The 135683-nt window shown below is 42.9% G+C and overlaps 1 protein-coding gene across 4 annotated transcripts; it reads right to left on the bottom strand.

Annotated features, from left to right (window-relative positions):
• Nucleotides 1–24706: 24706 nt before the first annotated feature.
• Nucleotides 24707–98537, bottom strand: LOC121281819 (innate immunity activator protein-like). Of its 4 annotated transcripts, none has more exons than XM_041194842.1 (11): nucleotides 98393–98537; nucleotides 97934–98023; nucleotides 83879–84008; nucleotides 72408–72532; nucleotides 71249–71371; nucleotides 67460–67685; nucleotides 62090–62125; nucleotides 57658–57919; nucleotides 46160–46312; nucleotides 38828–39554; nucleotides 24707–27216 (listed from the first exon to the last, which is right to left on the bottom strand). In XM_041194842.1, the coding sequence occupies exons 3-11, from the start codon at nucleotides 83931–83933 to the stop codon at nucleotides 27133–27135; spliced, it is 1791 nt and encodes a 596-aa protein (XP_041050776.1). In that variant the 5' UTR covers nucleotides 83934–84008; nucleotides 97934–98023; nucleotides 98393–98537; the 3' UTR covers nucleotides 24707–27132. The 4 variants fall into 4 exon arrangements, with proteins under 4 accessions (XP_041050776.1, XP_041050774.1, XP_041050777.1 ...); XM_041194840.1 differs by having other exon boundaries at nucleotides 97934–98019; XM_041194843.1 differs by having other exon boundaries at nucleotides 24707–25610; nucleotides 97934–98019.
• Nucleotides 98538–135683: the final 37146 nt, after the last annotated feature.

Raw genomic sequence — 135683 nt, 5'->3', positions numbered from 1 at the left:
TACGCACAGCCAGAGTAAATCAACCATCTCATCACCCTCAGCTCACGCTGTCACAGACATTCTCACAACCTCTCAGACATTCACTGGATGACACTCCATAGGGATCCCAAATACTACCAACTTATGGGACATCACCACTCACTCTCCCACGCACACCACGACATGTCCGTCTAAGCTCACATTCTGTGCAGCTCGTGTCCTCATCTGCCTCTGCCCTCAATCACTCTCTCCCTCCACACCTCCCCCTCCCCTCACTCTCTCCCTTCCCCTCGCTCTCCCCCACCCCCTCACTCTCTTCCTCCCCCTCACTCTCTCTCTCCTCCCCCTCACTCACTCACTACACCCCCCCACTCTCTCCCTCCACCATTCTCCTCATTCTCTCACTCCACCCCTCCCTCACTCTCTTCCTATCCCCCTCACTCTCTCCCTCCCCCTCAACTCTATTCCTCCCCCTCACTCTCTCCCTTCACCTCATCCTCACTGCCTCCCTCCACCCCTCTCCTCACTCTCTCCCTGCCGCTCACTGCCTCTGCTTCTTCCCCTCACTGGCAGCCCCTCCACCCTCACTCTCTCTCCCTGCACCCCTCCCCTCACTTTCTTCCTCCCTCCATTCCTCCCCTCACTCTCTCCCTCCCTCCACCCCTTCCCTCACTCCCTCCCTCTGCCCCTCCCCTCATTCTCTCCCTCCTCTCCTCCCCTCATTCTCTTCCTCCACACCTTGTCTCACTCTCTCCCTGCCCCCTCACTCTCTCCCTCCACCCCCACTCTCTCCTTCCCCCTCATTCTCTCCCTCCACTCACTCACCCTCCTCCCCCCCCTCACTCTCCCTCCACCCCTCCCTCACTGTCTCTCTCTCACCCCTCCTCCACTCTCTCCCTCCCCCTCCCCTCACTCTTTCCCTCCCTCCATCCTCCCCTCACTCTATCCTTTCCCCCTCACTCTGCCTCTGCTGCTCCACCCCTCACTCTGCCTTTCCCCCTCACTCTGCCTCTGCCCCTACACTCTCACCCTCCCGCCCCATTCTCTCCCTCCCCCCACTCTCTCCCTCCCCCTTCCCATCACTCTCTCCATCCCCCTCACTCTCTCACTCCTCCCCATCACTCCCTCCCTCCACCATTCCCCTCATTCTCTCCGTCCACTCCTCCCCTCACTCTCTTCCTACCCCACTCACTCTCTCCTGCCACTCCAACTCTATTCCTCCCCCTCACTCTCTCCCTCCTCCTCATTGCCTCTGCCTCTTCCCTCACTGGCTGCCCCTCCACCCTCGCTCTCTCCCTGCACCCCTCCCCTCACTCTCTCCCTCCCTCCAATCCTCCCCTCACTCTCTCCCTCCCTCCACCCCTAACCTCACTCCCTCCCTCGTTCTTTCCCTCCACCCCTCCCCTCATTCTCTTCCTCCACCCCTTCCCTCACTCTCTCCCTCCACCTCTCCCCTCAATCTCTCTGTCCCTCCACTCTTCCTGTCACTCTCTCCCTCCCTCCACCCTTCTCCTCACTCTCTCCCTCCCTCCACTCCTCCCCTCACCCTCTCCCTCCTCCCCCTCCCCCTCTCCCTCCACCCCTCCGGTCACTCCCTCCCTCCTCCTCTCCCCCTCACTGTCCCTCTCTCACCACTCTCTCCCAGCCCCTTATTCTCTCCCGCCTCCTCTCGCCTTCAGCCTCTCCCACCCTCACTGTCTCCCTCCCTGTCTCTACCCTCACTCAAAGCCTCCTGCTCACTATCTTCCTCCCTCCTCACTGTCTGTCTCTCTCTCTGTCCCTTTCTCACAGTCTCACACATTCAAACTCAGGTGTGCGTTTTGACCTTACCCCTCCCCATCCTGCGGTCTACTCCATCATACGATTGGGACAATGGATTATTGCAGGGAGATCGATGATTGGAACTAATTGGAATTAATCTCGCATGAATGCGCTTCAAGATATAAGGCTCCAGATTGCGTCTATAGTTATTGAAGTGCTCATAACATGTCTCAGCTGTGCATTCCTAATCATTTGGAAATACAGATTTCAGATGGGTGCCCCTTTAATGGCACCCAATGCAGTGATCCATTCTGCCCAGAAGCTGTAAGGTCCTCCCCAGCAGTGTTTTTAACTGAGTTTCATTTTCTACTGCGTCATAGCTTCAGGTTTCAAGATGGTGGTCCTGAGATTTTACTACAAGACCAGCTTCAGCCCTCCCTGTATGACTGTGGAAATGCCTCTCATCATCTTGGAGGAGCATATCGTTCAGGTTTTCCTTCCTCCAATAACTCTCAGTCCTCCCCCTGTAATCCTTGATTCCATTGTAATTGTGGTGGATAGCCCTGTGTTACCCCCTGAGTCATTTGAGGGGGAGGTTCCTATGCCACATTTTGACCTTACCCCTCCCCATCCTGCGGTCTACTGCACTGTGACATATAGAGACCCCTCCCCCCACCCCTCCATGAGACCATCGAGTGCCCACACCTACACTACCTGTTCTTGATCTATAGACTGCAGATGCCTCCACTGACTGTGAGTGTGCCATCTGCGGCCCAGTATTATGCCAGAAACACCCCACCCCCCAGGACTGACATGCGTGAGGTAATGACCATGCCTGTGCACACCATGCTGGGCATGACGGGCACTGGAGTGTCATGCCCTCCCCCTCCTGGACTGGGACATGGACAGTCTTTGCAAGCTCACCAGTCTAAACCAAAGTGCTTCTTTACTCAGCTGCCTTGCCATTCTGGCCCAGACCCACTTTTGGTGCCCTAAACTCTCTTGCCATTATGGCCAGAAAACTTTTCTCTCTCATCACCCTCCTAGCCATGTGTTTCAGCACACTCTTCCCCCGTCTTCCCCACCCACCACACCCCCCCCATCCATCAGAAGTGGGGAAGTTAGCTGATGATTACACAATGTTCAGCACCATTCACGCAGATACTAAAGTAGTCCATGTCCAAATGCAACAAGACCTGGACAATATCCAAGCTTGGACTGACAAGCGGGACTAGACTGATGGGACAGTAATTGGCTGGGTTGGATTTCTCCTGCAGACACGATGGGCCTCCACCTGTACTGTAACAATTCTGTGATTCTGATTCCGTAAGTAATGGGGCCAAGCTATGATGAGAGAGTGGGTAAAGTTATGTTAAATTCCTTGCCAATGATGAAGTGAAAGGATTAACTGATTGAGGTGCTCTGGGTAATGGTATAAACTGTTATAAATGGCCCTTAATTAGTATGGAAATCTAGAACAAGGGAATCCTATCTTAAGAGTTAAATGTAAGATAGTTAAAAAGTGAATCCAGAAAAAAAGTGAAAATGTTGAACACATTAATCAAGATGAAAGATAAAAAGTAAATTGAAAGGAAATGAATACTTAATTGGGAACTAAGACTATTAAGAAATTGGGAGAAAAGATAGGCAATTTGGACTAAAAAGATAGAGTTGTTTTGACCAACAAAATGGCAACACAGACTCAATGATGAACAACTGAATCTTGCTCTTTTTATCCTAAGTCTGTAGGACTAGTCAAACTGCCATTTGCAGTTGTTGTGGCCCAGAGCTACTTGATTTACACACTGAATTGAGCTTGCGCTAAATCTATTCCTCAAATGATGAATTATCTTATTCATGCAAGTCAACTCCTTGCTTTAAGACACAACTTCTAATCTTTTTAGAAAGGATTTCAATATATACAAGGTTAGAATTATTATTGAACTGTGTAGTCACTCAACCATTGCATTTTCCATCAATGAGAAGTAATTTAATTAATCATTTCTTTATTCTCCATATATGTAAAATATTCAATAGCACCACCTAGTGCCAGGTTTAAGTAAATCGCTTCAACAATATTGTATAACTATCAGTGAAATGATGGAAAGGTTCATCAACAATGCTATCGAGTGGCAGTTGCTTAGCAATAACCTGCTCACTAATGCTTAGTTTGGGTTTCAGCAGGTTCACAGCTCCTGACTTCATTACAGCCTTGGTTCAAATATGAACAAAAGAGCTGAACTCAAGAGGTGAGATGAGAGTGACTGCCCTTGACATCAAGGCAGCAATGAACAAGTGTGGCACCAAGGAGCCCTAGCAAAGCTGGAGTCAATGTGAATCAGGGGGCAAACTCTCCACTGGTTGGAGTCATACTTAGCACAAATGAAGGTGATTGTGGTTGTTGGACATCAATCGTCTCAGTTCCAGGACATCACCGCAGGAGTTCCTCAGGGTAGTGTCCTAGACCCAAACATCTTCAGCTGCTTCATCAATGACCTTTCTTCCATCATAAGGTCAGAAGTGGGGATGTTCACTGATGATTGCACAATGTTCAGCACCATTCGCGACTCCCCAGATACTGAAGCAGTCCATGTCCAAATGCAACAAGACCTGGACAACATCCAGGCTTGGGCTGACAAATGGCAAATAACATTCGCACCACACAAGTGCCAGGCAATGGCCATCTCCAACAATAGAGAATCTAATCATAATCCCTTGACAATCAATAGCATTACCATCACTGAAACCCCCATTACCAACTTCTGGGGGTGTTACCATTGACCAGAAGCTGAACTGGACCAGCTGTATAAATACTGTAGCTACAAGAACAGGTCAAAGGCTAGGAATCCTACAGTGAATAAGTCATCTCCTGACTCCCCAAAGCCTGTCAACCATCCACAAGGCACAAGTCAGGAGTGCGATAGAATACCCTCCACTAGCCTGGATGGGTGCAGCTCCCACAACACTCAAGAAGCTCGACACCATCCAGGAAAAAGCAGCCCGCTTGATTGACACCCCGTTCACAAACATTCACTACCTTCACCACTGACACACATTGGCAGTGGTGTGTACCACCTACAAGATGCACTGCAGGCGCTTACCAAGCCTCCTTAGGCACCATCTTCCAAACTCGTCTAAAAGGACAAGGGCAGCAGACAAATGGGAACACCACCACCTGGAAGTTCCCCTCCAAGCCACACACCACCCTGACTTGGAATTACATCACCATTCCTTCACTGTCGCTGGGTCAAAATCCTGGAATTCCCTCATTGTGGGTGTGCCTACACCACATGGACTGCAGTGGTTCAATAAGGCAACTCACCAACACCTTCAAGGGCAATTAGGGATGGGCAATAAATGTGCAACCACTTCCCATGAATGAATAAAAGAAAATTCCCAGAGTGCCATTCTCCTGCCTTTTCCCCATAACCCTTCACCTTTTTCTTTTCCAGATAACAGTCTAATTTCCTTTTGAATGCTTCAATTGCACCTGTCTCCGCCACACTCTCAGGCAATGCATTGCAGTTCTTAACCACTTGCTGCATGAAGTTTTTTTTTCTCATATCGCTTTTGCTTCTTTTGCCAATTATTTTAAATTTGTGCCCTCTCGTTCTCGATCCTTTCACGAGTCAGAGCAGTTTCTCCCTAACTACTCTGTCCAGACCCTTCATGATTTTGAATGCTTCTATCAAGCTCCAATCAGCCTTCTTTTCTACAAGGGAAACAGTCCCAACTTCTCCAATCTATCTTCATAACTGAAGTTTCTTATCCCTGGAACCATTCTTGCATATCTTTTCTGCACTCTCTCCAATGCCCTCTCATCCTCCCTAAAGTGCAGCGCCCATAACCTGAATGCAATATTCCAGCTGAGGCTTCTACAAGTTCAAGATTACTCCCTTGATTTTGTTCTTACATGAAATGTTTTGCATCAAAGGGGCAATTATTGTGCAGCATTTAAAGTAACCAAGCATGTGCACCACAACTGTTGTCACCAAGATTCCTCCTTAATCTACTTTAATTGATCTCAAGAAATTCCCAGTGCAGTGAGCTACGTCAAATGCCATGGTTTAAATGGATTTGATCCCACCCTACAATTGTCCCAGTCTGTTTTTCATGCTGTTAATAACATAACAAGTTAACTTACTTCTAATAATTATATATACTTTTACCTTTTGTACTGCAGAGAAAAGAGACATGTTGTTGAAGCTCCTCATCCCATTATTCCGATGGATCATTTCGGCAGCATCAGTTATCACTATGAAATGTCATAGAATTATTCCAAATGCAATCAGACTATTGTTGTGTGCAATTGCTGCACCAGTTCCATGTTTTTATATTCATACCTATTGTGACGAAGCCTAGATCACTTTTTCCAGTTTCTGAGCCTTTAATGACTTAAGTGCCTCATCCGTAAACCCTATCGTTTGTTTATCACTCATGAAATATAGTTTAATATTTTCTACAGTAAACGACTGTTATGTTTCTAGAGTTTTGGGACCATGTTTCCACAGAAGAGATTTGAAAAAATGAGTTACTTTTAAACGTTGGGGTATTAAAGGGAACTGTATTCACACTTTGTAAAATAAATAATTGAAACAGTAAGTAATTAACATGCTCATGAGTTAAGCCTTGATGCTGTTTCCCCGCAGACTGCCAATAATAAGCATTTTGTCATCAATTAAGAAACATCTCACACCCACTGCTTCCCTCTGGCCATGAACAGAGCCAAATAAAAAAACAGAAAGATACAGACAATCAAGTTATTTTTTAAAGAGAGAAAACTGCAAGGATTGTCAGATCCAATAAAGCCTTTTAACTGGAACCTGTGAGGGTAAACTTTGTACATGTTCAGAAGAAGAGTGCAATGGGTAGTTAGAAGTTATTAAAATATCTAAAAACGCGCTAAAATCCTCAAGTAAATGAGTAAGAAATTACGCATTATTCTGGTTAGTATTTTAAAGCTCTATAAATACATGAATTCTCTATCCAAACTCTATGGAATGTGCCCAAAAATACAGAAGCTGATTTCCCCTAACTTTGATCCTTATTATCCAGACACCAAAGGATAGGGAAAAAGGGCAGAGACTGGTTTTGTGGACATCTTTAACTTATTATAGACCCTATTTAAATGTACGACCAGTTTAAGATCAATGAGCCATTTATGTGGTTGTCAGTATCCGCTGTGGGGTTAGAAGATTTGTGGATTTTCCTTTGTTGCTTCATTTGATCCTGGCATTTTGAAAGCCAGTATATTAATACAATTGAGCACCTTTGTTAATAATCTTTGCCACTGGCTTATGACATGGTCTGGATGAAAAGGGCTGATGCTGAAACTCACAAGGATCATACCCTGTCCCAAAACACTGTGCCTCCTTTGGGTGATGCTGAGCAATAGATGGCTAAGTGTCCAACTTGTTGACAAAGCCAGCTCAACTCCATCCCTCAACAACAGACTGCCGCAATGATCAGTACTGGCACCGACGCTTTTCAACATCTACGTGAGTGACAATCCGCCAACACCGTTGCGCAAATTTGCATTTGGGGATGACCTTGCCCTAGCAACACAAGCAGCCATCTTTGAAGACATCAAGTCCACTTTGAACAGGGGCCTCAACATCATGTCTTGAGTAGGCTCAAATCAAATGCCCACAAAATAACAGTCATCCCATTTCATCTTGATAACAAGGATGCTAAATGCACCCTGGATGTGACCTTCTGTGGCAGCCTTGCACGACATGACCCCAGCCCGATTTACCTTGGAATGAAGCTGAACCCAGGGCCAGCTCGAGGTTTGATATCGCCACAGGCAAATTGAATTTTAGCGTCCTGGAGACTTTTTGCCACTTTCATGATTGCTTCATAATTACAAAAAAGCTACAAATATAGCAATAAAGAATTTATTACCGATAAATGAAAAATAATAAACGTAACAGACATTCAAACTTTAAGGCCTTTGCAATTTTAAGAATTGTTTTCATTATAATAAAATAGAAGAAAGGAAGAAGGGAACTTAAGTTATACACTGTACAAATAAGTAAAAAAAGAGAAAAAGAAAAGCTAAAGCGAAATCAAATACAAAAAAAGACATACAAGTCCTTACATTATCCTAACTTTTTTTTCCCTTGACTTTAGACCTGCAATTTTTTTATAGCACTTTCCATATTTATATTCCTGACAGGGTCATTTTCTATTGACAAAATTTGCTAGAGAATTTGGTTTTTCTTGCGTCATGGAAAACCTTATATATGTCTTTATCAGTTTCAGCTTACTAAAGCCTCTTTCTCCCTCGGCCACAGTTATTGGAATTGTAAGCTTTATCCTTAATACAACCCACAGATTTGGCATAACATCTTGCAACTTGGTAGTGTTGATAAATCTAACTGCATTATCCTTAGCGCAGCCCACAGATTTGGCATAACACCCTGCAACTTTGGTAGTATTAATAGATCTAACTGCTTGGATTGGGGACTTTATACCTTCAGGAAATATTGCATTTACAAATTCTAATTCACTCAGTAAGTCGCAGCCATTAATATCACTGCTTTCTTGACACCTTGACTTGTCCTCCAACTTTTGACATGCACCAGTCAGTTCATTTTTACCTGGCAAATTTCTTAGGTTTTAGCAGAGCATTTTTAAAGCCAATTTGACCAGGCAACAAAGGATAGGCATTTACTATTTGCAAGAATGAAACCCTTATATGGTAAAGAGGAAACTGGTGGTTTATCAGAAAATACAGATCGCAAAAGTATCTTATTCACCACGTGGCCTGCATCAACACTAATACCACTAGTTTTAGCCAGCAACAATATTAGTTAAATATGAATACCTCTTACCTTATATAAATAATGTAGATAATAGTTGTTCAAGATGTGCACGAGGAACAGCCCACTCTTCCCCACACTCACTGACACCAAGTCACATGATGGGTTAAGGCGACCTTAAGCTTAGACCTTGGCTAATACGAAGCTAAATAACACTAATTAAGATTATAATACCATAAATAATTCAATTTTCCATTTATTCATTGATTTTCTTTTTATTCATTTTTTTTCTCTCTCTCCATTTTTTGGCGCCTCTCAGTACATTGCGCCCCTGGCAACCGTTTGGATAGCTGAGCCTCGAGCTGGCCCTGGCTGGACCGCTCACTAACTTTCCATGACTACCTGAAGAAGGTAGCCACCAAGACAAAGTCAAGAGTCAACTTGATCCAGAAACTGGCAAACACCAGTTGGGGAGCCTCAGCACCAGTACTATGGACTTCAGCGATGACCCTCGTGTACTCCGTAGTTGAGTATTCTGCATCAGTATGGACCAGAAGTAGTCACACTCCACTGGTTAATGTCAACTGCACTCTGCGATGAGAAGCATCACTGGAACCTCAAGTCAATCCCAACACCCTAGCTACCAGTGCTGGCACACATATCGCCCCCACCCACCCCCCCAACCAATCTGCCGTGATACAGTGAAACTCAGTGAATCGAGGAAAGTAAATGCCTCCCTATCCACCAGCACCTCACCAATGTCCCTCACCTTTGCTTAAAGTAATGAAAGCCCTTTTGGACCCATGCATACCACCTCAGGCAATGCGATTTCAACCCCGAAGAAGCTTGGAAAAATGAATAGTCCTCACAAGAAGTCATGAACAAAACAACTCATGAAAGACCCAACACAGAAGGTTTCCTGGTTTCAACCTCCCATGAAGCTCATGGACATCTCTAAACTGCATCCATACAAATCATGACAAATGTGGATATCTGATGCACAATAGAAAATTAAAAACTCTCCAGTGTGCGACTGTGCTCCCCAGAACTGACCATGGAACACATAGCAACTCAATGCCCAGCTCATGAGTGCAAAGGGGGTATTAATGCAATACACATCGCCGCTCCTATTGTAATATCCTGGCTTGACCACCTTGATGTAAAATTATAGTTGTTACTCTATACCCATCCATATGAAAGAAGAAGCCAAGAATTACTTAATTAATATCAGTTTGTTGGTTGAACTGTGGAGTACTCTTCCTCTACACTTGTCCTCTTTGTATCTCTCCTCTATTTCTACCTTACTGTATAGTCATTATTTGGTGGTTCCTAACAATTTGGTTTTGTAGACTGTGGGCTAGATTTTGTTGGGGTAGTGGTGGCCCCCAACGCCTGGCTGGAAAGCCAGGGGCACCCTGTTGGAGCCCCAACAGGATTCTGTAGCAATCTAGCAGCTAGTGAGCTGCCAGCACTTACACCCCATTAAGGGATGAAAGCCCACTTCCAGGTGCTGCCGACCAATTGGTAGGCCGGCGGTTCTTCAATCCCAGCAGTGCTACCAGAAGCAGTGGTCACTGTTGGGAATGCACCCAGCCAGATAAGCAGCATGGACACTGCCCCTGGAACAAGGCAAGTGGGGTTAGGGTTGCTGCTGTCAGTCAGGCAGGTTCCGATGAAGGGGAGATGGATGGTTGATGAGGGCAAAGGGAATTGCTGCAGGGGTGGCAATGCCACCGGAGTGCCTGAATAGGAGGGCCCCCATCCCAAGCCCACAGGGAGGCCACCAGGGTTCACCGTGCAATTTCCCCAAGCAGTGGAAGACCCCCTCTGCCGCTGGTAAAATGCCAATGGCAACGAGAAGAGGACCTTGATGGCTGCTTAAGTGGCATAAGTGGCCTTTGGACAGCAGGGCCCTCCTCCATCTTCCCTGCCACTGGCAGAATGCCATGGTAGCAGGAACACAATGGCATGCCATCTCCTGCTCTCCTTTCTGATTTTTCAGCTCTCCTGCCCTTCCAACCCAACACCCCTTCACCCTACTCCTGTAGGCCCCTTAAAATTCAGTTCAATTTCTGTAAGAGTCTAAAAGATACACTCACTGGTAGAGGCTGCTCATTTATGGTGGCGCTGCTGGGATTGAAGAACTGCTGGCCCAGCGATTGGTCGACAGCTCCTGGAGATGGGCTTTCATCCCTTAAAGGGGTGGAAGCACTGAAGGCAACCCTGCATTCTTACATATTCTGTTTCACTGTACTGCCATCAATCAACTACCCTTTGAATTCACTAAACCATATTCTCGTGGTTTGATACTGATGTGTGTTCAGTGAAAAGCTGCTGGTAAAAGATCTTTGGTACCGAATAGTTCAGTTTGACTGCAAATAAACACTAAGGCCAACAGGCATTTATACACACAGCTACTTTACCAGATTATTTGATATTCTTGCTGGAAGAATACAGACCCCAGATGCTTAAAACATTTAGTTTAATGCTTTCAAAACAAACCAACCATGACTCCCAAACCTATTAGGTTTTGCTGCTTTTTTTTAGTTTCAGGTCCCTGCGAATGATCACAGGTTACTGTCTCTTGATGTGAGTGGGCAAGATGAAAAAAAAGAAAGAAATAGCCAAAGAAAGTAGGGGAAATAATGACTATAGAAAAAGAGAGAAACATAGAAGAGATGCAGAGTGAATAATGTAGAGGGGAAAACATTTCATATTTCAACAGACAGGACTGAATACTGAATGAGAGAGAAAACCACACTCATAGAATTTTAGGACTTTATGGCACAGAAGGAGACCATTTGGTCCATTGTGTCCGAGCTATCTAGCCTAATCCCACTCTTCAATGCTTGGTCTGTACCCTTGTTGGTTACAGCGCTGGAAGTGCATATCCAAATGTTTTTTAAAGGCAATGAGGGTCTCTGCCTCTTCCAGCCTCTCTGTAGTGAATTCTCCTCATCTCCCTATTAATCAACCTACCAATTACTTTAAATCCATGCCCCCTGGTTATTAATATCACTGCTAAGGGAAATCGGTCCAGCTTATCCATTCTGCCTGGGCCCCTTATAATTTTATATACACTACCTCAATTAAATCTCCCCTCATCCTCTTGTGTTCCAAACCCAGTCATTCCATCAGTGCATTCCAGGTCACAACAACGCGCTGTGTAAAATAAATTCTCCTCATTTCTCCTTTTTTTGTTAAGTTAAATCTCTTTTTTCTGGTTACTGTCCAGCCTACCAGTGGAAACAGTTTCTCCTGATTTACTCTATCAAAGCCCTTGATAATTTTGAACACCTTTATTAAATCTCACTATGACCTTACCTGCTGCAAGGAGAACAACTGTTAGTTTCCATGTAACTTAAGCCCCTCATCCCTGGTACCATTCTAGTAAATCTCCAACGAACCCTCCCCAAGACCTTGACATTCTTAATAAAGTGTGATGCCCAGAATTGGGCATAATACTCCAGCTGAGATCATACTAGTGATTTATACATTTATAGCATAATTCCCTTCCTTTTGTATTCAATGAAGAGTTAACAATGGGAGGAAAAGCAGGTACAAGGGAAGCAAATCAGCAGAGGCATTAGTGGAGTACATAAAGTGTAGGGTGGAGCTTTAAAAAGCAATTAGGAGAGCAAAGAGGGGATATGAGAAAGCTCTGGCTGGTAAAAGTAGGGAAAATCCCAAGATATCCTATTAGTATATCAATGGGAAGAGGATAACCAGGGAAAGGAGCAGGGCCTATAAGGGACCAAGGGGGCAATCTACGGGTGGAGCCAGAGGACATCAATAGAGTGTTGAATGAATACTTCACGTCCATCTTCACCCAAGAGAATGAGGATGAAGGTATCAAACTCGGGGAAAGAGACTGCGAGGTTCTTAAGCAAATTAATATAGGGAGTGACAAGGTATTGGAGATGTTGGCAGGCTTAAAAGTGGACAAATCTCCAGGTCCACATGATTTGTGTCCCAGACAGCTAAAGGAGGCAAGGGAGGAGATCGCAGGGGCTCTGACCCAAGTTTTTAATTCCTCTCTGGCCACGGGGAGGTGCCAGAGAACTGGAGAAAAGCTAATGTGGTTCCACTATTAAGAAGGGTTGTAGAGGTAAGCCAGGGAACTCCAGGCCAGTGAGTCTCACGTCAGTGGTAGGGAACTTATTGGAGAAAGTTCTGAAGGAGAGTATCTGTCTCCACTTGGAGATGCAATGTTTGATCAGGGATAGTCAGCATGGCTTTGTCAAAGGGAGGTCATGCCTAACAAATTTGATTGAATTTTTTGAGGAGTTGACCAGGTGTGTAGATGATGGTAGTGAAGTTGATGTAGTTTATATCAATTTCAGCAAAGCCTTTGACAAGGTCCCACATGGGAAACTTATAAAGAAGGCAAATGCACATGGGATACGAGGTAATTTGATAAGGTGGATTCAAAATTGGCTTAGTTGTAGGAGGCAGAGGGTGATGACAGAAGGATGCTTTAGTGACTGGAAGCCAGTGTCCAGTGGCGTACCACAGGGATCTATGCTCAGTCCCCTATTATTTGTCATTTATATAAACAACATAGACTATGTGGGGGGGTAGGATTAGTAAGTTTGCGAATGACACAAAGATTGGCCGGGTGGTTAACAGTGAGGTTGAGTGTCTTAGGCTACAGGAAGATATGGACTGGATGGTCAAATGGGCAGATAAGTGGCAGATGGAATTTAACCCTGAAAAGTGTGAGGTGATACACTTCGGAAGGAGTAATTTGACAAGGAAGTATTCAATGAACGGCATGACACTAGGAAGTTCTGAAGAACAAAGGGACCTTGGTGTGTATGTCCATAGATCTCTGAAGGCAGAGGGGCATGTTAGTAGGATGGTGAAAAAGGCATATGGGACACTTGTCTTTATCAATCGAGGCATAGATTACAAAAGTAGGGAGGTCATGTTGGAGTTGTAGAGAACCTTAGTGAGGCCACAGCTTGAGTACTGTGTGCAGTTCTGGTCGCCACATTATAGGAAGGATGTGATTGCACTGAAGGGGGTGCAGAGGAGATTCACCAGGATGTTGCCTGGGATGAAACATTTAAGTTATGAAGAGAGGCTGGATAGACTTGGGTTGTTTTCGTTGGAGCAGAGAAGACTGAGGGGCGACCTGATTGAGGTGTACAAGATTATGAGGAGCATGGACAGGGTGGATAGGGAGCAGCTGTTCCCCTTAGTTGAAGGGTCAATCACAAGGGGACATAAGTTCAAGGTGAAGGGCAGGGGGTTTAGCGGGGATGTGAGGAAAATCTTTTTTACCCAGAGGGTGGTGACGGTCTGGAATGCACTGCCTGGGAGGGTGGTGGAGGCGGGTTGCCTCACATCCTTTAAAAAGTACCTGGATGAGCACTTGGCACGTCATAACATTCAAGGCTATGGGCCAAGTGCTGGTAAATGGGATTAGGTAGGTAGGTTAGGTGTTTCTCACGTGTCGGTGCAGTCTCGATGGGCCGAAGTGCCTTTTCTGCACTGTGATTCTGTGATTCTGATTCTGATTCTGTAATATTGTAAGAAAAAGCTCTGGACTCTTCAGTCTTCAAACAATGGTTTCCACTAGCTCCAAAAGAACTGAAGGTTATTGCCATCAGAAAGGGGCATCTATAGCTGCAAACATACAGTAAAGCAGTTTCCATTTAGATTTGTGGATTTTGATGAAAGCAGCAAAAGTTGTATATTTCTAAGTGCAAAATACATTCAGCATGAATCGAGTTTCTCTGATCATTTGTGTGAATTTTTTAAAAATCACACTTTGCCTACAAAACTGGCCACATTACCAGGACAAATTAATCAACATCACAAGTTTCCACTAGTTGTGTTTGTTTGCGGGTCTTCAAGGAGCTATAAAAAAATTAACTTTTTGAAGTGAAAGGTCACTAACTGACATATTTTAAAAGCTTTTGAATATATATTTTAGTCTTTTGGTAGTACTTGAGTATTGCTGAAAAAGAGACTTTTTTGTAAAGCTTTCCATCTTGCACTCATCAGAACAATTCGCAAGAATACCAAATATAAAGGGAACAACAATTTATACTATATGAGAAGAGAGTGCTGATTGGTTAGCAAGTAGACTCTGCTTGGTAGAGGCATTGCCATGGAGAATGCACCAGTTGATGTTGACTGACAGTTATCTGCATAGCATTTTTGCAATTTAAACCAGGCAGCTTAACTCTGATTGGTCAAGGCATTGTCCTGAGCAACGAACCAGTGAATGGCTATCACTTAAATGAGTGGTGAACTAGAAACTCTGATTTTAAGTGTTTTTTTTTGGTGATTAGCCCATTCAGCTGTATTAATTAAACCATTAACTTTTATAAATGTATCAATGAAATAGTTTTTAAAACAAAGCTTTTTTTTTCTAAAGTTACATTTTAAAATGTTGCCTGATTTTTCTGTTTCATGGCAGATTTTTACATTCAGTGATACATGAATGAGTTTGAACCAAACCTTGAAATCTTTTCAAATCTAGCACAATTTTGGGTGAAATTTGCATCCAAATTTTCCAAAACAGAAAATCTATCTCATTGTGTCCAGTAACTTCTTCTTCTAACGCAATCCCTCAGGATCAAGGATGACTTGTTTCCAGTCTGGTTCAATGGGCTCTGAGATAGCTGATAAGTCCAATGTGTGATCTGCAGCCTCTGCCACATGTGGGGCAGGTGGCACTTGAAGAGTTGGGTGGTGGTTTGTTGGGATGTTTGTGTGCTCTCTCCAATGCCTTGACTTTGCCTCTGCACATTCCTGACAAAGTCTCTCAATGAATTTGGTACCTTCCCACATGAGCCTTCTCCATTTTCATCAGTCACAAGCCAAGGTCTCCCATGGATTGGAGGGGATGTTTGGCCTCTTCAGGGATGTTTTGAAGACATCCCTAAAGCATTTCTGGTCCCCTCCTGGAAGTTTCCTGCCGCGACTGTGTTCAGAGTAAAACAATTGTTTTCGATGGTGTAAGGCATACAAATGACATGTCCTGCCCAACGGAGCTGGTTTTGAGTGATTAGCACCTTGATGCTGGGCAAGTTGGCTTGGGAGGGGACACTGCTGTTGGACCGCTTTTATTGACACCAGAGTTGGAGGATCTTGCGAAGGCAGTGCGGTTGGTACTTCTCCAGCACTTTGAGGTGTCTGCTGTAGGTTGTTCAAGTGTCGGAAGCATGGGGATCGCTGCTGCCCCAGTAAACCATGATCTTAGTCTGGGCTTGAGATTCTTGAGGTCCCAAATATTCTTTTCACTAACTCCTGCCAATGCAAGATGGCCGGCTACAGTGCTTCTGCACAGGCGCACAGCTCCCGCATGCACGGAAATCCAGTGCTGTCACTATGATGTGCCCAGTCTGACACCACCACTTTGCACATGTGCAGATGACATCACTGCACATGGGCGTGCTGATGGCAGAAGGATCGCGCATGCATGACTTTCAAAATTCAAAATAGTTTTTTAGCTTTGGAGAGAGGAGCTGCTCTCTCTCTCTCTCTCTCTCACTCGCTCTCTCTCTGTTTCGCCACTGGCAGGTTCTTTGCAAGTTCATGACAGAAGAGGCTACTGACCGGTGCAACAGAGTCGACAATGGGGCCACACACAGTCATCTTGAAATCTGACACACTCCTTGGGGAGCCGTCCTGTACCTCCCTATCTCTGAGACTTTCTCCAGCCCTTACAAACCTCACTAACCTGCCCCAGACCCCACACCTTTCCTTATCTCTGTAACCCCCTCCAATCTCCACAACCCTCTGTGATTTGCATGTAGCTACAATTCTGGCCTCTTAGCATTCTTCCTTGCCCCTAAATCGGGGCCTTTGTTTCCAGCTGCTAAATCTCTCATGCCTAGAATTAACCTCCTTTGGATGATTACAAATTCAAACATTTCACAATTCTGCTCCAAGTGCAAATTAAATGGATGCCACTGCCCAACTGTGATGATTTCAGCAGCGCCATCTTTGGTCCTGGCCACTGCCTACTCTGTCACTTCAAATGACATCATGGAGCAACATGCACAAACTGCACATGCATGGAGCACGCACGCCATTGGCAGAAAATGCAGCCTACATTTTTCCTCAGTCGGCTGACGGCTAAGAGCAGCCACAATGCAACTAGCACATCATTATGAAAAACTATGATCTGACATTGGAGCCCTGCCGAATTGTATATTTCACTTGTTGTGGACTTGCCTTCTTCCTTATGAACTATCCCTAAATTATGATGTCTTGCTTTGTGTGAGGGTATGCCCCATTCACTGTTGCCTCAATCAATTTTTGACTGTTTTACAAGATGTTTTCGGATAACAGTCTAAACTTAGAAGAGGTTTATTTTGAATCTTGCAGGAGAATGCTTAATAAAATGCACACATGGATTTGGGTAAGAATAGTTATAAGTATACAAGGTGAAATGATTCTCAGAAAAATTTAATGTGCTATTATCTTCATTTTGGTGAGGCGTACAAAGGCTGCTTCCCTGTCAAATTCCAGCCTCGTTGACGTCTGGTGTCATGGGGGGGGTGGTGGGGGTGGTGGCAGTACATACATGGACAAACCAGTTTGCAATCATCTGCTCCACCCATCAATGGCGTGCGGCATTTCCCGCCGCCACATTTCTGGAACCTAGCTTCAATGCTTTAGCATCTCATTATTAGCCTTGCTTGCTGGAATCATCCCGCTGCACTGGATCATCCGGGCATTCACACCAACGTGTTTCACAACTGTACATAAGCGACGTGCAGCTGGCGAGCTGTGTTTTGCTCGGGACTTCGAGGTTTGTTTGCCTACCTTATTTTGGGCAGCAATCGCAGTCAGCAGCAGGTTTCGCAGGCAGCACCGCATCACTTTTAGGGGGGCTTACAGGCAGGTCACTACCTTCCAGACCAGTCACAACAGCTGCAGTGCCAGGGCTTGCTTGGAGAAGGGTTGAAGAGGCCTCAGGCAAGGGATGAGGCTGCAGGGCGAGGGTTGTATTATGGGTATCACAGGGCTTGTGTGGGGGCACATGTTGACCTGTACAAGTGCCCTCAAGATAATGAGGGCTGAGGAAGCAGTCTCCAGAGGAGATGAGGCCAGATGGAGATGTGAGGGTGTGTGTGAGAGAGTGAGTGGTGATGTCCCTTGAGCTGGCAGTGAGTGAGATGCCGGTGAAAGTGTGATGGGCTTGTGAATGGCTGAGTTTAGAGTGAAAAGATGATTGCCTTGCCCTGGTGGCACAGATGAGATCATTCATCCATTTTATGCACTGGAAGGCCGATCGCTTATTTGCAGCATTGGCACTGACCACCTCTGCCACAACCACCCAAGCCAGAGTGGTGAGACTGATGGGCCTCCTGTGGCCAGAGCTGGGGTAAAGGACATTGCAGCGGGCCTCCATGGCATTCAGAAGGTGTTCCAGGGATGAAAAGGCATGCCCCTTGGCTTTGGAGCCATGTCTTCACTGTACCAGTCCTGGGCTGCAAGCGTTGAGAAATGTGTGTGCGGCTGCAGTTTAAATATGGCGCCTGCATTAGGAAGCGGCAAGGTAGATGGCGGGAAAATTGGAGGCTGCCTGCCAGCGAGAGTGCATGTTTCCTGTGGCTGCATAATTAATGAGGCAGGTATGGGCCGATATGGCACAAAAAGCAGGTAAAACATCCTTTTTCCTGCCCGCTACCTTGTGACGTCATTTGGAGTGACAGAGTAGGTAGCGGCCAGGAACAAATCTGATACAGTTCCGCCCGAGAACTAAAATAAAAACCATTTTTATCTTCCGATACGCCTAGCTGCAAACATCAAGAGAAAGGTTGGAGATTCATTTTGCCAGAACTCCAAGCCCTATTTGTCGCAGGAACTCTGGAGAGGAGGAGTTAGTGTGGGACTGGAATTCGACTAGTGGTAGGTTTGGGCCCAATGCAAGAAGGCAAATGAGATGAAAATATAGGAACTGAAGTAGGCCATTCAACCTTTCAAACCTGATCCTGCCACTTAATTACATCAAGGATCATGTACCACGACTCCATTCCCCTGTTTTTGCCCCATTTCTCTTGCTCCCTGACCTAACAAAATCCTATCAATCTTGGTCTTGAAAATTTTAAATTACCCCAGCCTGCACAGCCTTTTTGTAGGGGGAGGTTTCAGGTTTTAACTATCTTGCGTGGAAAGAGTGATTCCGATTCAACTCCTAAATAGCCCAGCTCTAATTTTAAGATAAAAGCAAAAAAAACTAAGGATGCTGGAAATCCAAAACAAAAAAAAAATACCTGGAAAAACTCAGCAGGTCTGACAGCATCTGCGGAGAGGAAAACAATTAACGTTTCGAGTCCGTATGACTGTTCAACCTGCTGAGTTTTTCCAGGTACTTTTTTTTTGTCTAATTTTAAGATTATGGCTGGAATTTTCCGGTCCCAGTGTTGCTGTGGCGGGGCAGCGGGGACAGGGGAACAATATGGCAAGAAGGCCAAAATTCAGTTTTAGGCCGCTTTGAAACCAGTTTGCGATTTTCCACTCCACCCATAAATGGTGGGCCACACTTCCCACTGCTGCACTACGGGAACCTAATTTCAATACTTTAACATCTCAGTATAAGCCCTGCTCACCAGAATCAGCCCCCCAAGTCAAATTTACTGCCCCTGTCGGCATGACATCAGAACGGCATGATTTATGACTGCCTTTAAAGGGCGTGCACCTGGCGATCTGAGTTTCGAGGGAGTTTGGAGGTAAGTGCACGTAACCTTGCGAGGCACCTGCAAGCATCACCTGTAGGATATCAAAGGAGGAAGAGGAGCCACGCATTTGCGGGGGCACAGGCAAGTGGCTTTTCCTAGCTGGCCTTCGGTGTGGTGCTGGGTAAGGGCTGCAGTGCAGGTCATACTAGGGAGGGAAGGATGGGTGGCAAGGCAGCACAGACTGAAGGAAGTACACAAACATGTGTCAGGGGTGGGCGAGGGGGGAGGGGAGGGTGAGAGAAGTGGCCACGCACTTGGAAAAGCCTGTCAAAAGTGATCATTCTCCTGCAGCTGAGACTGTTCAGCTGTATCTCCATTGGCATGCTTGGAGTCGGGCCTCTGAATCTTTCCTGCCCAGTCAAGCAACGCAAAAGGATGAATGTGCCACCAAATTTCCAGAATGTTTCACCCCCTCAAGCGCAGACTGCAAATTAATGTGCGTTTTAGGAGCAGGAGAGCAATTGGCCAACTGGGCAAGTTATACAATCTCCTTGCGAAAGGTGGCCATGGTGCAGTCACTGGCGGAGGTACTCAGAGCCCCTTGCAATGTCTTTATTATGGTATGGGCCAGTATCCCTCATGGTTCAAACTAACAATGCAGAATTGCAAAGTGGGTTAGGAGAATGCCTGTGCCTGAGCTGAAAGCCCAGAATGAGACCAATGGCTGAAGCTGTCACCAATCAGTCAAGTGGAATGGGGTGGAGGTGAGTGGGGTTTCGGATAGCTAATGAGCGCACTACACACTGGCATCCAAGTGATGGCCAGCACTCCCCTGCATGCGTGAAGGGGCCTTCAGACTTAACCAAGAGAGGTTCTTAGGACACATTTGCTAATTTACACATCTCTCTCTTTGATGCTGCAGGAGGACAACATCAGGATCATGAAGCCTGGTGATTTAGTTGAATGCCTCATGGCTTACAGAAACCAGAGAAGAAGAAGAGTGCAATGGAGGTGCCTGGCTTGGTAAGGGGAGGATCAACTTTCCTCAGGATGAAAGTGTGGCAGGACCTGCTGCACATGTAGCTGAAGATCCACAGCGAGCCGTCGCTCGTAGGCGCCTCGCAAGACCCAGGATCCATTGACGGTATATCATTCCTGTAGATGACTGAGAACCAGTGTCGCCGAAGACTGTGTATATGTAGGGAACTGGTCAGTCACATATACCACCTGATTCAGGATTTGGCACCACAGGGACATGTAGGGCATCCACTGATAGTGGCCGTGAAAGTGACTGTTGTGCTCCATTTTTACAGCAGTGGCTCCTTCCAGGGCTCCACAGCTGACGTGTGTGGGATCTCACAAGCCTCCATGCACATGAGGCCAACTATGGCATCAGCAATGGAGTTCAGCCCCTGCGGCAGTGCAAGACCAATGACCTGGACCAAAGTCTCCATGGCTGCCACCATCCCACCATTGGTGACCTCAGTGCATTGCAATACTGACACTATCACCTCAGCCTCGGCCTTCTTTCAGGACCCTTTTGCGGGCATTGTGGAATTTGCACAATCCAGCGATGGAGTTCAGCCCACGCAGCAGTGCAGGACCAACGTACTGGATCAAAGTCTCCATGGCGGCCACCACCCCACCAGTGTTGACCTTGGTGCTTGCAATGCCAGTGCTATCACCTCAGCCTGACGGCAGACAGGCTTCTGCATTGTGCCAGGCAATCTGAAGAGTGCAGTGGACATCCCTTCCTGATGTTCCCAAGCTTGTCTTTGTAGCTTCAGCAACTGAGGTATGACCGAGTCCAGAGGCTCTTCATCTGACTCGGACTTGGCAGATTTCTGGCTTCTAGCAGTACCCCGAGTGCTGGGAACGTGGGAAGCCCGTGCCACTGCCTACTATGGATCAGACAGTGCAATGTGCTCACCAGACTGGGACCCTGAGGCTACTCCAGAACTAGATCCCACTGAGGTGTGTATCTCTGTGCTGGTGGAGGGTATGGGTGAGCGCTGTGATGGGTCTTAATTAGGATGTCATCAGATTCTTCTTCTGAGGTGTCTTTGGGGCTTGAGTCGAGGACCTGGCTCATGGACCCCCTTGGCTACTCCCCAGATGTGCCTGTGAAAGCAAGGAGAGATAATTCGTGCATGGCAGGGGACTGCGGAACAGGGGAACTCACTCACAGCATGTTTGTCTGATGGATGTTGCACTGCTGGCTCCTCACTTGATTGAGCACCGCCAACCTCACCGTCAGCACAGGAACGGCCCAGATCCTTGCCATCCAGCTGAAGCACTCTGCTTTCAAAGTCCATGAGGCATTCCTCCAACAGTCTTTTGTTCTGTGCCAGTTTGTCCTGCACAAATACATAGAGAGAGAGAGTAAGCAGGATGCCTGCCAGGCCAGATGAGAAGGATGTCTGGCATGTGTGGGTGGTGAGTGGTGCCATGGACAGGATGAGGAAATAATCCACAGGGCAGATGAAGGTGCGTATGAGAGAGTGAATGGTGATGCCCCTTGAACCAGCAATGAGTGATATCTCTGTGGATGTATGATGGGTTTGTGAGTGTGTGAGTTGAAAGTGATGAGAAGAGTGACTTCCCCTGGCGGTACGGAGGAGATCATTCATCCTCTTGCGGCAATGGGTGGTCTGTCCTCTTTTGCAGAGTGTTGGCGCTGACCACCACTGCCACCGCCTCCCATGCTGGATTGGTGACCTTGCTTGTTGGTCTTCGCCTAGAGCGGGTGTTGAGGAGTTCACGGTGGGCCTCCACTGTACCTGAGGGAGGCGCAGCTAAATTTTGGGGCAGCATGTTTCCTCCCTTTGGCAGCCATGACTTTCCAGTACCTTTCGATCCCTCGAGAGTGCTAGCTCTCTGCAGGGGCGCCCTTTATGTGTGGCACCCGGATTACTGAAGGCCTGAGGTGGCAGCAGGGCGGGCAAATCAGAGGCCAGCAATCCGCCAAGTTTCCGTGAATGTATTATTAATGAGGCAGGATGCGCTGGGAATGGAACAATACGGCACAAAAAGCTGCCATTGTGGCTGGCGGGTCAAATGACTTTTTCATGCCCGCTACCGCACTTAGTGCAAATCTGGGACGATTCTGCCCTATGCCTCCATTCTCAGAATTCCCACCATAAGAAATAGTATCTGTATCTACCTAATCAAATCCAGGGTGACCAACCGTTTGGTACTTTATGGGATCATCCCATAATTTTCCTTGCTGCCCTTTGTCCTATACAATGCCTTCCCGGGATGCCATTTGTCCCAGGTTTCTCTGGACAGCGAGTGGAGAGACTGCTGGAGTCTCCTCTAGTTGCTGCCCGAGCATCTTTGGTGTCTGTACATGTGCAACCCAGAGTCCACACTCAGCCAAGAGGAGCAAAAGGGCTGGCTACCATTTCCACTGCCTCTGAAGGTTGTTCAGCAGATGGAAACCCCTTATCATTTTAAAAGCCTTGATTAGATCACCAATCATACATCTAAATCCCAATGGAATATAAACCAGATTTATGCAAAACTTCCTCATAATTTACCCTTTAAGCTCAGGTGCAGTTCAGGTAAATCTGTGCTTTATATAGCCCCTTAAAAGCCAATATGGTGAGGATCAGTCCATCAGGTTAGTCTGCTTGGGCCTTGGGCTTCAAGCGGAAGAGTGGGTGACAGCGCCTGCAGTTCTGGCTACCTTTCCAGTCGGGCAGCCACACCCCAAGGTTCCGGCTGCTCCCACTCCACCTGCCCTTTAAATCATGACCCCATCCCCCTCAACCCCCTGGGTCTCCCCTCCCATCCCCAACATCACCGCCCCGCCAGCACTTACCTGCATTCTGGCTTCAGCATGTTGACTCCTAGTGGTGCTTCTGTGACTCCAGAGCTGCCAACCAATCAGATTCCATTAAATGGCTGTGGGGCAGCTCTGATTGGCAGGAATGAGCCCCCCACTGACTTCTTCCTTAATGGGATGGGAAACCCCAGCATTGGAAAAATTCTGCCCTAATGTTCAGTGCCCAAATTGAATGTAGTGTTCCAGATGGGATCTGACCAAGACCCTGTACACTACATTCTCATGTTTGTATTACAACCCTTTTGAGGTAATGGTAATGGCCAACATTTCATTAGCCTTTTTTGGTTACCTTTTGTATGTGTGCACAAGCTTTTAATGATTTTTGTGCATGGACACCTAAATTCCTTTGCTCCTCTACAGCTTCTAATCTCTCATTATTAAGAAAGTATTTTGATTTGTCTTTCTCCCATCGAAAGTGCATGATCTCATTCTTCCTAACATTGAATTCCATCTATCATAGTTTTGCTCACATACTTCATCCACCTACGTCCTTTTGTAACTTCCTGCTCCCACCTACACAACCTACAGTGCTTTCTGATTTATTGTCATCTGTAAACCTAGATTTCCAACTGGGTATTCCTTCATCCAGGTCATTAATATATATGGTGAAAAACTGAGGTTTCAGGACAGATCCTTCAACACCAGTTATCACATTCTACTAATCAGAGATGGTTCCCTTTACTCCCACCCTCTGCCTTCTACATCCCAACCAATGTCATAAGGTTACTTCAAAATCACGCATTCCCAGTTTTGTTGTTCTGTGGAACTTCATGAAGAGATGCTTCCTGGTCTCTAGCCTCATTTTTCTGGGACTCTGCTCCTTAGACTTACAAGTAACAGTCTTCAGTGTGCAAGACAGAATTAATTATGTACAACTATCATTAAATCAAATCTAGTGATAAGCTTTGCTGAACTGTCATTTATTAAAAAGCACTATATAACAACACCAGATCTAGAAACCATACTGGAAAGTTGACTTGTACTTATTTGGATGTAAATGGCTTATATTCCCCTACTGAAAAGGATGAGGTATAATGATGTTAAAAGAATTCATCAGAGAGTGTTGCCATGACAAGTTTACTTGTATTTTAGCAAAAACATATTTATTGTAGCCAGCTGAACCACACTGCATTAAGAAATAATTTCCACATTTTAAAATATTTTTGTACAAAAACAATGCATCTCTTACTTTGTTAACCTTTAAGATAAATTTGAAATATTTAATGCTGCATGTACAGTACATTATTAAAAATTAATTCACAAAAGATAATTAAAAATGACATTTATACATTGATGTAAAACACTTCTTACTGGAGCCTGAGTCTCAGCAGCATTTGCATAGTATCGTGAGAAAGCATAACTTATTAATGCTTAAAATCTCAAATCTCGCCCAAAGAAGAATTTCAGTAGATTTATAAACATCTGTTTAATCCATTTGGGGCTCAAACTTAAATAAGTGTTTCCTGTCAGTTATTTTAGGAAAATTGTCTTGACCACAATTGAGACAGCTCGCAGTTTAAAGGATCTGGTAAACTTGCCTTGTGATTTTACTCAAAACGTGATCATAGAATCATAGAGTTATGCAGGACAGAAACATGCCCTTCGGCCCATCGTGCCCGTGCCGGCCATCAAGCACCCATCTATTCTAATCCCATGTTCCAGCACTTGGCCCATAGCCCTTTAATGCTATGATGTTTCAAGTGCTCATCTAAATACTTCTTAAATGTTGTGAGGGTTCCTAACACTACCTCCCCCTCAGGCAGTGTGTTCCAGGTTCCAACCACCCTCTGGTTTCTCAAATCCCCTCTAAACCTCCTGCCCCCTGATTATTGACATATCGGCTAAAGGGAAAAGTTTCGTCCTATCGACCCTATCTATGCCCCTCATAATTTTGTATATCTCAATCAGGTCCCCCGTCTGCCTTCTCTGCTCTAAGGAAGACAACCCTAGCCTATCCAGTCTCTCTAGTATCAATGGATAAAATTGGACACAGATTGGGGGAAGACAGTGGAACTATTGGTATCTCTTCTGATTTTCTTTCTTTAAGCAGTTGCCAATCATTAATTTTCCCTTTTTAAGAAAAGGATTCCACAATAGCTGACTATGTTATATGGAACAGAACAGGACTATACATATAAGAAAGTATCGGGTGCGATGCTGATTTAATTGGTCTCAGCTAGCACACCACAAATGATCTTGGTATTTTCAAACTGGGGGAAAATGGGCAGCGTTCCTGCTCCTGACCACTGGTGGGATCTGCTAGAGAGTAGACATTGTGTGAAGATGGGATAGGACCAGCAGCGATTGTAAATACCCCATTAACATATGAAGAGCAGTCATTTTGATGCTGTGCTGGAAGGGACTGCAGTGGCCTGTGATGTCATACTCCAGCAAGAGGTTTCACTTCAGGAGAGAAAGTGCGTGGTGAGAAAATCAAATGCACGATGAAAATCTTCTCGGCTGGAATTCTGTTTTAAGTGAAAACTCTAGTCATGTGTTCCAAGCAGGCAGTACAAAAAATATTTCAGCTGTTACTAGTAGGGCCCCATTTACCACTGAAATGAACTTTCCATTCGTCCTTCAGTAAGAGCAAAAGTAGCCAGAAATGTCACCCTGCAGATAATGACATAATCTAATTTGTTAGCTGCAAACAGTAATGGGAATCATAAAAATTCACAGGTTCGCAGAATAGTTACACCACCAAAGGTGGCCATTCGGCCCATGGTGTCTGCCCTGGCTCTCCAAAGTAGCAATTCATCTAATGCCACTTACTGCCACCACTAAAGCTAAATCCAGGCCAATGTTTTTTTTTGGCATCTAGTCCACTTCTTTGTAATTGTGGAAAACATTGTGAAATTATGGCAAAACATGTCATTTTCCCTGTCATCAATTATAAAATTCTCATCTTCTTGTTTAAATCCCTCAATGACATCATCCCTCCCTATCTCTGTGCCCTCCTCCATCCATATCAACAACCTTCCCCGAACTCTCCATTCCTCTGTATTTTTCCAATCCCAACCCCCACCCACCCACAACTCATTGACCTCACCATGAGTAGCTGTGCCTTCAACCATCTAGGCATAATACTCTGGAATTCCCTTCTAACCCTTCTATGTCTCCATTTCTCTCCTGCATCAAATTCTCCTTAAAACCCACTTATTTGATAAAGTTTTGGACACCCTCCTAATATTTCCATCTTTGACATGTTGCCCATTTTTTGATTATCTCACTATGAAGCACTGTGGTACTTGACTGTCCCATTTTGGTTTACTTTTACTTTTCATTAATATTCACATAATGGGACAATCAATCTGTCCCTTAGCTTCACAACAAGAACAGCGCTCATCAAGAATAGTGAACAGGTCTGGGTTGCAGGAAGACTGAATATCTATTGTGGGTTTTATGGCAGTTCTCAGTCAAAAATATGCACTCTTTGGCGATAGCTTAATCCAATGCAAAAGACTCAGGCTCTTGGATGGAATATTATTTCTGAATCAGTACATCCATTTATAATAATATATGCAGGTCCAGCATTGTAGGTCTGTTGATAATGTTTTATTGGTTGGTTTATTATTGTTAAACTGATGTGTATTGCTCTCTGTAAAACATATCACTTCTTAATATATTTGGCTCTTTATCCTTAATAAGAATAGTAACTTTATGAAAATACTGTGTCATTGAGTAGGTTTTATACTTTAGAAAATAAGATAAAAAAGGAAATATAAATAATTGTTAAGAAGCATCAGTAAGGACTGAGTCTGAATTGTAAAATGTGTGTAGATGGCCAATAGGTGCCACCCTTCACCTACTGAATATACCAGAGTCCTGTACAGTACAATTGACACCATGAGTACAGAAGGATTAACATAAACATTCCAGTGGATGGGGAAAAAGATCCCATTTTTAAAAAATGAATATTAATATTTAGAGTATATCTCAGCTGTCATCCTCAGTTTTATTCCAGAAACCCAAAGTAAAACTCATATCTCTGGTAATGGTAGTGTGTAGCATTGCAAGTTTGGATAAATCTTGCTGCATGCCTAAATTTCTTCGCCAAGGAGCACGATTGCTCCAGTAATTGTTATAGATAAGTCAGTTCATTTAGATGATCAGGAATTTTGACTTGCAGAAGTCTTTAAAACTGGCTTGCAACTTCCGATTCTTCCGACATGTACCATTGGTTTTGTGGACTTTCTTTGACCCAGTGCGGCATGTGCCTCTGTTGAATCAAGAACAAAATGATAAATACATGACATCTCTGGCGGAATCATGTGCCCTCCCGGTGGTGAGTTTGGCAGCGGGTCCATTTACCAGGAGGGAGGGCATCGGGTGGGAAATTATCAATATTTAGATGAGTCAGTTTAGCAATATTTCCACACAAATTCTGCATTGGAGGAGCTTGTTTTAATCAATCTTCCAAGGAAAAGTGAAGTGGCACCAAATGCTTGTGCAAATAAATAAGGTCAAATGTTTGAAAGCAGAGAGACCTTTCCACTTCAGCCACGTTAGCATTCGTGAAGCTGCATTATAATACAAAGTTTGGTGTGTATATATAGCTCAGGTGTCGGACATGACAAAAGAATAGTTAAAACAAGGTAAAAACTTTAGGTAGAAAAAGCTGAGGTAGTAAAGTAGGCATAGGTGAAAGAAAAGGTTTTTTTTAGGAGGCTTTTTAAAGTAGCTGCTGATGGATCTATGGAGGAAGTTCTGGAGAGATGGGGCATAGTGCCGAGAGAACATTCATCAAAGTTGGACTGGAGAATAAGGAGCAATCTACTGTCAAAGAAGCCAAGGATGCATGCAGAGGCATACCTGGAGTAGATCACCAAAGCAGGTCGTGGAGGAATTTTAAAGTGAAAAGAGAGTTTTGAAATGAAAACAAAACATCAAGATGGTGTTCAGTCTTATTAGCTGCATGCCTGAACAACATGGAGCTACAAATTGATGAACTTAGATGACCCTTGAATCGGAATGTGACCTTTGGACATGCACAGAGGTAGAAATTGGTAAGCATATTTAACCCTTTATCTTATATGGTTCCCTTTAACTGGAGCAAATTATGCACTAGTTTGAGTGTTAGTGGAATGTACTTTTAGTCATATCATTAAGGCTTCTAGTTCTTTCAACTCTGAGCCTTTTTCTTCCCTCCTCCTGAAGGTGCTAACTCTTGTGAGTATGGCTTTATATCAATCCAGCAGCCCCGCAGTACCTCACACATGTGACCACTTCTCGCGTATGTGTCTGGCCATTGTGTATTGCCAGGCCATTCAAACAACTGGTTTCTCATTCTTACCTCCATACACAGGCAAGGACCAATGAACAACAATTGTGAATTAAATCCCTAGCTGATTCCCACTCCCAATTTTAGCTGCCTACTTTCTGCCCCAGCATTATCCTTCTGTCATCTGCCCAAACGCTGGTCCGACCCACAACGCTGCAACCTCCACCACGGGTCGGGTAAGGCGGCAGGTCCCGAATCCACCCCAGCCGGGACATGGATCAAACCCTGTGCTATTGGCACCAATCTGATCCATACCGGCCATCCAGCCAAGTGGTTCCCTGAGGATAAAAACAAAAAACTGTGGATGCTGGAAATCCAATAACAAAAACAGAATTACCTGGAAAAACTCAGCAGGCGCGACATTAGTCGTCACAATTTCTCTGCTCCTCTCACCCATTCTAATCTGTCTCTCTCTGAACTTACTGCACCCCATTCTCTCAGGTCCAACCCCAACATAGTCATCAAACCGGCTGACAAGAGTGGTGCTGTTGTTGCCTGGCGCACTGATCTCTACCTCGTGGAGGCTGAGCGTCAACTCGCAGACACTTCCTCCTACCTCTCCCTGGACCATGACCCCACCACTGAACATCAAGCCATTGTTTCCAGGACTGTCACTGACCTCATCTCCTCTGGAGATCTTCCTCCCACAGCTTCCAACCTGATAGTCGCCCAACCTCGGACTGCCTGCTTCTACCTCCTACCCAAAATCCACAAACAGAATTGTCCCAGTAGACCGATCGTGGCAGCCTGCTCCTGCCCCACGGAACTCATTTCTCATTATCTTGATTCCCTTCTCTCTCCCCTTGTCCAGTCCCTTCGCACCTACATCCGTGATTCCTCTGACACCTTATGTCACATCAACAATTTCCAGTTCCCTGGCCCCAACCGCTTCCTCTTCAGCATGGACGTCCAATCCCTCTACACATCCATCCCCCACCAGGATGGTCTGAGGGCCCTTAGCTTCTTCCTCGAACAGAGGCCTGAACAATCCCCATCCACCACTACTCTCCTCTGTCTGGCTGAATTTGTTCTCACACTTAACAATTTCTCCTTCAACTCCTCTCACTTCCTCCAAATAAAAGGTTTGGCTATGGGTACCCGCATGGGCCCCAGCTATACCTGTCTCTTTATGGGGCATGTGGAACATTCCTTGTTCCAGTCCTACTCCGGCCCCCTTCCACAATTCTTTCTCCGGTACATCGATGATTACTTTGGTGCTGCTTCATGCAAGTCTCGTCGGGACTTGGAAAAATTTATTAATTTTGCTTCCAATCTCCACCCCTCCATCATTTTCACGTGGTCCATCTCTGACACTTCCCTTCCCTTCCTTGACCTCTCTGTCTCAATCTCTGGTGAGACTGTCCACCAATATCCATTACAAGCCTACCGACTCCCACAGCTACCTCGACTACAGCTCCTCACACCCCGCTTCCTGTAAGGACTCCATCCCATTCTCTCAGTTCCTTCACCTCTGTCGCATCTGTTCTGATGATGCTACCTTCAAAAACAGTTCCTCTGACATGTCCTCCTTCTTCCTTAACCGAGGTTTTCCATCTACGGTCATTGACCGGGCCTTCAACCGTGTCCGGCCCATCTCCCATGCATCCGCCCTCACGCCTTCTCCTCCCTCCCAGAAATATGAAAAAAAATTGTCCTCACTTATCACCCCACCAGCCTCCGCATTCAAAGGATCATCCTCCGCCATTTCCACCAACTCCAGCATGATGCCACCACCAAACACATCTTCCCTTCACCCCCCAGGCAGCATTCCGTAGGGATCATTCCCTCCAGGACACCCTGGTCCACTCCTCCATCACCTCCTACTCCTCAACCCCCACCTATGGCACCTTCCCATGCCCACGCAAAAGATGCAACACCTGCCCCGTCACTTCCTCTCTCCTCACCATCCAAGGGCCCAAACACTCCTTTCAAGTGAAGCAGTATTTCACTTGCATTTCCTCCAACTTAGTCTACTGCATTCATTGCTCCTAATGCGGTCTCCTCTAATTGGAGAGACCAAACGTAAACTGGGCGACCGCTTTGCAGAACACCTGCGGTCTGTCCGCAAGAATGACCCAAACCTCCCTGTCGCTTGCCATTTTAACACTCCACCCCGCTCTCTTGCCCACATGTCTGTCCTTGGCTTGCTGCATTGTTCTAGTGAAGCCCAATGCAAACTGGAGGAACAGCATCTCATCTTCCGACTAGGCAATTTACAGCAGTCCGGACTGAATACTGAATTCAACAACTTTAGATCTTGAACTCCCTCCTCCATCCCCACCCCCTTTCTGTTTCTTCCCCCTTCCTTTTGTTTTTTCCAATAATTTATATCGATTTTTCTTTTCCCACCTATTTCCATTATTTTTAAATCTTTTATGCCCCCCACCCCCACTAGAGCTATACCTTGAGTGCCCGACCATCCATTCTTAATTAGCACATTCGTTTAGATAATATCACCAACTTCAACACCTCTGTGTTCTTTTGTTCTTTTGTCTGTGACATCTTTTGATTATTTGCTCCTACCACTGCTTGCTTGTCCCTACAACCCCCCCCCCCGACCTTAAACCAGTTTATATTTCACCCCTCTCCTTGGATTTACCCAGTTTTGCTGAAGGGTCATGAGGACTCGAAACTTCAACTCTTTTCTTCTCTGCCGATGCTGCCAGACCTACTGAGTTTTTCCAGGTAATTCTGTTTTTGTTTTGGTTCCCTGAGGAGTCCAAGTTGCTGTTGCAACATGCACTTTTACATGCAAGTTGTAACCGGGAGCTACGGATAGTGGTAGAAGAGGAGTCCATTTTCTTTCCATCACAAGGTTGACCAGGGTTCTCTCCCACCCTTACTGCCTGCCATTGGAGTATGTTGGCTGGATTTACAAGTGGCCATCAAGTCCTGGTGTGGGTCTTGAACCCAGGGCTTATGGCTGAGATGCTGGGGCGCTACCCACAAGACCTCCTTTGCCCCAGCAATGTTTTGTGTAATTCTCGTCAAAACTTGCTTGTTACAATTCATTTTTTGACAACTGCAGATGAAGTTATACAACTAGTTTCTGATAGGCTATGCAGGTTGGAAACTTTTATAAAAACAAAAAACTGCTGATGCGAGGACTCGAAATGTCAACTTTTTTCTTCTCCGCCGATGCTGCCAAACCTGCTGAGTTTTTCCAGGTAATTCTGTTTTTGGAAACTTTTATGTTTGGATGCCTTTTTATGCGCCCAAGAAATGATCTGCTCACATCATGATGCTCAAAATGATGGGAAGTATAAGACAACCGCAGAAAATTTCAGCACCCATCAAGATCACTTTTAATTTCAATGCGACTGGTATCTGTTCTAACTTGCTTTGTATGCTACCAGTTTATGCTGGTAAGTAAAACTGCAATGTTTAAGCATGCAATAAAACCCACATCAATTGAGAAGGGATGACAGTCTTATCTGATATTAACTTGCCTAAACACAAAGAGATCTTCTACTTTGAATTAAATTTGAATTGCTCAGTTGAGCGATTTCAAGTTGTAGTAGCTGTAACTGTAGTACTGAACAAAATTCTGAAAATAAACTGTAAAGATGTACAGTAAATAGTTTTATAAACTTTGATACACAACATGGCCTTACTTGTGATTGTTTGATACCATTTACGTTCATCTCAAGTTTTTGTAATGGCACATCAAACTGAGCGGTTTATCTTTCTTCTCATTAAACAAAGTCATTTTCTCAGTTACTGACAAGATCAATGGTTATGGTTTACCCAAGTTGCAGTAATTTATGTTCACAGACCAAAGATACAGATAAAGAGTTAGGAATGAGCAAGGATTTTGTAAAAAAAAGCCAAACACTCAGCAATAAGAGAAAAGCAGATTGCAATAAAGATTAAATACTATATCCTTTTCTCAAAGAATGCAACTATTGCTTTTTACTTTAAACAGTTCAAGTTATTTCAGCTAGTGGGTGTGTTTTAATAAACATTCACTGCATGCTTATTATTAGTCTCCTTTTATTTATTCTTTTAGCATGCACATTATCATTTGCATAAAGTACAATTTTTGTTAATTGCTTTGGCATAGCTTGTTTATGAGGTTTGAGCACGTCGCTATCTCGTTAAAGGGTGTATGAAGTTCTTTGACCAAGCGTCCACTGAGACTCCACTGCTTTAACACAGCTGCAGTGAAGGTGTGAAGAGTCTGCTGCAATCTTGCTTTTCAGATTCTTACTCAAAAAGACAATGGGCCACCCTCTGGGATGTGATGGTAGTTTCGCTCAAGTGTGATATCACAGGTTTGCATGCTCAAGAGAAACTCTTAAAAATTTTGATTGGAAGGCACTGAGAGAATGGGATGGAGTCCTTACAGGAAGCGGGGTGTGAGGAGCTGTAGTCGAGATAGCTGTGGGAGTCGGTGGGTTTGTAATGGATATTGGTGGACAGTCTATCACCAGAGATTGAGACAGAGAGGTCAAGGAAGGGAAGGGAAGAGTCAGAGATGGACCACGTGAAAATGATGGAGGGGTGGAGATTGGAAGCAAAATTAATAAATTTTTCCAAGTCCTGACGAGAGCATGAAGCGGCACCGAAGTAATCATCGATGTACTGGAGAAAGAATTGTGGAAGGGGGCCGGAGTAGGACTGGAACAAGGAATGTTCCACATACCCCATAAAGAGACAGGCATAGCTGGGGCCCATGCGGGTACCCATAGCCACACCTTTTATTTGGAGGAAGTGAGAGGAGTTGAAGGAGAAATTGTTCAGCGTGAGAACAAGTTCAGCCAGACGGAGGAGAGTAGTGGTGGATGGGGATTGTTCGGGCCTCTGTTCAAGGAAGAAGCTAAGGGCCCTCAGATCATCCTGGTGGGGGATGGAGGTGTAGAGGGATTGGACGTCCATGGTGAAGAGGAAGCGGTTGGGGCCAGGGAACTGGAAATTGTTGATGTGACGTAAGGTGTCAGAGGAATTACGGATGTAGGTGGCAAGGGACTGGACAAGGGGAGAGAGAAGGGAGTCAAGATAACGAGAAATGAGTTCTATGGGGCAGGAGCAAGCTGATATGATCGGTCTACCGGGCAGTTCTGTTTGTGGATTTTGGGTAGGAGATAGAAGCGGGCCGTCCGAGGTTGGGCGACTATCAGGTTGGAAGCTGTGGGAGGGAGATCCCCAGAGGAGATGAGGTCAGTGACAGTCCTGGAAACAATGGCTTGATGTTCAGTGGTGGGGTCATGGTCCAGGGAGAGGTAGGAGGAAGTGTCTGCGAGTTGACGCTCAGCCTCCGCGAGGTAGAGGTCAGTGCGCCAGACAACAACAGCACCACCCTTGTCAGCGGGTTTGATGACAATGTCAGGGTTGGACCTGAGAGAATGGAGTGCAGTAAGTTCTGAGAGAGACAGGTTAGAATGGGTGAGAGGAGCAGAGAAATTGAGACGACTAATGTCGCGCCGACAGTTCTCAATGAAAAGATCGAGAGAAGGTAAGAATCCAAAGGGAGGGGTCCAGGTGGAGGGAGAATATTGGAGATGGGTAAAAGGATCCATTGAACTGGGAGAGGACTCCTGCCCAAAGAAGTGAGCCCGGAGACGAAGACGGCGGAAGAAGAGTTCAGCATCATCCTTTCAGTTACAGTGAAGTCCCAGTGCAGGTTAAACTTGGGGCATAAAATGACACATGCACAAACATTTCTTCTTTGTAGTGTGGAATACCACAAAGACTTCCTTCCGTTCATGTACAAGTTCCAGCGCAAACTTTAAGGTGAATTTGTGGCAAGAAGGGAATTCAGTAGCTGCTTGCATTGGTCGGCACTAATATGTCACTTCCCACCCTGCATTAGGGAGGTTTTGTCTCTTGAGCATGCAGACCTGTGATATCACACTTGAGTGAAACTACCATCACATCCCAGAGGGTGGCCCATTTTCTTTTAGTAAGATCTGAAAAGCAGGATTGCAGCAGACTCTTCACACCTTAAACTTATTGCTTACATAAAGTAAGTTGCTCATGATGAGCAAACCCAATACACAGCATTGGACATAAGCATTATGAAAACAAAACTATCTGCTACAGGGTTGATGTTTCGAGTCCTCATGACCCTTCGACAGAACTTGAGTTCTCTCAAGTTCTGTCGAAGGGTCATGAGGACTCGAAACGTCAACTCTTTTCTTCTCCGCCGATGCTGCCAGACCTGTTGAGTTTTTCCAGGTAATTCTGTTTTTGTTTTTGTTTTGGATTTCCAGCATCCGCAGTTTTTTTGTTTTTATATCTGCTACAGGTCCTTTCCCCATGATGAAGGCAGAATTAATCATATAAGTAATGCTGAAACTCTAAAGTTTGGGATGAAAGCTGCCAGAAAATACTTCCTGAAGGCTAAGAATGTGAACACATAGTTGGAAATACAGGTTTCCATGCCTAATTTGACAAAGCTTTGTTGAAAGTTAACTATGACGTCTGAAGAGGTATTCTCTAACCAGAATTGGAATCACTATGCTTCAAACACTGCAAACCACTGGCCTAACAAGTAGAGAGATCATCACCGAGCCATGCAACAGGAAAAATACCCATTCTTTTTGAAGGTAAGCTGCACAGTTTTAGTTGATTAAACTAATAACAGTACCCCTATTTACACTATAACATCTTTTATCAAACTGTGCTTCAGTCTCTTGCTTTAGTAAATTGCATGTGTCCTAAAGGGGAGGAATGTGGAGTGCAGCTCCAACAACACTCAAGAAGCTTGACACCATCCAGGACAAACAGCCCACTTGATTCGCACCCCATCCACCACCTGCAACATCCACTCCCTCCACCACTGACACACTGTGGCAACAGTATGTACCAAGTACAAGATGCACTGCAGGAACTCACCAAGGCTCCTTTGACAGCACAGTCCAAACCTGCCACCTTTACCACCTAGAAGGACAAGGGCAGCAGAAACATGGGAACACCACCACCTGTAAGTTCCCCTCCAAACCGCACACTATATTGACTTGGAACTATATCGCCGTTCCTTCACTGTCTCTGGGTCAAAATCCTGGAACTCCCTCCATAGCCACACTGTGGGTGTACCTACTCCATATGAACTGCAGCACTACAAGAAGGCAGCTCACCACCACATTCTCAATGGCAATTAGGGATGGGCAACAAAAATGCTGGCTTAGCCAGTGATGTCCACATCCCATGAAAGAATAAAAAAAATTAGGCAATAGACATAATTTATGCAGTTTAGACAAGGGACACTAACTATCAATGAAGGATAGTTTTACACTGGTGTTCACTCTCATCATGTGAATTGTTATATTTTCTTCATCCGCCCATCCACCAAAAATCTAACTTTCCATCATTTAGGATTCCTGTTCAAAATGAGCAGTTCTTGACCTTTTTAAATTATTTCTCAAACCTGTAAACACTGATCTGTAAAACACTCCTCCAAATGACTTCTTTAGCTGGGCATTAACAATATAAAACATAGAATAGTTATTTAAGATAAAATCTAAAATACAATGAATACATTTTTGTTCTCCATTGATGCTCTTACAGTGAATACTCTGGAACATTTAGTTATACAATGAAGAAGTGTGTTTTATTATCTCCTAAGGGTTTGTTGGGGATGGCAGGGGGTGGGGAGTGTGCACAGAGCAGAATTTGTTTTATAAATTGATGCGATCAATGGTACCTGGTGGAAGACTTTAAAATGGTCATGTGTGAACGTTGCCTAGAGGAAACTATGTGATTCAATGCAATGTGAATTTGTTGGTCTGAACTATATAATTCATGCTTTAGTAAACAGCGAGTCAGGATAATGTGAAGACAGTTGTTTAAAGAATACAGGTCTCTTGAATGTCTTTAGAACCTGCAAAAGGTAAATGCACAAGTAGGGTGCAAAGTAACTAAAGTTAGCAACTCACTCCTATGTTTTTGTGGCTGTTCATCACTTTACATAACCAATTCTTAATGGTTTTCCAGGGTATGACCACCTTTGGCCCAAGTGGAAATTTTTGCATCTTTGTTAATGCAGTATAAACAACAAAATAAATAAGTATTGATTTTTTTTTAAGAGCTTTAAGGTCTAGTGGAAATAAAGAACTAATCCCACTATTTTTGAGTTTGTGTCCTTCCTATTCAGAGTTGCTGTGGTCTCTTCATTTGTTGGCAGATAAGTCACCTGTCTTGTGTATGAAACAAGTTCTCCTGAGCAGATGTTGTTTCGGGTGCTTTTTCAGGGTTAGGTTCTTATAAAATTACACCTCAGCATGTTGGCACTTATAATTAATTAAGCAATCTGGCGCATACATTTGGCATGCATCAAGTATTTGGTTTTGTTTAATTTGTGACAGCTTTTGAGGATGTTCCAGTAATGACATTACTAGACAACAGGAAAAAAGTACAGAGGCAGGATTACAGGAACATTCAGTCCTATTGTATATTAGTTTGTCCTTTCAACAAATTAAAAATGCACAGAAACATAATGGTTTAAAGTTGTCAATAAATAAAGTTGTTTGTGGCTTTACCCCTCTACTACATGATGTTCCGGCTTACAGTGTCGATTGGGCATGAAGCCCCCAGTTGCACCTGTAATTAGCCTGCTTCCTGCCAGATGGCCATCAGATGTTTGGTTGAATGTGCAGAGAAGGTGGGGGCGGGAGTGAGCGAACCCTTCCATTTTCATTCCCGCCTCCCTCACCTTGCTGAGGGCTGGATTTCATGGTGGGGTGGGGTTCCACCACCCCAGCGTTAAGTGTCAGGGGCAACTCAGGCTCTATTTGGCCCAGTTTGCCCCATAGCCATTTGAGGTCTTTGGGGCATTGAGACAAGCCTTCTGCCCCCTTGTCAGGAGGAAGGCCAGCCTCTGAGAACTGCTGGTCTATCAAACGGCCAGGAGGTCTCAGGTCCCAGCAGCGTCACTGGTGGTCACTGCTGGGACCACAATCTGTCCCCAATGGCAGTCATTGACGGAGCTGGGTGGGAATGTAAGATGGGGGTTATCACTGGGACTAGGCAGTCAGATTCAGCGAGGGGATCAAGAAGGTGGAGTGCTGGGATGGACAGGGAGGAGGGGAGGGGAAATGTGGGGTGGTAATATCTGGTGGAAGCCTCCAATGAGCGCAAGGGTTTGTAATAGAGGTACAACTGCACCTCCCCCCCACCATCCGCCCCACCCCCAACCCCGTCTGGCCACCAGCCAAGCAGTGAAAGCTTTGCCCTTGTGTCAACACCACCAGTAAAATCCCAGTGGTCAATCTCAGTCTCCATGCTGGGTAGGATGTCCGATGCCTACCCGCCGTGAGCAATATTATGGCAGGGGCAGGTGGGTGGATGCTGGGAATGGCACCCCATGGCATGATGCCCAATTTTATGCCTAATCCCCCACCTGCCAACCTGTGCCTGGTGGGAGGGGGCAGGGAGATATAAAATTCTACTCATAATTTAGTGTAATATTGAGGCAATGATGAACAGTTTGAGGTGCCCCTTTTTTTCATGAGATGTTGAACCAAGACACTGTGTGCCCTCTCAGATGGATGTTGAAGATCTCACGGTGCTATGTAAAGAAGAACAGGTGAGTTCCTCCACTCTCCTGGCCAATATTTATCCTTCAGCCAACATCGCCAAAACAGATGATCTCATTTTTATTTCATTAGTGTTTGTAGGATCTTGCAGTGTACAAATTGGCTGCCACATTTCCCTACAATACTATAGTGCCCACACTTCAAAAGTGCTTTTTTGTCTATGAATTGCTTTGGGACATTTGGAGATCATGAAAGGCTCTATAGCAGTTTTTTCTTTTTGTCATATGAAGCTCTGCACAGGGGAGCACTAAATTATAAAATTTACCCATCTTTTAGAAAAAGAGGAAAAGATTAGGAGAAAATATATATACATAAACATTAACCAGCCACAAGAGATTCCTCTGACAGTATACAATCTGTGAGATGTCATAAGCTGTCATAATTTAAAATAGAAAATTCTAAACCTGTAACAATAAGCAGTCATTGGATTGTGAGGCATTATGGAGAGCCTTATCCCTCTTTTTATTTTCAGTTCCACAGTCTCATAATTATTTTTGCTCTGTGCCATCCTTAATGTTAATAGTGCTTCCATATTAGGAAAAGAATCATTCATAAGTAAACTGATTCAAAGGGCTGGATTTTTCATCTCATCCACCTGTTGGCTACAAACTGTCTCAAACGCTTCTTAGATTCACAGCCATTAAAATAAGTCCAGGCAAAGAGCATATTTTACAGAACATTATACCACAGCCAGGAGGTGCTAAAGCCTATGATAATCTCCAAACCAGATGGATCTTTAGTTCTGCCCAGTTGATTATAGGTATGAAATACTTGTTTAGCATGCACAAAATGATAAGCCATTTCCACATGCAGCATAAAATAGTATGAATAAATAATAGAATAATAAATAATAGAAATAACAGGAATAGCGTAAACTTGAAAGTCTGCTTTGTAGGAACTTACCATTTAGTTTTACTTAGATTATATTCTTCTATATCTATTTCTTCTAGTTCATTTATCTGATCCACTCTGTCCTCTAGAAATCTATCCTGTTACATTTTGTATAGTCTCACCTGAATAGGGAAAGCTGGCCGACGCATATACTGCTCTCGACTTCTGCTCTGTGTACGTGGACCACGAAAAGCACCCTGTCTGTCCAGTGAGTGAGGACGTCCATTTCTCTGCCTGGTTCGTTCATGCCATGACTGTAGCTCCTCTGATACAACCTCTCTTAGCAAGCCTCTGTTAGGGTATTCTTTTAGAGAAGGAGTCCGTACAATTCTGCAGTGGGATGGAGTAATTCGCTGCACGGTCAGTGAATTCTTCTCATCAGTATATTGGCACTCTCGGTACAGTGAAGGGTTTAAGTATTGCACAGTGGCATATTGTCGATTTGGATCCTTTTCCCACATATGTTTCGCTGCATTTCCTTCTATGCGCTCAACTGCTCTATAATGGGAGAAAGGTTGGCTTGGATTACAGTGATAAAATCCACTACCATGTAACATGGTTGTTTCCATGTTTATAGGTGAGTTGTACATTTGCCAATGCCTGGCTGCTGCTGCATTATGTTCATGAGGTGTTGGCATATATGTCGGAGTTGAGGTTCCAGAGCTATTAGATTCTGAGCTGGCGTATCCACTCAAAGAATATGGCATCATATGTAAGTGATCACTGTTTTTATTCCCTACAGCACGATAATCTGGCACAGTAAGAGTATAATTTGTTGGTCTTCTCTGGGGAAACAGGCTACGGCCTCTTTGATCAGGTGGTGCTGGGAAAGGGCTCACATCCAAATATCTGTTTGGCATCAAGAAAGGTAAAATAAGTTAGACATAATAACTTTACATTCATTCATCATTTATCTATAAACACAAAATACAAAACAATTGACTACAGATTAAGGACCTCATTGGGGTAAATTGTTAGCTCATACCTTATAGAAGTGGCTGTGTCTATGTTCTAATGCTGTAGCCCAGGGCTAAATCAGGTCTACAGTATATTCAAGATGACATTGATAACCCATGATGACTTTTTAGCCAAAATACAAGATCATTTTTATATTTAAATATAAGCAAGCTTAGAACTAGATGACTGTGAATGTATTCTAGAGACCATGCATTTACCCCAACTATCTAACTTTCTGAGTGAAAGTATTGCATAATTTCTCAGAGGCCTTTAAATTTAATGCTTTAGCACCTCCCGGCTGTGTTATAATGTTCTGTAAAACTCCAGAATATCTTTCTATCCCCATTATTCAACTACATTGGTGCTTTCATAAAGCTCATTCTTCTTGTTTTGTGCTTTTTTAATGTTGTGTTTCATTAAATATTTGATTGTTTCTCTCCATATTCATTTCTGAAATTGTTTTTTTAACATGATATCTCTAACCAATCGGGCTCAGTGGCTTAAGCCAAAAATTACCAAAAAAGGCAGTGCCCCAGTCTGAAATCCTGCGGGTGAAGTTATTTAATAATTGAGGCAGGCAGCATATGGATAAACAGGCTCAACAAGTCACCCAGCTTGAATTGGACTTGGACCGGCGCTCTGCTGACCCAACTGAAGGAGCCAGAGGACCTTAAATGATAAAGAGATGATTCATGTCTTCATCTTTGTAGAGTAAGAAATCAATGCTAGCATTTTCAGGTAATTGAATTGAGTATATTTTCTCAATGAAATTTCTGCGGCTACCACTGATCTGAATAAGCATGACTGACATTGAGTTTAACATTGGTGTGATTGGTAGAGTGTGTCTGGTAACCCAGCAAAGACACAACACATCCCCAAGATCAGCAACAGACTTGGGGAGCAGGTGGAAGACATGTCTGTCTGCCCAGAGTGCAATTTTGGGTCAGAGTACAAACAGGTCAGAACCCCAGTGTTCCCCTTCATTGGAGAGTGATCCTTCTGTGGTTCCATGCTCTCCAACTCCAGGAATTCCAACCCCTCTACCTTGTTAGCTGTATCCTTCAGCACAGTTGTAAATGAGAACAATGTATTTCTGTTGTAGAAAACAGAATTACCTGGAAAAACTCAGCAGGTCTGGCAGCATCGGCGGAGAAGAAAAGAGTTGACATTTCGAGTCCTCATGACCCTTCGACAGAACTTGAGTTCGAGTCCAAGAAAGAGTTGAAATATAAGCTGGTTTAAGGTGTGTGTGTGGGGGGCGGAGAGATAGAGAGAGAGAGAGGTGGGGGGGGGTGTGGTTGTAGGGACCAACAAGCAGTGATAGAAGCAGATCATCAAAAGATGTCAACGACAATAGTACAATAGAACACATAGGTGTTAAAGTTAAAGTTGGTGATATTATCTAAACGAATGTGCTAATTAAGAATGGATGGTAGGGCACTCAAGGTATAGCTCTAGTGGGTTTTTTTTTATAATGGAAATAGGTGGGAAAAGGAAAATCTTTATAATTTATTGGAAAAAAAAGGAAGGGGGAAACAGAAAGGGGGTGGGGATGGGGGAGGGAGCTCACGACCTAAAGTTGTTGAATTCAATATTCAGTCCGGAAGGCTGTAAAGTCCCTAGTCGGAAGATGAGGTGTTGTTCCTCCAGTTTGCGTTGGGCTTCACTGGAACAATGCAGCAAGCCAAGGACAGACATGTGGGCAAGAGAGCAGGGTGGAGTGTTAAAATGGCAAGCGACAGGGAGGTTTGGGTCATTCTTGCGGACAGACCGCAGGTGTTTCATGAGGACTCGAAACGTCAACTCTTTTCTTCTCCGCCGATGCTGCCAGACCTACTGAGTTTTTCCAGGTAATTCTGTTTTTGTTTTGGATTTCCAGCATCTGCAGTTTTTTTGTTTTTATTTCTGTTGTAGTATCGTTTTAGGATCTGTCTGCCACTTTTCAGCAATCACACCACAAGTTTCTATGCCTTACTTTAAAAATAAAATAATTTTTAAACAATCACTTGATGGCTTAGGAGCTGTAGGAACAGTGCACCGGACTCCTCTCAAATAGCCCAGGGGTGGAATTTTACGCCAGTGGGATTTTACGGTCCCGCCGAAGCCAATGGAGTTTAGAATGGCTCACCGCATTTTATGGCCCCATTCCCGCCACGATGGGGCTGTAAAATTCCAGCCCATGTGTTTTTTGCATGCTTAGTGAGGTAATGCATTCTGGAAGGTCTAATACAGGCAGGAATTATACAGTAAATGGCAGAACCCTTAAGTGCATCGACGAGCAGAGAGATCTGGGTGTACAGGTCCACAGGTCACTGAAAGTGGCAACGCAGGTGGATAAGGTAGTCAGGAAGGCAGATGGCATGCTTGTCTTCATTGGCAGGGGTATTGAGTATAAAAGCTGGGAAGTCATGGTGCAGCTCTGGAGAACCTTGGTTAGGCCACACTTGGAAATTGCGTGCAATTCTGGTCACCACATTACCAGAAGGATATGGAAGCGTTGGAGAGGGTGCAGAGGAGGTTTACCAAGATGCTGCCTGGTCTGGAGATTATTAGCTATGAGGAGAGGTTGGAGAAACTCAAATTGTTCTCCCTCCTACCAGGCGCATGTCACATAAAATGGCGGTGCGCAGCCAATTGCAGGCAGCGATTGGCTCGGCACCCACCCCTGGCCACTCTCAATCAGCCCGCCTGACAGGGAGAAAATTCTGCCCTAGGAGTTAAAAATGCTGAATAAATACTTGGCCAACAGTGCAATGTGGAGTGTTGCTTATATTTTGATTTTCTGCTGACATCCCATAAACAGCGCCAGCATCTCAAAAATCAGTTATGGTCTTGCATGGGATCGTTTTTTTTATTTATATAATCTTTTCTTGGAGATTTTTTTGTTCTAATCGAGGTGAGGGATGTCAGTGGTGGCAGAATATCATCAAATACTTCCAGGTCAGACATAGTACAGCGAGATGCAAAATCATGCACACTCTATTATACCCTAACCTTGATCTCATTAGTTCCACCTTAACTTATTCGTGGGATTTCCTTTTCCAATTTGCTTTGTCAGCCATTCTTACAGCCTATCTGAATGGGAATGCTAATTTTTGCAAGTTATAACCTGTTTAGAGCTACTGGTCTGCACTTAATAGGAATTGTGTGGGCTGTGTGCAAATTGATACCATAGCCTAGAAAGGAGTGTAAAAATGGACAAAACGGATGATAGATTTTTCTAAATAAATTTGGGGAAGCAGCTGACTTTAAATCAGTGGCATTTACAGGACAGATGGATAATTACTTGATGTCGCTCTTAAAGACCCTAGTGAAACTTCTAGTGAAACTCCTGTGGTGTTATTGGTGGCTAGACAGTTTTGCAAGGATAAGATTATTGTACTATGCAAAACCTAATGTATTAGTCTACTGGTAATGCTACAGCTTTGTGCCTTTTAAAGCTGACAGGTCTGATTTCCATGCCTTCCTAAAATCAAATAGAGTTGAATCCTTTTTAAGTTGCTTGTTGATCCTGGTTCTTCCCCAAGGTAATATGATGGGCACAGCACTTTAACACACACATAAAATTTACCTTTGCAGAAGGATATAAATGTTGCAATATTCCAGTTTTATTTAACTCCTGAAACATTTATTATAGCACAGTGAGAATACCAAAATCAAGTAAACTCAGCCGCATCTAGGGTAGCAGCTAAGAACAAGAACAAAGAAAAGTACAGCACAGGAACAGGCCCTTCGGCCCTCCAAGCCTGTGCCAATCACATTGCCCGTCAACTAAAACATTTTGCACTTCCGGGGTCTGTATCCCTCTATTCCCATCCTATTCATGAATTTGTCAAGCTGCCTCTTAAACACCACTATAGTACCTGCTTCCACCACCTCATCTGGCAGCGAATTCCAGACACTCACTACTCTCTGCGTAAAAAACTTGCCCCGCACATCTCCTTTATAGTTTTCTCCTCTCACCTTAAATCTATGTCCCCTAGTAATTGACTCTTCCACCCTGGGAAAAAGCTTCTGACTATCTACTCTGTCCATGCCACTCATAATTTTGTAAACTTCTTTCAAGTCACCCCTCGGGGCCTGCACACATGTGCAAAAGAGCGCAAAAATCTCTCTGAGGCACGGAGCTGCCTCAGGGAGATTAATTTCAGAAAGAAACATTGAAAAAAAGAAAAAATAAAATTATTCAGACATGTCCCTTCATGTGACAGTGTCACATGAGCTGGGACATGTTTATGAATTTTCATGAAAATTTTTCTTGAATTAATAAAATCTTCATGAAACCTCATCCCACCCGTGGATGAGGTTCCATGAAAAATGCGAAGGCTGCCTGGGCTCTTCGCCTGTCCACCTGCCAACCTTAAGGTTGAATGTGCAGCCCTGTTCAGTTAGATAATTAGATCATTAATGGCTTTGACAGTTGGGTGGCGCGCAGCCGACTCCGGTTTGCGCCCGCCAAACGAAAGATCAGGATGACGCACAGTGACGTCGGGACGCACGCCACGACATTGCCACGTGTCCTTTTACGCGCCAGCTTGCAGGGTCCGGCCCCACACATTGAACAGGAGATTCTGCCCCTAGGCCCAAGAAAACAGTTGAAGTTTATTGCTTTGGGAAATTTTGCGTCTGATAGACAAAGAAGAAGAAAGATTTGCATTTATATGACACCTATCATGGCCTCAGGATGTCCCAAAGTGCTTTACAGACATTGAAGTATTATTTCAGGTGTAGTCACTGTGTTAGGAAACGTGGCAGTCAATCTGCACACAGCAAGCTCCGGCAAACAGCAATATGATAATGACCAGATTTTTTCAGTGATGCTGATTGAGGACTAAATATTTGCAGGGACACTGGGGGTAACCGCCGTACTCTTCTTCAAAGTGTTTCCATGGGATTTTTTTTAGCAACGTGAGAGCAGGCAGCTCTTTGGTTTTATGTCTCGTCTGAAAGATGGTACTTCTGACATTACAGCACACCCTCAGCCATTGCACTGGATTGCCAGCCTAGATTTTTATGCTCAAGTCTCAGGAGTGGAACTTAAACCCACAACCTTCAGACGCAGAGGGAAGAACTTTTGGGCCGGTGGGCGGGGGCAGGGCCTGCTCGCCGACACGTAAAATGATGCGTGGTCACGTTGGGCGTGCGTCCCGACATCACTGCGCGTCATTTAGGTTGTCAGTTCAGCTCGGCTGCACGCCTGCCAAACTGTCAAAGGCCTATAAAGGCCATTAAGAAAGTAATTAAAGTTGTTAAGAATGCTGCCCATCCAACCTTAAGGTTGGTGGGCAGGCAAAGAGCCCAGGCGGCCTTTGCATTTTTCATGAAACCTCATCCACAGACAAGATAAGGTTTTATGAAGGGTTTATTTAAGAGTTGTCCCTGACCGAGTGTTGCAGACTGGCACATTCCAAAGTCCAGGACTACGTGCTGAGGGATGCACTAAAGCTTGGGGCAGCCGCCCCAAGGGAATGGGGAAAGGTCACTGTCTAAGACCTTTCTGCCACAGTGCACCGAAGGACTGGGAACTGTTTAGAGCCCCTTGGGCTGTACAGCTCAAAATGAATGTCTGCAAACGATTGTAATATTCACTTATGGTATTGATGCACCTCGTGATACATGTTGTAAAAGTTGAACCTGATTGTACCTTTGCGCTGGTGATTTTGAAATGGTTTGGTATGTTCTTCCAGATATTTTATGAATAAAGCGTATTTTCCAAAAAAAAAGTTTATCAATTAAATAAAATTTTTTGAAAAAATTAATGAACATGTCCCAGCTCATGTGACAGTTTCACGTGAGGGGACTCGTCCTTAAATTTTTTTTACCTTTCTTCGGTGTTTCATAACTTAAGCTAATCTCCCTGAGGCACCTCTGTGCCTCAGGGAGATTTCTAAGTGCGCAGGCCCCGACTCAGGGAATTCCCCCCCCCCACCCGCTCAGCGCTTCCAGGCCTTAATTGTCCCACCCACATGGCGGCGCAGGCCCGATCGAGGGTGCCGATCGGGTTCGGCCCGCCCCCATACAACTCCCCCAACGGGAGGTAATTTCTGCCCAGAGAAAAGTGTGCTACCAACTGAGCCACAGTTGACTCCATTTGAGTATTTGCCAATATTTGATGAAAATCTTTTAAATTAATCCCCTAATTTACAGGTGGTGGTGACTGATCCACTTTACAGTTTGTTTGAAGTTCTTCTGTACGTGAATCTTTTGTTGTGGTGTAGCCTGGATGCCTGAGTCTGGTTGGTTTAATATTGCATGTCTAAGCTAATGTGTAGGCATTCAGGGCGTGTTCAAACATTCGGCAAAACAGGACTTCAATATACAAGTAACTGGCAATGTATGGAAGGGTTTGCTGGCAAATTATTTAATATTTACCCCACAGATAAGTTACGTGGCTCTTCCTCAGAGTTTTAGAATATACTTGCATTTAGTGTTTAGTTGGTTAGAAATGATTTTTGCGACTAGATCAATTATATAACATTTATCTTATTCCTTCTTACCTCGCTGTTTGATGGTGGATGCGTCCTCGCAGTTCTGGAGTTGATGGTGCACTTACTGAGCTTTGATTCTGATACAGATTGTTCCTCATTTCAAAATGTTGAAAAGGTAAGAGATCACCCAGTACAGAATCTGATGGAGTCACTGCTGGACTGCTGAAAAGTTTAAAAGAACAAAATTGACAATGTAAATATACAGGTATCGTTTGAAAGTATTGTTCCTCAAGTTTTAGAGAATTTTCTGTCAATGGGCCATCATGGAAGCAAAAGGGAAATGTTAGACAATGCACAATGTCTGAATGGTCAAAACCTCCATGTAATACTCTCAGCTTTATTTAAGGTAATGCTAGACATCGGAGTACTGTGTTTTACCAAGAATATTTTGCCGCAAAAAAACCTGGGCCTGAATTTTACCCTTGGCAGGCGCGCGTGATCAGCTGGCCTGCAGCTGGTCAGGAAACGGGCTGCTGCTCGCAATCAGCCCCTGACAGCGATTTCACGCTGGTTGGCCAACTAAGGCCCGTCCAGCATGAAATGTGCCTTCTCAGTGGTGGGGAAGGGCTGGGCAGGGGCGAGGACCTGTCCATTTAAAAATGGTACAGGAAGCTCCTTGAAGGCTGCCAGGGAAGAACATATTTGCAGCGTTCTGAAGACCGAAGTTATGGCCTCGAGCAGCAGGAAATGCCAGGCAGGAGGGCAGGTTGGGTGGGCACTCGGGGCCCCCTGTTTTCGGACGAGTGCCTTGCGGTCCTCCTGGAGGGGGTGGCTGCCATGAGGGACACCATTGCCCCCAGAGATGGGAGGAGGAGGCCACCGCACTTAACAAAAAGAGCTTGGGAGGAGGTGGCATCCCAGGTCAGCAGCCTCGATGTTGTGTGACGCAAAAGGGTGCAGTGCCACAAAAGGTTTAACGACCTGCTGTGCTCCGGAAGGTTGAATACCGTTTTTGGCATGGATCAGTGTGTTGAAGTGTTACGGTCTGGCTGTCAACCCCCCCCCACCACCCCCCCCACTCCCAGAGCTCAGGTGTGTTAAGAGTCTGAGTGCCAACTGTCAATGATGCTGGAGCTGGCCAAGGGGGTGAGCCCTGGCTGCTTGGGCTGAGTGCCTTGTGGCTCAAGGGCCATGACTCAGATGTGCCCTGCAAGGTGTTCCTCATCTGGGGTTGGCCAGGCTGCAGGTAGAGAATGGACTAATCCATGCTCCTCTGTCCTTTCAGGAGACGACTACCCTGAACAATACTGAAAGGTTGCAGACAGGTGGGGGCCCCCCAAGGCTGGGGTGTCAGACAAAGGTAAGAGTGCAGTGCACTGGAATGAGAGTTTCGGATGGTGCAAACATTTGTGTGTAGTCTCATCAAAACTGGATTCCCCATTCATCATTGAAAGTCGATGGCACCATGATACAGATTTCCATTGTCTCACCAGGGCGTCTGGCATGCACAGTGACAGTGTGATGACTTAAGCTAATGACATGTTGCTGTTCTCCCTTAGATTCGCCAGCACGCACTCAATCGCAGGACACAGAAGAGCCACCCCTGATGCCAGAGTACCACCATGCACCTGTGTCACCCTCGCTTTCTGAACCAGGCACCAGCACAGATGTCAGTGCCTCAGTGGGCATTAGACCTTCAGCTAGAATGTCAGTGCACAGTGGTGAGGGCAATTCATACTCGCCTGAGTTGTAGATGAAGGCAGAGAGTGCCCAGGGTTCTGGTCAGAGGACTGCTGGGGTCCAGGATGATGCTGAGTCAAAGGCAGATGATGAGTCTCTGGAGTTGGATTCTGGATGTCCAGCGGGGTGTGTGGGAGGATCTGGCGGAGATCTGTGAGGGTATGTGTGCCATGGTCTATGTTGTGGAGGAGTCCATGCAGAGCATAAGCACTGCATTGATCCTCATGGCCAAGCACACTGCCTACTCCATTGAGAGAGGCAGCTCCAGGAACAGAGTCAGGGGTTCCTTGGGTTGTGCTCGGATCTGCAAGACCTCACATGGGCACTGACCTCAGGTAGTCAGTGCCAGTGTGGGAGATGGATGAGGCACCCAGTATCCATCCCAGCTAGGTGCCAGTCCATCAGTTGTAAGCAGGGAGGTCCAGAGTAACCGCACGATCTGCGAGTCGTCTCTGTGGCTTCTCTCAGGGAGCTCTGGATGATGGCAGCAGCTCCTCTGCCTGTGACCATGGCACCTGATGAGGCTGCAGCGACTGGGGAGATGCCAGCCATGGCACTGGCCGCTCCCTCCCAGGCGGGGCCAGCACAGGCTCCACTGGCCAGTGGACGACCGTCAAGGTCATCAAAGCCAACAAGACAGCAGAGTCAGCCGGCGGGTGGGGGGGGCACCATGACGTAGCACTCGCGAACATAAGGCATCAGGAGCACAAGAGGGACAGGTCACGAGTGATCTCCTGTTGTGTAATTGTTTATCTTTGTCTTTACTGTCCTGGAATGAAGACCGGAGAAGGTTGTGTTAATTTTTTTGGATTGTTAAAATGAGGTAAATTTTGTTTTTGTCATAATGGCCTGAGTATGCTTCACCTTTGTATTTTTTTGGTGCAGGGTACACCAGTATGTAATGCTGGACATGAGTGGCTCTAAACTTTATTGCTCAGGCACTGAGTGGACTTTGGGTTCAGATGAAAGGGTAATTTCAGACATCTGGGATGGAGACAGCATCCCCTGGCATGAGGTGGAGGCAGATCTTTGGCAGCCTAGCTGAAGGAGCTATGGATTAAGGCCTCCCCGGCGTCCCTGCCTCCCTGAAGGACACAGAGGTCTGCCTCCATATCCTCAGTGTTCTCACCGTGCTCCTCTCCTGACTCACAGTTGGAATCATACTCTGTGGCCTGTGCAGCTGCCTCAGGATCCTCTTCCTCCAGTGGGTCCCCCCTTGCCAGGGCCAGATTGTGGAGAGTGCAGCATGTAACCACTATCAGAGACACCCGCTCTGGGGGGTATTGTAGAGCACCCCCTGAATGGTCCAGGCATCGGAAGCGCATCTTGAGAAGACCTATGGTCCTCTCTAACACCGCCCTTGTGAAGGCATGACTCCTATTATAACAAAAATAAAAATACCTGGAAAAACTCAGCAGGTCTGATGGCATCTGCGAAGAGGAACACAGTTAACATTCATATGACTCTTCAACAGAACTAAGTAAAAATAGAAAAGAAGTGAAATATAAGCTAGTTTAAGGTGGGGGGGGGGAGTGCGGCAGGACAGGTAGAACTGGATAGAGGGCCAGATATAGGTGGAGATAGCCAAAAGATGTCACAGACAAAAGGACAAAGAGGTGTTGAACGTGGTGATATTATCTAAGGAATGTGCTAATTAAGGGTAGAAAGCAGGATGAGCAAGGGACAGATAGCCCTAGTGGGGGTGGGCTGGGGTGAAGCAAAGGGACCGAAATAGGTTAAAAGGTAGAGATAAAACAATGGATGGAAACACATTTAAAAATAATGGAAATAGATGTGAAAAGAAAAATTTATATAAATTATTGGGGAAAAAGGGGGGATTGGAAAGGGGGTGGGGATGGAGGAGAGAGATCATGAACTAAAATTGTTGAACTCAATATTCAGTCCGAAGGCTGTAAAATGCCTAGTTGGAAGATGAAATGCTGTTCCTTCAGTTTGCGTTGAGCTTCACTGGAACAATGCAGCAGGCCAAGGACAGACATGTGGGCATGAGAGCAGGGTGGAGTGTTGAAATGGCAAGCGACAGGGAGGTCTGGGTCATGCTTGCGGACAGACCAAAGGTGTTCTGCAAAGCGGTCACCCAGTCTGTGTTTCCTATTATAACGTTGCTCTGCCTCTGTTCTTGGGCGGCGGGAGGCATCATAAGCCACCTTTTCAATGGATAGCCCTTGTCACACAGCAGCCATCCATCCAGTTGGGCTGGAGCACTGAATGAGCTCGGCACTTGGGAGTGTCTGAGGATATAAGTGTCATGGGAACTGCCAGGGTACCTTGCACAGACTTGCAGAATCTGCATCCCATAATCACACACTATCTGCATGTTCATGGAGTGGAATCCCTTCCTGTTGACGAAGGCACCCGGCGGACCCGCTGGCACCTTGATGGCTACATGTGTGCAGTCGATTGCACCCTGGATGCGGGGGAACCCAGCAATTGCTGCAAAGCCTCTGACTCACTCAGCCTGGCTGGCCTCGTCCATACGGAAATTAATAAATGTCATTACCTGCCTGAACAGAGCTTCTGTCACCAGTGTGACACAACTGTGGGCAGCTGATTGGGACACTCCACAAAGATCCCCCACTGACCCCTGGAAAGAGCCGGAGGCATAGAGATTGAGGACCACTGTAGCCTACAGAGCTACTGGCACAGGGTGTCCACCCACACAGGAGGTGATCTCAGGCCCAATCATCTGACAGATGGATGTCAGTCTCCCCGGAGAGATGGGGCCTCCTTCGGCATTGCATCTCAGACATATTGAGGTAGCTGCATCACCGCCTGTAAACCCTGGCAGCAGGATCCTGACTTGGAAATATATTGCCGTTCCTTTACTATGCTGGGTTAAAATCCTGGAGCTCCCTTCCTAACATCACTGTGGGTGTACCTACACCACATGGACTGCAGCAGTTCCAGAGGCAGCTCACCACTACTTTCTCAAGGGCAACTAGGGATGGGCAATAAATGCTGGCCCAGCCAGCGAAGCCCACATCCCATGAATGAATTAAAAAAAAAAGGATAGTGGTGTCTTCTGCGGCCCCTTCCACCTTGGACTACCTAATGGCCCTGCACCCCTTGTGTCTATGTCTCTCCTCCCATAGGTCACTCCTTCTGGAAGCTGCATTGGGACATTTGGCCTCCTCTCCCTTCTGCCCTCTCTTCCTGCTCAGAGGAGGTGCCACCAGTGGAAAGCACAATCCCATTACCAGGGTTACAGAAGACTGTCTGATACCTGGAAGGGTCCACACAATCAAAATCTTCTGGGTGCCTTGGAGACACCAATGAGTCCTGAAATGAAGCCTAGAAATGCTAAGAATGAAGCTCAGAACAGAGATGAAGCTGTCATGTTCAAATAAGCAACCAGCAGCAAACTATCTTCTAACTCCTCACTACTCACACTGGCAATGCTGCTGACCCTTTTTATCCCACCCTTGGAGGAGGTTATGCAAAATGTGGGCTGCCCGCCTGCCCATTTTGCCCATGTGATGAGCATGAAATTGCACGGGCAATATAAAATTTGGTTCAATTGGGTTTTAATAGCCTGAAGTGGCCTCTTACCTGATGGCAGATGCGACTCCAACACCCGAGCGCGCCCTCTGACCTGAAAATTGCACCTATGCAGGATGAAGTGGGATGCTCGCCCCATGTCTTCTCGCGCTATTTTATGCCCGATCAGGTCGGGCACATGCCCACCCGCGAGGTGTAAAATACTGCCCCTGGAGTTTATTGTACTAATATCATTTTTGAGGTTATTACTAAGCCACATAAACACATCTAACTTTCATAGTTTCCAGACTTACAGCTAATTGGTTAACTCTCAGTTGCCCTCTGAAATATCCCACTAATTCACTAGATTATCTCAAAATTGTTCCAAAAACCTATAATAAGAATAACACGGACCATCCACCTGGCATTGGCCTAGGCACCAGATTCGTACACAACAAAGGCATATCCTGCCTAGCTGACCCTGCAAAGCCCTCCTCACTAACATCAGGGGATTTGTGCCAAAATTGGGAGAACTGTCCCACCGACTAGTCAAACAAACGTCTGGCATTGTCATACTCACACAGTCATACCTTTTAGCCAATGTCCAAGACTCCTCCATTACTATTGGTATGTGCTGTCTCACTGGCAGAACAGACCTATCAGAGGTGGTGGCACAATGACATACAGTCGGAAGGGAGTGATCTTTTATGTCCTCAACATTTACTTCTGGACCCCATGAAGTCTCATGCATTGGGTCCAACAAGGGAAAGAAAAACCACCTATTGCCCTCCCTCAGCTGATGAATTAGTACTTATCCAGACTGAACACTGCTTAGAAGAAGCAATGAGGCTAGTAAGGGCACAGAATGAACAATAGGTGGGGAGCTTCAATACCCATTAAAAAGGGTGGCTCAATAGCACTACTACTGACCAAGCTAGCTAAGCTGCCAAATTGGGCCTTGCGGTGAGAAAATACTTGATCTTGTCCTCACCAATCTACTGTCATAGATGCATCTGTCCATGGTAGCATTGGTAGAGTGACCGCTGCATAGTCCTTCTACAGATGAAGTTCTGTCTCCTTAGTGAAGACACTTTACATCGTGTTGTGAGGAACTCAGTGCTAAAACTGGGCATTTATGAGGTGCTGTGGGCCATTAGAAGCAACAAAATTGTATTGTCTTACATTCAGTAGCCCCATATTCCTCATTTTATCATTATCAAGCCAAGGGACCCACCTTGGTTCAGTGAGGACGAGTGTAGAAGATCATGTCAGGAGCAGCACCAGGCATACCTAAAAATGATGTGCCAGTTTGATAAAGCTATAACATGGGCTACATGAATCCACAACCACTGATTAGAGAAAAGCTCTTTAACTTACCACAACCAGTCATGAATTGTGGTTGACAATTAAACAACTAGCAGAAGGAAGAGGCTCCATGAACAACCCATCTTCAATTGGTGAAGGTCGGCTTGCGAGTGCAAAAGGCAAGGCTGAAGCGTTTCCAAACATTTTCAGCCAGAAATGCTGAGTGAATAATCCAGCTCTGCCTCCTCTTAAGATCCCCACTAACATGGAAGTCAGTGGTCAGAAAATGCAGTTCACCCCATGTGACATCAAAAAATGTCTGATTGCATTGGATAAAGTAAAGGCTGTGAGCCACCTCAACATCCCTGCTGTAGCGCTGAAGACATATGCTCCAGAAATGGCCATGCCAGTACAGCTATAACACAGGCATCTACCTGACAAAGCTGAAAATTGTCCAGATGTGTCCTGTCCATAAAAAGCAGGACAGATCCATTCCAGTCAATTACTGCTTCATTAATGTACACTCAATCACCAGCTAATTGATGGAAGGTGTCATTGACAGTGCTATTAAGTGACAGTTATTCATAATCGGCTCACTTGATGCTCAGCTTGGGTTCCACCAGGATCACTCAGCCCCAGACCTCATTTCAGTCTTGGTCCAAACATGGACAAAAGAGCTGAACTCAAGAGGTGAGGTGACAGTAGTGACTGCCCTTGACATCAAGACAGCATTTGACCAAGTGTGGCATCAAGGGGCCTGCAATAATGAAGTCATTGGGTACTGGGAGGCAAAACTCTCCAGTGGCTGGAGGCATACTTAGTGCAAAAGAAGATGGTTGTGGTTGTTGGAGACCAATCACCTCAACCCCAGGACATCACTACAGAAGTTCCTTAGGACAGCATCCTAGCCCCAATCATCTTTAGCTGTTTCATAGTGATCTTCTCTCCATGCTGGTTAGGTTAATTTCATTTCTACACAAGTTAAACTGACACTAGGGTTGAATGCCATACTCAATCACTTTTCAGTTCATTATCCACAAGAATGTCACATATATTACTGATTACTCACAGGTTCTATCAGAATACCTGGCTACATGATAATGCATTCAAGCATGCAAAAACTGGTTCACATCTACAGAACAACCAGACATTGGCAATACAGATGGTAACAATCTGTGCCTGCTTCTGTTTTGGTTTCACCTGGTGTCAGACACATTTGATGTGGTTACAGTACACACCAGGGCCTTGATTTCTGATTACCAAGGTGAGGTCTATCTGAAGTATTGGAGGTCATTAACACACATGGGATCTCAACATTGCGGTGAGTAGCTCACCTCCCGACCCCCTGAAAGCCTGTCCACTATCTACAAGGCACAAGTCAGGAGTGTGATGGAACCTCTCCACTTACCTGGATGAGTGCAGCTCCATCAACACTCAAGAAGCTTGACACCATCCAAGACAAAGCAGCCCGCTTGATTGGCACCCCTTCCACCACATCCAACATCCACTCCCTCCACCATTGATGCACAGTAGCAGCAGTGTGTACCATCTACAAGATGCCTTCCAGCAACTCACCAAAGCTCCTTCAACAACACCTGCCAAACTCGTGACCTCTACCCAGAAGGACAAAGGCAGCAGATGCATGGGAACACCAACACCGGCAAGTTCCGCTCCAAGCCACACACCACCCTGACTTGGAACCACATCACCATTCCTTCACTGTGGCTGGATCAAAATCCTGGTACACCCTCCCAAACAGCACTGTGGGTGTAATTACACCATATGGACTGCAGGGATTCAAGAAGGCAGCTCACCACCACTTTCTCAAGGGCAATTAGGGATGGGCAATAAAAATGCTGGCCTTGCCAGCAATGCCCACATCCCTTGAAAGAATTTTTAAAAATGAGCAGTCAGTCGCTATCCTGCAATAGGAAACCTCAGAGCATCAGTAAATGCAAGATGCCCATTTCTGCAAATGTTTGCTCAATCTGACATTATATCCAATAGCAGATGGAATAGATAGTTTATTAATTTAAAAATTTAGAAATAGTTTACAATTTCAAGAATTCATTTTTGAATCTGAAACAAACTTCTCCTAAAAGGTTAAGCTACGAATGTTAAATGGAATAATTAAAATTGGTAGATTTATGTGATGCTGCTCAGTCAGTCGGAGAATGCTCTGTGTTGTGCTATGTAACATTCAATGCCACTGACTCTCAATGATTTGCATTGCAATTTGGTACCAAAGTAGTGCAAAAGGAGTAGTGATACTCTTCGGGCTTGAATTGTAAGATTGTGCACATATTTGTTGAAACTAGCAGTCTTGATTACTAATGAAAAGTTTGTTAAACTATCTTATCTTTTCTTTTAAAAGAAACAAATAAAACAGAAGATGATAAAGAAAGCATTCCAAGTTGTAAATAGGTATGAGTTAGGTTTTAGGTATTGGAGGCAACAGTAACAGGAAGTTGATGGGTTTTTGTAGATTGGTAGTGATGGTGTTTGGGGAGCATAGGAATATTGTGGTGCTGTGGAAGGTGGGAGAATTTGGGGATTGGGAGGTGGGTGAGGTATGGATGCTCAGGATAGGTGGGGAAAGACGGAGTTGATGAATATTTCTGCTAATTTTAGATGATAGATTTGTGGCACAGAGAATTGTTTAATCTTTTCATAAAATCCACCACTCACTGCATTGGTCTTTCCCACTTAGCCTCAAGCCCCTCCTGGCTGGGTCCCTATCCAGCACAAACTAGTCAAAGATCCTTTCTGCAGTGCCATCAGCTGAATTCCGTCACTGTTTTCAGCCTGCAGGGTGGTTTTTAGATTAGGAAGAAGGTCACAGTGGAATGGGGTCAAGATGAATGCAGGAACACGGCAATGGTGGCAACTCATGGTTCTGTTGTGAGTTGTTACAGGTGGATCTCTTGTAATAGAGAGGAAGTAGAAACAAGAAGAAGGAAAGGGACAGGGATCCAGGCAGCAACAGCACCATCTGTCCATAAGAAACTGCTGAGTTTTCAGAGGCATTATTACCACATACCTAAGAGACTAAGCTTGGAGAACAAGTAAGTTTAATTGTGAAAGAAAGGTATAACAGAAAAATATAATTAGGCATCATGGAAATTGTGTGACAGGAGGAAGTAATGAAGTACTTAAAAAGCCACTGGAACATTTAGAGGAGAATTTTCTCCCCATCAAGGGGGTTGTGCGGGGCGGGTGTGGGCAGGCACCCAATCAGCTGGGCACCACCATTTTACGTGGGCGGGCCAATTAAGGCCCGCCCTGCTTGACACACGCATGGAAGCGCTGAGCAGACGAGGGGGTTTGCCCGAGTCTGGGCACAGAGGTGCCTCAGGGAGATTGGTTTCACATATAAAACACTGAATAAAGGGAGAAAAAAATTTAAAGGATATGTACCCTCATGTGAAACTGTCACATGAGCTGCGACATGTCCGTTAATGTTAATAAAAAAATTTCCAACACTTTAAAAACGTTTATGAAACCTCATCCCGCCCGCGAAGTGGTGTGAAGGCTGCCTGGGCTCTTCACCTGCCCGCCAACATTAAGGTTGGATGGGCAGCTCAGGTCAATGATCTAATTGATTATTAAATGGCCTTAATAGGCCTTTGACAGCTCGGCAGGCATGCAGCCGAGTCGGCCGCGTGCCTGCCAAACTGAAAACCTGAATGACACACGGTGACGTTGGGACGTTTGCCCAATGTCACCCTGCATCATTTTACGCCTCAGCGAGCGGGGCTCGCCCCCACTCACTAAGCCGAAGATTCTATCTCTAGACTTTGAGAGAAAGAAAGAGGAGCAAACCAAACCATGACAGCACGGGAACTCAAGTCTGCAATGGAACAAGGCTGAGAATAAGTGTTGGAGCATGTTGCAGACAGTTGATAAGGATGTTGTGACTACATTCACTATTGTCAAGAGTGGTGTGTAATTTTAAAACAGACCGCATACTGCCATTATATCAAAATGTGTGTGTTCTGCTTGTGCCTTACTACTTTAATTTCTGTAAATAAATTATTTAATTTGGCATTATAGCCCAGCTTGAGTGTACTGTGCTGACATTGCTGTCTGCTAGAGTGGTTTGCAGGGAAATAAAGTGCATTTGGCATGAGAAGTGTTTTGTCCTGAAGGGTGTGAGCTGTCTGCACGGAGGAAAACCTGCAGAGCTACAGCTTCTACATGTTAGGGGGCATGTGGCTTACTTACAGGATTGTTGTAAGCGGCAGCAATTCATTAAAAAAATTAAAATTACATCAAACTAATGACAGCCATCTCCAGATACCCATTAAAGATTAAAATAAAGAGCTTAGTGATATTTTAAAAAATGTTTTAATCATATTGCTAAACCTTTGATGTAGGTTTTCAGTTTCTGTTCCAATTTTTCTCTTGAATAATAAGAAAATTAACTGTGTCAAGTCAGGGGCACTCTGTCAACTACCTTAAATTAAAAGCAAAAAACTGTGGATGCTGGAAATCCAAAACAAAAACAAAAATACCTGGAAAAACTCAGCAGGTCTGGCAGCATCTGTGGAGAGGAGCACAGTTAACGCTTCAAGTCCGCATGATTCTTCAACAGAACCCTGTCAACTACCTTAATAGTATTTGCATTGAGGTGATATTTGTTTAATTCTAAAGTGGTCAGAGCAGGAGTGCTCCTCCTGTCCCCACATTATTATTGTGGCCACACCCTGGTCCACTCGTCAATTACCCCCAACACCGCTCTCCTTCTGACGGTACCTTAGGTGCGGGAGCTGCAACACCTCCCTTTTAACCACCTCCCTTCTCACCGTCCAAGATTCCAAACACTTCTTCCAGGTGAAACAGTGATTTGCTTGTACTTCTTTCAATTTAGCATACTGTATTCACTGCTAATGATGCGATCTCCTTTGCACTGGGGAGACCAAACATAGATTGGCTGACCACTTTGCAAAACGCCTCCATTTATTCTGCAAGCATGACCCTGAGCATCTGATGGCCTATCACTTTAAATGAAATCCAAACTGTACCTTGACTTGCTGCTCAAAGAGGAGCTTCTTTTCACTTTCTCGTAGGGTTCATCAAGATTAGACTCCACCCAAGCTGTGTCCATGACAGGTGATTTTTCATAATCACTGTGCTGATGACAGATGGGAGCAAGCCCTTCCAGTGTCTGGGGTGGGGTGGGCCTCCTGGGCTGCAGAGGAGGCAGTGGAGAGTTGTTCCTTTGCATCACATGCCCAGCTGTCAAGAACTCTGTGGATGAATTTTGGCTGTGATTGCGTTCAGTATCTGTGGAAAGCAAACAATAACATGGATCAAAATTATTCAAAAAGAATCAGTTAGATACTTAACATTTTGGCCAACATCATATATAAAAGAATTTTACATTTGTGAAATAAAAAATTATGGAGCCTATTGGTCCAGCGAGCTCACTGTTTTAAAAAAGCATCCATGAAGCTCACTTCAAAAAGTCCAATGAGAAACAAATATAACCATCAAGTTATTAGTTATGAATAAATATTACTAGTTTCAAGGTAAATTTGTTAACATTACAGAATATTTGAACAGAAAAAAATAGTTTTCTTGTGCTTTGTATGGTTGTTGATATTTAACATAAGGCAGGATTTTTAGTTCGATGGGTGCCCGCGATTGGTGGGCCCGGAAACAGCCGGGGAATGGACCACTGACTGCGATCGGCCCCTAGCCATGATTTCACACTGGCTGGCCATTAATTGGCGTGAAATGCGTGCTGAAAGGCTCAACGCTGCTGGGGTGGGGGCAGGAGGAGGGCGAGTGCTGAAGTCAGCTCGGGCATGCGGGTGCGCTGAATGAAAGCTCCCTGAAGGCAGAGAGCTGCCTCAGGGAGCTGAAGAATTTAAAAGCAATAAATAAAGATTTTAAAATCTGGAAAAAATGCCCACACATCAGAATCAGTCACCTGAACACATACATGATGAAAATTCTGTCCATACATTTTTTTAAACTTAATGACGGAAACCTCACCCCGCCCTTGGATGAGGTTTCCTGAAAAATGCAAAGGCCGCTTGGCCGATTCGCCTGCCTGCCAACTGTAACGATGGATGGACAATGGAAAATCTCCATCAGTTGCGCCGTTGGATTGGGCTTAATTTTCCTCTTAATTGGCAGGTGCACTTCCAGGTTTAGTGTGCGCCCTCCGACTGAAATATCGTGCGAATGCACGATGACGTCGGGATGCTCGCCAGACGTCATCATGTGTTATTTCACGCTCGAGCAGATCAGGTGCTTGCCTGCTCGCTGAGCTAAAAATTCTGCCCATAAAGTCTGATTTACAAGAATTGGGATTTGCAAACTATAACAAGTTTAGAACTTGGGACACCAATTAGATGATATATTGAAATGTTGTTTGCCTGGATTATTTTATGCTACATTACAGATTTTTGTGAAATACTTAACTTTTTCTATTATAGCTTGAGAAAAGGAAAAATGCTGTTGATGCTGGAGATCTGAAATGGAAACAGGAATTTCAGGAAATATCCAGCAGGTCAGGCAGGAGGCTTAATGTTTCAGAACTGTGGCCTCTCACCAATTTTGATTAACTCTGTTTCTCTTTCCACCGATGCTGCATGCCCTTGTGTGTACTTCCAGCATTTGCTGTTTGCATTAAAGTTTGATTTGACTCTAAGCCTAAACAATACTAAAACATCCCAAAAGGACATCGTGCCTTTAATGGATATATTTCTCATAAGATTATGATAATTATAGCAACACAGATTCAATATTGTTGCATCAACTTTACAGGTGTAAAACAGGCACATAAAGGACTAATTTAGCAGAATGACGGCATTCGGGCTGCTACTAAATTTGTCTAAGCCCTTTTTTTAGGAGGCCCTGGTGCCTGTCCGAAATGAGGCACCTGCGCACATTTCATGAATCATTTGCTAAATATATTTAAAGTGTTGAGAGCAAAAGTGCACCTCCTACTTCCACTTTAATATTATGGCCACACCTAAGTCTATTCCTCAATCACCCCAGCACCTTCCCCTTCCCATGACAACTTTCCATGTAACTGCAGGAGATACATTGCCTGCCCTTTTATCACATCCATTCTCACTGTCCAAGATCCACCACTCCTTTCAGATGAAACAGCAATTTACATGTACTTCTTTCAATTTAGTGTACCTGTATTTGCTACTCATGACACAGTCTCCTCTACATTAGGGAGACAAAGCGCAGATTGGGTGACTGCTTTGTGGAACACTACCTTTCATTCTGCAAGCATAACCCCGAACTTCTAGCCACCTGTATTTCAATTTTGTATCTTGCTCGCACTCTGACCTCTCTGTCCTTGGCCTCCTGCAGAGATCCAATGAAGCTCAATGCAAGCTCAAGGAACAACATCTCATCGTTCAGTTAAGCACTTCACTGCCTTCTGGGCTCAATATTAAACTCAACAATTTCAGATTGTAATCTCTGTCCCTATTTTGCTCCATTTTTCCTTGCTATTTTAGTTTTCTCTCTAGTATTTCTCTTTTTTTTGCTTTTGGACATCATCTGTCATGAATATGCCATTCACACCTCCTCTAGAAACACTTTTTGTTTTCTTACCACTCCCTTTGGTCTTGTAGCACCAACTCTTTTGTCATTTAATCTCTCCTGTCTTCCACCCTTTCACAGGCCTTCCCTTTTGTTCTTTATCCCACCCTACCCTCATCCCCACCACACCCCCCACCCCCCCCACCACCCCTTTCACTAGCTTAAAACTGGTTACATCTCTAACCATATCTGATGAAAGGTCACTGAAACATTGGGCAGAATTTTACAGCCCCGCCCAATGGCATGATTTTCCAGTCCTGCCAAAGTCCACGGATTTTTGAATGGCTCACTGCATTTTCAGTCCCCACGCCTGCCAGAAAGGGATGTAAAATTCTGCCCATTAACTCTGTTTTTCCCTTCAAAAGATACTGCCAGACATTGCGAACATTTCCAGCATTTTCTGTTTCTCTTTAATATTGTGGGTCGCTGCTGGCCCACTACATGCCATCCTCCTGTTTGCCTCATTTCTCCGTCCCTGGACTCTCCTGCAGACTGAGCTGAAATTTGAAAGACCTGGGCTGACAATTTGTTTTTGGGGTAGCCAACTGGTGTCAGCAGCTTGACAGGTTTGTTTCACTGAGATCCGAGGATGCACCTTGGGGCTCTCCATCGCTGCCACCATCAAAATCATGTTGCTATAGAGTTGATTTTCCAGGCAACTTTTCTGGGTGGGAACATTGAACTTTATTTACAAGGCAGCAGCAGCAGCTACATGCGTGCATCTCACTCCACAACTAAAGAAGGACTCCCCAGTAGAGGTTCCCCGCGCTACTAACTCATTGGTTTGCACAGATCATTTGATCTTACAACACAGGATTATTCTTAAAGCTACAGTCCAAGGTTTATCAAAATTGTGGGCAGAATTTTTATGTCGGTGTGCGTGTCCGCGCCTGACCCAATCAGACGCGAAAACGCGCGAGATGACATCGGGCGAGAGTCCCAGTATTATCCCACACTTGCGCAATATTTTGGTCAGCAGGCATGCCTGAGTGTCGGAAGCACGCCTACCAACAATTAAGAAGACAATTAAAGTTGTTAAAGTTCCAGTTGTCCCCGATTTTTTGTGATCCATCCAACATTACAGCTGGCAGACGGGCGAATCTGCCAGGCAGACTTTGCATTTTTGAGGAAACTTCATCCAAGGGCGGGATGAGGTTTCCGTTATTAAATTTTTAAAAACGTATGGACAGAATTTTCATCATGTATATGTTCAGGTGACTGATTCTGATGAATGGACTTTTTTTTCCATGTTTTAAAATCTTTATTTAATTGTTTTCAAGTCTTCAGCTCCCTGAGGCAGCTCTCTGCCTTCAGCGAGCTTTCATTTAGCATTCACTCAAGCCCCCGCTTATGTCCACACTCCTCCCACCCCCACATGGCAGCGCTGAGCATTTCAGCACGTGCTTCATGCTGGCTGGCCATTAATTGGCAAGCCAGCATGAAATCGCAGTCGGGAGCCAATCGCAGGCGGTGATCTATTCCCCGGCCGCTACTGGGCCCGCCTATCACACCGACCTAAAAATCCTGCCCCACAATTACTACACATGTCCAATTTTGGGTCCTAACAAAGTGAAGCGTCCCATAGAAATATAGGTGAAGACTATTTGATCCATGCAGCATGCAGTGAATGTCTATGTGAGCTAAAAGCACAGGCAAAAATCAATCTTCACAAATTTAATTCCATCCATAGTAAATCCGCCTTATTGACTTACAAGGTGAGAATGAAATTTTTGGGTGTAAAATTTAGATTGAACAATGTGCAAAATGGGTGATTGTTGATCAGCAGCGTGTTTGACACCCCATCTGTTTTCCAATTCACTATTGCCCCTTGTACAACCCCAAACCAATTGCAACCCCTTTGCACTCTACAATTTGAGGACTTACCATCTTCGAGAGAACTATCATCAGAAGCAGTCAATTCTAAAAACAAAAAGCATTTTGAGAAATTAGATTTTAATGCAACCAAATCAACTATTTACTCTTTACATTTCTATTAAAGAAAAATATAATCTTGGAAACCAGTAAGCCCTATATTTCATTTTCAACTGATATTTTTCTCCTATTTATTAGATCCACCATGATAAATCTGATTGAGGTAGAAATCAAGGCCTCGAAATTTGATTGTGCCCTAAATCAAGCCTATAGCAATGGTACACAATGCATACGCCTGTTCACTTGGTTGTGGGACCATGGTAAATCAGTACAGCTTGCTCATCAGAATGAGCCATTCATGTGGCAGTGGCACTCAACCCATCATTGGCTGCATGCTCATATGGGTAGAAGGGGATATCAGACTTCACTGACATCACTGAAAGGAGATCCTCATTTTGGATGTAGACAAGCAAGGAAACGTTGGCCAGTATTTTCCAGTCCCACCTATCGTCAGGATGTTCAGGTCCTGCTGAAAGCCAATGCACTTTTGTCTGGCCTGCCGCATCCCCCTCAGCAGGTCCTGCCACAGTGCCCCAGAAAATCCCAGCTGTTGTCAAGGTTTAAGATAGCTGGGAGCAGTTCAGAGAGGACACTCAGGTTCTCGGGTGCAACTTTGGAGGCAACTGGGCCTTTTCAGTCCTGTCCTGGAGGTCACTGCCCATGAGTCTCTCATGATCCTTTGAATGAGATAGTGCAGCCTCCCTCCCACCATGTTGAAATCACTGAGCACCTTTTAGATGAAGTAGAATATGTAGAAAAGCATTTCAATCACGGATGAGAAACTTGCACTGGGGTGGAGTGTACAGGTCTTTCCATATGGCATTAAGGCCACAATGCGACCTAAACATTAACAGGGTGTTACACCTTGAAATTCACTAAGACAATCATGCTGTGCCAGAGGTACAGTACAACCAATGATTCCCTAGTTTCCAGGGAATACCTAAGTCACAGTGAATCCCACTCTATTCTATTACTTCTACATGTCCATGGGGAAAGTGATCAATCTTTTTGGCTGAGGAAACAGGGATTCAGCCGAAGCATGGACCACCACGGTTATTATGGATAACCCCAAGGAAGTCTGGAAGGAGCTGGAAGCAAAGAAGTTCAAGGCTGCAGTGACCTTGATTTCAATGAGCAATGCTATGCCAGATGCAACAGTTGGCTGATATGACTCAATTCTGTGATTGCCCTTCTGGAGAAACAAAGCTTTCTTATGCATTATTCCTCAAAGACATACAGGTATGTTGTTCTAAATCTACAAACTATTGAGAAGATAAAGATTTCCTCAAGTTTGCATCCATCTATTTTCTCTCCTTTCAGCTATAGTTCTGTTTAGTCTCTCCAACCCCCTCCTCCCAGAGTGTAATTCCTAGAACTGCCCCCACAAAAACAATTACAATGCCAAAGCCTCTTTACAGTTCAGAACCTACATTAGCATCCATTATGAACTTTAAAGTCAACATACTCACAAGCTAGTGTGAGAAAAATATGCTATATAATTTAACTGAGAGCAGCTGAGAATTCCTTTAAACAGTATTTGAGATGTCCGCTTCAAAACCAGTACCACCCATAGTATGGAGAGGGAATAGGAAGTGGCATTGGTCAGGCAGTAAAGTCAGGACATCACATCGGTGCCATAAGGGCAATGCACGACCCTGATTTACCTGAATTCATGAGCTCCTTGTCTGTTTCAGACAGGTGCACTAGCCGCAGGAAATTATCTTCCCTTCCCCCAGAAAATCAGGATAGTTTTGCAACCAGAGTTGTAGGAACTGGAGTTCCATTTTCTGCCTGCTGCTATCCAGTTTTTAGGATGTTTGGGGTGGCAAGGAGACTAAAATTTCTCCCATTAACTCTAAGTCATAGATTCATAGAACCTTACAGCACAGAAGGAAACCATTCAGCCTGTGGTGTTTGTGCTGGCTCTTTGAAAGAACCGTCCTATTTAGTCCCACACTCCCATTGGGCCCCTTTCTTCCCAATGCCAGTTCCTTTGAGTGCCTTTGAACAAGGGAACTCCCTGGAAACCCATAAACAATCCCAATAGGGATTGATTTTTGGGCTTCCGGCATGGTGAGACCCCATCCGCCACTGGGTGAATACCTGCAGTGGCGGGAGGAGGCACTAATTGCCCACTTAAGGGTCTCAATTGGCTGCGGAGCAGGAAGGCCATCCATGCGCCTTCCTGCTACGGACTTAATCAGGCCAGAGGCAGGAAGGTGAAGGAGTCCCCACTTGACACCCTCCCACTCGATTAAATGACCCTCCCTGCCACGAGGGAGGGCATTAAGTTCCGCCCAATGTTTTTTTCTTCATAAATGACATGGGAAAGATAGATTATTTTTAGCAAGAAGGTAAGATCCACACTTAGGATTGGTGATTGGGGCTGACACTAATTGCCACTGTCTCTTTTGTCTTTGTCTATGTTTTCCTGGATCAATTAGGTGTCCATTCTAAACAATAAACTTGACACCAAAGTTACTTACCATATCATGCTTCTCAAAGTATCAGTTGCTTCATATTAATTAATGCCCCCCAAGGTACTTGACTGTAGTCTATCCAGATGGTTTCATTTTTAACATTAGTATAAAATATTTGTAAAAGTTTCACTTTTTACCGATATGCATCCTCCACACCGTAGAAGTATAGATTAGCTTCCTCTGAGGAAATCTTTTGCAAGGGAAGGCACGTGCCTCTGGATATGGATATCTCCTCAAAGTGAGGAGATGTCTAATGTACTGCACATAGGACAGGCTCACAAAATGGCTGTGGCCAAGCTGAGCTTTATTAATCGAGGAATAGAGTACAAAAGCAAGAATGTTATACCAAACCTTTATAAAACACTGGCCTCTGCTGGAAGATTGTGCTCTTGAATAGTCTTTGAATAAAGTTCTTTTCAACCTTATGAAATTTACCCAACGTGTTTGGTCTTAATGGGATGACACTGGGCCTTTAAGCAGATAGCCTTATTCTTTTCTAATACTTAAGAATTCTTGGGTAGTTACTCAGTTACTGGCAAAAGGTGGGGAGTGGTGTTCCACAAGGATTGGTGCTGGGCCATTATTGTTCACCATTTGCTTAAACAATTTGGACTCGGAAATCAGAGGTACGATTTCTAAATTTGCAGATGACACCAAATTTGGAGATATAGGTAATACAGAGGAGGGCTGTGACAAAATACAGGAAAACATTGATAAACTTGCAGAAAGACCATGCAATTTTGATATGAACTTCAATATAGATAAGTATGAGGTGGTTCTGTTGAAGGGTCATGAGGAGTCGAAACGTCAACTGTGCTCTCCTCCACCGATGCTGCCAGACCTGCTGAGTTTTTCCAGGTATTTCTGTTTATGTTTTTGTATGAGGTGGTACATTTGGGCAGGAAGAGGAAAGAGGCCATACACTCCTTGGAAAATAAATGTCTAAATGGAGTAAAGGGACAAAGGAATCTGGGGATACAGATGCACAAATCACACCAAGTAGCGACATGGATTAATAAGGCCATGAAAGGTACAAACAAAGAACTTGGATTTATTTCTATAGGGATAGAATTGAAAAGTAGAGAAATTATATGAAACTAAATTATATGACTAAACAACACTTGGAGTACAGTGAACAGTTCTCCATATTATAAAAAGGATATGGGGCACTGGAGAAGGTGCAAAAAGTTACTAGAATGATGCCAGAACTGGGATGTTACATCTACCAGGAAAGATTGGACAGGTTGGGTTCTTTCCTTCAGAGAAGACTGATAGAGGTCTTTAAGATTATGAAAGGGTTTGATAAGGTAGACATGGAGAAAATGTTTCCACTTATGAGGGAAACCAGAACTAGGGGCTATTAATATAAGATAGTCACTAATAAATCTAATAAAGAATTCAGGAGAAACTCCTCTATTCAGTGATAGTTAGAATATGGAATTCGCTGAAGAACAAGGACTTTTGTTGAGACGATTACTTTAGATGCATTTAAGAAGAAAGCAGACAAACTCATGAGGGAGAAAATCAGAGAAAAGGATATGTTGATGGAGTTAAACAAAGGGTGGGATGAAGCTTTAGTGGAGCATAAACACCAGCAGAGGCCTGTTGGGCCAAATGGCCTATTTCTATGTTGTAAATACTTCGTAATACTTTTCAGTATATTCCTGCACAACTACAAATTTTATTGTTACTGCAGCTGTTCATTACTTGAAGGATAGGCCTAATAACTCTCAGTGATCTCAACCATCAAAAGAATGCTTCAAGTGTGGTAACCTCCCTTTATATTCTCCTCTAGGATTAGGCAGTTTGTATGAATTGCTACTAGTGATGACCACATACTCTTATTTGATGTATGATCAGACACTGTGCCTACAATAATTATGTACCTAAATACGTAATAAGAGATTCGATAATTTCATTAATGCTATGCGTCGTGTAAGTATTACAAAATGATTATTATTTTGATACGGTAAATATAAAATAGCTAATGACACTTCTAAAACATCAAAACATACACTACAAAGTAATACAAATTACAAAGTAATGCTGTATTTTGAAAGCATATAGGATACTCGGTCTTAAAGCAATCACTTTGATCATTGATACTGGCTATGAGTTGTGACTTCTGGCTGTGAAATAAATCATGTAGTTGAAGAGCTTTCTCTAAATGTCCTTTTGAACAAAAAGAATGGATCATTCAAGGACATTCCAGCTACTATCAGGAACCTATTTATTGACATGGGCAATAAATTGCTGATATTATGTTAATTAGCTAATTGTAATGTTAATTATGATCAATTCTGAAATAATTATTTTTTTGTCAGCGCAAAGTTACACTGTCACTGAGTTTTGCAACCAGAGTTGCAAACTGGAACTCTATATCATTATTTGGATGAGGTACCAGAGGGATTCTGATGCTTTCTGAACCATATTGCAAAATAATTCAATACTTCAAAGGCAGAAATTGAAACCGAATTGAGTTCCAGGTGTGTAAAACTAATGTTCAATAGAAGATGCTGCTTCACTACACCTAAAGGAAAATATTAACTCAATTATGTACATATCCCAGACACTCTAATCTCTGACCTTTGAACTCAGGCTATCATATGTTAAATGGATAAAATGCTTTTGAGCGTTGTCTTTACTGGCAGAATTCCAGGATTGACTGGTTGTTGCATGTTTTTTTGGTCATGCCCTGCCTTTTACCACAAAACCAGCTCCTGTTACCAATGCCTGAGGAAAAAGCTGTTCTACTCCTTTAAAGGAAAACACGTCATAATATTCTTGTGGAGACAAGTAATATTACATATTATACTGGAGCCAAGTTAAAATTGTAACATACCTTCGATTACATTACTTGTCTGCAGTGTTCTTCCACCAACCATGTCTCTGTGCTCATTTATAGCTTTTTTGATATCGTTTAGTTTCTTTTGCTCTTTTACAAAGGCATGTTTTCTTTGTTTTCTTATATGCCTGCTTAGGTTTCCTTCTTGTGAAAGGCGCTTGGCTGCCTCCACAAACTGTAACTGCAAGGCGAAGTCCCTTTCCAGACAGGCAAGTTCAGAGTCCTGAAAAACAATAACAGATTTAAAACAAACTACACGCTAGTCTTTCTTCCTGCCATGTCCATGAGGTTAAATACTAAAAACCTGGGGAAACTGCATGGTATTTCCATCAAGCAAGCTAAATGTACTGGTCTTCTAATAGACTCAAAAACATCTACAGCACAGAAGGAGGCCATTTGGCTCATCGTGTCCACGTCGGTCGACAAAGATCTGACTACACTAATCTCATTTTCCAGCGCTTGGCACATAGCCCTGGAGGCAATGGCAACATAAGTGAATATCTAAATACTTCTTAAATCTTAGGAGAGTTTCTGACTCAACCATCCTTTCAGGCAGTGAGTTCTAGACTCCCACCACCCTCTGGGTGAAAACATTTCTCCTCAACTCCCCTATTAGCCTTCTACCTCTTATCTTAAATCTATACCCCCTGGTTATTGACCCCTCTCCTAATGGAAAAAGTGCCTTCCTATCCACCCCATCTATGCCCCACATAATCTTATACACCTCTATCAGGTCCACTCTCAACCTTCGTTGCTCCAAGGAAAACAGCCCCAGCCTATCCAATGTTTCCTCATAGCTCAAACCCTCCAGCCCGGCAGCATCCTGGTCATTCTCCTCTGTACCCTCTCCAGTGCAATCACATCCTTCCTATAATGTGGTGACCAGAACTGCACACAGTACTCCAGTTGTGGCCTAACCAGCATAGTGTTAGTAAGGGTAATGCATTTGATGTGGTCTACATGGACTTTAGCTAGGCTTTTGATAAGGTCCCTCATGGCAGACTGGTCAAAAAAGTAAGAGCCCATGGGATCTAAAACGAAGTGGTACATTGGATCCAAAAATTAAGCAGTTCGCGGATGACACGATAATTGGTACTTGTATTCTGCACTTGTATTCTACACCTTGGCTAATAAAGGCAAGTATCCCATATGCCTTCTTAACCACCTTATCTACCTGCCCTGCTACCTTCAGGGATCTATGGATATGCACACCAAGGTCCCATTAATCTTCAGTACTTTCCAGGGTCCTACCATTCATAGTGTAATCCCTTGTCTTGTTAGCCCTCCCCAAGTACATTACCTCACACTTTTCTAGGTTGAATTCCTTTTGCCATTGCTCTGCCCACCCAACCAGTCCATTGATTTCCTCCTGCAGTTTACGGTTATCCTCCTCACTATTCACCACCCTACCAATTATCACGTCATCTGTGAACTGCTTAATCATACACCCGACATTTAAGTCTAAATCATTCATGTATACCACAAATAGCAAGGGTCCCAGCACCGAGCCCTGCGGAACCCCACTGGAAACAGACTTCCAGTCACAGAAACATCCCTCTACCATCACTGTCTGTTTTCTGCTTCTCAGCCAATTTTGGATCCAATGTACAACTTCGTTTTAGATCCCATGGGCTCTTACTTTTTTGACCAGTCTGCCATGAGGGACCTTATCAAAAGCCTAGCTAAAGTCCATGTAGACCACATCAAATGCATTACCCTTACTAACACTCCTGGTTACCTCCTGAAAATATTTGATCAAATTTGTCAAATATGACCTTCCTTTTACAAATCCATGCTCCTGATTAATCCGTGACCCTCCAAGTGCAAATATATTCTGTCCCTCAGATTTCTTTCTAGTAACTTCCCCACCACCAAGATTAGACTGACTGGCCTGTAGTTTCCTGGTCTATCCTTTTCTCCCTTTTTAAATAATGGGACAATGTTAGTAGTCCTCCAGTTCCCTGGCACCTCACCTGGGGCCCGAGAGGATTTGCAAATTACTGCCAGGGCCCCTGATATCTCTTCCCTTGCCTCCCTCAACAGCCTGGGATACATCTCATCTGGGCCTGCGGATTTATCCACTTGTAAGGCCACTAAACCGGCTAGTACCAACTCTCTCTCTCTATGTTAATTTCCTCTAATATTTCACAGTCCTCCACCCTGATATCTATACATGTGTCGCCCTTTTCCATTGTAAAGACCAACACAAACTATTCATTGAGGACTGAACCCACAACTTCCAGGTCCACACACAGATTACCTCTATGGCCCCTAATTGGCTGTACACTTTCTCTAGTTATTCTCTTGCTCTTTATATATTTAAACAACTCCTTTGGGTTTTCCTTTATTCTACCCACCAACGCTTTCTCATGCACTCTCTTAGCTTTTCTAATTTCCTTTTTATGTTCCCCTCTGCACTTTTTATACTCCGTATTGAGCCCTCGGTATCTGCCATAAGCTTCTTTTTTTCTTAATCCTAACATTTATGTCGCTTGACATCCAGGGTTCTCCCGACTTGTTTCCCCACCCCCCCCTTTGTCTTTATGGGAACATACATATCTTGTACTCTCACTATTTCCTCCTTGAATGCCTCCCACTGCTCTGACACAGTTTTATTTACAAGTAACAGCTCCTAATCCAGTTGGGCCAAATTGTATCTCATCTTGGTAAAATTATCTTTTCCCTAATTTAGAACTTTTATTTCCAGCCCAACCTTATCCCTTTCCATAACTATTCTAAATCTAACTGAGTTATGGTCACTATCCCCAAAATGCTCCCCTACTGATATGCCTTCCATCTGCCTGGGATCATTTCCAAATATTAGATCCAAAACTGCCCCCTCCCTTGTTGGGCTTTCTACATGCTGGCTAAAAAAGTTCCCCTGGATGCAACTTAAGAATTTTGCTCCCTCCCTACGGTGCAGACTAAAACTATCCCAGTTAATATTTGGGTAGTTAAAATCCCCTATTATTACTGCCCTATTATTCTTACACTTCCCTGAAATTTGATTACATATTTGATCCTCTATCTCTCCCTGACTCCTTGGGGGCCTATAGTACACACCCAACATGTTTTCTTCTCTTCGTGCAAGTGCATCATCATGTTTTGTGAATGGTTCCAGAATTTTTGAATCCAAAGTTTTTTTTAAATGATCAACTATTGTCCTAATTTGGCATTTGAATTTGAACGGCATTCATCATGTTTATTGTCTTGTTCTATAACAAAATGACAACTGACCATGAAATGAAAACCACCGGTCAAACAAACCAGATATTTTCATTTATACCAGTAGTACTTCATAATTATCATTAGCATCAGTATTAAAGCACTGAAGAATATAACCAGTTGTTTGTACCTTTATCACACTACTTTGTCAAACAGATGAGTCTAGAACTAGGGGACACAGTCTCAGAATAAGAAGTAGGTGATTTAAGACTGAGATGAGGAGGAATTTCTTCACTCAGGTGGTTGTGACTCATTGGAATTCTCCACCCCAGAACGAAACTCAATCATTGAGCACATTCAGGATGTAAATCCATAGATTTCTGGATACTAATGACATCAAAGGATATAGGGATAGCGGAGAAAAATAACGTAGAGGTAGATGATCAGCCATGATCTGTTTGAATGGTGGAGCAGGCTCAACTGGCCAAATGGTCTACTCCTGTTCCTATATTTTCTATGTTCCTATGTTCTTCATGAGAAGATAATGGTTTGACGCAGTAGAACCTTGTTCGGAGTCAAATGTTATTCTAGAGTGTACTGTATTCATACATAGTGACCTACCTCTCCTTTAGCTGTAATTGTCTCCTCATCCAACTGAAAGGTTGTTCCCATACGGCGACGCACAGTGGGTGGCTTTTCCCCTTCTGCTAATGGGTACTCCTTTGGCAAATTCCCTGTCAACTCCTAAGGATGAAACACATTGAAATATAAAGAATTGAATTCACATATATAATAATCTGTTGTTTATATAATTAAGTAATAAACCTTGAACATAAAAATTCCTCAATCAAAACATTTAATGAAATGCGTTCTTGACTTGAGGTAATAACATAAACATGATATTTTCATTTAGGAGTATGTTTATGCCACTTATTTTTGTTTTAATACCCAATGCACAATGCAATTCATTATTACAAATTATTGCAATAAGCATCTCCAACAAGAGAGAATCTAACCATTTCCCTTTGACATTCAATAGCATTAACATTGCTAAATCCCCCACCATCTACATTCTGGAGGTCACCATTGGCCAGAAAGTTAACTGGACCAGCCACATAAATACTGTGGCTACAAGAGTAGTTCAAAGGCTGGAAATTCACCAGCAATTGCTCACTTTCTGACTCCCCAAAGCCTGTCCGCCATCTACAAGGGAAAGGCAGGAGGGTGATGGAATACTCCTCAACTTGTAAGGATGAGTGCAACTCTATGAAAACTCAAGAAGCTCAACACAATGCAGGACAAAGTAGTCAGCTTGATTGGCACCCCATCGACCACCTTAAACATTCACTTCCTCCACCACTGGTGTACAGCAGCAGCAGCATGTACCATCTACAATATGCACTGCAGCACTTTCCAAAATCACAATCTCTACAACCTAGAAAGGCAAGGCTAGCAGATGCATTGGAATATTGCCTTCTGCAAATTGCTCTCCAAATCACATGCCACCCTGACTTAGAAATGTTGCTGCATCACAATCCTAGAAATCCCTCCTGAATCCCACCGTGGATGTACCTCTGCCATGTAGATTGCAATGGTACAAGAAAGTAGCTCACCACCACCTCCTCAAGGCAATTAGGGTGGGCAATAAATTTTGGCTCTGGCAGTGATGCCCCAGGTTCCATGAAGGAATTTAAAAAAAGGTTTGTCAATGTAAATGTAACTATATTTGCCAAACACTAAAATCAGCAGAGCCCCTAGGCTTTCATATACTGGTACTCACAGATTCGCGTAAACACAATTTTTTCAGTTCTTCCAAATAAATCTCAAGTGTTTCTTCCAGCATTTGCTTACGTGAAATGACAGACCGATACCGATCTTTCGTCAGTGACTGTGGACTGTCTGACCCTGTGAACAAAACACCAGTTATGAACTAAGGATGATATTACATAAGTAAGCTTGATAGCTTCTTTATGCACCAAGTTACTTTTGTCAATTCTGAAACACAAGACTTTTTTCTCGTGGGCCAATTTCACCTCTCTCCCTACCTTCCTGACCTAAGTTAAACCGCTTTTTAGCTTTCCCACTTCAGGCACTTTAGCCTCTCAATCCCATCCTCAGCCTATTCACTACTCCTCTGCCTACCTACTCTCCAGTCACAGTGCCAAGCTTGAATCTCCTTTGAAGAAGTCTACAGCTTCCCTCTGTTCATCTTGACAAATTCAGAAGGGCACATCAAGGCGTTAATAGCTGCTTTTCTTCTGTGCTGCCCAACTCTTCTCTCTCTCAATGATATTCCCATCTAACACCTCCACTGGGGACTAACCTTATCAAACTCATTTCTGTCTTTCTCACCCCACCCACCAAGGACAATGCCAATACATCTATAATCAGTGTCAGCAGTCCCCTCAAGAATGTTCATGAAAAGGTGCTTGCCACCCATTATATTGTTGTGGATAATTTCCTTGATGGCTTTTAAAACTTGTTGAAACCTTGCATCTTACTCAAGGTTCAGCGCTTATCTATATTTTTTCACAATTGCCTCCCCAGCCGCTGAGGTGGTGTGGCCTTAATTATCAAACCACAATTTTATCTCTTCCCTGATTCTTTGGTGCCTCTTTCTCCTTCAAAAGCCTCACTTTATTCCACCCCTCTCATCTCCCCTTTAAAATCCTCATTCTCTTCTGCGCCCCTCTCCCACCCCAACCCCCCCCCCAACAAAATCCAACCTGAGTTTCTCTCCATGCTTTTAGTTACTTGTCCTAATATCACCATCCTTAGCTTGGCATTTATTGATTTTTTTGGTAACGCTTCTGTGAAGCTCATAAGCGATTTTTTCAACATTCAACATTGTTCATGCTAAATATGAATTGTAGGAAGAAATAGCCATCTGTACTTTATAAAAACAAGAGTGTCTGCCATTGAGGTAGACTAAATAATCCCTTTTGATCAACAAAGTCCACATTTCAAAACTGTTTTTAAAATATCTGCATATTTTCCTTAGATAGTCCACTTCTACTGAAATGTGTGTATTTTTTAAAGTTTGAAATGGATTCCCTAATGGCGCCCCAGTCATTGCAAAGTCAGATTCAAGTTTAGTTCCAATCTTGGGTCCATGCACTCAGCCAAGGACATAATGGCGGGTAATATAATTTGCTTTGGTACCCATAGGTAAAGGAGGTATACAATTAGTCAAGGTGCATTATTGTGCTGGCTCTTTTAGGAAACACCCATTGAATGGGGACAAGATCTGGCTTGTCTGTAATGTCTCCCATAATTAAGTATCCTGCTGACACCACCCTATATTGTCTACTTTCTCCTGAGTTCTTGCTTACAGAATTTACAACTCTGCAACCCACATCCTATTCTATCCGAAGTTCTCCTCATCCTGTTTCCCCAGTCCTCTGGTTTCCTGTCCATCACCCTATTGATTCCTTATCCCCACTTAAAAATTTATCCACTGCCTCATATCACCCTATTTCTCCAATCTCTTCCAATGCCTCAGCTCGAACTGGACTTCTCCCCACCCCCAGCCAGCCCTTTGCTTATAGACTGCACTTTGGAACTTTCCTCCCAAAAAGACTTGCTAGTGGCTTCAGAAGCACACACTAAGCCTACCTCTTTAATACCTTCCCTCAAAAACTCCCCTTGTGAAGCATGTTGTGAAGGCACCAAACAAATGTTTTGCTATCAATGTTTATAGGTGAGAAATAGCAATAAAAGCAAGACGTTGCAAGTGTTCAGTAATCCATATCTCAGCATAATGTTCTGTCTTCAGGAGAGGAGGAGAAAAAATTCAAAAGCAAGAAAATTTAAAACAATGTTCAGCAAGCTTATTGACAAAGACAATAGTAACATCCGTTGTGTTGTAATGAGTTCTTATGTGACTCATTGTCAAGTTGCCTATCCTATCTGTCTGTACATTTCGAGATATCATGTCTGAGCAACACTTTGACAGCTCCCTTTCATTGTTTATAGTTAATAATTAACATTGCAGCTGGAAAACTTTTAATGACATCATAACCGCCACAATATTCATCTGTTAGTTTATTGCTGTTACCAAGTGACTCAAGGACGGACTTAAGATCCAAAAGCTTGCTTAGGGAAACAATAAAGGTATCAGGAAATGGCCTTTGTTATCCATACTGATGCCAGCTCATTGTCTGCAGCAATTTGGTCATTGTCTATGACTAAATTAATTTAACATCTCCAGAATTAAAGTTTCTATAACTTGTGATATGAAATTCACTTACATTTAGTCAATCATTTCAAAAATGCAGTAGAATTTTAAAACGAGTGAATTCATTACTAAAAATGATCTTTGGGGTTGTTACATGAATAAAGGCAGGGATGATATTGCTTTTTAGCAATTGTTCCTCACAGAATATAACCTGTATAAAGAGGATAGTGAAGATTTTAGTAATTCTCTACTGAAAATAAGTGGCTAAGTTGTAAGGTGGAACAAGCTAGGTTATTAAAGTCATAAGAAGAAAAGCTAAATACTGTAGATGCTGGAGTAAAAACAGAAAATGCTGGAAAAACTCAGCAGGTCTGGCAGCATCTGTGGAGGGAAACAGAGTTAATGTTTTGAGTCCAATATGCCTTTTCCTCAGAACTCTGAAGAGGGGAGTTCCGAAGAATGGTCATATTGAACTCGAAACATTAACTCAGCTTCTCTCCCCACAAATGCTGCCAGACCTGCTGAGCTGTTCCAGCACTTACTGCTTTTATTAAAATCTGTGATCACTTTGTGAAGGACCCTATCAGAACAGGAAAATGTTTTTCATAGTACTTCTTTGCATTTAATATAGGTGATATTGCCAGCGATCGTTCGATTCATCAAGTACATCCCTGATTTTTTTTTTAACCATTTCATTGTAGCAGCTGTTGCCACGGCTCCGGCAGAATCTTTTTTGGTGGCCAATATGGAAGGGTACATTCACCAATCATTCTTGCAGTTTATCACACCCTTTGTTTAGATTATTCTGATTCACTGGAAATTATTCAACATACCCTGTTTATCATAAGTTACTTTCCACTACTGAAAGTTAACACACTTCATGCACAGTATCTTCAGAGGTATGAATTAGTAAAAAATCTTTAGCCTGGTGAAATCAAAATGACAAAGATAAATGTAAAATAGCCAAACAAATGCCATTGGCTCTGGTACATGTGCTGAAGCAGACAAGTTCTAATAGTGGGGATATTTTTCTGTAGAAGAGCTTTCACTAACAATGTCAAAAGAAAGTGGTTTCTTTTCCTACTAATTTTAATGTGTTCTTTTGCTCCTTAACAGTCACCACATCACCCACACCCTCCCATCCCAAAAAAGGTATTCCTTCCAGCGACAACAGGGTCATGTTTACGGCCTCTGCCCAGTGGGACCATGGCGGTGGTGGGCCAAAAATGGCAGTGCATCACTGTTTTCATTGCCAGTATGGTTGCTGCCATCTTCACTGGGGCCTTTACACGGGCGCCCAGTTAGGAGTCCACTTCAATATGCAAATTAAGGTCCTATGAAATAGGTAAGAACTCAATAGGGGATTGAGATGTCAAGAAGTGGGGTGTGCACCACACATGCACCACCCAATGATACCAGATGTAGAGTGACCTAACTATGTTCTTTGAAAGGATATCCATAGACTGCTCAATGTAGACTGTTCAGAATAAGGTAGGTTCAGAAGAAGTTGCTTTTTAAAAAAGAGATTTTCATGAGTCATAAATGCTCCTCATTACTCATTAAAAATCTTTCAGGTTGACTACATCTATCCCTCTGGAGTTCAGAAGAATGTGAGGTGACCTTATTGAGACATACAAGATTCTGAAAGAGCTTAACAGAGTAGACACAGAGGTTGTTTCCCCTGACTGGAGAATCTAGAACACAGGGTCACAGTCCGAAGATAAAGGGCCAATCATTTCAGACTGACATTAGGAAAAATTTCTTCACACAAAGGATTGTGAATCTTTGGAATCCTCTACCTGAGGGGGTCATCGTGATTCTTCATTGAATGTAGTTCAGGTTGAGATGTATTTTTCTTGGCTGCTTAGGAAATCAAAGGATATGGGAAGCAGGCAGCAAAGTGGAATTCAAGCAGTAGATCAGCCATGATCATAGTGAATGGCAGAGCAGGCTCAAGGGGTTGTATGGTCTACTCCTGCTCCTGTTTCTTATGTTCTCATTTAACTTAATACTTCTGTTCTACCTCTTGGGGAAGTTACTATTTCCCACTGTTCATTGAGCTGTGGGTGTTGGTTCAGAATCTGAAGATCAAATTTTAATGAGGCCTTGCCCTCCACAGGGTTCAGGGTCCATGCCAAGCACATCAGGCATTGGCACAATCCCAGCACTCGCTTCATGTCTACCAGGAGTTAAAAGCTCCACAAAGCCAAAGGCCATTAAATTATACTACACAAATGTTTGTTCACAAGTGATTAATATTTTCATATGAAATTCTTTTTGTCCCCATTTTAACTGATGTTGTTATTTGAATTGTTATTTAACACCTCTGTTAAGATAAGACATTTAGGCATTCTTACATCAATATGCTGCTGTTAAATAAGAGACAAACAAGTTAAATGTGATTTTGAATGAAGGCTGTGACTTACAATGAGAAAGTAATTATTATGCAGTCTGAAGTCCAGTTGGTGTAAATCATCACATATTTCCCTGGCTTCATCTACAAGTTACAGCATAGTACAGCATTGAAGTAATCAAACCCCTGTCAGCTGAGGAAGTGAGAGTTAATGCTGCTCTTCAAATTACATATGATTGTAACAGCAAAGGCAGGCTGTGACTTGTTTTGTCAACCATGTTAAAATGACTAGAGGTTTGCTAAGTGACAAATGACTTGATTAATGAAAGATTGTGTGACACTGGAAGTGTGGAAATTAATATGTGACTACAGTCCAAATTTCACTTGTGTGCCAGAATATATTGGCTATATAGAAGTTCAAGAAAATACAGAGCCTTAAATTACAAAATCAGATACACATGCACATGCAGTGTGTAGTACTTATTATTATTCTATCTGTCTTAGACAATGTTATTGCAACAAAATGCCTTAAATGAGGCAGTATCTACTGCAGCCCAAGGATATCCAAAATACATTAAAAATCTTAATCTGCCAGCTCTTCCATTATAGTTTCAGTTCTCTGCCTTGAGGCAGGTCTGACCCACAACCTCCACCACAGGTAAGGCAGGTCCCAAATCCTCCCCAGCAGATCAGGGATCGACCTCAATGCTGGGTGGTACCAAACTGACCCATATTGGCTGTCCAGCCAACCAAGCCAACCAGCTCTCCAAGAAATTCAGGTTGCTGTGGCAACATGTACTTTTACATGCATGATGTAATCCACAGCCATGAATAGTGATGGTACAGGCTCTAATTTTCTTTCCATCATGTGACTCACCAGGAATCTCTCCCGCTCTTACTGCCTGCTATTGACATATGTTGGAAGTATTTGCAGGTTGATACTCAACTCAACTTGTTGAGCCAAGTAATTAACGCACGTCCTTTGGGCATCAAGATCTGGTGTGGAACTTAAGCTCAGAGCTTTTGGCTCACAGACAATGATGCTACCCACTCTGATATTTTTCTATGTCCACATTTATCATAGAAATTTTAATGGAATGCATATGTAAACATGTCTCCTTGTACTTACAACCTACCACCAGTGGCAGTGCTCAATTAGCTCAATTTTGTGTTTTACAGAGGAACTTGATGCTCCAGCCTCAACGTCTCTGCTTCTGAATTTGCCATAAGTTTTTCTAATTAACTATAAATAGTAATGTAAAATCAAAGTATAACCAGAAACTTTTTCCAGTTGTCTGTCATATGTATTTAAAATTTCCTACTGAGCCAACAGCTGTCTCAGTGTCGCTTAAATAAACATGAGTGAGGCAGCTTAGAAATATTTTTGATATGGTGCAGATATCATAATATCATCAGCATATAAAACTCAAAGAGCGAGTTTTTCATAATTTCACCAGAAAACAAAGCCAGCAGCTTTGGGATTTACACAAACTCCATAAGCTTTGGCTAAAGATTAAGCTGGATAATGAAATTGATGCTTCCCTCCACTGTGTTTCCTGCCCTGAAAGTGTTGACCCTTCCAGGGCCCTGGCTTCTCTATCACCAGCAACCCTCCAGAAGTATTTTTTCTTGATGCATGAGACCACAGAGTGAGGACTGGCAGGCTAATTGTCAGTAGGGAGTATTCCAGGCATGCCTAATCTGTTCTCAGTTCCCTGCCCTACACACACACTATTTCAAATCAGGGTCAGGAAGGGAAACACCAGCTGATTTTCCCCCTCCCAGGACCCAACAGCCTAAGGTGATTTATAGCATCCAACTGTTGCTTTCCTGCAAACACCTTGTGAAGAACCTGATGCAGAACATCCTGGTTTTGAACTTCCATGCAGCTCCTGGGCAACCCTAAACCCCATCTGCACAAACCATGGCAGATGCAGATAATTGATGCACAAATAGAAAACTAAAAAACTCGACTATGGTCAACCAAAACAGACTATGAAGCATATACAACTCAATGCCCAATTCACAAGTGCAAAAGCAGCTTCACACCAATATACTCCACTCCTCCTGATGTAATTATTTAGCTTAAGCACATGACAGTAAACTTATGGTTGTTTATCAGCCATAAGAAAGGAAAAGGCTTTTGTTTTGCTGGTCTGCCTGAGCTCAGGACAAACCAGGAATCACAGTTGAAGAGTTCTGCTTTTTTATGGCTTAACTGTGCACTGTACAGTCTGAGGATAAGGGGCCAATCATAAAGTGCCCTGTCCCTTTTGGTAGAGCTGAGCTCAGCCAGGGATAGGCCTGCCCCCAGTTGATGGATGTTCCTGGGCTCTAGCCCAGCACCAAGGAAGAGACAGGTCAGGAAATGGTGCCCTATATTCTCTAAACCATGCCATAGATGGTAAAACATTGCAGATAGTGAGGTTGCAGGAGGGAAAATCAGAAAATAGAGAAAGTGAGGTTGGGCAAAAGCAAAGTTGAAAAGAGTTTTGAGGAGGATTTTGAAAGCAGGAGGAGAAACTGAGTAGTCCTTGGGATGCCATAATGGTATTAAATATGGATAATATTGAAAAAGCAGCAAATAGATTTGTGATCTTATTGCTGCAGCAAAACCTGTACTTTGCTCATATATATTTTCATAATATTTTAAAAGGTGTTGATTTCCTCAAGTTATAATTTCTATAACAAAGATAAGGAAAGGCCCATACCATTTTTTCTGATGGCTTATCAATGATATCTTACAGCTTTAGTTTTTCAAATGCTAGCTTTGCAACTTAGCAAAATTCACTATTTTAAGCCTTTCATCAACCATTTTTCTATACCCACTGAATTCTAAGAATTAACTTGTAAGTTAATGTAATTTATATGATAAACTATGGAATCTTACAGCACATCAGGAGGCTACCTGGCCAGTTGTACCTGTGCTAGCGCTTTGAAAGAACTGTCCAATTTCATCCCTCCTTCTAACGGTTTCCCCATTTTCTTTCAACAACCTTTCAGCTAATGCATTCCAGATCTTTGCAACCCTCTGAGTGAAAAGCTTTCTCTCAGTTCTCACAAAGAACTCAAGCAGGTCAGTAAGAAACAATCTGACATTTCTGTCCATGTTTCTGTCCCTTATTAACCAATGCTTTGCCAAGTGAGAATTAAATTTTGTCTTTGACAATAGCCTCTAGTAGTTTTTGTACTACTGACATTCAACTGCCTGGTCTGTAGTCACCAGGTTTATCTTTTATTTTGAATAGCAGTTTAATATTTACAATCCATCAGTCCTCTAGCATGACTTCTATGTCCAAAGAGGATTGAAAGTTTGTGGTCAGGCCTTCTGCTATCTTCACAGTTGGTTCGCTCATGAACCTAGAATGATCCCATCTGGATTGGGCAAATTGTTAACTTTGAGTGATGCCAACCTGTTTATCACCTCCTACCTATCCATTTTTATCTCACCCAATACTTCTACTCCTCCTTCTCTACTGCTACATTAAATTCATCCTCCCTTGAGAAGGTAAATTTTTCAGTATTTCAATCGCGCCCTCACCAGGAAATTTCCTTCTTTGTTCCTAATTGCTGCCAGCATTCCTTGAACTATCTTTTCACTCCTTATATCTGTATAAAAGATTTTGGGTTCCATCTTCTGTATTCCACTAATCTTTTCACGTATTCTCTCTTTGTCCATCTTGCATCTTTTTTTCAGCTTCCCCTTACGGTCTCTGTATTTTGCCTGGCTTTCTACTGTATTCTGCACCATTCTTGTCATGAACCTCCATTTTCTCTTTTATTTTAACTTCTATTTCCAGTGTCATCCAGTAAGCTCCAGCCCTGGATGCCTATCTTTCCTCTTTATGGGAACATGCTTGGTTTGTACCTGAACTGTCTTTGTATTGAATACCCGTCATTGCTTATTTCTTGGTCTATCCTTGCTTCATGTTTTACCTGTGGTAGATCCCTTCTCAAATCACTGAAAGTTGCTCTCTTCCAATTAGGTTTCTTCACCTTAGCTTTTTTTTTAAACACTCATTCCCTCTACCACCAATGCACAGTGGTAGCAGTGTGTAACATCTACAAGATACACAGTAGGAACTCACGAAGCCTCCTTAGACAGCACCTTCCAAACCCGTAACCACTACTAGACGGACAAGGGCAGTAGGCAAATGGGAACACCACCAACTGGAAGTTCTGGTCCAAGCCACTCAACACCCTGACTTGGAAATATATCGCCGTTCCTTCACTGTCGCTGGGTCAAAATCCTGGAACTCCCTCCCTAACAGCACTGTGGGTGCAACTACACCATATGGACTGCAGCCGTTCAAGAAGGCAGCTCATCATCACCTTCTCAAGGGCATTTAGGGATGGGCAATAAATGCTGGCCAAGCTAACGAAACTTACAATCCATGAACAAATAAAAAAAATTGCTGTTGGCAAAGTTATTAATTCAATGATGTTCTGTTAAAAGCTGTAAAACTGAAGAGTTTCAGTTGAAACAAAATGTCTTTTTTAACACAGCTGGAGGAGTGATTCTGAATATTGCCAAATATGTCAACTTCAATCCACACTAATCTAAAAGACTGCAGCTACATATTCCTGGTGCTCTCCAACCTACCCTATTATCATGACACATGCGATACTGCTACAATAAAATCATTGTTGCTACTGTCCTTGATAGAGATGAATTGAGGTTTCACTTATTCCAGTATATTTTAAAATATTCTTTGTTTCATTTTTTTTTACAAAAGAAACCTTTTGAAGAATTTACTTTAGTAATGGAAATTTCCTTTAACATATGCATTGCTAATCAAGAATAACATGTTCTACTGCAAATTATCATTGATAAGGGCATTGAAATTACACTGTGGGCTCGTAATGTACGAATGATCAGCCTTTTGTCTGAAATTCCTCTCTCTACTATTTTGGCAGAGGATTATCCTTCTTAAGGAGGTTGGGACCTCCACTAAAATAGTGGAGGGTGCAAATTGATGTGACCACATCAGACAATTGTACCCCAGCTTTAACAATAATGATGTTACATTGGATGAACAGCATGGCCACACATATAATGGCAAGACTATTAATGAACACTTTCTTAATGAGGAACATTTGCTTAATGAGGAACATTTGCTTAATGAGACTGTTTACTCAGACACTAATTTTTGTATTAAATTTTGTAATGTTAGTTTGAAAAGAATGATTGGTTGAAGACAAAGCTTGTCTTCTTCACTGTTAATACCTAAGGCCCTTCCACTATACTCAGACAAGAGAAACTTTTTTAAAGTGTCTGCAATATCATTGCACAAAGGCTAAAGAATCTACTTGCATAATAACATTTTAGCTTCAAAGAACCAGAGGTCATAAGTTATTAGTTTTGACTTTTCAACAATTCTCTGAGTGACATAGTATTTTTAAATAACATTTGCAACTTATCATAAAATCCAATGATTCCCACCTCTCATTTTTATATTTACGTAAAAATGTCAAAACATGCAACTAAAACTTTACTAAGCAGAGATACAAGAAGAATATCCAGTATCTATTCAGCTCTACACCCCCCCTCACCTTAAACCAGCTTATATTTCACCTCTTTTCTATTTTTACTTAGTTCTGTTGAAGAGTCATATGGACTCGAAACGTTAACAGTGTTCCTCTCCGCAGAAGCTGCCAGACCTGCTGAGTTTTTCCAGCTATTTTTATTTTTGTTTTGGACTTCCAGCATCTGCAGTTTTTTGCTTTTATACAAGAAGAATATTCAGCAACTATACAGATAAAGTAAAGGTTGTATAATAGAAACTACACGCTCACTATTGAAAACATTTATTGCAATGCTACATTGATTTGATAGGCATGTGGTAAACACAGAAAAATGCTGTCATTAGCATTCTATAATTCACGTAATCCCAGTCAATCTATTGTAAAGCATGTATGGGCAATAAAATACGCATCAGACCTGAAGTCATCCTAAACTTAGAACCTGTAACATTCCCTTTAATCTTGTGGCCTAATGTATCTGCACAAATGGTTCCTACCTTGCAAATGGTATGGGACCCTATGTATACTAAATTGTACTCACAGGTGAAAATATCTTTCCATTATCATTATCGGAAATGGAAGAATATCAAAGCTGATCTGATCTCAAACAATTTAGAATAACACCATTTTGTCCTTGTTTATTTGTTGATGGTAGCTACCAAACAATAGCTACAATGACAACATCTGACAATATAAGAGGTGAACCTCACACATCTTACAATGTCCAAAATCATCATTTTTACGGCTCATGATAGCTACTGTTAGAGGCATTACAAAACCCAGTCTTTCATCTCTGTTACTTTCCCATCAGGGATAGATGGCACATCGCAAGCAAAATCAGGACGGCTAATGCTTGTAGGTAGTGAATCTCAACTTGAGTGCTCGTTTCAAAATACATGAAGTTGATATAAAAATCCAAAACTGAAATTCAAGGAAGAGAATTAACTCAACCTGGTAGTTACACAGAGAAACAGAGATTGAGATGGACAAAAAAAGCCCCGAAAGCCTTAGGATTGATTAAGAATATTATTTTAGAACAACGTTCAATACAGAAAGACAGACTATTCTTCTAATGAGATGATGTCTAGAAACATAAATGTAGGGAAAATTAAATGGCAAAACAAGGTTATGGGCTCAAGTAAGCAATAGCAACAATAAGGAAATGGATTGATCCAAAGGAACAGAAATTAAAAGTTACCTGACTGGAGAATGACTCCACTGTCAGAATCACTGGCTTCATCTTTGCTTTCCATTTTGCAGAAGAGTATAGTGCCTACTCTTCCTTTGGTCCAGAAATAATTTGTTCCAAGAAGGCTGAAAGTATTCACCTGAGAATTACATAATAAAACAGGTTGAAGGCAAATTATTATGTTTAAATTTCTTTTGATATAAAATACACAAAGTTTGGAAAGTTTAAAAAATATTTTCAAAGATTATTTTTCCTGTTTTTAACTATTTGGATTCTGCCCATGTTGACCAAACTACTCACCTCAGTGACTCAAAGTTAACATTTGTTCAAATGCAAAATCAAAGGCCAATATCTTACTTATCCTGGATGTCTTTCATCTTGTGCCTAAATGAGGGATTATCTCAATGCCTAAAAATGGCTGTGAAAGTAAGCACACAAACGCAAAGTCCAAATTGTGTACATTGGTTCACACTGAGGAGATATGGAAGTGCTCCCAAATGTGCACCTGCCACCACAGAGAGCATGTGCACTGTTGCTATCTTTAGTTGTGCCTGGCAGTGCTTGGTAGAAAAGAAAACAACAAGCTTAGCAGCAGTGTTTTCTTTATGTAACAAGCAGGTGCCAAAGCCTGTTTGCAATAAAGCAGTTAGCTTGTTTATGGGTTGTGCTTTACATTCATATCTAGTGAATTAGCCAGCTATAAAACAATTCTTGATTTTAATAAATGCCAGTCTTTTTTTTAAATTAGCTTCTTATCATCTCATCCTGTTGTCATCTAATTGCGGATGCAATTTGCAGTCATGTCTAATCTGTTTCTACAAGGTCCTCTGCAAATGTATTTCTCACTGTTACTGTTCTCCTAATATGTTTTGTCACCAATTTCTGTTCATATCAAATTTCAGCAGTGTGGAAATGCAATTTCGGGAGATCATCCCAGATAGGGAGGTCAAACAGTCACAGGAATTACACAATAAATGAGAATATACTAAGAGGGGTAGATGAAGTGAGTGATCTTGGCATAAAAGTACACAGGTCCCTGAAGGCAGCAGTTCAAGTAGACAAGGTTGTAAAGAAGGCATATGGAATGCTCTCCTTCATTGGCAGAGGTATAGAATATATATGTAAGGATATAATGTTGGAATTGTATAAAACACTGGTGAGGTCACAACTGGACTATTGTGTGCAGTTCTGGTCACCACATTATAGGAAGGATGTAAAAGCTCTGGAGAGAGAGTGCAGAAGAGGTTTACAAGAATGTTGCCAGGGTTAGAAATGTGTAGCCACAAGGAGAGATTGGATAGGTTGGGGTTATTTTCCTTAGAACAAAGAAGGCTGAGAGGTGACTTGATTGAGGTGTACAAAATTATGAGGGGAATAGATGGAGTGGACAGGATAAAATTGTTTCTCTTGATGGAGAATTCGAGAACCAGGGGACATAGATTCAAGATAAGTGGCAGAAGGTGTAGGGAAGACATGAGGAAGAACTTTTTTACGCAGAGGGTAGTGGGTGTCTGGAATTCACTGCCTGAGTTGCTGGTGGAGGCAGAACCTCTAAACTCTTTTAAAAAGTGCCTGGATCTGCACCTTAAGTGCTGTAAGCTGCAGGGCTATGGGCCAGGTGCAAGAAGGTGGGATTAGAAAGGGCACCTGGGTGTCCTTGGGCTGGCATGGACAAGATGGGCTGAATGGCCCCCTTCTGAGCTGTAACTTTAAATGATTCTATGGTTCTATATTTAAATACAACCAGAATTTGGCCACCACGGTTTGTTATTGGTTGAAAATAACTTACTACAATCCAAAAATGGCTTGTGTTGAAAACCTGATCTATTCCTAAAGTCTTACATTTAAATATCACTGCTCATTATACTGATGGAGTGTGCCAAGTATGGAATGAAGAAAATGGGTTGCAAAGTGGGGGAGTAGGAGGGAAATGAGATAGGTGGAACAAAGAGACAAGTTCCTTAGAAGACCTCCAAGGCAAGGCAAAGCAACTTTTGAAGAGTTATCCAGGATTGCACTGGAAGGATAGATGAGCAGTACAGTAGCATTAATAATTGAAGGATACAAGTTTTTCCAAATAGGGTTTGATTTACCTTGGGTAGATAATTAAGAGATGCTCTTCATAATAACAGTAGCAGAAATATGATAAACATAACTAATTCCAAAACCATCAAGATTATTTTTTGATAGTTTTTTTGATAATAAGCTTGTTGTTTTCTTTTCTACCAAACACTGCCAAAAATCATCTCTGAGTTGTTTTATAATTCTCATTATTAAACTTACACTCAAAAAGCTGAAACTAAAACATGAACATTTTCTGAATGAATTCATTCTAAGCAATGCATCTGGGAATGGGGAGTTGAACACTACATGAGAGTACACATGTCATTCATTCCATGCTCTTTTATTGAAATTACATATAATGAAATAAAGAATATTGCTACTCGCTTTTCTGATTTATTTGTTCTACAAAGGCCACCTAAACATTCCTTGGGTCAAGGAGCCTGGACTAACCAAGGGAGGCATGTGTCCCAGAAATCACTTAAACCACCTTCCCATAAGAAATCTACTGTTGAGCATGAAAGCAAAGCTATTAGCAAACCACAAGTTGAAAGTTTTCAAATTAATGGTATAATGTTAAGTCAGTAGACATGTTTCATCACAGTTAAACCTGCTTGACTGAAATGCCTGGGGTAACAGCTTTTTTTTAGAAACAATGATTATATGTCAATGTGTGAATCTAGGCAACTGATAATCTTTCTGCAAAAAATAATTCTACAGTGTGTTAAATGTTGCAATACATGCATTAGGTTATTTTTTCTATATTTTATGGTGCGCCCATTCTGTTCCATCTTGTCTGTATGTGCTTGTGTTCTGCAATCTTTTTTGGAGATTTACCTGCAATTGTTTGCTCAAAACCAAAGTGCAAGAGTATGTTAAGATTAAGATTTTACACAAGAAAGAAAGGGCAGAGCCCTCCCAGATTTGCACTAAATGTGGTAGTGGGGGGGGGGGGGGAGAATGGAACTCGCTGGGCACATTGGCAGGCTTTTGTGCCATATCGTCCCGATCATGGCTCATTAATCATGCATTCCCAGGAAACACACCAGCCTCCAATTCACCAGCCATGCCCACACCTTGCCTTTTCCTCAAGCCAGGCACTATATTTAAAGTGTAGCTGCACTGCACACCTCTCAGTGCTTCCAGCCCAGGATCTGCTGCACAGAAAACATGGTCCTGAAGGCACGAAGACTGCAGCCCTCCAATTCAGTGAAGCATCCCTGGGACACCGTCTGGACACCAGTGGAGCCGCTGTGATGTCCTCTACCCTTGCTCTGGCCACAGGAGGCCCATCAGTATCGTCACTTCGGCTTGGGAGGCTGTGGTGGCCAGTGCCAACACTGTAGAGAAGAGATTTGCAACCAGTCCAGAAGTGGTGGGGGGTGGGGGGGGGGAAATGATCTCATTTGTGCCGCCAGGGTAAGGCAACCATCTTATCACTCTACTCACACACACACAAGCCCATCACACATTCATTGGCATCTCACTCACCCAGCTCAAAGGACATCACCACTCACTCTCTCACACACAACCTCACATCTTCATCTGGCCTCATCTCCTCTGGTGACTGCCTCCTCTGCCCTTACCCTCTTGAGGCCACTGGACAGATCAACGTATGTCCTCACACACATCTTGGGATAACCCCCTTCCCTAGTACAGCCCTAGCCCTGCAGCCTCTTCCCTTGCCTGAGGCCACTTCTCCCCCTTCCCCAAGCAAGCCCTAGCCCTGCAGTCTTTGAAAAGCCATCCCTGCCTTATGGCTGGTCTCATAAGTTGAGATCTGCCCATGAGCCCCCCTAAAAGTGATGCGGTGCTGCGGGTGATGCTGCCTGACGCTGATGACCACAAGTGCTGCCCAAAGCAAGGTAGGCAAACAGGCCCAAAGTCCTGAAAAAAGTGCAGCCCGCCAGGTGCATGTTCCTTATGCTCAGTTGTGAAACATGTTGGCGTGATGCCTGGATGATCCAGCATGGGGGAATGATTCTGGCAGGCTGAGCCTATAATGGTATGCAGATGTATTACAATGAAGTTCCCGATGAGCAACGTCAGGAAGCACAGCCCACCATTCACGGGCAGAACGGCCGATTGCAAACTACTTTCACAACGTCGTGAAATTGATTCTTGGCCTTCCTGTCATATTGTCCGCTCACACCTGCCATAATTCCTGATGCCAGCGGGCACAGAAAATTCCGTCCAAAGGCTGTTTTTTATTTTGTTTGTGGGATGTGGCTGGGCCAGCATTTATTGCCCATCCCTACTTGCTCTTGAGAAGGTGGTGGTGAGCTGCCTTCTGGAACCGCTGCAGTCCATGTGATATAGGTACACCCTCATAGCTGTTAGGAAGGGAGTTCCACGACTATGACCCAGCGACAGTGAAGGAATGACAATGTATTTCCAAGTCAGGATAGTGGGTGGCTTGGAGGGGAACTTCCAGGTGGTGGTGTTCCCATGTATCTGCTGCCCTTGTCTTTCTAGATGGTACTGATCATGGGTTTGGAAGGTATTGCCTAAGGAGGCTTGGTAGATTCTTGCAGTGTATCTTATAGATGGTACACATGCTGCTACTGTCCAGTGGGGGAAAAGTGAGTGAATATTTGTGGGCAGGGTGCCACTCAAGTGGGTTGCTTTGTCTTGGATGGTGTCAAGCTTCTCGAGTGTTGTTGGAGCTGCACTCATCCAGGCAAGTGGAGAGTATTCCATCACACTCTGGACTTGTGCCTTGTAGATAGTAGACAGGCTTTGGGGAGTCAGGAGGTGAGTTACTCACTGTAGGATTCTTAGGTAGTAAAATTCTAGCTCATGGAATAAAAGGGAAAGTAGGCACTTGGATAACAAATTGGCTGAATATCAAGAAACAGAGAGCAGTGATAAGGTACCAGGACAGGATGGGATGCATCCGAGGATACTGAGGAAGTTGAGAGTGGAAATTTCAGAGGCACTGGTGATAATCTCCCAGTCTTCGTTAGACGCAGTGGTGGTGCCAGAGGACTGGAGAATTCTGAATGTTACACCCTTGCTGAAAAAGTGGTTCAAGGGTAAAGCCAGCAATTACACACCAGTCAGTTTGCCTTCAGTGGTAGGGAAACTTCTGGAGACTATAGTTCGGGACAAAATTAATGTCATTTAGGCAGGTGCAGGATAATTAAGGAAAGCCAGCATTGATTCATGAAGGGAGAACTAAATTTAACTAACTTGCTGAAGTTTTTTGAGAAGGTATCAGAGAATGTTGAAAAGGACACTGCTGTTGATATGGTGTATATGGATTTTCAAAAGGCATTTGATACAGTGGCACGCAATAGACTTGTGAGTAAAATTTTAGCTCATGGTATGAAAAAGAAAGTAGGCACTTGGATAAGAAATTGGCTGAGTGACAGGAACAGAGAATAGTGATAAATGGTTATTTTTCAGATTGGAGGAGGCCTGTAGTGGAGTTCCCCAGGGGTCAGTGTTGGGACCCTTGATCTACTTGATATATATTAATGACCTAGACTATGGTGTGCAGGGCGTGATTTCAAAATTTGCAGATGATACAAAGATTAGAAGCATTGTCAACTGTGATGAGGATAGTCTTGAACTTCAAAAGGCATAGGCATACTGGTGGATTGGGCAGACAAATGGCAGATGAAGTCAATGCAGAGAAGTGTGAGGTGATTAATTTTGGCAGGAAGAATGTGGAGAGACAGTGTAAAATAAAGGGAGAAACTCTAAAGGAAGTGCAGGAACAAAGGGACCTCAGTATATTTGTATATAAGTCATTGAAGGTAGCAGGGCATGTTGAGAGCAGTTAATAAAACATATTGTATCCTAGGTTTTACTAATAGGGGCATTCAGTACAAGAGTAAGGAGGTCATGTTGAATTTATATAAGATATTGGTTAGGCCTCATCTGGGGTACTGCATCCTGTTCTAGGTGCCATACTTGAGGAAGGGTGTGAAGGAATTGGCGAGAGTACAGAGGAGATTCTCAAGAACAATTCCAGGGATAAACAACTTTAGCTATGAAGATAGATTGGAAAGGTTGGGTCTGTTTTCCTTGGAGAAAATTGAAAGGAGATTTGATAGAGGTATTCAAGATCCTTAGGAGTATGGACAGGGTAAATAGTGAAAAACTTCCCACTCAAGAGTACATCAAGAACTAATGGGCACATTCAAAATAACTGGCAAAAGGAGAAATGATGTGAGGAAAAACTTTTTCACCCAGCAGGTGGTTGGAGTCTGGAACGTACTTCCTGAAATGGAGGTGGGGGCAGCTTTGATCGAGGTATTCAAAAGGGAATTGGATTGCTATTTGAAAAAAAAAAACTTGCAAGGTTACGGAGACAAGGCAGGGGAGTGGGAGTAGGTAGATTGCCCTTTCAGCAAGCCAGTGCAGACTCACTGAGCTGAATGGCCTCCTTCTGCACTGTAAAGATTCTGTGACCTGCTTTTGTAGCCACAGTATTTATATGGCGAGCCCAGTTCAGTTTCTGGTCAATGGTAACCCCAGGGTGTTGATATTCTTCTTGTAGTTAGTTATTTATTTTCAGTAACAAATTTTACAAAGGGATAGAATATAATGATAAAGCTTAAATAGTCAGTGTGTGACTTGAACATCCAATGGCATCATGGAGTTGGGTAGGGTCACAAAGGGCAGGATTTTTCACTGAGCAGACAGGCGCCTGACCTATTCAAGCGTAAAATGATGTGCGATGGCATTGGGCGAGTGTCCCCACGTCATTGTGCACTCGTGCGATATTTCGGTCGGCGGGCACGCACAGGAGTTGGTAGCGCACCCACCAACAATTAAAAGGCCTTTTAAAGCCATTAAAGTCCCAATTAAATGTTATTTTTTGCTACCCATCCAACCTTATGGTTGGCGGGCAGACGAAAAGGCCAAGCAGCCTTTGCACTTTTTAGGAAACCTCATCTGTGGGCGGGACAAGGTTTCCAACAGCAATTAAAGATAAAAATCAATTTTAGCATTTCATTAAGAACATATCCCAGCTCATTTGACAAAGTCACATGTGGGGACATGTTTTTTAATAATTTAAAATTGTTTATTTTTAATTCTTAAACTCTTCATCTCCCTGAGGTAGCTCTGTGCCTCGGTGAGCTTTTCCATTGCGCACCCATGCACATGCGAAGTTGCACACTCGCCCTCCACCCAGCCCCCCACCTCCAACACAGGCAGGTCGGCTTCCCGAATGCTGCCACCTGCCCCCGCCAAGCCCGCCCGACAAGGGAAAAATCCTGGCTATGATGTTCTGTTAAGTGCTCTGGTTACAACAACAACTTGCAATTGTATAACACCTTCCATGACGTTTGGCCATCCCAAAGACATTTACAGCCAATGAAGTACTTTTGAAATATAGTCACTGTTTAATTAGCACACAGCAAGATCCTACAAACAGCAATGTAATAACAGTCAGATGATCTGTTTTATTGGTGTTGCTTGAGGGATAAATACCCTCCAGGACACTGGGAGAACTCCCCTGCTCTTCTTTAAAATTCTGCCATGGAATCTTTAACATCCACCTGAGAAAAGGCAGTTGGTGCTCTATTCCAGATAGCCAGACAGTGAAGGATAGATTGGAGCCTTACCTTTATAAATTTACAAGCTTGCATTTGCAGAAACTCACATTACAAGCATGGACCTCCTGACCCAATGACCACAGATTCAGTCTGCTCCTATTGATGGGAACCCAAGTGAATCCCCAGTTAATTCCCACCACCTGAATACAATTAAAGGCTCAATTATTATACAGTTAACAGTTGGGGCCTTGGTTTAACATTAGATGACACCCTAGAAAGTGTACAGCCCCCTCAGTACTGCACTGGAGAGTCAGCCTAGTTTTGTAGTCAGTCTCTGGAATTGGACTTGAACCCCACAACTTTCTGATTCACTGGTGAGCATGCTACCATTGAGCCAAACCCCCATTATTCACGTTATATAAATGTGAATTTAAAACCAAAGTCTGAAATAGATATTGTTCGTTGGGTAAGTAGAGACATCTTCTTAAACAACTTGAGAAAAGGTAACCTCGGACAAATAGAAATCACTGCACCACCAGTAAAATAGATGCCTCAATCATGACTCCCATTTGCAACTGTGTATGAATCCCCCTGTACAATGTGAATCACTTAAAACCACCAGACAAATGGATATGTTAGACAGTTACTCATGGAAACCAGAGCAATTCAATGTATCACACAATAAAATAAATGCTTGGAACGTAAGGTAAAATTGCAATTCACTTGAAGGCCTGGATGATGTCAGAAACCAGGAGTTTCAAGTTAAGAGTAGTTTGTGAGAACCTTTTGAACTCAAAGATGAAAATGCAGCCTTTACCTCATTCATTTTTTTTACATGAAATTCGTTCCGAGTGATTTCTTCCTAACTATATTCAGTTTGACATCCCTAATTAACACAACTATCAAAGTTGTGATGGGAGAATGTAACATCCTAGGGTTCTAATAGTAGTATCCAACCTGAAGGCAAATAGGATTGCTTGACAGGTATTACAACTGCCAATCAGTTGCTCCCTGCAGCCACCATAGACCTGTGCAATACTGAGCCACACAAAGCTCTGATCTGCCAGTGGCGGAATAACCCAGGGAGCAATTGATTCACCACTTTCCTGAAGCGCAAACCCTTCCAGGGCTCACTGATTTGACTGATCAAGTTCAGAATTCAGATTATTGCAGGCTCCTAATGCTATGGAGCTCATCTTTATTGCTCAAACCAGCAGTATTTTTCATGTTTTAATAAAAAAACAAACAAAAACCTGCAGGTGTTGGAGGTGTGATACAAAAGAAAATATTGAAAATATCAGCAGAACACTCTGCACCTGCATAGATGCCGACTGATCTTCATGTTTTAGTTGGGTTGGAAATTACATCAAGTGTTTAGTGCTGAGAGTTAGTAACATTGTGACTCTTGCTTTGCATGGCATAAGCCCTACTACAAAAAGAGATGAGCAATTGGCGGTGATGAAAGAGCACTGCAACAAAGACAAGGGTTTAGACTGTTCTGGTGGTTTCAGACACTTCAAAACAACCCAGGTGGCAGACTTCACAACACATGAAACTTCAAGCAATCACATTTCAAGAAGGTTTGTAGGAGATCAAGTTGAGGTATTCTTTAAAAATAAGTGACATACAATTACTAGCTAGCGATCCACCAAAATACATTTGGATTCTTTTGCTGTTATACTGCAAAAGAAGTGCTTAGATAAGTAATTAGCTATAGTCCACTAAGAATCATAAGCATCTCTCCCCATTAAAGAGAGACAATTGGTTATGCTACTACAGTTGAATAAATAACACCTACTTGCATTGTTTGTTATTTTGGGCACCTTGATTATTATTTCACACTATGACCAGCCTAAGAATGTGCAATGGCACTTGGAGTTTGAAAAAAAACATAACACTTGGCTTGTAGGACATTTCAGCTGTGTATCTATTAACTTTACTATGGCTGTCAAAATGTTGGTCTGAGAGAATAATAGATTCTCATCCATAATAAGTCCGACCAGATTCCATTCAGGCTGTGTTAGCTCCAGTTATTTTATTGGATTTGGTAATGCATAGCCAAACATGAACGAGGAATATTGATACCAGTGGAATCAGTGCAGCCGTTCGCAATTTGATGCTCCTTTCCTCTCAAAACCAAACTAAATTAATTTACAAGTTATGAGTCTAATTGCAGCATATTGAGTCAGGTGTTGTGTTATTCCAAAGTACAAGTGAGCAACACAAATATGGTAAAGACGTGAAATGGCCTACTGTGTTATGGTAGCCATAGAAGCAGCAAACAATAAATAAATAAGATTGTGCACATCTATTGGGCCTTTTACGATAATTGTATGATTTCTAAGGGTTTGAAAAGCATAATTTTAAAACTTTTTTTAAAAAGAAAGCTGTAGGATTGGATCTCCTCCTCCATTAACTGGTATTGGGCCTTTTCTTGCTTATATATTTCAAGCTTCCTGAAAATGAGACCACTCCATATAGACACCCAAGTTTGAATTCCTATGAAATGATATTGAAAGTAAAGAAAGGTCTGGAATGCATCAGCTGAGCGTTTTCATTGCATGACAATCAAGGAGTGGCATTTACAGCAACTGCAGAGCTAAGCTGAGTCATTCAACCTTCCAATCCAGAAATACGAGCGCAAGGAAAACCCAGAAGGAAGACAATTACAACAGAGTAACGATTCTAAAAAGGTCTCAGAAAATATAATTAAGAATTCCCAAAAAATGAAGGCCCTTATCAACAAGTCAGGCCTTGGTCTCTTTCCCTCCTCCTCTGGAACCTTATCCTCTTTTGATACCTGTCCTTGTTCCACCACACTCACTTCTCTTCTAAAGTCCTTGTTTCCTCTGAACCTAGCCCCACCTTAAGTTCCTACCTGAGATATTCTCCATCCTTTCTTTCTTTAGCTTCTGCACTCGTCAATTCCTTATCCTCAACATCACCACCCATATAATCGTAGCTCCTTACACCCCTTATTTCTACGTCCATTGGTGGGAAAAAAAAACTCTCCTAAGTTGCTTACAACTATACTATCAAAGTTATATCCTTGATTTTTGGCCCTCCATTCATCAAGATCATCCTGTAGCCATCAAGTTGGTCAACAATTCCCACATCTTCACCTATATAGCCCCCAATAAAACCATAATTCTCTCCAACTCTGGTAATTCCGTCTGGTATTGTTCCAATCTTCACTCCTTCCGGTTCATGAGGTACAAACATGGTTTCAAATTCCATCAGGAGATCTTGCTGAGCCATTTCAAAGATTACAGGAACTCAATTTCCTTGTCAAAACCATTCACAAATCCACAATCATTCTGGAGAGCAAAGATAATCCTTAGCATCCTTTCTCTGATAGTATCATTTTCAATAAACTCTTCTCTTCTGTCCCTTTTAACCTCAACTCCAATAACATGTGCAGGGAGCTCGTGAATTTCCTTTTCATTCACCTGGCTCTTCTTCTCTCCCCAACCCTGCCCTAACTCTGAACCCTTATCTTTCTCAAACTTCTCTTTCATCTCCATCCATACCCTCTCCTCTCCTCATCCAGTTTAATCACTTTAATCTCATTCCCATTAAACTGTTGACCACCTAACTTTCCTGATCCCCATGCTAGCAAATATAATAAATGGCTTCCTCTCCTTAAGTCCATTCCCCTCCCCTTAAAAGCCTCCATTATGACCTTTTCCTCAATAAAAGAAACTCAACTCCTCTATCCTTGCTACATTCACACTTAATCTATTCTTTTGGACCCTGACCACAATACATTATCTCCCCTTGCCTTTCTTAACCTCTCTGCAGCTTTTGAAATGGCGACTGCACCATCCACCTTCAATGCCTCTCCTCCACTCTGCAGCTCACTGGGACTGTCCTGACTTGATTCCATTCTTATCTATCCAGAGGCAGCCACAGAAACTCCAGCAATGGCTTCTCTTCCTGCCCCACGCCAACAAGTTCTCCAAAGGATTTATTCTCAGTCCCCTCCTCTTTCTCATTTACATGCTACCCCATGGCAACAGCATCCACAGATATGGGTCAGCGTCCTTCTATGTTGATGACACCCATAGACCACCCGACCTCTCCATTACTCCTCTTGACCTTCCACTGCCTCTGTCCTGGCAGGCTTCTTGGCTGGCATCTATCCTTGGATGAGTTTCAATTTTTTTCCAGAAAAACAATGGAAAAAGCAAAACCATCATTTTTTGACCTCGGCCACAATTTCTGTGCCCTTGATCCCATGCTATCCTGGCCATTGTCTCAAGCTGAATCAGAACGTTTGCAACCTCAATGTCCTATAATTGATCCCAATCTCATACTGTCTCCATCCCAAAGACTGGGTGTCATCGTGTCTACTGCAAAATGTACAATATCGCACCTTTAATATATTAACGTATTAAAATGCCCAAGGCTACCAGAGCTCATCCAAAACAGCAATCACCATCAATGTCATTATCATCTCCAGGCTCAGCTATTCCAAAGCTCTCCCACACAGAATTTTATTCTCCACCTGCCATAAACTTCAGTTCATCCAAAATTCTTATGCCCATACTCTAACCTACATCACGCCCCATTCACTCATCACCTCTATCCTCATTGACTTAAGGCACCCTGCCACCTCAAATTTAAATCCTTTCATAGCCTTAGCCCTCCCCATCCAACCTTCTCCAGCCTTAACATTTCTCACCCCCAAGCTTTGTGTTCCTATAATTCTGAACTCTTGAACTACCTTGCTCCCTTTGCTTTATCACTGTCTTCAGCCACCATGGCCCCACTGTCTGGAATTCCTTCTTTAAAGCACTCCACCTCTCTTTAACAGATTCCCTAAAACCTTGACCAAGATTTTGGTGACTCACTCTAATTATTCCTTCTTTGGCTTGAGTGTTCCATTCTTTGACTATTTGGAGTGTTTCGGAACATTTATAAAAAATAAAGTTGTTGTGACGTTTTAACACAAATTGTACATTGGACATCATTTCAAAAATGTCACAGTGTCAATGCACAAAGAATACTGATCCATAGGTGCTCTGTTAGGACTCAAATATCATGGGTGGGGCTCATACATTTAGAACCCCTCCTATCAATTCCGAAAGCTATCCTAAGATATCATATAGCAAACTGCTGCCGTGGAATCCCCCTCCCCCACCAGTGGCCACCAAAAAGAGCAAAGAGATGTGATGATTTAACACTTCTAACTCACATTGAGGCCTCTGTTTGACATATGCCCAACACGAGATTTCTCCCTGCAAGTTTTCTGCTTTCAAGTGCTATTGCAGAAACAGCAAGAAGTCATCACAAGGAGCAGTAGTGATAGGAAGCAATCATTTTGTAGTCGTACTTTGGTGCTGCAGGAAGCAGGCAATCTCAACAGCAAGAAAACCCTCCCCCACAAAAAAAAAGTTTGCGCCCTGCCATCTCATGAATCTGGGAGGCTGACCCTTGCTGTGTCTGTAACAAATTCCTGCTGACACTTCGGCTTTTGGATAACAATATACATTATGTGATAGACACATACCCAAGCCATAATGCCAGCACTTACAAACAATCAGTCATATAATATATCAAAATCACCTATTGATTTGTGTTGTTTATTTTGTTAAGCAGTCTTCGTTAAAAGGAGTAATCAACAGACATTAGCTACATTAATTAACTTTGTAATTTAGATGGTTATGAATCCTGCCCTTGTGGCTTTAAATTTTCACTGTTTAGATATATCCCTTGTCAGACTTTTTAAAAAATCAATTAACATTAGTAACAGGATACAATAATGGACCATTACCTTTCAAATAGTTTAGTATCAACTCTTTCTTAGTTACGTGTTTATCAGTGATTGCAACATGACCGATCCAATCTAAAGTTCGATTGTATCCGTATTTACTCATTCACTTGAATCACTGTTTAGTCAGTTGTCTAGGCTTGATTTCATAATTTAGAACAGCTTTTTAACTTGTTCATCTCCACATCAAGCCATCATAATATTCATGTAAAAGTTTCCATTGTCACAGAAAATAGTACAAAATGCAACTTAAAATGAGTTGTAGTAATTTTTCTGGAGAAAGAAAACCTATAATTTATCTTTTTTTTAAATGGAGATATGTTACAGTCTCCAACTCACTGATATATAGCCCAAATGTTGGATAATTTAAGAATTTTTCTTTTCTGGCTTTTATCCTCTCCTTTCCTGAAGGCAGTGTCTCTTGTCGGGCTGCAGTTCAATGGGCAATGGGGACCATCAAGCACCTCAGCCAAGAGACCATTACCTTGTGAGAGCCTGGACATTGTGTGCTGTCAGGTGAATCTGTCTTGGAGCTTTATCATTCAAGTGTGTTAATAGTTAAACCAGCATTTATGCAAATATGAATAATAAAGAAATTAAAATACAGAAACAAACCTAACAACATGATTATATCAAAGTACCAACAAATGAATCTCAGTGTTTAAGATTCATTTACTGCTTTTCAGTTGACTTAAATTATAGTCATGAAAACAAACCTACCTAAAGTTCAATTGTTGTTCTGACACTTCTTATTATTTTTCAATAGTGATTCTCCTCCAATTCTTAGTTTCTCCTTCAATTTATGCCTACCTCCAGAACACAAAAGCAATTCAAACATTCAAATGTTCCTCAATTCACACAAAATCATATACTTATCCTTAAATGTTGCTGCTGTAAACCGTTCCTTGTCATAAATCAGAATTACTATAATTTCAGAACTATTTTGCTAATGTTTTAACACAGTGATGGTATATACCGAGACCATCACCAACTGCTGACCTTGCAAACTGCCTGCACATTAAAATGTCTAAAGCTATTTTATCAGCTTCACTTTGAAGCAGTGATGTGAACTGGCAGATACATAGTAAAACTACACCCTAAAGGTGTGCCCAATCTATGAAGGCAAACAGTTTTTAAGAAGCCAGAGTGAATATGCGTTTGGAATCTAAATATCCTTACCTGCTTAAGTCAAACGTGCCTTTACCGCAAATCTAAATCATCAGAAATAAAACTTTTCACAAGGAGAAATCTGGACGATATCTTGGCAAATAAACAGCTGAGTCGCCCTAATTCACTGTCTCCAGTGTGTACACTCCTGAAAATCACTAACCTGTTGCAACTTGAGTGTGAGGGAGGAGCAAAATGTAAAACCTTATCAGCACTAAATCATCCAACTGAAACTGCAGGATTAAACAAACACCAATAGTGGAGGCTTAGCAAAGAACCTCCTACCATGACTCCTTTCATTAGCTGTTTTGATGAGTGAAACGCAGACCAACAAGTCTTTTGTTACACTTTATATCATTTCACAAATGTAACTTTAAGGTGTAAAGTAATGCGCTGAATTGGTTCTGTACGATGTAGTGTGTCATACATTCCAAGCACTACATTAATTCACTCCCACTCAAACCAGCACAAAGCAGTCTTAACACAATTTCACAAAGTGACTGCTGTCAACAAAGCTGGAGACTCAAACTGTATTTTCTCATTCTTTCACAAGCTACAGACTAATAGGCTGGAGCACTGCAGGGAATGTGACAGCCCAGCCAAAAGTCCATTGACTTTTGGTGGGACCGGACGATCCCAGTGACAGGCAGGGCCAGAAAGTCCCGCCCATAGAGTATATTTAATGGGGATTGTTTTCAGCTTTGTATCTGCACAAATGGAAACCTGGTTTGCCATCAGAAACTGCACTGTGGGTTGCACCTTTTCCCAAACAAGCATCAACTGCCACTGGAGGACAATCAACTCAGCGGAAGACTCTCTTTGACCTTCCTGAAACTTGTTGGCCTTCTAGTGCAAAGAGCTATCCGTGGGAGAGTGTTTCAGATTGGCACATTTCGAGGCCCAGGACTACATGCTGAGGGATGCACTAAAGCTTGGGCAGCTGTCATAAAGGCTCAATGGGGAAAGGCTAAAAAAACCTTTTTGCCATTGTACACCAAGGGGCTGGAACCTAAATAAAACCCTTGGGGCTGTATGCTTGACAGGAAATGTATATTATAAATATAACCTGTATAAATTGTAAATCTAGTGAGGCACATGCCACATATTGTAATGAGTGAAATTGAACTGTATTACACTTTATGTAATGTCAAATTTGAACTGTTATGTCATGCATGTTTCAAAATTTTACGAGTAAAGCATATTTTTAGAAAAAAATACTTTCCCAAACCCAAAACCAGCTGAGAGGAAAAGAAAAGGGCAAAGATTGGGATTAATGTTTGAACTCTGACACTGAAAGAAGTATCTGGTGTATGAGTCATTGAAGGCCCCTGACCAGTACTGTGAGGTTATTGCAAAAGCAGATAGAATGTAATGTCAGGACAATTAAATATTAAACAAGAAATAAGACCTTGGTCAGGTCACATCCAGAATACTATGCCCAGTTTGATATCCTCACATGATAGCGGATATTGAAGCACTGGAAAACATTCAGAGGAGGGCTATCAGATTGTGTAACAGTTCCCAGGTTTAAAAAGAGGATTATACTCAATCTGGAAAAACTCAGCAGGTCTGACAGCATCTGCGGAGAGGAACACAGTTAACGTTTCGAGTCCGTGTGACTCTGCAACAGAATTAAGGAAAAACAGAAGAGAGGTGAAATATAAGCTGGTTTAAGGGGAGGTGGGACAGGTAGATTTGGATAGAGGGCCAGTGATAGGTGGAGATGGCCAAAAGATGTGATAGACAAAAGGACAAAGAGGTGTTGAACGTGGTGATATTATCTAAGGAATGTGCTAACTCAACAATTTTAGATCATGAACTCTCTCCTCCATCCCCAACCCCTTTCCAATCCCCATTTTTTCCAATAATTTATATAGATTTTTCTTTTCCCACCTATTTCCATTATTTTAAATGTATTTCCATCCATTGTTTTATCTCTACCTTTTAGCCTATTTCAATACCTTCCCCCCACCCCACCTCCACTAGGGCTATCTGTACCTTGCTCGTCCCGCTTTCTACCCTTAATGTCACCTACTAGCACATTCCTTAGATAATATCACCACCTTCAACATCTCTTTGTCCTTTTGTCTATCATAACTGTGTTCATCTCCGCAGATGCTGTCAGACCTGCTGAGTTTTTTCAGGTATTTTAATTTTTGCTTTGGGTTTCCAGCATCCGCAGTTTTTTGCTTTTATACTCAATCTGTATGGATTCAAATTTGATAGATTAGGGAGGGGCAAGGGATAGAAGTATTAGTTATGTAAGCATTGAGAAAAGCTACATGCTTGGAGTTGATTTATTTTGGGAGTCATTGATCTCATGAATCATTGCTGGCCCTCTTGATTGCAGTTAGGTGTCAGGAAAGAAATTTCCAGAGTCCTTTCCTAAATTGGCCCTATGTTTTCTCTTTTTTGTCTCGTGACTGTGTAGGTGAGTGGTGCAATGAAAGTGGTGGTGTGCAGAATGCACTCCATGGCCAGGTCAGGACATGCTCAAGCTTGGCTACCCTTTACTTTTCTTTTATCATATGTTCATATTTGTTTTGCGGCTGACAAAAATTATTTGTAAATCCAAATATAGATCAGTGATGCCTTGAAACATACAACACAGAAGCAAAATGTCAAAGTGGACATCTATTTTGTAAAATAACTTATGACATTATGATTGGCACTGCTTTCATATGATCACTTCATGTTCTCCTATCAATCTCCTCACTACTTTCTGCATCTTTCCAATGAGATATTAAACTGAAACATGCCTGCCATCTCAGGATATAACATGGCACTTTTTCAAAGAAGCAAAAGGTCTCCCAGTTTCCTGGCCAATATTTATCCCTCAGTTAACATCACCGAAACAAATAATCAGGAATACATTTCACTGCTGAGTGTTGGACTCTGCTAAGCACAATCTGGCTGCCATATTTGCATACATAACAGTGACTGCATTTCAAAAATAATTTATTGATTATCAAATGTTTTGGGGCATCCTGAAAATGTGAACGGCATAATAACAATACACATTTCCAATGCAATGCTGGCTGCTCTCCCACAATCTACCCTCTATAAACATGAGGTCATCCAATAGTCTGCTGCTCATTGTCTTACTTCACAGCAAATTCTATTCTCCTATCACCCCTGTGTTCGCTAACCTACACTGGCTCTTGGTCAAGCAACATCTTGAATTTAACATTCCCATCCTTGTTTTCAAATCTTCCATGGCCTAGCTCCTTCCTCTTTCAGTCACCTCCTCCAGCCCCACAACCCTCCTGCGCTCCTCTACTTCTGGCATCTTGTGTACCCCCAGTTTTAATTGCTCCACCATTGGTGGTCGTGCCTTCAGTTACCTAGGCCCTGACTTCTGGAATACCCTCCATACACCTCTCTGCCTCACTTTCCTCCTCTTGGACACTCCTTAAAACCTACTCTTAGACCAAGCTTTTAGTCATCTGACCTAATATCGCCTTATGTGGCTTGGTGTCACACTTCATGAAGCGCAATGGGACATTTATTACATTAAAGACACTATATAAACATATGTTGCTGCAGTTACACCTTCTTTATTTCTATTTTAATGCAACGTAATTTAGTTTCAGCACACTAAACATTCATACGAGAACAGTGCTGATTATTAGTTTTAGTCTTTTATCCTGTCACAGACAGAATGTTGGTGTTCCTTTACTGCCCGTGATCTGTAAGCTTTTTAATGAAAGAGGTGTGTCTTTTCTTACCCTCAAAGGGTGTATCCCAATTAAATAATTCCATTAGCAAGCTTTTGTGTGTTTTAAAATAAAAAAAGATTATTAATTTTCACATATTTACCCCAAATTTAACAAGATGTCTCACAGACATCTCGCACACAAAATGGTTGGGTACAGATGAAGGTAATGTACAGCTACAGTTTACAATTATCTCAGTCTCTGGTTTACAGTCTCCAGTTCCAATCTGGCAGGCCTATAATTTCTTGATGGTTTTGATGCTTTAAAGTTGATGTGAGGGTCTTATAAAATGAAAAATCCTCAGCAGGCTGTGAGGTTTCCTGTAGTCGGATTTCCAGAAGGTTATTTCTCAGGTGAACTCAAAGTTGGAACTGGTCAAGGGAGTCCTTCTCTTGTTGGGATCTCCCACTTACAAAGTATTGCTGTTAATTATCTCGTGTACTTGAATTACTTGAAGCTAGTTTAATGGCTTTGGTGGAACTGCCTGCAAACAGCTTTTAGCTGATTTTAAATGAGTTAAAACATAGTTCTCTCATCATGTGATTTTATTCACAAGTACCAATTATTTTCCAGATAGGGGGATGGTGTTCATGTTGATTCTAACATCCTAGAACATAAGAACATAAGAACTAAGAGCAGGAGTAGGCAATTCAGCTCCTTGAGTTTGCCCCACCCTTTAATACGATCATGGCTGATCTCATTTCGGCCTCAACTCCAATTTCCCGCCCTCTCCCCTCGTAACTAATTAAAAATCTTTCTATCTCGTCATTAAATTTATTCAGCGTCCCGGCATCCACTGCACTCTGAGGTAGTGAGAGAAGGACTCCCTTGACCAGTTCCAACTTTATTTTCCTTTGTCCAAATCTTCAGCTGTTAGCGCATGCTCCCCCATGCCTACGCAGACTTCCACGCTCGCCCTCCACTCCGGCAGCGCTGACCCTTTCAGCGCACCTTTCACACTGGCTGGCCGTTAATTGGCCAGTCAGTGTGAAATCGCGGTCAAGGCCTGATTGCGGGTGGCGATCTCAGCCACTCCTGGGCCTGTCCGCCTGATGAAGGGATAATCCTACCCCATGTCTCTGGAGTCATAAATCAGATCTTGTGATTACTAGTCTAATAACATAACCAGTATGCTAGCAAACCTACTGACTGCAAGAGCAAACCTTGTACTGCTTTCATGCGTGTGTGGTAAATGCTGGCACAGATTGGACTGACTGAATGGCCTGTGTCAGTGCTATATCCTACACGTATTTTTATGTGACTACTAAAATGTATCTTTTTTGGTAGGACTATGCGATTTTAAGTAGAGGAATTCCCTGTTTGGTTCTGCTACTCTTGACTGAATGGTATGGTAAGAAATTGTAATTGATGCATTTGTGCAGAATATGAGAATGGAAGCCATTTATTCACATGCCAAACTTTGAGTTGAAATTAACAAGTTGTTTGCAGAAGATATAATAAAAGTGATGAACATTAAAGCGAGTTCTAAGTGATAACTGTTCCACATTGAGGTAAAATTTGGGTGTTTGGATGACCAACTGGAATGGTATGTGCATTTCTCTTTGTACTTATGGAACTGATTTTGTGGGCTGTGCCTCTTCTATCCTGTCCAATTGCTGGTACTGCAGTGGGTTAATGTTCCTGTATACAAACATATGACTTAGGAGCAGGAGTAGTCCATTCAGTCCCTCAAACCTGCTCTGCCATTCTATAGATCCTGGCCTCGATGCTATGTTCCCACCTATGCCTGACACCCCTTTGATTCTCTTGTTAAGGGCAAGCAGCTATTTATTCATCTAGAGAAAGTGTTATACCTTAAATGTTAATCCAACCTTTTTGTTACAGATATTGATGGATCTGCTGTATATTTCCAGCATTTTCTAGTTTTATTTATTTGCAGTCTATGTGAAGTTCTTGGGAAGAATCAGTAAGATTCAATGAAAAGCATTCAGAATCAGAACTACTGCACGTGCTGATAAAACATGGATTCCTTTATTCTCCTTCTAGACTCCGTCTACTGGTGTATGGGTGTGGTTGTCTTAAGTGGACATTGTCACAATGCAATTTTGAATACACTACATCCCTCCACTTCTTAGCAAATGAGAGACATAGTGTATTTCAGTGTTTTTTTACAAAATATAAACAATAAACTTAAACATAATGTGAACATTCAACTTCACCAGTAACACAATTACATATTCTAAATTTTGTAATAATTTTGCAATGCACTCAGTTATAGACAATGAGATGAAAGACTTGTTCACCAACTGAAAATAGTTTATTTCGTAGTATAATACCTAAGTGTAGTGGATGTTTTCTCTCACAAGTAAGATATTGTTTGACATTAGGTCTGGAATAATTTAACTCGTTCTTCAGCTGAGATGTCGATGCTAGAATTGGATTCAATGCTTATGAATGGGGCTCATTGTCACTTTCCATCATTTGAAGGACTCCTAACAAAGCAAAAATCTGGTCAAAATTTAGGAATGACTGCTTTCATTGCAGTAGGTGTAACTATTTCCACGACTGGGAACTTGCTGTAGTCAGTGTAGAGTAATAGGTAAATGGATATGTTAATGAGACCATGATGATATTAATTATGTAACAATGACATTACTAGTCAGATGACCAGGAGGCTCCAAGAGAGCTAGGCACAGAATAGTCTGTTTTCTGAATACCATGTGCTTACCCTGAGGTCTTTGTAAATAAATTGTTTGAAGTCCTTGGAACTGAGGAATCTAAGGGGTGATCTGATTGAGGTGTACAAGATTATGAGGGGTCTCGAAAGAGTACACAGGGATGCCTTATTTCCCCTAGAAAAAAGGTCAATAACCAGGGGGCACAGATTTAAGGTGATTGTTAGAAGGATTAGAGGAGACATGAGGAAAATATTCTTCATCCAGAGGGTGGTGGGTGTTTGGAATTTGCTGCATGGTTTGATGGTGGAGGCAGAAACTCTTAACTCATTTAAAAGGCACCTGGATTTGCAGCTAAAGTGCTGTAACCTGCAAGGCTACGGACCAGATGCTGGAACTGGAATTAAAATGGGCAGCTAGTTTTTTTGTTCTTTTCTTTTTCAGCCGCACAGACATGCTGGGCTGAATGGCCTCTTTCTGTGCCGTAACTTCTACGTTCAAACTATACTGACTATCTCAAGACTGTCATAGGGAAGCAGAGCCTCATCAAGGCAGAGTAAGAGAAGAAAGCACAGTAATAGTAAAACCTCACTAAAGATTGGCAACAACATCAAAACAGTCAGTGACAACAAGCAGGTGTTCACCAATGTGCAAGTCTACAAAAACAACACTAGCCTCAATCCATGGTGTGGAGGGAGGTCAGACATCTTGAGAGGATCAGAAAGATTTGACATTGTGGTTGCTTGACATGGCAAACACGGATTGATTTTGTACTCTACTATGTGGTCAATTCCTGGGAACCATACCTTTTCCTGATGGAGTTGTTTAGCTTTGACAATTCCCTGGTGACCGTGCTATATCTACAGCTCATTTGTGGAATGTCAATACAATAGCCTCATAACACAAGATCATATGTGATTTTAACAGTAAGCTCATCTCAAACAGTGAAAACTTTGTAACTTGTGAGTAATTTCATTTGTGGACACTCTCTCTCTCAATCACATCATTTCAGTTTTGTGATTCCATAGTCATCATACATAGCTGCAACATCTCATTTGTTCTGTTTCCCGCTTTGAAGTCACCTGGTTTTAGCAACTTTGGCACCACATTTAGGCGTACATGGTCAAGATGTTGTTTGGCAACCTTTTCTTTACGGCTAGTAGGTCTGATTTCCGGCAAAGGATGTTATGAAAGATAATCCGATGGGTTGAGCTTGTCTGTCTAGTACTCAACATGGAACTCATACTATTGTAGTTTGAGTATCCAATCTCTATTCGAGTAGATGGTTTGTTATGTGGATCGTTGAACAAGCTTACTAGTGGTCTATGATCAATTATTACTTCAAATTTGCTTCCATTCAAGTAGAGATGAAATTGTAATTGATTGGGAGCACGTTGAATAACGTTGTAAAGGCATTAGCGAACTGCTTGCTATTGCAATGATTGATGGTTACATGTCTTGTCTTTCTGCACAAGAACTGCAACTAAGCCAACCAGGCTTGCATCCATGACTAGCTGGATGGTTCTGTCAGAGTCAAAATAGGCAATAGTGCAACTTGCTGACAACTGTCATTTCATCTGGTGTACAGCCTGTTGGTATGATGTAGCCCACTCCTTCTCAGTGGTCTCTTTTGTCAGATTGCATGCGGGCAGATAAGTCAAAAATGAAGTGACTACAGTACATGATGAGTCCTAGCACACACCGGACTTCCTGCACATTTGTAGGATGCGCAGCATTTGCAATGGCTTCAACTTTCCCTGGATCAGGTGACACTCCTTCGCCCCTGAACATATGACTGAAAAATTTGATTCTGTTTTCATTGAACAATGTTACGACCCACCCCGAGGTGAGGTTCCCCGAAGTTGTTGATCCAGGTGAGACTCCTCAATTTGTCTGACTGGGACACCCCCAAATTGCTATGCCCTGGGTGACGAGGGATCAACTGGCTTCCTGTCTTTATTCAGCAGCTCCCCGTACCCCCTCCCCCCTCCGTAGATGAGAATGTCATCATTGATGTTCAGCATGCATTCAAGTCCTTGAGGTGCAGGCTGAATCATGTGCTGAAATACTTCAGCTGCTTAACTGACTCCAAAGTTGAGCCACTTGAATTGGAAAAATCTGATAAGTGGAGAATACTGTAAGATACTTTGATTCTTCTGCAAGCTTTATTTGATACTAGCCTATGGTCTGAATTTTCTGCTCCCGTTGGCAATGGGCATCATGGCAGTGGTGAGTGGACAATATGACGAGAAGGTCAAAAATTGGTTTTACATGAAACCAATTTGCGATCATCTGCTTCACACGTCATTGGCAGGCCGCGTTTCCCACTGCCACACATCAGGAGCCTAATTTCAATACTTTAGCATCTCATTATAAGCCCTGCTCGCTGGAATCATCCCCCACACTGGATCATCCAGGCACTTCAGTACATAATAAGCGATGTACACCTGGCGAACTACACTTTGCTCAGGACTTTGAGGTTTGTTTACCTACCTTGCTTCAGGCAGCACTCGCAGTCATCAGTGCCAGGCTTTGCAGACAGCACCACATCACTTTTAGGGGGGCTCACAGGCAGGTCTCTATCTACCAGACCAGCCATAAGACCAAAGTGGCTTTTCAATGACTGCAGGCGGAATGGGGAGAAATGGCCTCAGGCAAGGAAAGAGGCTGCAGGGCGTGGGTTGTACTGCAGAAGGGGGGTATTCCAGGGTGTGCATGGGGCACATGTTGATCTGTGCAAGTGGCCTCAAGATGGGTTGAGAAGGCAATCTCCAGAGGAAATGAGGCCAGATGGAGATGTGATGGTGTGTGTGAGAGATTGTGAGTTGTGATGTCCCCCTTGAGCTGGAGGTGAGTTAGATGCCAGTAAAGGTGTGATGGGCTTGAGTGTGTGAGTTTAGATTGATGAGATGTTTGCCTTACCCTGGTGGCATGGATGAGATCATTCATCCTCTTTCTGCACTGGATGGCCAAACTCTTCTGTGCAGCTTTGGCACTGACAACCACTGCAGCTGCCTCCCAGGCTGGAGTGGTAAGATTACTGGACCTCCTGCAGCCAGAGCAGAGGTGGAGGACATCATGGCGGGCCTCCAAAGGGCATTACAGTGATGGGTTACTGAACTCCTCTTAGGTTTCAGGGCCAAATCTTCACTGGAGCAGTCCTGGGTTGCAAGCCTTGAGAACTGTGTGCGTGGCTGCAGTTCAGATATGGCACCTGGAGTGAGGAAACAGTGAGGTAACAGTGTGGCAGGAGATTCAGAGGTCACCTGCCAGTGAGATGGTGTGTTTCCTGTGGCTGCATAATTAATGAGGCAGGAAGTGGATGAAACAGCATGAATACCTGCCATTATGGCAGTGGGTAAAATGTCTTTTTGCACGCCTGTTACCACACAATGCAATTCTAGGACGATTCCGCCCTATACTGAGTTCAAGTTTAGCAAAGTGTTTAACACTATTCATTTTCTCTATGCTATCATAGATTGTCGGTGTCAAGTGTCTTTCTTGTTGTATGGTTTGGTTTGGTGAACACATTGTGATGCAAATTCACAGAATCACAGAATTTTAACGGCACAGGAGGCCATTCGGCACATCATGTCTGCAACGGCTCTCCAAATGAGCATTATGACCTAGTGCCATTGCCCTGCCATTTCCCTGTATCCCTGCACATTATTTGAATGGAAACAATCTGGATTCTGATCTTGGGTTTCTTGCTGACTTGTATGGGTGAGACCAAGGTGTAGGCTTATCCCCAAGTTTCTCAATGATGTCAAGGTCGAGTAGATGCTGGAGTTCCTTCTCTGTTTGCGCTCTGACATGAAATGGTGTTTGTCATGGTTGATGAGCAACTGGGGGCAAATTATGGTCTACATGCAGCTTGCCAATACCGGTGAAGTGGTCAACATACAATTTGAGAATGTTGTTGGCATGCCTAGAAATTGCGTATGTGCAACCATGTGCAGATCCATGGCTATGTGGAAACTGATATGTGTGTCACATTCTCCAGATATGACATAGAATATATCATTCCTTCTCATGTCGTTGAATGAGACTGATGTTTCAAAAGTCCTGAGAACTTTGAATGGTTTGTCATTGTTGTAAGGGGAAATTTTTGTATTCCTTTCTTTTCAGAGAATGGGGCAAACCTGATGTTTTTTGAATGTTTTGTCTCCCATGACATTGACAGATGCTCCTGTGTCAATGACAGCATTTATGTCCGAGCAGACAATGGTCACTGTCACACATGGTTAATTGTGGTGTCCAAAAGAGAACATTAAAGTCATCCACCTCTACTTTCTCTGACCCTTTTACTGTGGTATTAGTCTCAGTAGCTGATTTTGCTGATGAGCGACAGACATGAGCAAAGTGATTGAATTTTCCACGGGTTTTACACTGTCTGCAGTAGCAGAACACTCTGCCTGGTATGGATAAGCACCACCATGATGGGGACATTGGCTTAAATCTACCAATCAGCATTGGAACCACCCCACCCAAAGCTGATCAGACAGAAAACTAACCATTTACCTGAATATGTTCAAAAGGGCCAGACTTCCAATCAGGTTGAGGGGGCAACAAGGGTCAGTGTGTGAGTGATTAGGGACTAAGTTGAACACTTACCCAGGAGTTAGACCGAATTTTTTCTGTCTAACATTTCCTGGGTAACTTTCCAAGTAAGTAAATCATAACTACCTGAAGTCTCCAACTCTAACTCAGTCAGAGACTTTTTCGGAGGGTCCCGGGGAGCAGGGGACTTGCCCGTTGGAAGTTCAAGCTTCCTGGACAATTCCCATGGGGGTCAGGTGATCCAGAGACTTGAAGATCTGGGCCATCGTTTGGAATTTTCTGTTTGTAAGACTGCTGTTTTTTTTGCAGGTAGTTTCCTGGCACTTGAGCGATTAACAGCATTCACGGGAGTTGAATTTGAAATGTAATATTTACTGTTGGCAGCCTCAACTTCAGCAGCTCTGGACTCTAAAAGTGATAGTGATCTTACTAACTCCAGCAGCTCTGACAGCTTTCTGGCTTTCTTGAGTACTTCTTGGCGTGGATGACTAGAGAAGCTTTGATTATTTGCATTTTGACTTTCTATTTGCATTTCAACATGATCAAAGTCACATTTGGTTGCTAATTGCCTCAATTGCATGCAATATTGGTCAATTGTTTCATTTGCTTCTTGTTTAGTAAGTCAGAAGATAATTGTTTCATATATTGTATTTTTTTTGGGTGTGAACTAAGGTGTTAGTGCATTTTTTCTTGAGTCACAGTCATTTTGCTCAGGTGTAAATGACTCAAAAATACCTTCCAATTTTTCACTCCCATATTGGAGAAGTAAGGCCTTTTTCCTTTTATCATCTGTGATTACAAAACCTGCCATTGCACCTTTAAAATGTCACAGTCATTTTGGCCAATGTGGGAATACAGATGGTTCCGAATGCACATCAAAATGTGGTAGATAGGGCATCCGTAATATCATCTTAATGAGCAGTGCAGTAATAGTTCATGATCAATGATCTGAGATCACATTCCTTCCAAAGAAAAACTTCTAGATTTTACTTTGATTGATTGGTTATTTTGGCAAGATCAATGTGTGTTTGTATGCTGTGCAGGCCTTCCACTTGCTAATTCCAAACTAGAGTGCCTCAATATGTGTCTAACAACAGGCTGCAGCCTCAATATGTTCTCTAAATCTCCAATTTAAAATGTTGCCTGCAGAAAGTAGACAAACATCTTTCAAAAGTTTATACCTGAAAGCAATGTTTCCTATTTTTCTAGGTGGGGTAGCTATTTTTCACCCTCTTTGCTGCCATTGTGAAGTTCTTAGGAAGAAACAGTAAGATTCAGTAAGGAGTATTCTGAATCAGAATTGCTGCATATGACATTAAAACATGCGTTCCTTTATTCTCCTTCTAGACTCCCTTTACTGATGAATAGATATGGCCACCTTAAATGGACAAAGCGCACAATGCAATATTCAATACATTCCAGTCTGCTGGGGAATGTGTTTGTGTTCCGTCACCATAACAAGCTCTGAACCTTTTATTGTGTATGGAAAGAGGTCAAAGTCTGACCAAATTCAGCTACATTACCTGATAAGAATACAGGTGCTGCAATCAACCGATACTGTAATTACAAGGTAATCCATCGACTAATACTCGAGACTCTGTTACAAGCTTCAGTAACTCAAAGAATTACTGTGTTACCCGTATTAATGATAGCAATTCTAGAATAGTTTTAAGAACTTCATCTCGATCCTGAAATGTGCATTGGTTTGAAACGTATGATGATTTGTTTAACATATATACACATTCTATGAATTAGGTACAATACTTCTGCACTCAACAATATTACTTTCTAAAAAAATACAAGGAACAACAAAAACAATTTAGCCCACAGTCCTCTTCCTGTAAGATTTTCCCTCTTATGGGCTTCATCAAACCATTCAATCTCCTGAAGGGGGTAAAAAGATAAACACTGTAGAAAGTTAAAGCTGAATCAAATTTCTTCCTGACTCTTCATAGGTAATTGACTGAAACATCAATCTAACCCGAACCAACACCATTCAACATCAATTAGATACTTTCACATGCTATGCTGGCATCATTGAGCAATAACACAACTTACTGTACTTGGTAGAGTATAATTAATCATTGAGATCACACTCATCCTTACAGTTTTCGATTCATCAGAATAGCATAACATTTAGCTGAAAGAAAACCAATCGAAAAGATCAAGAGCAACAAATGTGGAGCGGTAGTGTGATTGAGATTCACTATTTGGTGCATTACTTGGATTGCAATGGTACACTTCTATCTTTAGGTTAAACTATTCAAGGAACTGCTGTCTAATAATTTGCCTCAGCATCAATGATTTGATTCTATCTTTATTTGTTAACTCAAACTTGTGGAGAAGATGAATAACAATTTAGCGATTTATACACAAAAAAGTCATTGGAATATCATGTGACATACTAATATGTAAGCACTTTAATGACATGTATGTATTTTAAATAATTAACTAAAGTGAATTGTTAACCTTTAGTTTCTCACATGTTAAATGAACTATAAGCAGAAAGTGATTTGGGCTGTCTATCAGTTGCTCACTTGACAGAAAAAAGTGTTTATTTAAATGGAATCAAATATAGTTGGAATAATTGTCCTTTAGCAAGTTATATCTCTATTGATTTATTAGACATTAGTGGTCGGAATTTTCCTTTCAGCAGTGAAAGGACAACTTTCACATTCACCTCGTGTACATTTGCCCATAAGTACGTGAAAGATCTGTTAGTGGAGCTTTCCACTGACCAGGTACTGTTTCAGTGAGGTGCCCTCTACATTTTTAACATTTTCATGCAGTACACGTGGGCAATTAACCCAAGTTCACACCATTACATTGATTTATGTGCAAATTTCATCACTGAAGCTGCAACAGCACAGCCTGCGGGGAGCAGGGTATCACAACTTACGGATCTCTGCATTTAACTATACACATGGAGATGCCAGAAGTTGCTCTCTGATTTACCACGTAATAACGACAAGTGCTGATAGCCTCACCTTTAATATAACAGCAAAATCCAGACGAATATATTTTGTCTTTTGGCTCCTATTAACAGCTCTGACTGGAATTCCTACATAACATGGCACAAGGGCAATATTGTACCAAATTCACATTTATCTCAGTTGAAGGTCAAATGGACTATGTATCATCCAAGATAAGCAGCACAGTCTGTATGTTCCGTGAGCACAAGATCCCTTTGTTCAGTAATTGAGATAGTCAGTTATATTTTATTTTTCTAAGACAAAGGCCAACATTTACATAATTCAATATGCAATAGACGCTTCCTATATTTCACAAGTATAGACATAGTGATCACCCCCATCAGTTAATATCGAAGTTCCAAAACACCAAAGAAAATTAGTGCTCCCATTAAAAAAAACAAATTAATTCGATTCCAATTTATTCTCAACGACAGTCTAACCCTACCTCCCACAGTTAAGAGATGGCGATGTCTTAACAACTCAATGCTTCCTGATAGCCCGATAGTAAGGGGCATACTTAAGCATGTCCCTTGAGGGACTATGTCATGTAACTTAATATGGTATTTAAAATAGCTTAGAATTCAGTCTTGGGGCCTGATTTTCCTGTCCCGAATGGGGAAGAAGCGGAGGTGAGATGGCAAAAAAAAAACTGCACCGGGGACCTGCCGCCTCCGTTTCCGACTCTACCGAGAGCGGAAGATGAATGCGTGGCAGGTAGGAAGTGAAGATGCCCCCCCCCCACCACCCACCCCACCACACCCACACCACCTCACCACACCAATTGGGCAAGCTGGCGTCCTTCGGGAGCTCACCTTGTGATTCCCTGAGGTTTATATGGGGGCGGGCCACCGTTAGAAGCTTTGTGAAGCCAACCAGCTTCAGCTTGGTGGAAATAGGCAGCAGCGTCGAAACAATTTTATTCAACGGAACATAGTGAAAGTTTGAGCAAAAAAAAAACGCTGAGCAACAACAGAACTTTAGTAGCCAACCTTTCTCTACCCCGTCCTGGGTCCTAGCTCTCCATTTGCCCCACCACTTTGAAGATGAAAATTGCCTCATTTTTAAGGCCACGCCCTGAGGACAGCCACTGCAGGCTGCCAATTTGGGCCAGAATGTGGCTCACTTCACCGGTGTCCTGCCACCATTCCGACTTCCCATAGCCCCTAATTGGGAGGCAGGCCCGTCTCTAGGGTCGTTAGGACTCCCAACCCCACGAAAACCCGACAGGCTGGAGACGGGGCCAGGAATGCGACGCAGCATCAGTCCCGCCTCCGATTGCTGCTCCCAGCCCTTGGGTCTCTACCCTCGTGCTGTCCAGGGTGAGTGCAGCCAATCTAATTATTGAAGTATAAGACGTTGATTTAAATGTCTTGCCGATTAAGTTGGTCCCTCTGTTCCTGATTAACGGTTTAATAAATTACAATTGCAAACAAACTTCTGAAACCTGCATACACCTGATACTCTAAACTTGTCAGTGTTGAACGTTTGCACGGAGGTTCATTGATGAGGAAGCCTGCACAGTAATGTTGTATGCACTTTTGAAATACATTACTTAGTTGAAAGTTAACTGTTATAAATTTGTACGTGCACATATAACCAGGAGCACAATAATGTCATGGTGTACAGGACTGTTACATCAGAAAAACTGAAAGTTCATATCAAATCTTCCATGAATATTTCTAATTAGTATTAAATAATAAGTAATTAATTAATTAATGTTTAAATAGCACCTTTCACATCTCAGGAACCCCCCAAATACGTGAGAGCCATTGAAACACTTTTGTCTTTATCACTGCTTTAGTGTAGGGAAGCTTTTCAGCAAATATACACAGAGCAAGGTGCTACAAACAGCAATGAGATAAAAAAAAAACAGATCACGGAGTGGAAATCGGTTATGGTCCCTTTGTGTGTGCTTCACCAATGGTGTGTACGTCCGAGGTTCACCTGAAATTAAGCCTTGTGCCCCATTTGCTTAACTGGACTAGCTGCAGCACGAGTCACATCTACACATGCAGCTCATCCATTTTGCCTGCATAAATGTTGGGCTGTTTACCTCACCAGCAGCAAGCTGAAGGTAAATCCTGGATTTGGGAGGGGGGTGGGTTAACAGCAGCAAATACTGTCAAGTGAGCAGTGGTGAGAGAAACAGAGTGGATGTTTCAGGTTGGTAACCCTTCATCAGAACTGGAAGAGGCAAACAGAAATCCCATTGTAAGTATTGACATCCTGGATTCCCCAAAGAAATGGATGTCATGGGTATTTTCTGGTAAAGGTGTCATGCCATGCAGAAGTCTTAGGTTATAGTTGCACATCCTTTGGAGGACCATGGAGTGGTAGCTGGCATTTTCCCATGAAACCATGGGAAGTTGTACCTGAGTAGTCATATAGCAGGAGACTATGATGTTCTGGGAGTGCAACATCTTTCAAAGGATCCCTGTGTAGTTGCTCCTGTTGTATCAAAATGCTGAAGTGAATGTTGAAAACGGGTATCTGGGGCTTCAGTTGCCAGTAGTGGATTAGACTTGCCAAATTACTTGGGCCCCTCAGCTGGTTTTTGCACCTCCTCCAACATGTCAAAAAAGTGAAACTATCTGAGACATCTGTGCTACTGGCTGGACTAAACCAGTTCAACCAGTCTGCATAATGTCTCCAGCTCTGCTTTGCTCTGGGCCCCTGCCGGCACTACTTGGAATGCCATTATTAGGTGGGAGTCATGAATGCAACATGAGCTTGAAGGCAAGCAGGAGTAAAGGTACACTTATGCTTTTCATCGATGCTTAACAAGCTGTTAATGAGCTAAAAAGCATTAACAATCAGTCCGTGTGTTAGGATGCATTGAACTAAATTCTCCAGATGACAGTGAGGAGCTTGGGCAAAAATGTCACTTCTATTACAAAGGAATTTTGATCAAGGGCAACTAGGGATGGGCAATAAATGCTGGCCCAGCCAGCAAAATCCACATCCTGTGAATGAATAAAATAAGTTAGAAAAATAACAGTTGGGTCTTCTCAAATATATGAAGCTTGGAGGTCAATTAAAAACTGAGCCAAGAGATTCTGTTTTGGATGCAATTGACAATCCAGCTGCAAATTTCACTTAAAATTGTGCTAATTTTAAGAAATGTTTATTTTGAAATCATTTTCCACTTGTATGTATTTGCATATCACCAAACATAAAATCTTCCATGAACCAATGCAATTGGATAGTATTTTAGAAAGTAGTTTTTAAAAATATTCCTTAATATCTTAATATAGTAATCTGGTGCAGCTTTATTAAGACAGCTGAAAATGGATTTATCACAAAAAAAAATTTTTAATTAATGCTATGTGTCATCTGATTTTAAATAACTGACTTTCAAAAACTATGCAGAACCATTTACTAGTTACATTGGTGTACAGTAGTCAGTTTCTTTAGTTTTTTAAAATTTAAAATTTTTAAAAGGGGCCTATTAGTGTCCCCATTGTTAGTGCGTTCTGAAATTAGTTGTTGACGTAGGAAATCAAATGCCAATCTTATACTTAATATTAGATTTATTTACAGAATGCAACTCTGCCTCTTTCCTAATCCACACCCAATGTTCCAGAAGGCTCTCCTTATGCTCCTTTGGAAACAAATGAAGAAATTAAATATACTAATGATCAACCCCTTGGAAAAGATTAAAGTCTGTCTTCATACTTTTTCTGAGTGCAACAATTGAACAAGTAAACTAATTAACTAATGAAGCACACCTTAAAGGGGCACAGTAACAAAAAAAATCTTTAAAGGAAACTTATCAAATTAAATTAAAATAACATTTTGGGTGAGATTATGCTGCTGGTATTCAATCAATGGCAGCCGGGGGCCTTGCTATGCGGGGAGACCGAAAAGCAAACTGGACAAGCACTCAGTGCCTGATCAAGGCACCCAGTATTGGGAAGGGGAGTGTCCTGCAGAAAGCCACAACCTTGCCCTTTTCCCCAATATCCTTGCAATCCTTCACCAGTAACCCCCTTCCTGCCCTCGCTTACCTGTTTCCAAGGATTCAAAAACAGCGAGGAGAGAGCCAAGAGTTTCAGCGTAAAACAGCAAGGTGAGAGCCAGGAGTTTGTGTTTAAAACAGCGAGCACAGAGCTGAGAGTTTCAGTGTAAATCAGCGAGGAGAGAGCTTGGAGTTTCAGTTTAAAACAGCGAGGAGAGAGCCAGGAGTTTGTGTTTAAAACAGCAAGCACAGAGCTGAGAGTTTCAGTTTAAAACAGCGAGAAGAGAGCCGGGAGTTTCAGTTTAAAACAGCAAGGAGAGAGCCAGGAGTTTCAGTTTAAAACAGTGAGGAGAGAACCGGGAGTTTGTGTTTAAAACAGCGAGGAGAGAGCCGGGAGTTTCAGTGTTTAAAACAGTGAGGAGAGAACTGGGGATTTCAGTGTTTAAAGAAGTGTGGAGAGAGCCAGGGGTTTCAGTATTTAAAACAGCGAGGAGAGAGCCGCTGGTTTCAGTATTTAAAACAGCGAGGAGAGAGCCGGGAGTTTGTGTTTAAAACAGCGAGGAGAGAGCCGGGGGTTTCAGTATTTAAAACAGCAAGAAGAGACCCAGGAGTTTGTGTAAAGCAGTGAGGAGAGCGCCGAGGGTTTCTGTGTTTAAAACAGCGAGGAGAGAGCCGGGATGTTGGATCCTTGTCACTAGTTTAGTTCGATTAATGGATCCGGGTTGCACACTTGTCTTCCAATGACCGAGTTGGTATCGTAGACAGAGCAGATCAGCAGAGAGCTCTTATCTATTCTATTTATTTACAAAGGAACTCAGCAGCTGCTCTTGTATGCTTACAACTAAAACCCTATCTCTACATTACAGACTCTTACTCTAGACTACTGACTACAGAGGTAGCCCATGCTACTCTGCTATTGAGTAATAAGATCATGTGATCTTGACATTTCACATTCTTCTTAAAGGTATATTACACATCAGATTACCACATTCCTCCCCTTTACTTGAAATATATTTTATGTTTACAGTTACGATTATTCTTATTATTTACACGGGTAAGTAATTTACAAATTCAGTCTTTCTGGGGATTTCCTTATGCGTGTAGAACGTCTTAGCTCTCCAGCTTCAAATGTTTTGTCAGGAACCTGCTTTTCTGATGTTTTCCGAACGTCAGGCTCTTCGTTGGGCACCTGCAAATGTGTTTCCTCAACTCTTGCAGATACAGTTGACCTTTCAAACACATTTGTACTCAGTTGAGTTCTTTCAACAGGAGATGTTGACGCCGTCGCGAACACTGGAGTAGTCGTTTCCTGATACTTTGTCTCTCTCCTCCTTTTGTGATCCACATGTCTTCATATGGCTTGGTCTTCTACTTTCATGTGGCAAGAAAGCGGTCCAGTAACCATTTATTTCACCTGATAACTACTTGGGTTCTTCACCAAAATTTTTCACATAAATGACTCTCCTACAGTAAACTTTCTGTCACGGCTATGCCAGTCATGTACAACTTTCTGACTTCCTTAACTCCTTCCCACCTTCTCCCCCCTACAGTTGACATTACTGAACTCAATCTCATTCTGAGGTGGTGATTCATCAACAATTCTGCAGGTGTGCAATCTGTTGTTGTGTGAGAGGTGGTTCTATAATGAAAAAGATGTGCTAACTTAGTCGCTATGGAGTCTCCAGTTAATTTCATTATACCAGCTTTGTATATTTGAACTGCTCGCTTGGCCAGTCCATTCAAAGAAGGATGGTATGATGAAGTTTTTACATGAGTAATACCGTTGAGGCTGATAAACCGTTGAAACTCATCATTCATAAATGCCATGCCATTATCTGATATGACCACTTCTGGTAGTCCATTGATGGTGAAAATTGACATAGCTTGTCAAATGTAGTAGGAGATGTTGGTGACTTTACCTCATATATGTCCATCCATTTTGAGTGTGCATCAACAATAAGGAGAAACATTGTTTCCATAAAAGGTCCCACATAGTCAATATACATTCGCACCCATGGCCTTCCTGGCCACTCATAAGGGTGCAACAGAGCTGTTGGAGGTAACTTTTGCACTTGCTGACACTGCATACAACTTCTCACTAATCACTATATCTCTTCATCGATTCCAGGCCACCATAGATAGCTGTGTGCTATGATCTTCATTCGGGAAATACCTGGATGTGCACTATGTAATTTCAGTTAACAATGGCTTTTGTCCTTTTGAAGGAACAATCACTTTAGCACCCCACAATAAGATGCTATCCTGGCTGGTTATCTCGATCTTCTGTGAAAATATGTTTTCATTTCGTCAGATTCCAGTTCTCGTGACCAACCATGAAGAACTTGTTCTCGTACTTTGGATAAGACTGGGTCTCAACTTGTCCAATCTCTGATCTGTCTAGGACATACCGGTGATGAATCCAAGAAGTTCAATATTAAAACAAGTTCTTGAGGAACTGGAACATCCTCATCATTTTCTTTCAAAGGCAAACGACTAAGTGCAATAGTGATTACAATCTGAGTTCCAGGCCTGGGAATGAAAGTATACTCGTCAGCTGCCAGAATCAACGCCTGTCTCTCTATTCTTGCTGAGACTATGGGTGGTATAGCCGTGCCCTCGCTGAACGTTTCTAGCAAAGGCTTGTGGTCTGCAGCTATAGTAAAATGATGACCATGTACATACTGGTGAAATTTCTTGACACCAAAGATGATTGACAGACCTTTTTCTATCTGTGAGTATCCCTTTTCCACTGTGTTGAGTGTTCTTGATACATATCCAATAGGTTGTTCTGAACCATTGTCCGTTTGATGAGAGAGCTCTGCTCCCACTCCTTAAGGAGATGTGTCACATGTCAGAACTAACTCTTTCCTTTGGTCAAAATGTACCAGTAGGGTGGCTGAGTGCAACAGTTGTTTCACTTTTGGGAAAGCTTCTTCCTCTGGTGTTTGCCAAGACCAACATTGGTTTCTCTTCAGAAGGTAATAAAGGGGTGCCAGTTCTGTCGACAAATTAGGCAAAAAGCATCCATAGTAATTGATCATCCCCAATAATGATTTTAGTTCGGAGGTGTTCCTTAGTGCTGGTGCCTCTCTATTGGTTCTCACTTTTTCTTCAACTGGGTGGAGGCCCTTCGAATCTACTCTGTGACCTAAATATATTACCTCTTTCGCTGGGAAGATACACTTTTCTTTCCTTAAATGCACTCCCACTTGTGAGAAATGCTTCAAAACTTCTCCCAAGTTTGCCAAATGCTCCTTTTCAGTGAGCTCTGTCACTAGAATGTCATCTAAATAAACTATAATGTGAGGAAATCCCTGCAGTAAACTTTCCATTGTTCTCTGGAATATGGCACATGCAGAGGATACACCAAAAGACAAACAGATATATTGGTACAACTCTTTGTGTGTATTAATTGTGACAAACTTCTGGGAGGCCTCCTCTAATTCCAATTGTTGATAAGCATGGCTCATAGCAAGCTTCGTGTAGGCAGTTCCACCTGCCAACTTAGCATACAGGTCTTCAATTTTTGGTATAGGGCATCTGTCCAACTTAACCACATTATTAACAGTCAATTTGTAGTCTCCACAAATTCTAAAACTTTGGTCAGGCTTAAGTATGGGGACTATTGGTGCTGCCCACTCTAAGAACTGCACAGGTTGTATCACTACCAGTTTCTCTAATCCATTCAATTTGGCGTCTATCTTTTCCTGCATTGCTTTAGATACTGGTCTTGCCTTCATAAGTCAGGGGGATAAGAGTCTGGACTCCCATGAATTTTTGCTTGTAGCCCTTGGATCTTCCTGAGTTCATCTTTGAAAACAGAGGTGTATTTTTGTTGTAGCTCAGGTAACCTAGTGCCTCTCAGTTGGAAGATCTCCATATAATCCAATTTAATTTCTTTCAGCTAGTTTTGTCCAAGGAGGCTTGGCCCCTCTCCTGCTACCACCATCAAGGGTAATTTCACTGATTGACTTTCGTACTGTACAGTAACCCTGCTTATCCATTTGATTTTGATGTCTTCTCCCTTGTAAGTTTTCAATTTGGCACCTATTTCTTCCAAATTAAATTTATATTCTCCATAATTAAGGTATGTAAAGGTATGCTCACCTTCCACCGTAGTGGAAGCCCTTGTATCCACCTCCATTCTGACAGGCTTATTAGTCACTCTCACTGTTACACAGATTGGTTCTGTTCTCCTTACCTTTAAATTATACAGCGAATAAATTACTGAATCTGTCACTTCAGGCTCTTCTTTGTTATGAATCGCACTGTTTTTTTTTTCTTTTGATAGAATTTGCAATGTCTCATGAGATATCTGTTTCAATGACAGTAAAAACATTTGATTTTTTTAAACTTCGATTCATTACAAGGTTGTCTGTTTCCACATCTGTTGCAATTATTCTATGTTTTTGCTGCTAAGTCACTTCTTTTTGTTTGCCTGAAAGCTTTGGCTGCTTCCCATTTCTCATCAGAGCTGTGCATTTTTGCAGCTCCCTGCCCAATGTGGAGGGCAGTGCCATTTCGAGTCCCTCACCTCACCTTCCAAGGCCAGTGCTATTCCCAGCACCATCTGAAAATCCAAACTTGTTTCAGACAACAATCCCTTCTGAATTGTATCTTCATTTATACCACACACCAAACGATCTCTAAGCCTTTTATTTACAGATGTACCAAACTCACAATATTCTGTTAACTGTTTCAGACTTGTCACATAACAGGCAACCGTCTCCCCTGGGGCTCTACTCCTTGAGTTAAATTTGAACCGTTGCATTGTCACTGAGGGCTTGGGCTGGTGATTTCTTCACAAGGTTCACCAAATCATAAAAACTTTTCAAATTCGGGGAACTGGGTGCCATTAAACTTTGGATCAATCCATAAGTCTTAGTCCCACAAGTGGATGAGAGGACCACGCTCTTTTTCTCTTCACCCGCAATGTCATTAGCTTGGGAAAAAGAATGTGAGGCGCTCAACATAAGGAGGCCATTATGGGTTGAAAGGATCGACTCTACCAAACTGCGGCATGCTTTGAGGGAACTGCTTCAACGATTAGGATGGAAATCCTTCTTACAATTACCGTGTGAGGTATGGCCCAATTTCGGTTCACTCGATTTCCTCCCTCGCTTTTTCTTGCTATTTTTCTCATCCTTCCTCGCTTTTTCTCTTTTTTTTTCACCTCATCACCAGTTTGTTGGATCCTTGTCACTAGTTTAGTTGGGCTAATGGATCCAGGTTGCACACTTGTTTCGGGTTGACCGTGTTGGTACCATATGTCAGAGCCAATCAGTAGACAATTTTTATGCAGAACACATTCTATTTATTTATGAAGGAACTCAACAGCTACACTTGTGTGCTTAGAACGAAAACCCTGACTCTACACTACAGACTCTTATTCTAGACTTCTGAGTACAGACTACAGAGGTAACCTGCACTACTCTGCTATTTGGGTAATAAGATCATGTGATCTTCTAATATAACATTCTTCTTAAAGGTATATTACGCATCAGATTACCACATGGGAGTTTCAGTTTAAAACAGTGAGGAGAAAGCCAGGAGTGTCATTATTTAAAATATTGCGGAGCAAGCCAGGAGTTTATGTTTAAAACAGTGAGGAGAGAACCAGGAGTTTCAATTTTAAACAACAAGGAGAGAGCTGGAATTTTTGAACTGTATGCATGTAGTTGTTGGGCACAAAATAGTATATTTTGAGCGAGAGGTGAGTGGGAGACGACAAAAGGTGTGGATCGAGAGGCCGACCTGCAATGAGAGCAGCAGCGGAGTGACATCACGAACCACAACGTGATGTGAGTGGGCAGGGAAAGCAGCTGATTGTTGAGTAGGATTAATGAGTATTTCTTGTCTTTACAGTAAAAGTAAGGTTTTTAGTTTGTGTTTAGGTCTCTAGTCTTTTTTTTACTTTTTCTTAAAAATAACCTCGAGTATAAAATCAATACTGGTGTAAAACAATTAATTGAAAAGTATAAAGAGAGGGGGATTCTTCAAGTGTAAAGAGCAGGGATACTAGAGTAATTAATTAATAAAATAAAATATGATAGTGATGACAAGATAGTGATGTGTTGCAGCTGCAGCATGTGGGTTGGTGGACACCAAGGTGATCCAGAGTGAACACATCTGTATTGAGTGTTTGCAGCTCAAGGAATTTCAGACATGAGTTGAGGAGCTGGAGTCCGAGCTGCAGACATTGCGCCACATCAGGGAGGGGGAAAGTTACCTGGACACTTTGCTCCAGGAGGCGGTCACACCCCTCAGATTAGGCAATTCACATTTGGTCTGTGATCAGGAACAGGAGGCTGTGACTGCAGCTGAGGCCAGTGTGGGGACTCGGGGTAGCGTCCAAGGAGCCTCGGTGCCTGCAATTGTCCAACAGTTACAATGTTCTTACAAGCTCTGTGGATGAAAGCAGGGACTGCAGGGACCGTGAGTGAACTGACCACGGCACCGTGGTACAGGGAGCCATTCAAGTGGGTGGAGGAAATAGGAACATAATAGTGGTAGGGGACAGCATAATTAAGGGGATAGATACTGTTCTCTGCAACCATGAGCGTGAGTTCCAAAGGCTATTTTGCCTGCCTGGTGCTAGGGTTAAGAACATCTCAGGGTTGGAGAGGAACTTGGAGTGGGAGGGGAGGGATCTGGTTGTCGTTGTCCACGTTGGTACGAACAATATTGATAGGACTAGAAAGGAGGTTCTGCTGAAAGAATTTGAACACTTGGGAGCTAAATTAAAAAAACAGAACCTTTAAGTTAATAGCCTTGGGATTACTACCTGAGCCATGGGCAAACTGGCATAGGTTAAATAAAGTCAAGGAGTTAAATGTGTGGCTCAAAGATTGGTGTAGGAGGAATGGGTTTTAGTTCATGGGGCACTGTCACCAGTACTGGGGTAGAAGGGAGCTGTTCCAGTGGGATGGGCTTCACTTGAACCATGCTGGGACTAGTGTCCTGAAGAATCAAATAACTAGGGCTGTAGGGAGGGCTTTAAATTAAATAGAGGGAGGGTTCTGGAGAGGGGATAAGTAGCCTTACAAAGCAAAATAATATGGTAGCATTGCAGGGCAGCTATTTAGGTAATGATACCCAGAGTGTGACAGGAAGGGACAAAGTGTACAAACATTTAAAAAAAAAGCAACAAATAGGGTCAAAGGGGGAAAAATGGTAAAAAGGTAATATTAATGACTCTTTACTTAAAGGCACGTAGTATTCAGAGCAAAATAAATGAATTAACAGCACAAATAGGGGTTAATGGCTATGATCTTGTAATCTTGTCTCCATAATGGCTATAAGGAGATCAAAGCTGGGAACTAAATACTCAGGAGTATGTGACTTTTCAAAAGGACGGGCAGGAAGGAAAGGATGGTGGGGTAGCTTTGTTAGTACGAGACACAATGAATTCCATAGCAAGAAATGATCTTGGATTGGTAGATGTAGAATCCATATGGGCGGAGGTAAAAAATAACAAGGGGAAGGAGTGGCCTAGAGACCCCCTAATAGCAGCTATACTGTAGGTCAGAAAATAAACCAGGAGATAATGAGGGCATATAAAAAAGGCAGTTCATTAATCATGGGTGACTTTAATTTTCACGACAAGCAAGAATTCATAGTGTATTTGGGACAGTTTCCTAGAACAATACGTTGTGGATCCAACCACGGTTCAGGCTATTTTGGACCTGGTAATGTGTAATGAGGCAGGTTTAATAAGTGATCTCAGAGTAAAAGATCCCCCAGGAAACAGTGACCATAATATGGTAGAATTTAGCATTCAGTTTGAGAGTGAGAAACTTGGGTTGGAAACAAATCTGCTAAACATAAATGAGGTTAATTGTAAAAGACTGGCTGGAGTGGACTGGGAAAGGAGTTTAGCAGAAAATATAGTTGATGAACAATGGCAGACATTTAAGAAAATAGTTCATGATTCACAACAAAGATATATCCCGGTGAGGAAGAAGGATTCTAGGAAGGCGTTAGACCAACCATGGTTAACCAAGGAAGTCAAGAATAGTATCAGATTGAAAGAAAAAATATACAATGTAGCAAAGATTAGTGGTAAGCCAGAGGATTAGGAAAGTTTTAAAAACCAACAAAAGATGACCAAAAAAAAAGAGAGAGAAAATAAACTTTAAGTAAACTAGCAAGTAATAGAAAAATGGACAGTAAGAGCTTCTTTAAATATATAAAAAGAGAGAGGCCAAAGTGAACATAAGCCCCTTAGAGAATGAGGCTGGAGAAATAACAATGGGGAACCAGGAAATGGCAGAGGAGTTGAATTAATGCTTTGCATCAGTCTTCATGGTAGAAGACACTAATAGCATTCCAAAAATACTAAATAATCAAGGGGCAAAAGTTGGGGGAGAAAATAAATATAATAACTATCACTAGAAGAAAAGTACTAGGGAAACTAATGGGCCAAAGGCTGATAAGTCCCCTGGACTAGATGGGTTTCATCCTAGGATATTAAAGGAAGTAGCTACAGAGATAATGGATGCACTGGTAGTAATCTTCCAAGAATCCTGGAAAAGTCCCAGGGGATTGGGATACTGCCAATATGACACCCTTATTGAAAAAGGATGGAGACACAAAACAGGTAACTATCAGCCAGTTAGCTTAACATCTGTCATTGGGAAAATGCTAGAGTCTTGAGACAAGAGCCCATGGCGTTGGGGGTAGAATATTAGCATGGACAGAGGATTGACTAACTAATAGAAGACAAAGATTGGGATAAGGGGGTCATTTTCAGGATGGCAACCTGTAACTAGTGGAGTGCCACAGGGATCAGTGCTGGGGCCACAATTATTTACAATATATATTAATGACTTGGATGAGGGAAGTGAAAGTACTGTCGCCAAGTTTGCAGATGTCAGAAAAATGGGTGGGAAGGCAAGTGGTGAGAAGGACACAGAGAAACTATGGAGGGATATAGACAGGTTAGGTGAATGAGCAGAAACTTGGCAGATGGAATATGATGTGGGAAAATGTAAGGTTATGCACTTTGGCAGGAAGAATAGAGGAGCTGAATATCATTTAAATGGAGAAAGACTGCGGAATGCTGCAGCACAGAGGGTTTTGGCCCTCGTGCATGAATCACAAAAAGCTAGCATACAAGTTCTGCAGGTAATAGGGAGGGCAAATGGAATGTCGGCCTTTATTTCAAAGGGAATAGAGTATAAAAATAGGGAAGTTTTGCTAAAACTACTCAAGACAATTGATAGACCACACCTAGAATACTGTGAACAGTTTTGGTCCCCTTATCCAAGGAAAGATACACTGGCATTGGAGGCAGTCCATAGAAGGTTCACTAGGTTAATCCTGGGCATGGAAGGATTTTCTTATGAGGAGAGGTTCAGTAGGTTCGGCCTGTACTCACTGGAGTTCAGAAGAATGAGAGGCAACCTCATTGAAACGTATAAGATTCTTAGGGGGCTTGACAGGGTAGATGCTGAGAGGTTGTTTCCCCTTGTGGGAAAGTCTAGGACCAGAGGGTATAATCTCAGAGTAAGGGGGCACCCATTTAAGACAGAGATGAGGAGGAATTTCTTCTCTCAGAGGGTAGTGAATCTATGAGATTCTTTACCGCAGAGGGCTGTAGAAGCTGGGTCATTAAGTATATTCAAGGCTGAGATAGACAGATTTTTAATCAGTAAGGGAATCAAGGGTTATGGGGAAAAGGCAGGAAAGCAGAATTGAGGATTATCAGGTTGGCCATGATCTCATTGAATAGCGGAGCAGACTCGATGGGCCGAATGGCCTTCTTATGGTCTCATGGGATCTAAAGATGATCCCTGGTGAAGGCCCCAGCAGCCACAGCTCCAGATGGTGCTGTCAGTAATGGAGAGATGCCAGCTTCTGATTGGCCAGCAGGTCTCAGAGGCAGGATTTCTGTGTCACGATGGGACGGGGGTGGGGGGTGAGTGCAGCAATTAAATGTCTGCTGTGGAGTCGGGAGTCCTGGTGGCAGGGTTCCCACTGCCAATTAGGGACTTAATTCCCTCAGGGCTCCCAGAGATTGGGTCGGCCAATGTGTTGCGAGTTTTGGTGGCTGGCATTGGCCCTTGCCTCCACCGCTCTTGTTAAATGATGATCGGAATTTTCCCAAATTTGCATTAAGTGCAGTAGCAGGTGGGTAAAACAACATTTTACCCGCTGGCCGGATAGCGGGTTTTCATGCTGTATCGTCCCAAACCCGCCTCATTATTTATGCACTCCTGGGAAACACGCCGTCGGACTCTCGTTCGCCTGCCCACCATCACCCTACCGCTGCATCACACTGGACACCATGTTTAAAGTCCAACCACAAGCACACATCTCAGTGCTTCCAGCTCACCACTGCTGCATGGAAGACATGGAAACTGAAGAAGACTGCAACCCCCCAGTTTGAGCGACTTATCTTTCAAGCGATGTCCGCTATGGAGGCCCACTGGGATGTCCTGTACACCGCTCTGGCCGCAGGATGGGCAGGCCAGGCTTGAGAGGCCGTGACAGTGGTAGTCAGTGCCAACACCCTGCAAAATAGGACAGCCACCCAGCACTGCAAGAGGATGAATGATCTCCTCCATTCTGCCAGGGGAAGTCATTCATCTGATCACTCAACTATCACACTCACAAACCTATCACATCCACAGGGTCTGCACTCACTGCTTGTTCAAGGGACATCACCATTCACTCTCTCACACTCACCGTCATTGCCCTCATCCCCTTCATGGGATCATTCAACACCCACTCAGGCCAGGCATATTTGTCATCTGGCCTGGCAAGTGTCCTGCTTACACTTTCTCCATCTCTATTGATGCAATTCAAGCTGGCACACAACAAGAGTAAGAGATCGCAGACCAGTGAAGGAATGCCTGAAATCAAACCCTTCATGGACTTTGAAAACAGAGCCATCCAGCTGGCTGGCCATAATCTGGACCAGTCCTGTGCTGATGTTGAGGTCAGTGCTGCTCTACCAAGTGAGGATCCAGCAGTGCAGCATTCATCAGGCGATAATGCTATGGGTGATGTGTCCTTTTTCACAGGCCACTGCCATGCACTAATTATCTCTCCTTGCTTTTGCAGGCACATCTGGAAAACATCTGACAAGAGTCCATGGCTCAGGGCCTCATCTCAAGTCCCAAAGAGATTCTGGAGAAGAATCTGGAGGAACCCTCCCCGAAGTCCCGTCACAGCGCTCAACTGGAGGTACCCTCCCTCACAAGTTGCCTCAACGGCAAGGCTGCACATTCCACGTGATCCCCTCTCTGCCACCAGTTGGGCAGGGTGGCACTTAATGCCCGCCCCCCACAGTACCCCTGAAGCCTGTGAAGCAACAAGCGACCCTGGCCAGCTCTGCTGAGCGTTGCTGTGCATTCACCTCCAGTTCATCAAAAGTGCAGGCTGCCAAGTGCATGTCGCCTCTGTGCTGTTGTGAAACACGTCGGTGTGCTTTCTCACTGATGTGGATGGACGATCCAGTGGGGATGGAAGAACCTGGCAGGATGGCCTTAAAATGATATGCTGATGTATTACAATGAGGTTCCCGATGACCAATGGTGGGAAACGCCACCCATCGTTAGTGGTCTGAGAGGACATTTGAGATCTGCCTTCCCACTGTCATGAAACTGATCATGCTATATTGTCCGCTCGTCACCTATCACGCCCGCCACCAGAGGGCAAGGAAAATTTCGCCCTATGTGTGTGTAAGATAGGCAGCTGGTGAGTGAGTACAATAAAAAAGTCTTTTTTACGTTTTACAAATTTCTGAAACATATAAATTTTTCTTCATGCTAATAACTCAATTGTCTGAAACAGCACCAGTATAATCTTGATGCCCATGAGATCATTAGCTCATCTATGGCCACACTCACGTATGTTGACGCACGGTGTCGCCAGAGTGTGCATCCTGATGTCACCACTTGTCATTCCAATCTTTCGTTCGGCAGGCACGCACTGGAGTTGGCTGCGTGCCCGCCAAACTGTCAAAGGCCTGTTAAGGCCATTAATAAACTGATTAACCAAATGGACAGGGCTGCCTGTCCAAGCTTAAGGTTAGCGGGCAGGCGAAGAGCCCAGGCAGCCTTCACATTTTTTCATGAAACCTCATCCACGTGCAGGGTGAGGTTTCATGAAGGGTTATTAAATTAATAAATATTTTTTAAACATTTGATAAATATGTCCCAGCTCATGTGACGCTGTCACATGAGGGGACATGTGTAAATGATTTTTAACTTTTTTATTTTGGTATTTCAAATTGAACTTAATCTCCCTGAGGCAGCTCAGGCCCTGACTCACCCTCCTCCCCCATCAACACAGGTAGTGCTGAGTGCTATCGGGTGCGTGTCATGCAGGGCAGGCCTTAATTGGCGGTGTGCAGCTGATTGCAGGTGACAATTGACTCCACACCCACCCGCTCCCTACTGGCCTGTCCAATGGGAAGAAAATTCTCCCCTATGTTTCGCTGACAGTTAGAAAAGTAAATGTTCTAATGGTTTGCACATGTGAGGTGAATATTCTAATTTCTAACATCTGTGGTAGATAAAGACAGAGGGGCATATTTTTGTGTTGTCGTCCCAGTGTAAAACCAATGTTATGGATTGACCACCTCATACAGATATCACAAGAAAATTGACTCTAGATTGTCTTTCCTCATCCTAATTTGATGTTATTTTAAAAAAATAAGTAATTTGAATTTTGAAAGCTGACAGAACCTCTAGTGAATTAGATGGGAAGGTAGGGCAAAAGAGAGAGAAGAGAGGAGGAAAATACTTTTAAAGTAAGGGAGCCACGGGTATTCTGATATCTTGCCACCAACCTTGGCTGGGGATTGGGGGGTGGTGGGTAGCAAAGGACTGGAAGGAGATTTAAAAGGTAAAGTGAGTGACAGAAAAACAAAGAGAAGACAATACAGGAGTTGAGTGAGTTGTTCAAAGAAGATGAGGTATGGATAATTTTGAGTGTGAAGGATAGGAGAAATCATGAGTGAAAGAAGAAAGGGATGGGGTGAGAGCTGTTTAAGCCATGATTTCCATGCAACTCACAGCCCAAAAGCAACCTGAAACTATTGGTGCCTACTTTCTCTTGCACATCACCTCATACCAGATAGGAAAGGATAAAACAAAAAGAGATGAAGACAACAGAGAGAAAAGTACAAGATTTGGCCAAACATAAGCAGAAAAATAGAGATATAAACATTAGAGAGATGGAGAGGCAGGCAAAACATAGAAAGCCAGTTTCTCTGACTTACCATTTGAAATACCACAAGAGAACAACTCGAATATAAAGAAAATGTAGAAATTCACTCCCCTAAATGGCTTAGCTGGGAAGCACAATGTTCTGGTGGAACTGAACCATACATATCAGCAACCTGTGATTAGATTCACTTGTCTGCACTAAGTTACCTTACCTTAGCTGAGTTGGCAGCAGAGAGGATACAATGTACTTCAGAATTTCCAAGCTAGCAGGAAAACCATTGGCTCAATGTTCTCACACTTAGTCACTGTCCAGTGGCTCCTACTGGGAACGGCATGTACTTGGGCATCACGTCAGGATTCATTTGAACAGTCTGCTGATACTGACTCTCTAGGCTCACGTGAAGAATGGTCACTTGGGTGAGGCACTGCCAGGTACCAGATGAACTCTGGTAAAAGTCAGTTCCTATAGAAGCAGGAAAGGAGAAATGAATAAGAGGAAGGAAAACTGGAAGAAATTCAGAAAAGGAAACCACCCACAAATATACATGTTAGAAAGAAGTATTGGGCCCCTGCGGATTAACAGTGAGAAAACAGAGCCTAATCCAGCAGCAAAGAAAATGACAAACTAGCAGTCACATAGTCAATGTCCTGAACTCATCATTACTAGTTGCAGATTCAACAACCAATCCCCCACAATATCAGTATTAAAGATTTTCTTTATCAGTTGATGGAATAATGATGGGAAGCACTGTATTGCACCTCATAGATACTGAGAATTTCACCTGAGGCTAAGGAAAAACTGACACTGTTCACCTTTCCTCACTGTGCATGGCTCCTATCAAGTGATCGGAGACCATCACCCGGAGCAGTGCCTCGCTGCTACTTGAGTAACTGTTTTATGATGATCACCATCAACTGATAGCATTGTTGATACATAAATCATGCATGATGTGACATACCTTCAGGGATTTTCTAAGGTCAGGTTTGCTGACATTTTTCTAGTTCCATTAAAGCTCTACGAAGCCAAATTTCACCCAGCCCATCATCCATAATAAGCAGTCACTGAAAAAGACAAAAGGCTATTGTACTTGAAGCGAAACTTCGAACAGCTAGTCAATAGCTGATCATTATCAACAACCTTACATCTATTTTAAGGAACTGCAACAGTATTGCTACAATGTTTCTCACAGAAATGTATACTAGAGCATTACTGCTTTCAAATATATATTCAATGTTTCTATATAACTCTAAATACCTAAAAAAAAAAACAGGTCTTCACTCTTGTACTGTCATCATTAGGCATTCAATTTGTTTTCCAATTCTCAGCAAAAGACACCTTTCTAAGAAAGCATATCTTACCGTGAAAAGACTTCTGAAGACACACATTTGGCAGCGCTTACCTGATGCACTTCTGAAGCCAGTTGAAGTTTGCTGTCAACATTATGTAAGAATTTTTAACAGGAGCAAAACAGCCACATCATTGAATGAAGACATTGTAACACACAGTTGTTCATGTATTGCATCTCAACTTGTCTGCTACTAAGGACATCTGTCTCTGGAATGTACTGTGCCTCAGAAGAGGGAGAAGGGGTTCTCATTACGTGTCCCTATGTGTTCAAAATACTGCAAACATACTTTAGAAGAAAGGCAAATCTATGTAAAACATACTGAGTAATTTAATTAAAACTCTACAACACTAGCCAGAATTGTATTCTTGCATGAAACATTACCTTCAAAATTGTTCCTCTCCCCGACAGAAAAATCTGCTGTTCCACAAGGATCAAGAGTTTTGTGATTGAATGAGATCTTTCAAGCAGTACTTGAATCCCCTGGGGAGCATTTTCTTCTCCTTTAAAGTACGTTGTAAAATAAAAAAAAGGAATGACATCCAGTACCATTATTGAAAGTTTTCCAGGCGTAAGTAGATTCTGAGAGTATTGTGGGGCAGGGGAGGTGGATACATGAGTAATTATACTGATCAGTGAATCCTTGTCAAAATCTGCAAAATATCTGTCCTCGGTATAATACTTTATAGATTCTTTACAAACTGCCGTATGTACTCGATCCTACTGCAGAAAAAACGGAGGTGCCAATTTGCATGGGCCAATGCAGCAGTCCTTCAGAAACCTGGTACTGGCACTTTGAAAAGAGTCTGGCGTACTGTATTTTCACTGATAAAATAAAACACTGATCCAGTTGGTTGTTGAGAGAGTGGAGTGGGGCTGGGAGGTGGTGAGGGGTGGGTGCGGGTGGGTGTTGGAGGGGAAAGCATTCCAGGAGCTGAGCCAGCTAAATACCACAGCTCTTCATGCGCCGTGACACAAATAATTGTCCTAACAACAAGCATTCAGATGAGGTTGTGCAGTAATTAAAAGTTTTTTTAAAAATCCTGAACACTGTGAAACTAATAATTTTGTCACAATTGTTAATTTATTTTTGTGGAGAATATCTGGGTACTAATAGTTTTATTGTGAGAAACTATTTGTCTAATTGTCAAAATTAACTTTCCAGTATGTTTTTTTCTTAACATGGAGCAAGGGAACTGAAGCTGATTAAGGAACTTGGCTGCACTTTGTCCCTTAATCATTTCTTGATTCCCTGGTCCAACAGAAAACGTTGTGAAGCTTTCATTGTGCCCAAAACAATTGTCTGTTATGAAATTGCATTCTAAGGACTCAAAAAGCATTCAAAGCATTGAGGCAATAAAATGGGAAGAGAATGGCGAATTTATTTGAAATAAATACAGAATATTCATAAAATATATTGGTATGTCCAGTAAATCAGTGTATTTTAAGCAGCGGCCAGTAAGAAAGATCACTTTTTTAAAGTTGTAATGAAGTTTAAAAATGTCTAAAGGCCTTTAAAAATACAATTTAACTTTGTTATTAATAACAGGGTAACTAAACAGAACAAGCACATTGTCTTCAAACTAAAAATTGCAGTTTTAGTGGGGAAGATTTTGACTTTTGGGAGACCCATTCTCTGTGCAAAGTTGGGCCTAAAAAACTCGGCTGGTTGTAGGATGTCCAGAAACATATTAAATAAAAACTTGCTGTTGTGGGGGCTTTGGATTTGAACTTCTGAAACTAGCTCTGAATACCGGTACATCAGAAGGGGTTTGGGCATGTTGCCAGAACCTATATATTTATGGTTCAAAGGTTTTGGCACCTGCCACACCCTAGCCGGCCTTTTCCATGGTTGCAAAGGTACCAATGGTGGCTTCTTTGCTGCTTGACATGCTTTACACTGTTTCCCCTCCTGTGTCCTCATCTAACCCTGGCCACTGTAGATGGCTTCTTGCTAGACTCTTTGTCAAGCTTATCTCCAAATGTTGAGCATGAAGTTCACAAAGCAACTGCAATCTGTACCTTTCGGGGATTAGAATTCTCACTCCCCATGTAACACAAACTTTAGTAACTGACAACCCCTCCTTACGCAAAAAAAAGGCTTGATTTCTAAACCCGGTATCTGCATTTGCCAATCATTGCGATATAGCTGTATACCCTTGTCAATACAGGGTTCCTGCAACCTATGTCAACAGCTGTGCCTGGCAACTCATCTACATGTGACAAGAAAAATACATCTACCCTGTTGGACTATACCTCTGATGGGGATGATAGAACCATAGAAAAGTTACGGTGCAGAAAGAGGCCATTCATGTCTGTGCTGGCCAGAAAAAGATGAAAAAGAAACCAGCTGCTCATTTTATTCCCACTTTCCAGCACCTGGTCTGTAACCTTGCAGGTTGCAGCACTTCAAATGTAGATCCAGATACCTTTTAAATGAGTTGAGTGTTTCACTCAATTATGTGGTCATCTTCTGAGATTCTATAAACTCTGGAACAGTTCCTACAGATCGGAGGGTAGCTAATGTAACCCCACTATTTAAAAAGGGAGGCAGAGAGAAAACAGGGAATTATAGACCAGTCAGCCTGACGTCGGTAGTGGGGAAAATTCTAGTGTCCATTATAAAAAATTTAATAGCTGATCACGTCAATAACAGTGGCAGAATCGGACAGAGTCAGCATGGATTTATGAAAGGGAAATCGTGCTTGACAAATCTACTGGAATTTTTCAAGGATGTAACTAGTAGAGTTGATGAGGGGGGAGCCAGTGGATGTGGTTTATTTGGACTTTCAGAAGGCTTTCGTCAAAGTCCTACATAAGAGATTGGTGTGTAAAATTAAAGCGCATGGGATTGGGGGTAGTGTTTTGAGATGGATAGAAAACTGGTTGACAGACAAGAAACAAAGAGTAGGAATAAACAGTTCTTTTTCTGAATGGCAGGCAGTGACTAGTGGGGTACCGCAGGGATTGGTGTTGGGACCCCAGTTATTCACAATATATATTAATGATTTAGATGAGGGAATTAAATGTAATATCTCCAAATTTGCAAATGACACAAAGCTGGGTGGGAGGGTGAACTGTGAGGAGGATGCAGAGATGCTTGAGTATGATTTGGACAAGCTGAGTGAGTGGGCAAATGCATGGCAGATGCAATATAATGTGGAAAATGTGAGGTTATCCATTTTGGTAGCAAAAACAGGAAGGCAGATTATTATCTGAATGGCTATAAATTGAGAGAGGGGAATGTGCAACGAGACCTGGGTGTCCTTATACACCAGCCGCTGAAGGTAAGCATGCAGGTGCAGCAGGCAGTAAAGAAGGCAAATGGTATGTCAAGATGGGCATGGGAACTGTGACAGCTGTGGACTAGTGGGGAGGGAAGGCATTTGAAGGGTAATGGTAATGGGCTCTAAGGTATGGGGGAAATTCAAGGGTAACCATTAGGAGGATGAAGGTAACACGGGGTTCGTTGGGAGGTGAGGTGGGGGCATTGATGGTGATGGGGGGTAGGGGTGGGTTACAGGTGATGGGTAAATGGTTTTGGATACTGTCTGGAAGGTGATGTGCACCATCCTGAGGCACAGGCAGTTCAGGATGTCAGTGCCCTTGATTTCCAACAGAAAAACTTCCAGTTAGGAGGAGGGTCATTGGGTGGGTGAAGCTATAGGTTAGCTCAAAGAGAACCATGATAATCTATCCTAACAAAGCAAAGGTTTCTCTATCGGGTCTAGAGGGCAGTGGAGAGAAAGGGAATAGTATGGCTGGGAGACTTCTCTCACATGGCTCGCAAGAGCCTTGGCAAAGAGTGAAGCCTCCACCCACAAGAATGATTCAGTGGGGCATAGCCCACTCCCGGAAGGTTGGGGTGGTAGAGAGAGTGCACACAGACAATATCAAGATCAGCAGCAAGAAAAACCCAGGGGACCTTCATGAAGTGAAATGATTCTTATATTTACAAAGGCACTAAACTATATACAATGTGTTAACAAATAGAGACTGTTTAAGTAAGTTGTATTTGTGGGTGTTAGGAATGAGTTTAGCTTTAAAGTTTAAATTTGATTTGTATTTCTGTATTTGTGTTGAAAGGTCAAGTTGAGTTTTAGTTTCACTTTAAAAGGTACCTGCATTTCTAGTGAGTTCTTTACGACTGTTGAAGAGAAGTTAAAGCAAACAGAGTAGAAAAGGCTGTGCTGTTGCATAGCAACAGGAGTCCAAAGCGGGAAACATACACGCGCGCGCAAAAACTAAAGAGAAAATAGTTTGAGTTTGGTTGGAAGCAGCTACCAATGAGAGACTGGAGCAAAGGGACAGATAGCAAGTCCCAAGCTAAAGAAGAAAGTCCCCAAAATCCAGGGGAGTGGAACAGGAGAAGGTCCCAAGAAGACCTTCTAGTCAAAGGAAGGACGGGCACCTGGAAAAGGTCTTGTTAAGTGAAGTTAAGAGTGAAGAGCAGAAGAAGGCTCCAAGCTTCAAGCTTAAAGGAAGAAAAGCTGCAGGAAGCAGATGAGAGGCCAGAAGGTCCAAAGAGATGGCTGAAGGTCTGTAACTCTTTATTGTGAGCATGTGAAGCAGTGGTGTACTGTTGATGGCTGAGTCAATAGTGCATGGAAGAAAGCTTGAATGCATGTGGTGATCCAGGGGAGAGGAACATTGGAAGGAGAGTTCAAAACCCTGGAGGTGGACCCTTGTGGAAGGTCCGAGAGAAAGTGTCAGTTTGGGAGAAGGTTCCAAAACGAGTTCTTGAAGATTGCAAACCCCTTGTGTGAAAGACGGAATTCAGTGAGACTGGTTGTCTCATGGTGTGACGAGCGTCTGGGTGAAGTTGATGAGAGATCTTTAGTGTCTGTTTGGGATGGCATCTGTCACTTGGTTTCAGAGTGTAGTGTGTCTGACCACAGGTTGCCTATTGGTTTACATGGACTGTGAACATTAGAGTA

The sequence above is a fragment of the Carcharodon carcharias genome, chromosome 9 (genome assembly GCF_017639515.1).
Source record: "Carcharodon carcharias isolate sCarCar2 chromosome 9, sCarCar2.pri, whole genome shotgun sequence".
In the NCBI taxonomy this organism is placed as follows: domain Eukaryota; kingdom Metazoa; phylum Chordata; class Chondrichthyes; order Lamniformes; family Lamnidae; genus Carcharodon; species Carcharodon carcharias.
Note: the sequence above shows the minus strand (reverse complement) of the source record. Positions and strands in the feature narration are given on the sequence as shown.

Coding starts and splice junctions, on each gene's coding strand:
- LOC121281819 (XM_041194842.1), bottom strand. CDS start 83,933: ATGGAAAGCAAAGATGAAGCCAGTGATTCTGACAGTGGAGTCATTCTC. Junction 71,372..72,407: donor AATTGTGTTTACGCGAATCT/GTGAGTACCAGT, acceptor TTTCATCCTTAG/GAGTTGACAGGGAATTTGCC. Junction 57,920..62,089: donor TGATAGTTCTCTCGAAGATG/GTAAGTCCTCAA, acceptor TGCTTTCCACAG/ATACTGAACGCAATCACAGC.